The sequence below is a fragment of the Erithacus rubecula genome, assembly GCF_903797595.1.
Source record: "Erithacus rubecula genome assembly, chromosome: 26".
Taxonomy (NCBI): domain Eukaryota; kingdom Metazoa; phylum Chordata; class Aves; order Passeriformes; family Muscicapidae; genus Erithacus; species Erithacus rubecula.
Window position 1 is genome coordinate 3,768,069 of NC_136678.1, and position 140,155 is coordinate 3,908,223.

At 53.6% G+C, this 140,155-nt stretch overlaps 2 protein-coding genes across 7 annotated transcripts; both read left to right on the top strand.

Moving 5' to 3' along the window:
- The first annotated feature begins 43,901 nt into the window (after positions 1–43,901).
- FOXP4 (forkhead box P4) lies at positions 43,902–109,413 on the top strand. 6 transcript variants are annotated; one of them, XR_013776894.1, is made up of 18 exons: positions 43,904–44,098; positions 61,632–61,833; positions 70,007–70,096; positions 80,111–80,233; positions 81,734–81,820; positions 88,832–88,979; positions 89,784–89,988; positions 90,214–90,318; positions 92,333–92,420; positions 94,024–94,113; positions 94,898–95,099; positions 96,426–96,502; positions 96,628–96,729; positions 102,541–102,662; positions 102,760–102,826; positions 103,157–103,323; positions 104,412–104,867; positions 108,457–109,413. XR_013776894.1 is itself a non-coding variant. In XM_079327447.1 (17 exons), exons 2-17 carry the CDS (start codon positions 61,648–61,650, stop codon positions 104,554–104,556), a joined length of 2,004 nt encoding a protein of 667 aa, XP_079183573.1. In that variant the 5' UTR covers positions 43,904–44,098; positions 61,632–61,647; the 3' UTR covers positions 104,557–106,191. The 6 variants fall into 6 exon arrangements, 5 of the variants coding, with proteins under 5 accessions (XP_079183576.1, XP_079183573.1, XP_079183577.1 ...); XM_079327447.1 differs by lacking the exon at positions 108,457–109,413 and having other exon boundaries at positions 104,412–106,191; XM_079327449.1 differs by lacking the exon at positions 108,457–109,413 and having other exon boundaries at positions 43,907–44,098; positions 94,024–94,107; positions 104,412–106,189.
- Positions 109,414–118,297: 8,884 nt separating this feature from the next.
- Positions 118,298–137,777, top strand: MDFI (MyoD family inhibitor). The gene is made up of 4 exons (XM_079327461.1): positions 118,298–118,468; positions 131,833–131,997; positions 136,725–136,961; positions 137,467–137,777. Exons 1-4 carry the CDS (start codon positions 118,399–118,401, stop codon positions 137,721–137,723), a joined length of 729 nt encoding a protein of 242 aa, XP_079183587.1. The 5' UTR covers positions 118,298–118,398; the 3' UTR covers positions 137,724–137,777.
- The last annotated feature ends 2,378 nt before the right edge of the window (positions 137,778–140,155 follow it).

A 140,155-nucleotide genomic window follows, 5' to 3' on the forward strand; every position in this document is an offset into this window, starting at 1 on the left:
AGAACGCAGAGTATTAAAAGAAAAAGAAAAAAGGAGAGTAAAAAAAAAAAAAAAAAAAGGAGGGAGGGGGCGAAGAAGGAGTGTGCGGGGGGGCAGGGGAGCGGATTCCGCTTTCACTTAAAAAAAAAAGTCACTTTCTTCAAAGTCAAATCATTGTTTTCATTAAAGTGAGGGGGAGAAAAAAAAAAAGTGTCTCTTCTGCACAGTCAGTCCGGCCTGGCGCTGGTATTATCCTTATTGTTGCTAATGGTTATTAATTATTATTATCCTGCTACGCGGAGCACTGCGGACGTGATGTCCCCAATGTCCTTGGGACAAAGAGGAAAAAAAAAAGCGGCGGGTGTCCGAGCCGGGGCGGCTCCGGCGGCGGGGGGAGCCGGAGGGGTTTGCCATTGTCCGGGCTCTGCGGGGCTGGGGCAGCGGCCCTGGCAGGAGTCAGCTGCCAGCCGGGATCCACTGCCAGCCGGGATCCACTGCCCATCCACTGCCAGCCGGGATCCACTGCCCATCCAGTGCCAGCCGGGATCCACTGCCCATCCAGTGCCAGCCGGGATCAGCTGCCCATCCAGTGCCAGCCGGGATCCACTGCCAGCCGGGATCCACTGCCCATCCAGTGCCAGCCGGGATCCACTGCCCATCCAGTGCCAGCTGGGATCCACTGCCCATCCACTGCCAGCCGGGATCCACTGCCCATCCAGTGCCAGCTGGGATCCACTGCCCATCCAGTGCCAGCCGGATCCACTGCCCATCCAGTGCCAGCCGGGATCAGCTGCCAGCCGGGATCCACTGCCCATCCAGTGCCAGCCGGGATCCACTGCCCACCCAGTGCCAGCCGGGATCAGCTGCCAGCCGGGATCCACTGCCCATCCAGTGCCAGCTGGGATCAGCTGCCAGCCAGGATCCACTGCCCATCCAGTGCCAGCCGGGATCCACTGCCCATCCACTGCCAGCCGGGATCCACTGCCCATCCACTGCCAGCCAGGATCCACTGCCCATCCAGTGCCAGCTGGGATCAGCTGCCAGCCGGGATCCACTGCCCATCCAGTGCCAGCTGGGATCAGCTGCCAGCTGGGATCCACTGCCCATCCAGTGCCAGCTGGGATCCACTGCCATCCAGTGCCAGCTGGGATCAGCTGCCAGCCGGGATCCACTGCCCATCCAGTACCAGCCGGGATCCAGTGCCAGCCGGGATCCACTGCCCATCCAGTGCCAGCTGGGATCCTCTGCCCATCCAGTGCCAGCCAGGATCCACTGCCCATCCAGTGCCAGCCGGGATCCACTGCCCATCCACTGCCAGCCAGGATCCACTGCCCATCCAGTGCCAGCCAGGATCCACTGCCCATCCAGTGCCAGCCGGGATCCACTGCCCATCCAGTGCCAGCCGGGATCAGCTGCCAGCCGGGATCCACTGCCCATCCAGTGCCAGCTGGGATCAGCTGCCAGCCGGGATCCACTGCCCATCCAGTGCCAGCCGGGATCCACTGCCCATCCAGTGCCAGCTGGGATCAGCTGCCAGCCGGGATCCTCTGCCCATCCTCTGCCATCCAGGATCTGCTGCCAGTCAGGACCTGCTGCCATCCAGGACCCGCTGCCCATCCAGGATCTGCTCCCATCCAGGATCTGCTCCCATCCAGGACCCACTGCCCATCCAGGATCTGCTCCCATCCAGGACCCACTGCCCATCCAGGACCTGCTCCCATCCAGGACCTGCTGGCTTCCACCCCACGATGTCTCCGGGCACTGCCCAGCCTGGGGCACGGGGTTGTCTGGGGAGAAAACTCAGATTTAAACCGGGCCTGGGTTAAACTGACCCTGCTGCCTTTCTTCCCAAAGCTCGGCCGAGGTTTAGAGCCCAAACAGAGAATGGCAGGATGGTGGAATATCCCGAGGGGAGGAGAGCAAAAAGAGTCGTGGAGGGTGAAGCCAAATCACTGCTCCTGGGTGTTCAGAGGGAGCCAGAGCTGAGTACAGCTCCCAGTGTTCCCAGTGCTCCCAGTGCTCCCAGTGCTCCCAGTGCTCCCAGTTCTCCCAGTGTTCCCAGTGCTCCCAGTGCTCCCAGTTTTGCTAGTACTGCCAGTATTCCCAGTGTTCTCAGTACTCCCAATGCTCCTGGTGTTCCCAGTGCTCCAGTGTTCCCAGTGTTTCCAGTGTTCCCAGTATTCCCAGTACTCCCAGTGTTCTCAGTGTTCCAGTTCTCCCAGGGCTCCCAGTGTTCCAAATGCTCCCAGTGTTCCCAGTACTCCCAGTTATCCCGGGTCCTCACTGCTCCCCCTGAGGGGAGCAGACCCCGCTCCTGAGCTGGGTGTTCCCAATCGCTGCTTTCAGCGCTGTGAAAAGAACCATTAGGATCCATTAGGATCCATTAGGATCCATTAGGATCCATTAGGATCGTCTGAGCCGAGAGCACCCTGAGCACCTGGGGCCTCAGAAATCCTGATGTGGATTTTATCGTGGCAAACCTGTCTGTGCAGGAGGCCACGAGTCCCCAGGTTGTCGTTTTGGGGACATAAAACTCGTGGGGAGCACAAAAAATTAATCCATATCCCTTTTCCCCCTTCTTTATAGGATATCCCAGTTATATTCTGCAGTCACTCACTGCACTGCTCCCGTGCTCCAGGGCACAGGAGTCTCTCTGGGAAGGCTTTATCCATCAGCTGTTTATTTTCCAGCAATAAAGTGGCAGTCAGGGATGTATTAATTAGGGTTGTAGTGTCTGAAGCTTGTGCAAGATTCATATTTTGGCTGCTGCTCTCTTATCAGGTGATTTTAGCATCGTTCAAGGTGAGAAGAGCCCAGGGAGTGAAATCAGGCCAGGTCTGTTGATCTCAGCAGGTCTGGAGTCGTTTCTCCCAGCTCAGGACGCTGCTGTCACACTTTCCCATCCCTTTTTTTTCCCTTTAATTCCATCCCAGAGATACCAGCGAAACCCCATGCTGTGAATTCAGCTGCTTCTCTGATTTCTCTCCATTTGTATCATTTTGTTTGGGTGGGAAGGGTTCCCTGGAGCTGATTTTAGCCCCAGAATTCCCACCAGAAGGGAGACACCAAGCTCAGCTTGGTCCAACTCCCCCAGGGTTTGCATGGGACAGGGAATATTTCCATCCTGGGAAGGAATATTGCTGTGTGTGCCCATCCACCACCCATTCCTGGGAATTCCACCCTCCCTGATGCCCGTGGGGAGAGACCCAAAGAGCTCCTGAAGAGCAGAGAGGTTTTTGTGTGGCTGCCACCCCAGCCAGGCTCAGCCCCTGTTCAGTCCAATTCCCAAATTCAGACAGAATTCCAACCCCATCCCGAGCTCTTCACCCTGCCCTTGCAGCCAACAAATCCTCTGGCAAAAGCACAGCCAGGATTCCTCTCCTGGAGAAATCAGCCCAGGCCACAAGAGCACGGGAAGAGCCCAAATCCTCCCCGAGGGACCAGCAGGGAGAGGGATGGAGATCCACACCCTTGGATGCCTAAATCCAGAGAGATCCTTGAGGGTGTGGAGCAGCCACTTAGCCGTGCCTTGAGGGAAAGATCCCGGTCAAAACCGGCTGATCCCATCCCTGTCCTGCTCCCTTTCCCCGCTCCCCACCCCGCGTTTCTCCGGCGCGGAGGTGACTGCCATCTGTCTCCTCTTTATTAAAACACTCCAGGATTTTCCCCCATGAGCTGGTGCCCTTGGGAACGGCAAGAAAAGGATGTCAGCGAGCTGGAGGGAGGGCTGGAAGTGGGTCATACCCTTCAGGAGAGCTGCCAGCCCCTCAAAGTGGGGCACGCCGCCAGCCTGGGGACGCGGCACCGCCGGGCTGGGCTGAGCCCGCATCCCTGGATCCCGGCGTGATTCCTGCCTGGAGCTGCTGCTCCGAACGGTGCTGAGAGTTCTGCCAGCCCCCACCCAGCAGCAACTTGTTCCCTGATTACGTCACCCTGGATAAAAGGGAATTATTCAGGCCTTGGTTCCAGCTGAAACAATACAGCAAATTAACTGAATGTGTGTGTGTGTGCTCTGAGCCCCCTGCCCAAAAATTCCCAAATTGGGGCATGAGCCAGAGCTGCTCCACAGCTCAGGGGGTTAAGGTACTCAGGAAGGTTAGAAAATGCCCATTTCCTTTGGGAAAAAAAGGAGGAAAAACCCAAAAATGGGCTTTGAAACAGGTGCCCCAGGAGTGGTTCTGCAGCTGCCGCCAGGCACAGGGAGGGTCTGGGTTTGCTCCTGGAGCTGTGCCCACCCTGGCTGGGCATGGCCAGGCCCTTCGCCCCCCTCCTGCTGTCCCATGTCCCCATCTCCAGCCATCCCCACCAAAGTTATCCCCACCAAAGCCTCAGAAACCTCCACCACCAAGGAGGTGCCCTTGGGTCACCCTGTGCAGCTCTCAGGGGGTCCCACCACCCCAAAATCATCCCCATCGCCCCCAAATCACCCCCAGTGCAGCACAGCAGTGTCCCCACTGCTCTCAGGTGGACAGCAGGACACGGGACATGTCCCGAGCTCATCCCAAACCCCAAGAAAACACCAGAACCAAAGCGGAGCTTAAATATTTTTGTTCTCTCATTCACTTGGGGGTGGGGGGAGAAACGAAGGGGGGAGAAGGCAGAAGAAGGGGAGGGGGACAAAGGGGGTTTAATAGGCTCCAGTGACAGCACAATGTCCACATTGGGAAAAGATTAATGACGAAAATTAATCGCATGACCTTTCTTTCGAGGAGCTGGAGGTGAGGCGAGCCATTAAAGCCTCTTATGTTGTAATTAACGTTTGAGGGGAGAAAAGACCGGCTTTGGAATGGATGCGATCATTTAATTAGGGTTATGCGTCAGTGCCACAACAGGTTCAGAGAAGTCATAATTTAACTATAGCTTTAAATTACCCAGTCAGAGCGCGGCTGGCAGGGTTTAATGGCAGGGAAACGCCACCAGGAGCAGGGAAAACAATTCAATAAACACCTCGGCACGGCAGAGGGACAGGGGACACTGCCCCGGGGCCAGGAGGGGTCCTGGGCGGGGAACTCGGGGTTGTTGGGGTGGGATTGTTGTGAAATCAGAGAGGGACAGAGCCCTGAACAGATTTGCACCATCCTGGATCCTCCCTGAACACAATTCCCAGTCTGGAATTCACCCACCAGCTCTGGTTCTCCCTTTTTTCACTCTGCTGGACACAGGTTGGGGCTCAAATTGTGTCAGGCACGGTGACCCAGGGTGGTGGCTCAGCAGAAATTAATTTTTGGTGTTTCTGGGCAGGAAACTTGGCATGGTTTGAGGCAGAATCATGTGAAATCAGAGTGGGACAGAGCCCCTGAAGAGATTTGCACCATCCTGGATCCTCCTGAACACAATTCTCAGCTGGAATTCACCCACCAGCTCTGATTCCCCCTTTTTTCACTCTGCTGGACACAGGTTGTGACTCAGATCATGTCAGACACACAGACCCAAGGGGTTTCCTCAACAAAAACTCATTTTTGGTGCTTCTGAGCATCACCTGCAACCACACCAAGGAGCAAAACCAAAGTGTCTTTATACATAAGAGTTCAGAAAATAAGACAGGAATTCTTTTTCCCCTCCAGAGGAAGAATTCACACCCCCCCCCAAAAAAAAAAAAAAAAAAATCCAGTTAAACACCGGATTTTCCTTTCCTCTGAGTAGAAGAACCCCTTGGTGTGAGCAGGAAACTTTGTCCCTTTGGGTGGTGACAAGGGACCCACCCTGGGGGATTTTCTGAGGTTGATTCCAGAAGAAAAAGTTGGATTTGGCACAGAGAAGAGCTTTGGAAAGGAGGTGAAGGTGATTTTTGTGGAGCCAGGCAAAAAAGTGAGGAATGAGTGTCACCATCAAGTGCTGCACGTTGGATGGATTATTAAGGTTCAAAATTAAAACATATACAATATTGCCAATGCCAAGAGCTGTCTAATCATAAATCAGCTCCCCTGACCCCTTTATAATCATGAGATTGCCCTAAAGAGCAGGAGATTTTACATAATAATAAATGGGAAAGGGGTTTTGCTTTTTTAATTGGTTTTAACTGGTTTTCTGAGCCTGCAGTGGTTCCATTCCCAAAGTCATCTTGGTCAGTGAAAAGATTTTATTTAGTTTGGTTTTGCTTTGTGCTTTAGGAAAAAAAAATAGATTGGAATAAAAATATTGAAAAAAAAAAAAAAGAAATAGACACTTTTTTGGCAGCACAACACAGAGGTGAGGAGCTGGAACTCTCAGAGCTGATGTTGAGTTCTTGCATGAATTTGGATGGATTTAAATATGGGGAATCAGAGCTCTGAACTCAGGGTAAATCACAAACAACTCTGCTGCCTTCATCGAGGCAGAAATCTGTGAATCTGCCCAAAATCAGAGCAATATTCCTGATAAAGGTGAGCAGTGACCCCCAATCCTGGGACCCCAGTGACCCTAAATCCTGGGACCCCAGTGACCCCAAATCCTGGAACTCCAGTGACCCCCCAATCCTGGAACCCCGGTGACCCTAAATCCTGGGACCACAGTGACCCCAAATCCTGGGACCCCAGTGACCCCCAGCCTTGGGACCCCAGCGTCCCCCAATCCTGGTACCCCAGTGCCCCCAAATCCTGGAACCCCAGTGACCCTAAATTCTGGGACCCCAGTGACCCTAAATCCTGGAACCCCAGTGTCCCCCAATCCTGGTACCCCAGTGACCCCCAATCCTGGGTCCTGCCCTCCCAGTGGACGTGGTGGCCACTGGGCTCATCAATCCCAGTCCCCGACTGCCCCATAAACCCCAGTGCCCTCGGAAAAGAGGAAAAATGGAAATGACTCCTCTCCTTCACGGAGGTCTCGTGGCCTTAAAACTTAATAGTCTCTCAAACGCTGTAATGCAAGAGGGGACTTTTATGGACTCGACCAGGGATAATATTATTAAGGTGTGTTATGATATTAATTCCAATATTTCATGGCATGGGGTGGGGGGGAGAGGGGGGAAGGATAAAACCTTTCCCTGGGGGGCTCTGGGGTGGGTTATCCCTCCCCAGAGTGGTCACAGAGGCTGATGGGGCAGCACAGGCTTGGCCAACCCCGGTGCTTTTCCAGGGATTTCCCTGCCCAGTCCCACAGGCAATCCCAGAGATCTCCGTGCCCTCAACTCCTCCTTTCCCCACCATCATTCCCTACTTCCATTTCCCCTTCTTTTTCCCCTTTTTCTGCCTCTCTTCCCTGGCCAAGCCCAAGCTCCTGCTGGGATTTTGGAGCTCACTGTGTGTGGGCAACCCCAAACAAACAGCGAGTAAACAAAAAATAAACCCCCCCCAGTCTCACACACATTTTCCCCATTACCTCCCCTAATGTCTTTCTTCCCTCTGCGAGTTCAATGTTGGTTTTTGTCTCTCCCAAACCCCTCCTCCTCCTCCTCCTCCTCCTCCTCCCCCCTGCAATTCATCCCAGCTGTGCAAACCCCGTGCCCGCTGCCCCACGGGCGGGGTGGCACCGGGAGAAGCCCCTCTAAGCCCCTGTGGATAATCGATCCCACATGCAGCACTGGGCGGCTCCTTCCCGGGATCCAGCCCTGCCCGGGGCTCTTCTCACCTTCCTCTGCTCCATTTGGGGCTGAGAGGGTCAGGGGGAAGCTGTAAGGTCACGGGGTGTGAGCACATCCCAATATCCAGAGTGAGGATGTAGGGTCACCAGCACATCCCAATATCCAAACTGAGGATGCAGCAAACCCAACTTTGCTCGTGCCAACCCCTTCAGGCAGAACTTCCCACTCCAAAATCCACCTGGAATGTGCCAGACATGGGCTGATTGTCCCACATCCCACCTGAGCCATGCCCAGGGCTGAGGGAAGAGATTGGCTTTCACCTGTTTTGTGCAGGGATCCAACATCCCAGGAGGGTTTCAGCCCTGGAATGTCCCACATTCCCACATTCAAAGCCATCATCCCATTTTCCTCTGCATGAAAACCAGGGATTCATCTCCAGGAGTGTCTCAGCCCTATCACCTGTCCTGTCCCATATTCCCACATTCAAAGCCATGACCTCATTTTCCACAAAAGGAAAACCTGGGATTCATCTCCAGGAGTGTCTCAGCCCTATCACCTGTCCCATATTCCCACATTCAAAGCCACCACCTCATTTTCCTCTACAGGAAAACCTGGGATTCACCTGCCCAGGAGAGTTTCAGCCCCATCATCTTTCCCATCCCACATTCCCACACTCAAAGCCATCACCTCATTTTCCTCTGCAGGAAAACCTGGGATTCACCTCCAGGAGTGTCTCAGCTCCATCACCTCTCCTGTCCCACATCCCCTGTCCCATCACCCCATTTTCCTCTGCAGAAAAACCTGGGATTCACCTCCAGGAGCTGGGAAAGGCACCCAGGAGCTGTCACATCCCAGCTGGATGCTCAGATCCCACATTTTAGGATCCCTGGGCAGCTGCTGGAGACAAACCCAGAGTAAACCCCGTGCATTATTCCCATCCCACAGCTCTGCATTATCCATAACCCATCCTTGTGCTGAAGCATCAAGAGCTCAGAGCACCAAATTCTCCCATCTTGCTGTTGTCTTATTTCCTTATTTTTAATTATTTTATTTTAACAAATACACATCCAGCTTTCTGCCAAACTGAGCAGAGTTTGGGGCTGGGCAGGGCTGTGCTGCCAGCTCTGTGTCTGTCACCCAGAGTGGCACCCAGGGGACAGCAGAGCCCTGGGGACAGGGGGGAAAAGCTTCACTAAACCCTTAAAGACCCCTTGGTTTAGCAGGAGCTTTAGCTAAGCAGTGGCTCCTGCTGGGCTATTTTCCTGGTTTCCCTGTGGTCTCAGATAGAGGAATTCCCATCAGGAATTCCTGGGGAAGTGGAGAGGGAGGTGGGTTTGTGGCTTTCAGATGGGTTTGTGGGACATTCTCCCTGTCCCTTGTGCCCTTTGCCATCCTCAGCGTGGCCTCAGGGCTCCCTGGGGGTCACATCTGTCTGACATCTGTTCTGGTTTTAGGCTCAGGAGGGTTTCCACATCCCCTTCTTACCACTTTTCCCACTTCTTTTTCCTGATTTTCCCACCCCAGGCAGCTTCTCCTTGCCTGTGTCACCACCCACACCTGGGAGCAGCAAGGACCTGGAGGAGGCCACGTCCTCCTGGTGGATCTCAGCCCTGAGATCTGGAGAAATCAGCTCAGCTGATTTCCAAAATTGATGCCCACCTCCTGGAAAATCCAAATCCACCAAGAGCAGGCAGCATTCTGTGACATCCACACAGCTTTGGCACCCTCTGCCCAAAAAACAGATCTGGGGCATCAATCAGCCCAACCTTCTCCCATCTCTCACCTCTTATCAGGGCTGCAAATTAAAAAAAAAAAATAGAATTGGAGGAGCAGATTGTGGGTGAGCTCCATCCCACCATGAGATGATGAAGTTCTGCTCTTAAATACTGATTTTAGAAGGCAGGAGGTTGTAAAACTAAGTAAATGGGAGCTGCTCTCCCATTCCTGAGGCAGAGCAGGGGATTGGGGCTGTTGCATTCCCTAAATGCAGCATCCCAGGATCAGAGAGATCCTGCCTGCTCCAGAGGGAACATCTGCTCCATAAATGTTGTCTCCCACTTGATGGAATCTGCTGGGAAAGGTGTGGATTTGTTCCAGATGGGGAGCCCTGGTCTGAATTGAACCCAAAAATCCGAGCTCTGAGCCCTGCTGAGGGGTCATGCTGCTGCTGCTGGAGGCAATCCCAAAAATCAGAGTGACACGGGGAGGTGCAGGGGGGAAGTGGCAGCTCCTGCTCCCTCCCTGCTCTCCTCATCCTCATCCTCATCCTCATCCTCATCCTCATCCTCATCCTCATCCTCATCCTCATCCTCATCCTCATCCCTCTGCTGGTCCAACCAGGGTGGGGGTGCTGAGATCCCCTTGTGGGACATTCCTGTAAAACACTGGGCAGCAGGATGGAAATCCCAGAGCACAGCTCATGCTGAACCCCAAAATCTGGGAGATAGAGCACAAGGATTGGGACAGAACAGGGCAGGAATCCCAGGGTGGGAGCAGAGCTGTCTGGAAATTCCTGAGCTGTGTCCTTGTGGGACACAAAGTGGGGAGAAGGAAGGGGAGGACTGGCCTGGGTTTGCCCCAGATGTGCGGCGGGCCCGGGTGATTGATGGCATCTGTCTCTGCCTTTATTAAACCGGTGCAGCCCTGCTCAGCCAGGGATTTGCAAGCAGCTTAATGAGCATTAGGGAGGAATCTCCTGGCAGGACAGGCAGATTTCAGGGGTTTGCTGAGCCACTGGCAGGAAATGTCCTGCAGGACACGGGCAGGGGCAGCGGGGCTGGCGGTGTCACCTCCCCTGGCACAGGGGACACTGGTGACACAGCCTGGCTGGTGCTGGCTCTGTGCCAGCTCTGGCACACAGCTCTGTGCAGGATTTTGGCAGGAATGGGTGTCAGCAGGCTGGGTGTGCTGTCTGCAGCCTGTGCCAGTGACAGATCAGGGTGTGCTCGGGGACAAGTGTGACAATCCCTTTCTGGGGGACCAAAGGCTCTGGAGAGACAGCCCTGGGTCTGTCCTGCCCTCTCCTGTGCAGCATTTTCTTCCCATTTTCCTCTTGGACAAGGAATTTCAGGATGCCAAGACTCGTGTCAGACACTTGCTATTGTAACAAATCTAATCCTAAATACAATAACATAAATACTTACAATAATATAAAAACAATCATAAATATATCTGATATTTGTGCATGACTGGGACAGGCTGGCACACAACTTTTCACCAAATATTCTGATGAAACAGAAAACTTTCTTGCCTGCAGAAAAACACTGTGCCTTCCCTCCTTGTGATCACATCCCAGAAAAAAAACCAAGATATTCCCAAGTGGGATCTCCATCGTGGGAAGGTGAAGGTGAAGGGGAAGGTTCCCTTTCCTCAGCCCCAAGCACTGGGAACGGGCAGCACCTGGTTCCTCCCAGCCCTGCAGGTCCCAGAGCCTTCCCTGCCTCACATCAAAGCCTTTTTGTGATGGAAGACACCCCTGGATGAGGCAGAGGAAATAATTTGCCTTTCCCTCTGCCAATCTCTCCTCTAATCCCTCACCTACGTCACTGCAGCTCCATCCCCACCCTGGGCACGTCACCACAACTGCACCAACTCTGACGCACGGGCAGCACTTTGGGATGGGAGCATTTGGGTTTCTCCACCTTCAAATCCCCGTTTTGCACTCTGTGGGGTTTGGGGTTGTTGTTTTTTTAACCCCTCTGCCTCGGCCACGCCAGTTCGAGGATTTGGGTTTGCGTTTTTTCAAAGCAAGGCTGGGGTGTTGCTGCGACAGGGGTTGGGGTAAAGGGTTCCCTGGTGGCTTTGAGGTGAGGAAGAAAGGGGGGGTGGGGAGAAAAAAAGGGAATTTGGGGAGGAAAAAAAGGGGATTTGAGGAGATAGAAAGGGAATTTGGGGAGAAAGAAAGGGAATTTGGGAAGAAAGATAATTTGGGGGGAAAGAAAGGGAATTTGGGAAGAAATATAATTTGGGGGGAAAGAAAGGGAATTTGGGGAGAAAGAAAGGGAATTTGGGAAGAAATAAAGGGAATTTGGGGAGAAAGAAAGGGAAATTGGGGAGAAAGGGGATTTTGGGGAGATAGAAAGGGGTTTGGGGGAGATAAAAAGGGGTTTGGGGAATAAAAAAGGGAATTTGGGGAGAATGAGAATTTGGGGAGATAGAATGGGAGTTTGGGGAGAAATAAAGGGAATTTGGGGAGAAAGAAAGGGGATTTTGGGGAGGAATAAAGGGAATTTGGGGAGAAAGGGAATTTGAGGAGATAGAATGGGAATTTGGGGAGAAAGAAAGGGGATTTTGGGGAGAAATAAATGGAATTTGGGGAGAAATAAATGGAATTTGGGGAGAAAGAGAATTTGGGGAGAAAGAAAGGGGGGTTGGGGAGAAATAAAGGGAATTTGGGGAGAAAGAAAGGGGATTTTGTAAGAAATAAAGGGAATTTGGGGAGCAAGTGGACATGGAGCAGCAGGACCCCCGCGAATCCCGGCTGTGCTCGCCCCGGCGCTGCCCAGGGAGGCGATTCCCTCCACCGAGGGCAGCAAAGGCTGGAGCTGCAGCCCAGCCCCGCTCGGGAACGTGCCCTCTGCCCTCCCATCCCCAAACCTCCCCTCCTCTCCTGCCTCCTCTGCAGCTCTCCGCTTGTTTTTCTTATTTTAATTTTTTTTTTTTTTTTTTTTTTGGCAGGGATTTTTTTTTTTTTTTTTCGGTGCCTCTCTTTGTCAGAATTAGTCAGGGCTGAACTGCCCGCGCTCCCCAAGGAGACCCTATTTCACCCCGCCTAAAGTTCAGCGCCTTGTCAAACCGAGCTAATCTCCTGCCGGGGAAGGAAAAAGGCTCATTTCAAACTGCTGCACATTCGGGGAGCGGCTGGGGGAGGGAGGAGGTCTTCCTGGCTCCAGCCTGAAAAGACCCCGGACAATAATACCCCTTTTGTTCTAGGACAGTGGGAGGGGGCTCGGCGGTAGGAATGAAAGATGGGGGATATTAAAGGAGCAGGTGAAAGACATGAGTCTTCAACAGGCCCAGATAAGAGTCGACCCCCTTCTAATCTGGCTGGGAGCTTATTATCTCCCTGCCACAGTCATTACCATTAATATTAAATATGAAAAAAAAAAAAAGAAAACTGCACCAGACAACAACCCCAAAGAGGAGGTTTTGAGGCAGTGGCCAGAGCTGCAGGCAGGCTCGGGAGGTCTGGGATCCTCAGGGATGCTCCAGCCTGCTCTGCCTGAGTGTCCCTTTGGGCCACACTGCAAAAGTGGCTGAGCCAGAGCCTCTCCTGGCTGTGTTTGGAGCAGAAAGCAGCAAAACTGGGGGTTCTGGGCAAGGGCAGAGTGTGTGCAGCCCAGCCCAGTAGGGAAAGGGGGTCCAGGGAAAAGCTGGCACATGGAAACCTTCACTCCCTTCCCCTGCATCCCTCCAAGGGCTGCCCAGTCCCCACCGTGTCCACGGCAAGGTGACCCCGAGCCCCCCATGAACCACCTGGGCTCAGTCTCTGCGCGTCCCCCAGCTCTGTCCCTGCCACAGGTGGCCTTGGGGGAGGCTCTTGGGTGGCTCTTTGTGCGCTCTCCCTGTCTGTGAAGGTTTCCTTTGTTCCCGGAGCTCTCCGGGCGGGGATGCTCGGGGCTGTTTGCTCAGCGCTCGCCCCAGCAGCCCCTCGGCCTCGGTAAATACCAGCGAGCCCCGCTCCCCGCTCACTCCTGGGTGAGCAGCAGCACAAATTCCCTTCCCAGCTCCCAGACAGGAGCTTCCAGCTGAGCACAGACAGGGCTTGGCTCTGCTGCAGTGTCACAGATCCCGTTTCTGACGATTCTTGTCCGTGCAGGGAAAGGGCTGGGCTTGGGATTTGGGTTTCCTTGTGCCCCACGGAGTGATGCTCCCAAACTTCCTCAGGCACTGAGCTGCTCTCGGGCAGTGCCAAATTCCTTCCCCAAGGGCTCAGCCCCAGCTCCAGAAGGGGCTCTTTGTGCTGGGCTGGCAGGACTGGGATGTTTGCTCTCCCTCTGACCTCTCCGGCCACCTCCTGCCCTCCCCGGCTGCTCCTCCTCGGCCCCAGCCAGATGTGTGGGGGTTTCCCTGATGGGAAGATTCAGGGGGGCCCCCCGGGAAGGGAAGATGAGGTTGGGCAGCAGCTCTCGGCTCTTGGGGCTGGGTGGGGCTTTATAAACCATGATGGGGCAGGAGGGACTGAGGGGGAAAAGAGATTGAGGGGGAAAAGGGGATTGAGGGATTGAGAGGGGAAAGAGGGATTGAGGGGGAAAAGAGGATTGAGGGATTGAGGGATTGAGGCAGAAAAGGGAATTGAGGGATTGAGAGGGGAAAAGAGATTGAGGGGGAAAAGGGGATTGAGGAGGAAAGGGGGATTGAGGGATTGAGGGGGAAAAGGGGATTGAGGAGGAAAAGGGGATTGAGGGATTGAGGGGGAAAAGAGGGATTGGGGGGGAAAAGAGTTTGAGGGGGAAAAGGGATTGAGGGGGGAAAGGGGATTGAGGGATTGAGGCAGAAAAGGGAATTGAGGGATTGAGAGGGGAAAAGAGATTGAGGGGGAAAAGGGGATTGAGGAGGAAAAGGGGATTGAGAGGGGAAAGAGGGATTGAGGGGGAAAAGGGGATTGAAGGGGAAAAGGGGATTGAGGGATTGAGGGGGAAAAGGGGATTGAGGAGGAAAAGGGGACTGAGGAGGGAAAAGAGATTGAGGGATTGAGGGGGGAAGAGGGAATTGAGGGATTGAGAGGGGAAAGGAGATTGAGGGATTGAGAGGAAAAGAGAGATTGAGGGGGAAAAGGGGATTGAGGAGGAAAAGGGGATTGAGGGATTGAGAGAGGAAAGAGGGATTGAGGGGGAAAAGGGATTGAAGGGGAAACGGGTTGAAGGGAAAAGGGGATTGAAGAGGGAAAAGGGACTGAGGGATTGAGAGGGGAAGAGATTGAGGGGGAAAAGGGGATTGAGGGATTGAGGAGGAAAAGCCCCCAGAGAGGGATTGATTATCTGGGCAGGGAGTTGTGGGGTGCTGCCATGTGAGGCCATAAAAGGGTTGGGGTCAAGCTCCCCTCTGGAGAAACCCCAGAAGGGGCTGCAGTGGTCAGACTCCATCCAATGGGAACAGAATGGGAATGGGAATGGGAATAGGGATGGGAATGGGAATGGGAATGGGAATGGGAATAGGGATAGGAATGGGAATGGGAATGGGAATGGGAATGGGAATGGGAATGGGAATGGGAATGGGGATGGGGATGGGGATGGGAATGGGAATGGGAATGGGGATGGGAATGGGAATGGGAATGGGAATGGGAATGGGAATGGGAATGGGGATGGGAATGGGAATGGGAATGGGAATGGGAATGGGAATGGGAATGGGAATGGGGATGGGAATGGGAATGGGAATGGGAATGGGAATGGGAATGGGGATGGGAATGGGAATGGGGATGGCAAGGGCAATCCTAAATAGCTGCACACCTGACCCTGCATTCAGCCCTTCCACCCCAAAAAGGGTTTCAGGGATCCCATGGTCAGACAGGGAAGGGGGATTTGTTCCTTGGTGCCATTTTCACGGAATTCTCTTTGCAATGGAGCCATCACCCATCCTGGCAAATTCCCACTCCCGTTTGTCCAAACTCCATCCATTCTTTTCTCTGCTCAACCAGCCTGGATTAGATTAGATAAGATTAGATAAAATTAGATGAAATTAGATAAAATTAGATAAAATTAGATAAAATTAGATAAGCAGCTCCCTATCTAATCTGGGATCGTGGTCACTTGGAACATTGGCATTCCAGGAGAAACCAGGAATCCTCTGGACATTTCACACCCCCAAAGATTTTTTATTTTTTCTCTGCTGATCTCAAAGCTCTCAGCTCATTATTTAATTAATTCTGTTTTAAAAACCGGTTTTAAATCCTGAGATGAGCTTTGGACACACACACACACACAAACCACATCAAGTGCAGGGAACCAGACAACCCCAAAAATAACCCAAATTCCCAGGGCTGCCTCCATGTCCAGCAGTTCTGGAGATGTTGCTTATTCTGGTCTTAACAAATATTAATTAAACCTCCGAGGAGGGATGTTTATTGTCTCTTTTGCTCTTGACACAACAAAAATAAGCTGAAGAAACTCCAAGAGCAGCAGAGAATTGTGTTTGCTAAATATGGGCAAATTCCCTGCTCCAGCTGGATTTTCTGGGAAGTTTTTCCCCTCTTCTCCACAGCAGTGGAAATTTCAACCAAAAAAAAAAAAATGGGGTTTGCATCTCAATTTTAAATAAAATAAATGAAAAATAATTAAATAATAAAGAAATATTTCTAATAAATTTATTTATTATTTTATAACAAATTAAAAAATCAAATAAAATCAAGCTGGAACAGCCTTTTCATCGGAATCCTGGAGCTCCTGGGGGATGGGACGAGCTGTGGTTGGGGCTGTGGTTGGGATTTTATCATCACCAGCCCCCAAAACAAACCCGCGGGTGCTTCGGAGCTCGTCGGAAGGAAGAGCCTCGCCCCAGGACAGCGAAATCCGCCGCTGGAATTCGCGGTGGGAATTCACATTTGCACCGCAATAGGGCAGGAAATGGGGGGTTGCTGCTGGAAATGGGATTTTTTTCCTGCAGGGAAAATGAGGGATCGGCCCCAAAATGCGCAGAGTGTGGGTGGGTTTGGGATCATCCCCTGGATTTCCCTTTTTTTTTGGGAAGTGAGGAGTATCCCCAAGCCGAGTGTAGTTTGGTTTTCCATGAAAATTTGAGTTATTCCTGGAGAAAAAGTTATGGGAATGTGTGGGGAGAAAAGGAAGGGATGTAAATCCCACCAGCACTGGATCATTTCTGGGATTTGGGAAAGTTTGGGTGAAAATTTGGAAAGAATTCAGTGGGTTCCTCAGGTGGGCACTCAGGGGTGCTGGGCCATCAGATTTTCCAAAAGAGAAAAGAAATAAGAAACAAGAAATAAATAAGAAATAAGAAAGAAATAAGAAAGAGGGAAAAAGAAATAAATAAGATATAAGAAATAAGGAAAAAAAAGGGGGGAAATCAGAGGAGGAGGGGAAGTGAAATTAATAAAAGAACAGGATTAAAACAAACAAAAAAAAAATAGAGGAGAAGAAACTTTCCTGAAACAGAGCAAAAGGAGAAGGAGCTTCACAAAGTGACACTTAATTCCAACTTTTCCTTTGGCTTTTCCACCTCGGAAGCATGAAAGCAGCTAAATTAGCAAAACAGAAGTAAACTGTTGACTGCTCCATTGCAGGATTAAGTGTGATAAATGGAGGTTTTGTTCAGCCTCTGTCCAGATGTTGTGTCTACTCTGGGTGTTTTTTCTTCCTTTTTTTTTTTTCCTTCTTCTCCTTTTTTTTTTCCAGTTTTTTTTTTTCTACATTCTTGGCCCCAGTCCCATATATATTTTGGATACTGCAGGGAGTATATAATATCATTGGAAAATGATGTGGTCTGGTAACCTTTTAAATAACATTTCCTCCCTCCTCTCTTTTCTAATAGTTTGTTTTTCTTTCCATGTTTGCCTTTTATTGGGGGGAAATTTTGCTTGGAAATTAATGAGGCCAAGGTTTGAAAACAAACCAAACAAACAACACCCCCCAAAAATTAAAAAAAAACCCAAACCCCACTATTTCCCCTCTCCATTTAGGGAGGGGAAAAGAGTTAAGAGACTTGTAAGGGTGCAGGCCAAGGATGTGTTTGGGACTTTTTTTTTTTTCTCTGTCTAGAAAACTTTCCTGATTATTTTTTAGCATTCCCAGTGCACTCAGCCCAGGAGCTGGGCTGGGTTTGGGGCAGAATTTTCAGTTCCTTGCTCTGTTTGTGTTGTCAGAGCATAATTTTATTTTTTTTTTCTGTGTTTTTAATGGATTGGAAGTACCTGTCTCTCCTGGAAGTGCTGGACTGACCTTTCCTGGAAGGAAATTACTGGAATTTTTCCAGATCCCAATTTTGGGGACAGTGGTGAGGGCAGATCCCAGAGGAGGGGATGAGGTGCCCAACCCCTTCCCCACATCCAGGCAGCATTCCCTGGGATATTTTTAAAATTCCCTGGGATTTTATTACCCCTTCCAAAAATAGAAAAACTTTTTTTTTTTTTTCTTTTTTTCTTTTTTAACATCCCAAATGTTTTGGAAATGTCCAGGAGCTGCCAGGAGCAGGTTTGGTGCTCTGGCTCCCAGCTTCCCTCATCCCTCCCGTGCTCCCCCTGGGGCTCCTGAATTTTTTTAATTTTTATTTTATTTTTTCCAGAGTCCACCTTAAAATCCCATCCCAGCAGTGGCTGTGCCTCCCTTGGCTCGGGATCTTTTGGGAGAGGAGCCCAGCCCAGGCTAAAATTGTAAAATTGTGCTGTTGAGTCACTGATGCTGGCACAGCCAGGGCTGGCACCCCCAGCTGGGCTGGGCTGGGCTGGAGAATTTGGGGTCTCACTCCCCTGCAGGGTGGGGAGAGCAGAATTTGGGGTCTCACCCTATGGCAGAGTGAGGAAAGGAGAATTTGGGAGTGTGGGGAGAAGAGAATTTGGGGTCTCACCCTATAGCAGAGTGAGGAAAGAAGAATTTGGGGTATCAACCTCTGGAAGGGTGGGGAGAGCAGAATTTGGGGTCTCACCCTATGGCAGAGTGAGAAAAGCAGAATTTGGGGTCTCACCCTATGGCAGAGTGAGGAAAGGAACATTTGGGGTATCAATTTCTGGCAGAGTGAGGAAAGGAGAATTTGGGGTATCAATTTCTGGCAGAGTGAGGAAAGGAGAATTTGGGGTCTCACCCCACAGCTGGGTGAGAAAAAGAATATTTGGGGTATCAACTCTTGGCAGGGTGAGGAGAAGAGAATTTGGGGTCTCACCCTATGGTAGAGTGAGGAAAGAAGAATTTGGGGTATCAACCTCTGGAAGGGTGGGGAGAGCAGAATTTGGGGCCTCACCCTATGGCAGAGTGAGGAAAGGAACATTTGGGGTATCAATTTCTGGCAGAGTGAGAAAAGGAATATTTGGGGTCTCACCCCACAGCTGGGTGAGAAAAAGAATATTTGGGGTATCAACTCTTGGCAGGGTGGGGAGAAGAGAATTTGGGATCTCACACTATGGTAGAGAGAGGAAAGGAGAATTTAGGGTATCAACTTCTGGAAGGGTGGGGAGAGGAGAATTTGGGGTCCCACCCCGTGGCACTGAGACCCCCTGGGATAACCTGCAGGGGCACAGTTGGGGGGCTCTCCTCGTGTGCTGTGGGAGAAGGGGGAGAAGCAGCAGGGACGGTGATAAGGGATCCCAAAAAGGCCAATTTAACCCTTTTGGGGTGGGTTTGCTGCTGGGGGAGTGGGGCAGGACAAAACGAGGGGGTTCCAACCCAGATTTGGGGTTTTCCCTCAGCACAACATTCCTTAGGATGGGATTTGCAGGGATTTTAACTTTTGGGGTGAAGGTGAACCCCTGGATCCCTGATCAGTGTGAGTGTGGTGGCTGTGAACATCTGGGAAGGGATGGGGGAAAATTCCTGTGGGAATGGCATGGGAATGGCCAGAATGGATGGGGAACATCCCTGTGGGAATGGCCAGATGGATGGGGAATGTCCCTGTGGGAATGGCCAGAATGGATGGGGAATGTCCCTGTGGGAATGGCCACATGGATGGGGAATATCCCTGTGGGAATGGGCAGAATGGATGGGGAATATCCCTGTGGGAATGGCCACATGGATGGGGAATGTCCCTGTGGGAATGGCCAGAATGGATGGGGAACATCCCTGTGGGAATGGCTAGAATGGATGGGGAATGTCCCTGTGGGAATGGCCACATGGATGGGGAATGTCCCTGTGGGAATGGCCACATGGATGGGGAATGTCCATATGAGAATGGGCAGAATGGATGGGGAATGTCCATATGGGAATGGCCAGAATGGATGGGGAATGTCCATATGGGGAATGCCATGGAAATGGCCACATGGATGGGGAGTATCCTGTAGGGATGCCATGGGAATGGTGAGCATGGATAGAGAGTATCCCTATGGAAATGGCCAGCATGGATAGGGAATACCCCTATAGAAATGCCATGGAATGTCCAGCATGGGTGGGGAATATCCCTGTGGGAATGGCATGGAATGTCCAGCATGGGTGGGGAATATCCCTGTGGGAATGGCATGGAATGTCCATGGAAACCCTCCACGGACGCTGCCCCTGGCTGATCAGCAGAGCCTGGGTGCCCCACACCCACTGAGCTGCCCCAGCCTTCAAATCCCCACCCTGGCACACCCCCGCGTGCTGAGCGTTTGGTTTTCTCCACAGGGGACACAAAACAAACGGAACCCCGAAGGAATCCAGCAGAAAACCAGGTGAGAATTCCAGCAGATAAAGCCGCGGCCGCTCCCGGCCGTAAACACCTCGGAAAGCCGCTCGCAATTTTTCTCCCCACCATCCCCTCCCTGCCTCCCCTCCTCTCCCTCTCCTTCCCCCCTTCTCTCCCTCTCTCTCTTAAGGTAGCAGCGTGGGAGCTCTGCCAAAACGCTGCGGTCCCGTGGGGAAGCTTTGCTCTCACTGAAAGAACCCCTGCGCCTGCCAGCCCAATTAAAACAACGTGCGAGGAAAGCAGCATCTGGAATTGCGCTGCTCTCACAGCCAAGTCACAATTGTTTAGTCTGAAAGTCGGTTCAGGGAGAGCGGGGCTGGCGGGAGCGCAGTGGCCCCCACATCTGGATTTGCGGCTAGACAGCCTCTTTGGCTGCAAGCCTGTGTGCATGTGCATTTTTAACTTTAGGATATGCTGACAAGTTAAGAAGTCAGAAAGTCAGTCACAGTAACAGCCTCGGCGGCCCCTTCCTCCCTCCGCCCCTTTCTAACACACACACGCAGTTGACTAAATACAATTTTCTGACATCCTTTCATCTGGAGAGAGTTTCTTCCCGTTCCAGCCTGCAGCCCGGGTCCCCGATGAGTTATTTGAGCTGAGCCAACACATGTGAACAAAAAGGCTTCTCTTCGCTCCGCGCTCGGGGCCCCGGCGGCGCTGCCCCCGTTCCGCCGGCAGCGGGGCTGCCACCCCCCGTGGGGACAGGGGACAGGGGACAACCTGCCCCTCGTGGCAAGCCTGGGGCTGGGCTGAACCCCCACAGCCCGAAGGGGAGGGTGGGGGCATCCAAACAAAACGAACTGCTGAGCCCCCCCGGCGCTGCGGGAGCAGAGGAGGCTGCGAGCTGCTTGGGTCAAAGATTTTTGCCTGGGTTTCTTTTTTCCTCCCAAGGTGTTGAGGTGTTGGTCATTCATTCAAGGGGTTGGTCATTCATTTCTTAGGCAAGATCCACCCCCATCCCCAAAAATAACAGAGAAGGTTGAGCTGAGCTTTTATAGGTGCAGCTCAGACAGGGCCATTGGCCACGGTGCTGTGCCCAGCTTGAGTTGGTTCACTCAGCGCCCAAAAATCGCCCACTGTGGGCATTTTGCTGTCCCAGGAGCCAGGGGAAACAGCACCCAGGATGATGCCCACCTTGGCCAGGCACCACCAGGTGAGCCCTGCTCACCAAAGCATCGGGGTGGGCACAAATCCCATCCTCCTGTAGGACCAAGCCAGCAGAGAGAGCTTCAGAAAAACCCTTTAGTCACAAACAGCTTCCCTCCAGCTGCCAGAAACTTCTGGGAGCCTGAGGTGTGCCTGGCTCCTGCTTTGTGCCTCCTGCTGTGGTCATTGGCATTCTGGTCAAAGCACTAAAATATCAAATATAAAATAACATCAGGGATAGTTTCAGGCTGGTGCCACCCAGACCTGCTCTGGGCTCTGCTCTCAGACCCTCAGAGGCTGCTGCACATCATGGCCATGAGCTCTCAAAAGTGGCCACTGATTTGGGGCAAGGTTTGGCACAGAGATCCCAATGGGATCCCAATGGGGAAGCATCAAGCACCCCATGAAAGCAAACACCGTAAATCCAAGCTCTGAAAAGCCTGGGGGCAACACTCCAAGGTTTTTCCCTCTGGGAAAGCAACATTTTGCTTTTTTTCCCTTAGTTTACACCTGGAGCTGAGCTTATCCTGTTCCTCACCCCAGTGTCAGAGCTTTGCTCGGCCTGTGCTCAGCCCAGATCCTGGAATGGGACCCCTCCCTGTGCTGGGGGGGATTCCTGGGAATTTGGGAGCTGGGATGTTGTGCCCTGCTGGGATGTGCTGCTCTGCTTCCAGCTGCCTCTCCCGCTGTCCCTGCTCCTGCCCAGTGTGTGTGTGTGTGTGCAGGGGTGTCGCCACCAAACTGGTTTAGCAGCTCTGTGGGGCGAGTCCTGTCATTTCCAAAGGCTCCCAAATACGTGTTGTTCTTTGCAGAGTTCTCCTGGATAAATAAATACCGGCATTTCTGCCCCGACCTTTGCTCTCTGGCTGGCTTTCTCCTAAATGCAGAGCACACAAAAAAAAAAAAAAAAAAAAAAAAAAAAAAAAAAAAAAAAATCCAGAGAAGCCTGAACTGTTTCCACGTGCAGAGATAGCTGGGAACTCTCCTCCCCATCCTCCTCCTCCCCACAATCCAGACCTTGGGATCAGCAGAGACCCAGAATTTTCTGAGCTTGTCCTGCCCGGAGCGGAGGGGCCGGGGAGGGGATGGAAAAGCTGTGCCATCAATGCCAGCATTCACAAATCCCATGTGGGGCCTCCAGCTCCTTCCAAACCTCTGGAAAGCCAAGCCACGATGCTGCAGTGGCTCTCCAGGATAAACCTGTTGGGGTTTTCTTCACGGGGCAGCAAGGTCACATCTCTGAGTGTGGCAGGGTGGCTTTTGCAATGGTGTCACGAGGCTCGTGGTGGCTGCTGTTTACTCTGAAACCTGTCCCGTGGCTTTGTTCCTGCTAAAACCCTGGGATATCAGGGCAGCCAGGGAGCCCCAGAGGAGAAAAAATATTCACATGGCAGTAAAAGGAAACAAAACCTTCAGGAGGCTCGAACTTCTCCTGCAGAGGCTGAAGAGGAGCTTGCTGATTTTTTTGGTGATGGAAGGGCAGCTCCTCATCCTCTGGCTGAGTGAGGGGATTGGATTTGGGGGTCAGACCTTGGCATCCCCAGGCTGTGGCATCGACAGCTCGCTGATTGAGGGCTGGGTAAACTCGCCTTGTTTACCGACGTGGGTGTCACGGTGACAACAAACAGGTCCCTGCCTGAGTGTGTCATCAGCGAGGGAGGACAGTAAACAAGGAATGACACGTAATGCTGCAGCAGGGAGCACATTCCTGCTCTGCACGGCACAGGAGCACCTCAAGGTGCCTGGGAAAACACGGGGCAAGGGGGGGTAAACAGCCTGGGAAAAATAGGAAATATTTTATATTTTACTCTGTCTGTAGATTCAGGGTTTTGTGGTGGGGATTGCCTTTATTCCAAGTGTTCCTGGAATTTGTGGCAGCCAAGAGAGCTCTGTGTGGGCACAGCCTGAGCCTCAGGCAGCCCAGGGGTGATTTCCAAGCACTGAGGGCAAATGTTCTCCCCACTGCATGGCTCAGCTCCTCCACAAGCACTTCCAGTCTGTTGTCCCATTTCTGCAGCTGGTACTGGAGTCAGAAATTCGTCTAATTCGCCTCCCAAAACGTCTCTGAGCTCATAATTTCCTTTGCCTCAGGTTCCCAACCTGTGAAATGGGGCTGGAAATGCGCCGAGACGGAAAAGTTCCTGGGCTGTGTGTCCTCATCCTCATCCTCATCCTCATCCTCATCCCATCCTCATCCTCATCCCATCCTCATCCTCATCCTATCCTCATCCTCATCCTCATCCTCATCCTCATCCTCATCCTCATCCTCATCCTCATCCTCATCCTCATCCTCATCTCATCCTCATCCTCCTCACCTCCCCTTCCACTCTGCTCTGGCAGTAGCTCCAACGTCCCTCAGTTTTCCCAGTGTTTTGTGGCACCTGCTCTGTGACCCAGCTGAGTGACAATGGCACATCCATGGGCACTGACAATCCATGGACAATGACACGACAATGACACATCTATGGACAGTGAGATATCCATGGACAGTAACAATCCATGGACAATGACACAACAATGTCACTCCATGGACAGTGACACATCCATGAACAGTGACACTCCATGGTCAATGACACATCCATGGACAATGACACTCCATGGACAGTGACACATCCATGGAGAGTGACAATCCATGGTCAATGACACATCCATGGACAGTGACACTCCATGGACAGTGACACATCCATGGTCAATGACACTCCATGGTCAATGACACTCCATGGACGATGACACTCCACGGGCAGTGACACATCCATGGAGAGTGACAATCCATGGTCAATGACACATCCATGGACAGTGACACTCCATGGACAATGACACTCCATGGTCAATGCACATCCATGGACAGTGACACTCCATGGACAATGACACTCCATGGTCAATGACACTTCATGGTCAATGACACATCCATGGACAGTGACACATCCATGGACAATGACACTGCATGGACAATGACACTCCATGGACAGAGACACTCCATGGACAGTGACACATCCATGGACAATGACACTCCATGGTCAATGACACTTCATGGTCAATGACAAATCCATGCAATGCTGAGCTGGCTCTTAATCAGGGCTGAGAAAATCACAGAATTTCAGGTGGCCCCACACCGGACACTGGGATGAAGAAACCCGTGGGAATTGGGTATGTGGTGGGATAAGAACTGGGATTGCTGGAGCCACAGAGCTGATATGCTGAGCGTGGAGTTCCAGGAAGAATTCTCCATGGAAAGGGCAGTGAGACTTTGGAAGGGGCTGCCCAGGGAGTTTGGAGGTGTCCAAGGAATGACAGGACATGCTGTGGGGTGACAAGGTGAGGATTGAGACTCTGTGATCCTGGAGGATTTTCCAACCTCAGTGATTCCGGGATTCTGTGACCCTGCCAAGGACAAAACCCCTCCTTCCCCTCCTCCCTGCCTGCTCCCCTCCACCCGTGCCACACGCACACCCCGACTTTGCGAGTTTATTTTATATTTTCCCTCGTAAAGATTTGTGTCCGTGCTGCTCTCGTATCAAAGCCAGCAGTGGCCCCTCGGATAAACATGCGGTCAGAAGACAGAAAACTCCAGGCTCAAACACCGTTCGTTTCACCCAGAGCAGCATAAACTGAGAGGCTTTTAAGAAGGGCGAATGGTTTTCAGTAAATCTCTCATATCAGCAGAAACCTTTGAAAGAGTTTGTTTAAAGGCTGTGGAGATAAACAGCCCGGCCAAGTGTTTGTTTAAGATGTATGTACTCTGTGTCGACTGGTAGGCTGGTATTTATATCCAGGGGGGGAAAGGAGGGCTGGGAGCTTTTTGACCCTTTGCTGGCTCTGCCTGCGTGGGCTGGGGTGATTTTGGGGGGTTTGGGTGTCACAGGGTCCCTGGGGCACCGCTGGCTGGTTTGGGGGAGCAGCGCTGTTTCGCTGTAGGGGAGGGTGGGGAGGTGGGATGGCCGTGCCAGGCACTAAATGGGGGATGAATGGGAGATGAATGGGAGATGAATGGGAGATGAATGGGAGATAAATGGGAGATAAATGGCTCTGAGGGATCCCCGTCTCGGACAGGCTGCGGTGGGATGAAGGAGGGATGAACATCCCGGGAAAAGGCAGGAGAAACTCGGCTCAGAGCGCCCTTGGCCGTGCGGCAGCCGGGGGTTACCTGGGCAGCAAAGGCAACACCTGAGCCCCGAAATCCCGAGGCCCTGAGCCCCGAAATCCCCAGTCCCTGACCCCAGTGTCCCTGAGCCCCGAAATCCCGTGTCAGTGATCCCAATGTCCCTGATCCCCACATCCCTGAGCCCCAAAATCCTGTGTCACTGACCCCAGTGTCCCTGAGCCCCAAAATTCTGTGTTCCTGATCCTAGTGTCCCTCACCCGCAAAACCCTGTGCCCCTGAACCCCAAAACCCTGCGTCCCTGATCCCAATGTCCCCAATCCCAGTGTCACTGAGCCTCACACCCCTGAGCCCCAAAATCTTGTGTCACTGAACCCCAAAACCCTGCGTCCCTGATCCCAATGTCCCCAATCCCAGTGTCACTGAGCCTCACACCCCTGAGCCCCAAAATCTTGTGTCACTGATCCCACTGTTCATGAACCCTACTCTCCTGAGCCCCACATTCCCAAATCTCTGAGTCCCTGGGCCCCACATTCCCAAATCCCTGAGCCCCTGAGCCCCACAGCCCCGTGTTCTAAATGTTCCCCAAACAGACCCCTGGAGAGCTCCCCCATTTCTGAGCAGTGAGATGCTCCCAGCCTGCTCCTGTTCCCTCATTCCCACTGTAAATATTCCCAAGCTCATCTGCTTTAGGAATGGGTCACTTTGGCCAAACCCAGAGGTTTTTGTTGTATTTTCCCTCATGACTCCCTGAGCTGCCCCTTCAGCACCCTGAAATTATGGGAATTCCCATTTTAGCCCTGCCATGGGAATGTTCCCATTTCAGTTTGGGGATGATCAGGGGCTCGGGTGGCATTGACACCTCCCTCTAACACCTTGTGAAAGGCTGTGATCATTCTCAGCCTCTCCAAACCAAACTTTTCCCATCCCAAAATTGCAGGTGAAGCCCCTTCCTGCTCCTCCCAGGCTGGGAATGTGGGAGCAGCTGATCCCTGTGCTCACCTTTCATACAGCAGAGCTGTCGGGACAGACTGAGCACCCCCAGCTCCTCCAGCCCCTCCTGGGGGATCTCCAAACCTCCCATCCTTGATTTCCTGCTCAGCTTTGAACTCCCTGGTGTCCCTTGGACGGGTGACAGGTAGGGGCAGAGCTGTGCCACCACTGTCCCTGTGCCACCAGTGTCCCTGTGCCACCACTGTCCCTGTGCCAGCTGCTCCATGCAGGAGGGAATTCCTTGGATGCAGCAAACCCATCTCCTCACCATCATCAGTACAAACTGAATGTTTGATGATTTATTTTTTGTGTTTTTCTATCAATTTATCCTGACTGACCCTCCCTCCCCCTTTAATTGTGGATGTTGGGATTGGTTTTCCAATGGGAGGGAGGGAGGAAGGAAGGAAAAGGAAGGAAAGAGGGAAGGAGGGAAGGAGGGAAGGAGGGAAGGAGGGAAGGAGGGAAGGAGGGAAGGAGGGAAGGAGGGAAGGAGGGAAGGAGGGAAGGAGGGAAGGAGGGAAGGAGGGAAGGGGGAAGGAAGAAGGAAGGAAGGAAGGAAGGAAGGAAGGAAGGAGAAGGAGGGAAGGGGAGGAGGAAGGAAGGAAGGAAGGAGAGGACGGAAGGAAGGAAGGAAGGAAGGAAGAGGAAGGAAGGAAGGAAGGAATGAGAGGAAGGAAGTTCGAAGAAGGAAGGATGGAAGGAAGGAAGGAAGGAAGGGAAGGAAGGAAGGAACGGAAGGAAGGAAGGGAAGGAAGGAATAAGGAAGGAAGGAAGGAAGGAATAAGGAAGAAGACGGAAGGAAGGAAGGAAGGAAGGGAAGGACAGGAGGAAGGAAAGGAAGGTAAGGAAGGAAGGAACGGAAGGAAGGAAGGAAGTAAGGACGGTACGGAAGGCGAAGGAAGGACAGGAACGGAAGGAAGGAAGGACAGGAACGGAAGGAAGGAAGGAAGGAAGGCAGGAAGACGCGAAGGACGGGGAGAAGGACGGAAGGAAGGAAGAAGGAAAGGCAGGAAGGATAGGACAGGAATTAAGGCAAGGGAAGACAGACTAGGAAGGAAGGAAGGAAGGATAGGGGAAGAAGGAAGGAAAGGACAGGAAGCGAAGGAAAGGAAGGAAGGTAAGGAAGGTAAGGAAGGACAGGAAGGAAGGAAGGAAATGAAAGGAAGGAAGGAAGGAAGGAAGGAAGGAAGGAAGGAAGGAAGGAAGGAAGGAAGGAAGGAAGGAAGGAAGGAAGGAAGGAAGGAAGGAAGGAAGGAAGGAAGGAAGGAAGGAAGGAAGGAAGGAAGGAAGGAAGGAAGGAAGGACGGAAGGAAGGAAGGAAGGAAGGAAGGAAGGAAGGAAGGAAGGAAGGAAGGAAGGAAGGAAGGAAGGAAGGAAGGAAGGAAGGAAGGAAGGAAGGAAGGAAGGAAGGAAGGCCCTTTTCCTTCTGTTGGGCACACAGGCTGTAATTTCCCTGTCAGCTCCAGCAGCAGGTCACTGTTGTGACTGACTGCCTGAGGATCGCTCCCTCAAGGGTAATTACACTAAATTTTACACTAAATTCCCGTTTGAAGGACAGCTTTCCCTGGATATGATACAAGGAACCCACTTTCCTCCATTCACTCAAATTCATGAATTCAGCTGGGCTGTCAGCGAGCATGGGGACTCTCAGCACCTCCAGCTCTGTGGTGAAACCATGTGGGATGGAACAGAGCCCCCACCTTGGAGAAGTTGGGATCCACAGAGCTCCTGCTGGATGTGGACGATGCAAAAGTGCCTTACACAGAGCTGGGAATTCTGCCTTTTCTTTTCCCACCTGTGTGGCACCGCTAAATCTTCATCCCTTCCTTCCTGGCACCCTGGGTGCTCCCTTGGGCTCACCCACAGAGTGTCCCAGAGCCACCCATCAACAACAAACAGTTAAAAAGAAGAAAATAGGCTGGAAATATCAATGCACTTTGGTAACAATAAACCCTGCTTTTAATTTATGCTAATATGTAGGGTTGTGGTGACAGTAAGAACAAAATTACAGAGTGGCTTTCTAGCTGGTAATTATCCCTCCATTTTCGTTGCTCGGGAAGATGGACACACAATTATGCTCTCTTGCTGTATATTAATACGGATTCTTGACATCTTCAGCAGACCTGGAGCTGTCATCGGGCTTTTTGTCTACTTTAATTGAAAATTAATGGTTACTGTGTTACCACGGAAACCGTGGCAATGGACGCCAATAGCGCTCACATATCAAACAGGCACTGGTGGCATTGTCTGTCCGTGGTGACCTTGAAAGTTAAAAGAAAAACTTAAATAAAAAATAAAATAAATGGTGAGAGGGGTAGGAAGGAACGGAAAAAAAAAAAAAAACCCACATGGAAAAGAGAGGGTTGGATGAATTGAGGGGAGGGGAAAAGGGGGAAGAGGGATGGGGAGGAGAACTTGGTGCCTTTGTATCTCCAGCAGGAAAAAGAGGGAGCTTTGGAATGAGAGAAGTGGAGTGGTGGAGAGGAGAAGGAGGCTGGAGTGTGGAATCCATCAGGATGTCTCCAGCAGCTCCAGGGATTTTGGGGCTTTGCCTCCTCGAGAGGCCGAGGGAGGAAGGGAGGCTTGGGATGAAACCAGGGAACGAAGCGAGCAGAGAGCCCCGAGCAGGGTGGGCAGCACTGGGAGAAAGTTCATGGGCTGAGAGGAGATAAGAGAGGGAAAAAAGGCTGGGAAGGCAGAGAAATGGGCTGGAGGGAAGAGACAGCAGCTTTGCTTTGACTGGGAGTGTTGCCTGGGGATTGAAGCTGCCCCGCCGGGCTCTGCAGAGGGTTTGGGGCTGGGCTGCGCCTCTGCCCCACAGAGAGACCCCAAAAACCCCAGATCAGAGTGGGAGGAGGGGCTGGGGCACACAGGACCCCCAGCCCAGCCTGCTCTGAAGAGGGTGGGACTTTTTCTCCCTGGAAAAGCGATTTTAGGTAGGTTTGGCTGTCGCATCCCACTGGGGCTGGCTGGTGCTTCCCCAGGAGAAATGCAGGAGCACCGACCCTTTGGGGGCTGCAGCTGAGAGGGGAGGACACAGAGCAAGGTTTGGGATTGCTGGAGTGCAAATACAAAAATTTCTGGGGACAGGGGGAGCAGGGGAAGGTTGTGACAGGGTGACAAGTGGCCTTGGTGGCACGGTGGCAGCAGCCACGGGGGCTGAGGTGCTCCCTGCCTGCCACTGCTGCCAGTGTCCCGCTCTGAACTGGCTTTTCCTGCTCCTTTCTCACCCTCTTCGGGGCTCCCAGGATCCCGGTTTTCTGCAGTTCTGGAGCTCGGGGAGAGGCAGCTACTCTGCTTTTCCTCGGGCAATGAAACCACCCTGGAGCAAAGGGATTTGCAGCTGGAGTTTGCAGCCATCACTTGGGTGCCTCAGCCTGGAGGGAGGCAGAGATGCCCTGGGCCAAAAGTGGGAATAGTTTGGTGAGGGAGTGAAAAATCGACATTTTGGAAAGCCCTGGGAAAAGGAAGAGATGGTCAGGGAAGAGCCAGGGATGCTCCTCATCCTCCCACGGGGCAGGGCTGGGGCTGCCCCGGCTCTCCCTGTGCTTCACCTGCTCCAGGGACAGCAGAATGTCCCACTGCCTGCCCCCGAAAAAAGCAAATTTAAAAGGGGAAATGGAAAGGGAGAAGAGAGGAGAGAGAAGAGAGAAGGGAAAGGGGAAAAGGGAAAGGGAAATGGTGAAAGGGGAAAGGGGAATGAGAAAGGGAAAAGGGGGAGGGGGGAAGGGAAAGGTTAAGGGAAAGGAAAATGGGGAATGAGAAAGGGGGAAGTGGAAAGGGAAAAGGGGGAAGAGAAAAGGGGAAGTGGGAAACAGGGAATGGGAAAGGGGAAAGGGAGCCCCGAGGTGAACCTCAGCCCATTCAGGAGCCTTTGAAAGCCTGGAGCTCGTCCCTGCCCGGCAAACACGAGCACAAACACAGCGGAGCCACGGCTGAAAGGCAGAGCCTTTTTTCATTTCCCTGCATCCCTGATCCCAACCTTAATCCCCGCTCTGAATCCTGTCAGCCCGGCTGTTCTAGCGCTGACATTGCTGCAGGCATCTTCCGCGCTGCCTTCCCTCAGATCTGCCTCCTCCTGGGACAGCTAAAGAGGACTCGGAGATTTCTGCCGTGCTCGGTGATTCAGTCCGTGCCCTCCAGCAAAGCGAGGGGGTCCCGGGGGGGACGGGGCTGTGGGGCCGGGGATACTCTGGGATCGGGCATGGGAGGTGGGGGATGCGGGGTCCGGTTATCCCAGGGGGCAGGGAAAGCACGGGATGGGCTGGGAAATGGGAAAGAAAAGGGAAAAGGGAAAAGGGAAAAGGGAAAGGGATAAAGGAATGGGGAAAGGGAAAAAGGAAAAGGGAAAAGGGAAAAGGGAAAAGGGGAAAGAGAAAAGAGAAAAGGGAAAAGGGAAAAGGGAAAAATTATAAGGGATAAGGGAATGGGAAAAGGGGAAAGGAAAAGGGAAAAGGAAAAGAGGAAGGGAAAAAGGGAAAGGGAAAGGTGCAAAAGGAAGGGGAAAGGGAAGGGGATAAGAGAAAGGGGCAAGCGGAAAGCAGAAAGGGGAAAGAGAAAAGGGAAAGGGGAAGGGAAAAAGGGAAAGGTGCAAAAGGAAGGGGATAAGAGAAAGGGGAAAGCGGAAAGGGGAAAGAGAAAAGGAGAAAGAGGAAAGGTAAAAGGGAAAGGGGAAAAAGAAAAGGGATAATGGAAAGGGGAAAGCACAAAAGGGAAAGGGCGCTGCTGCTTGTGCTGGCACCGGTGCCCAGGGAGGTAAAACCGCCCCCCCAGGGCTCTGTGTTGCCAAATTCGCTGTCAGGTCCTTGTGATAATGAGGCACCGGAGCCTTTTCCCAACCCGGCATCGACGGCCCGAGGCTGGGAGCGCTCCGTGACACAGCCAGGGCAGCTCCTGGCCCCTGTCCCCTGTTTGTGTGACACCAGCAGACACCCCCGGGATGGAGCAGAGCTCCTGGCTGAGCTCACCCTGCTCTGCCTCCCTGAGATGGGGAAGGGAAAGGATCCAAAGGCTGAATTCTCCCCGCTCACATCCCGTCGCAGAGCCGGGAACGCTGCGGGGTTTCTGCACCTCCAGAGCCGGGTGGCCCCAAATCCCGGCTCCAAACACCTCCGCCCCCGGGCCCTGGAAAAGCCAGGCACGGGCTCCCTGTTCAGGCAGGTTTCCCCCATAAAACCCAGCCAAGCCGAACTTCAGCTCTCGGGCAGAGCTCCCTGGGAGGGACAAAGCTCCTTGCTCTGCCACCCCTGCCCCACTCTGCTGCTGGAAAACCAACAGTGAGATGGCAGCTGGCAGCTCCTGGTGTTGTACCCCTCCCCAAACACCCCAAATTCAACCCACAGAGAATCTTTGGGAGATTCAAGCTGGGGATAAAAGGTTGTGAGGTCCCAAGGAGGGGCTGTCCCCCCTCCTTCACCCACCCAGGACACCCCAGCAGTGCCACCCTCTCTCCTTGCTGCAGTCACAGGTGGGGCACAAACCTTGTCCCGTGGTTTATGTGGGCAGTGAGTGGGGTTTTATTCTCTTTACTGGCAGATATTTGGATTTTACGAGCCTGAGTCCGTGAGTTTATGGCAGGAAAGGTGGAGATGTTAATGAACTGCTCCAGAAACAGGAACAAGAGTGGAAAGACATTTTCAATGGGCCTTTAATAAATAACAAAGGACCCATCCATTAAAATGTTGTAAGCAATAAAAAAAAATCTCAGTGTATGTTGTTGAAAATACATAGTCCCTGGGAAGTTTAAAACCATTTATTACTTAAAAATCCAACTGTGCCCACTGCCCAGACAAGAATATCCTTGGGGATGCTCCTGAGCATCCCCAGCCAAATTCCAGCACCGTTTTTTGGGTAAACTTCTGCTTTTTGAACACCCACAGACAGAGGCAAAGTGGGCTCCAGATCCTGCAGTCCCCCAGCAGGAGGAGGGCTGGATTCCTGCGAGAGAGCCTGGAAATATCTTTCTTTTTTGAAATGTTTGTACAGCATGACTTGGCCGATTTACCTCCCAATCTCTCACGCTGGCCTCAAGCCGAGGGCATTAGCGACACTGTGAGCCAGATAAATGAGCCCAACGCTTTTTCTTCTCCCTATCTGCTGCTACAATAAAAAAAATAAAAAGGTTTTTTTCTATCCAAGTGCCTCCTGTTAACCCAGGCAATGCTGAGGGGGGAGTGGAGGGGCTGGAGAGCAGCAGGGCTGGGTGTTTGCACAGCCAGGAGTGGAAAAAAGCCATGGAAAACCTCGATGCTTCCTGGCTGGAGATGAGGGATCTGCAGGTAGGAGCACTGCCAGGATGGAGCTGGTTTGATGTTCCTTGCAGTTGTGTCAGATCCAGCTCCCAGCTGATCTGGGATCAGCTAAAATTTGGATTTTACGAGCTTGTGTCTGTGGGTTTATGGCAGGAAAGGTGGGCACGTTAATGAATTGCTGCAGACATGGGGGAGAGCTTGGAAAGGCATTTCCAAAGGGCTTTTCATCAAAACCAAAGGATCCATCCTCTCCAGAGGGTTTGGATTCCTCCAGTGCCACCAGCCTGATCTCCAGGCTGCCACCTGCACCAGGATTCACCCCATGGCAGGAGGGTTTGGGGTTTGTGACCCACATCAGGACAGTGACCTGGGGCATGGGGGGACATCCCCAGCTCCTTTCCAGGGCACAAACCCCCCAAGGCAGGGACAGGGGCAGGAAGGACACGTCAGAGCCAGAGGGTTCGAACCCAGAGGCAAAGGGGCTTTAATATGAAATAACCCCAATTAACCTGTGAGCAATTCCCAGCGCTCATTTGGTGATGAGGAGAGGAGAGGAGATTTGGAAGTGCTGGGCCAGGAATGGGGTCAGGGAACCAGCAGGGTCCATCTCCCCCCCAAATCTGCCTCTCAAGCCCTGCAGTGAGAGCTTGTTGTGACCTGAAGCAAGAAGATCCTGATTTCACTCAGTTAATTGCTTTTAAAAAGGACAAATCCATCAACACCAAAGTGTTCAACACCCAGCACACGGCTCACACTCCGAGCTGGGGTGGAGAAGAGCTGCATTTCCAGCATTTAGCTGAATTTGGGCACATTTTGGACAACAACCTCATTGGTGGGACCTCAGTGAGACCTGGAGGGTGCAGAAAAGCCATTCTGTCCCCAAAATTGTCACTACAGAGCATCACAGAGCAGCTGTGGGCACCAGAGCGGGGTGGGAACTGCTCTGTGTGTGCAGGCTGCGATTCCTGCACACAAAACCTCCCGAGAAATGGTTTCCCTACATTTGGAAAAGGGATCAGCCCCGGGAGGAGGTGTGTTTGCCGAGTTTAATTGAGGTAATTCACACACAGCCAAGGCTTTGGGATGCCGTAGGGAATCAGACATTGCTTCCACGCAGGATGACACGGCCTGGAGCCACCAAGGTTGGGTCCCTGCAGGAATTCTGTGTGAGGGAGACACTCGGACAGCACCCAGGGAAAGGCTGGAGCTGCGCCAGGAGAATTCAGGATGGAGATCAGGGAAAGTTTCTTCTCCCAGGGGACGGGCACAGCCCGAGGCTGCCAGGAGCGTTTGGAAAACGCTCTCAAGGACAGGGTGGGATCTTTGGGAGGTGATTTCCATGCCGGGGTGAATTCCACGCAGCAAACCCACAGCAGGGTGCGGATGTCGGGGCTCGGCGCCGCTCGGGCTCTTCTCTGCCGCATCCGCACCTGGTTTGGCCCCTGGGAGTTTTTGCCACGCTTAATTGCGAGTTTCCTCGGAGCTGCGAGCCAAGCGCCGGCTCGGGATGAGCCGAGCCCCGGGCACACCCGCTCGGACCGGGCTGGCGCAGCTCCCCGAACGTTGGTGACCTCATGCCGCAGACACGGATGAGGTCACTGCGATAATTGCCCTCCCAGAACGATGTGTCTTGCGGGAAGAGGATGTTGTGAACTTGCCGGGGCGAAGAAAAAAAAAAAAACAACACAAAAAAAGCACATCGCACGCCCCTGGCCGGGTGTGCTGCGAGGGGAAACTCATCCCTGGAGTGTGCCAGGAGCTCCCAGGAGCTGCGGGGGCATGGCAGGAGAAGAGACGGCGGCGGGCGGGATGCGGAGCCCGGTAATTGCTGCAGGAAGGTGTGCGGTACCTGGCGGGGAGGGAGGGGGGCCGTGCAGGGACCTGCCCTCCCCAGGGCACGGGCGGGATGCGCTCCCGGATTTCTCTCCATCCGGCGCACGGCGCTGCCAGGGCCTCTCCTCGCTCATCTCAGGCTGCCTCAGATCCTTCTCTCCCCAGTTCTGGGATGGATCACGGAGGTTCCTGGGGGCTGTGGGTGCCCTGGATGAGCTCCCTGGAGCACACAGTGCCTCAGTTTCCCCTCCTGCCAACCCCAGCAGCGATGCTCTATCACCCTCACCAAACACTCAGAGCCCTCATCCCACCCTCCCTTCCCGTGCCAGGGAGAGTTCCAGAGGGTTTTATCCTCCCGAAGGAATTGCTCCAGCTTGGCTCAGCCCTCCCCACGCTGCTCTCAGCTGGTTCTTCTCCCCGCAGCCCCGTGACAGGTATTTGAAAAGAAGCTGAGCACAATCCTATCAAACCTCCGCAGTTCCTGGGACAAGCCAGACTTTAAGGAGTCGGAGTCCGAGAGAGTTTCACAAGAAAACAAACAGAAATACTTCAGTCGCTGCAGAGGAAAAAAAAAAAAATAGAAAAAAAAAAAAGAGAAGTCGGGGGAAAAAATCGCAGCACTGTGGAAAAAAAATCAAATCTTTCCTGAATAAAGCAGAAAAAAAAAAAAAAATCCGCGGCCGTATTGAGCTGTGACATATGGTTACACAAATAGAAACCACAGAGGGGAAAATCATGTTTTCTCTTTCATTATTTATCACTCTCTAACTGTCTCCAGCTGGGTGAGTAAACAGCCTCATTGGGCTGTAATGAGAACAGCCTGCTGCCACTGTGCCGGGGCTGCTGGAGCGTGTGCGAGCCGGGCTGGGACCCGCCGAGCCCCCGAGGCAGCCCCTCTGCCCTCGGGCACGGCCGTGAGCCCCGGAGGGACCCAGGGATCTGGGGAAATGCGGGAAGATCCCGGGAAATGCGGGGGGATGCGCGCACGTGGCGCCGGCGCCCGCAGCATCCTCCCCTCGGCACTCGCTAACGAGGTCCAGGCGCGGAGTTAAATTAAGCGACCGCTCCGGTTATTGTTCAGGGGAATTATGTGCCCAATTTCCCCCCTGAGCCGCGTTGCAAATTGACTCCTAAGTGTCCCGTGAAATGGCTGCATAATTTGCACATTTGAGGAGCGGGAGCGGGTCCGAGCGCCGGTTCTTGGCTGCGCTTTGCTTCCCTCCCCGCCTCGCCCGGTTCCTGCCGGATTCCCCGCCGGTTTTCGCCCATCCCGCGGCTCTCAGGGGGTTCGTCTCGGAGTCCGTGGGCTCCGAGGGCACCCATCCTCCAAAAAGGGAATTTTGGCAGCTCCCGGCGCTGTGGGAGCAGAGCCGAGGCCACGATCCTTTCCCACTGCTGCTCCCGAATCCCAGCGCGTTTCCCATCGGCTTCCCTGGGTTTGGGGGGATCAGATTCGAGGGTTCAGATCCCCCCGATTAGGACAGGCTTTGTATTAGGCTCTGAATTAGGTCAGGCTCTGGCATCTTCCACCCTCCCTGTTGCTCCAGTCATTTCATCCCACATTTTTCACCTGGATGGAGTTGGATTCCCTGGTGTTGCACACCCAGGGCGGGTGACACGGGTGACACGGGCACAACCACCCCGGTCCAGCTTTAATCAGCCCCATCCCACCTGAATTCTCACACCCAACACCCTGCCGGGGACGGGGCACCACGGAAACACCGCGTTCATCCCGACTTTTGGGAGGAGAAAGGACTTCACCGAGATTCAGAAAGTCCTTGAGCAGTGATTTCCCAGGAAGATTAACCCATTTCTCCAGTGAAGAAGGGCAGCCGGCGTCTGGAGCCCATCCCAGTCCTTGTGACATGTGAAAAACTATTAGTAAACGGAAGCGTTTTTAATGAAAACTGACCCAATTTTGAATGCCACTTCTCCTCCTGCCTCAGGAATAGGCTGTGCCAGAGTTTGAGTGAAATTAGGTCATTGTTGAACAAAGGTCATGAAAGAACTTGAAAAGCTTATTGATGGGAAACCCCAGTTTTTATGGGGTTTTGTGGAAATCCCCTCCCAAATAAAGTTATAAATAGGGGGTGACAAAACAGCACAGGGAGCCAACCATCCCTGTGTAAAAAAAAAAAAAAAAAAAAAAAATCCACTGCAATTTCACCCTTCCTGAACTCAGGGGAAGAACCAGAAAACCTGATGAGAACCTGACCCTTTTATATTTTTATTTTTTTTTTTTTTCCCTACTAAATCCTTGCATCCTTCACGCCTGGCCATCCAGGATGGGGATTTGGGGAAATGTCCCATGAGTTTGGAGTGTGGGCAGGGAGGGCTGTGATTCAACACATTCCCCATCTCTTACAGGAAATGCTCCCTGAGCTTTCCCAATCCCCCTGGGGATGAGCTAATCCCTGCCCCACTCCACAGGCAGCTCCTTCCTGTGCCAGACTTGGAGCCACCGGGGACTTTGTGCAAATCGATCAGTAAAAGTGAAAGTTTTGGGGCTGGGAGAACCCCAGGAAGTTTTGTTTTTTATTTTTAACGGCAGAGGATTGTTGAGGTGGCTCCTGTGGGAAGGAGATTTTCAGTTTCTTCCCCCAAAACTGCTCAGGTGTGGATGGATCCAACTCCCAGGAGTGTGCAAAGGGAGCAGCAGCCTGGGAAACTTCTTTGCATTTGGGGATGAATTCTTGGATGAGGAGAGGCCTGATCCAGGGAATAACTTGATTTTTGAGCACACATGTCCACAAACCCACAAATATTCACACTCAGCACCAACTCCTCCTTCACTCTCTAAAAGAAATTTGGGCTGATTGTGCCTGGTTTGGGTGGTTTGAGGTGCTGGTGGTCACTTCCCTGGCTGTTCTGTCCCTGCCCACCCTTGTTCCTGCTCATGCCAAGTCCAGAGCTCTGCTGCCACCCTGTCCCCACCCGTGTCACCTCTGCAGGGCCAGGAGCCACCCCGAGGGCACAGCCAAGCTGTCCCCACGCTCCCAGGAGTGGCTCTGAGGGACCCTGAGCTGGTGCTGCCCCCAGGGATGCTGCAGCATCCTTAACCCCGGAGCCCCGGTGGGGGAAGCAGCACAAGGAGCAGAATTCCAGCCCCAAACAAAGCACTTTTGTGCACTGAGGGGCGGGAGGGCTTCCTGCTCCCCTCCTTCCCTTGACCTCCAGAGCTTCTCCAGAGCCACATTTCAGCTCCTTCAGCACCTTCCCTCTCCTCCTCCTCCTCGCCATTAGCATCCTCCCCGTGTAAATGTTAATGAATTGTCATCAGACCAAAGTAATCACCAGTCAGCAAAACTTAATTTTACTAAAAAGACAAAAAGAGGCTTCGCTCTAATTGATGGAAAATTGGTCGTTTCTTGTCAGGTTATTGTTCATTTCCCGCCTGTTAATGACCAGATCCCTCCAGCCATGCCCAGCCCGGAGCCTGGAGAGCAGCACAGAGGAAACCTGGGATGAGCAGGGACATTTTTATTAAACTTGCAGAGCAAAAGCAGCGGGAGCTTCCAAAAGGAGAGAGCAGGACGAGCCCCTGAGCTGCCTGGCAGGTCTGGGGAAGCAGCAGCAGCAGCAGTGATGGTTCCTCAGAGCTCACAAACAGCACCCAGGCTTGATAAGAGACAGCGATTACATTTTTGGATGCCTTTCTGTTTTAATCACCCGAGGGGTTTGGAACTGGAGGAACTTTGAGGTCCCGTCCAAGTCAAACCATTCCCTGGTTCTGTGATTCCAAGAGCCAGGCAAGAGGAGGTTGGAGCCCTGATGCAATTCGTGGCTTCAGATGTCACAAATGCCTTTGAATGTCCCTTTATCACAATGTTGGCTTGGGGGAAGAAAAGGATGGAGAATTGTCTTTCCCTTCAAATCCTGGCAGCCCAGAGGGAAGCAAACCTGCTTCCCACTATCCCAAACATTAATTTTAGGGACACAAGGACTTGTCCTGGTCTCACCTTGCTGGGTGACACCCCAGGGGGCTGTGGAGTCCCATTTGAGAGATTCAAATGCCCGCTGCCCAGGCTGGCTCTACTCAGGCTATTACGGTAATTTGATAAGGCACTTCTTCGTGATATGAATCTTTGCCTTCGTTAAAGGCAGGGAAAAAAAAAAAAAAAAAAAAAAAGAAGAAAAAACCCATTGCATTTTGATGGCTCACAGGGACAGTTCATTAAGCAATCAACTCTTTTAATGAAATATTTCTTTGTTAAAATATTCATTGATCTGCCGCGGGTGTGTGTGGAGCAGGGGAAGGACCGTGTGTCCCGAATGCTTTTCTGCTGAGTCCTCCCTGGGAGCAGTGGGATGTGCCCTGGCACTGCCAGGACAGCGATTCCCACAGCCACCCTTCCCTCTGCAGAGCCTGGAGCAAGAATTTGGGGTTTTCTGGGTGGTTTTTCCCCCTCCTCCAAGCCATCTGAGGTGTCACACTCCGGGTCTGAGGAGGGCTGTGGGTGGGTTTGCTTGGTGACATGTGGGGACATTTGCGACAGAGACGGGGGGAAAGTTGGGCTAAGAATGAGCCGAAATGGGCAAATGTGGAAGTAACAGAGTGGGAAAAGTGGGGGCTGGTTGTCCCAGCCAGGTGTGAGGGGACCCCTCTGTCACCACGGGACAGCAAAGAACATTTTACACCCCACAGGGATGAAGCCAGAATCTCCAACCCCAACGTAAGAGCGAGCAGGAGCCAGGACAGAGAACATTGGCAGGAGAAGAAAGAGGAGAGGGAGGAAAAAAAATATATCAAAGGGTGAGAAATGAACAACTGCAGACAAAGCAGCGAATGTGGCCTCCCCCCTCCTTCCTCCAACCTTACACCGTGAGTAATTCCCGGCCGGCACCGTGACGGCTCCGGCACAGGCACCACGTGCGGGTGAGCATCTCCTGAAGGAGCAGCAGGGAACAGGCACAAAACACGGCAGCAGCCAGGGCTGAGTGCTGCTCTGGATGAGAAAAGCTCCTGGAAAAGCAGGGAAGTGATTCAAAAAGAGGAGAGGGGGGAAATCCCGCCGGCAAAGTGCTGGTGGGGACAGGGGAGCCAGGTGTGCTCTGTGCCAGGTGCGGGTGGCACAGCTGGGCTTGGCAGAGCTCGGGGAATTCCATCCGGGCTGGGTGAGCGCCACTCGTGGCTCTGCAGGCACACAGGGACTTTGGGCACTGTCTGGGGACCCCCCAAACATCCCAAATATCCTCGTGTGTTCTGCTGGGAGCACTACCAAGCACTGTGGGTTTCCCTCCTTAATCCATCACCTGCAGCTCCCCAAAACCCGGTTGAGTCCAACCCAGTATGAAACGGGGGAAACTGAGGCACGGCACAGCCACCAGCCAGGGATCTGACGGGGTGAAAACCCCCTCAAAACCCCTCCTAAGCTCTGAGCTGAGCCCAAATTGCTGATTATTCCCTTGATACCCCCTCTCTGTGCAGCTCTGGGGATGTCGGGATCCCCCTGCCTGGGGAATCACGGGGAAAATCACTCGGACCCTCCTGTCCCAGAGCGCTGGGATCCTGCTGGAGCAGGGGAGCAGTGCCAGCCCCTGCACAGGCAGCAGCCTGCGGCTTTCCCGGGGAGCCAGGAGCTCTCATCACTTCCAGGAACTCGGCGCATCATCCTTACGCAAGAGGCGAGCGGGGTCCAAGAGCTGCAGCGGCCGCACGTCCGGGCAGAGCCGGATTGCTCCGTGTGCTCCCAGCCCGGGCTGGGATGGCAGCGCTGACCCTCGGGGGGCTCTGTGGCACCCCCAGACTCCCCAGCCCTCTGCTGGAGGAGGATGCAGCACCCAGAGCGCTGGGGTTGCCCCGGGAATGGTTTGTCCTGCTGGCTGCAGGGTGTTTGGGGATGGGATGAGCCCCAGGGTTCAGTCCTGGATGCTCTGGAAGGAGAGGGAGCACGCAGGGGGATGGGGTCTGGGCACTGCTGGGCATCACAGGGCGCTGGGGTGAAAGCTGATGGTGTGGTTTGGGTGGAAAAGGAGATTTGCTGCTCATCTGTTGAAATTTCCTCCTTGGAAGGGATGGGAGTTTGGAGTTCAGCTGTGTCAATGCACAACACCAACCCCAAACACTGCTCTGAACTTCCTTCCCTCATTCTCTCTGTTTCCCCATCCCCAATTCTCTTCTTCCTCATATTTCCATGTGCTTTTTCTTTCTTTCACCTTGGAAGCAGAAGGGAGAGAATCCAAGACCAGGCAGGAAGCAGAAGAGTTCAGGGGGATTTGCTCCCATCACCAAACATTGATTTTTCAAGTGAGCACATTCACAAAACTCAGATTTTGTTTCTGGAGTTGCTCTTCCCATAGAAGAAAAAAAGACAAACCAAAGGAGATGTTCTCCACCACTCATTTGCCAGAAATCCAGTACAGAACCTGTGGCAAACATTTGGATTCATCTTGGAGAGGACTTTCCTGGAAGGATGAGGATGTTTCAGATGAGGTGATTCAGAGCTGCTTTTCCTTGGGACAAACCCAAATTGACCTTTTCCATGGAAGATTTCAGCTTTTTGTCAACCCTACAACAAACTGGGATTGTTCCCATTCCAGTCAAATACAGGATCACTGTCCTTTGGCTGAAATGTTTTGTGTTTTTAAGGTTTTCAAAATCCTGGTTGCGAGATCAGACAGTCCCTGGAGATAATAAAAAAAAAACCCAATTTTGTTGGGAAAACCAAATTTGCACAGCTGGGAGTTTGGGAATGGAATGCAGATGCCGAGGGTGAGGATGAGCTGGGAAAAGGGGGAAGGTGGAGTTTTCCTGGAAGAGCTGAAGGACTCAGGGTTTGGGGCTGACCCCTCACCCCACTGTGACTCTGCCCACGTGGCTCAGAGCTTTATATCCACACCAAATATTTCATCCCAGAGCTCCAAATCCTCCTGTCTCTGCTGGATCCTTTGGAAGTGACCCACACCTGAGGTTTTACCTGGTGCCTTCTTCCCTGAGCCTCTTTGGAGAGCTCAGCACTGCTGAGCTGGGAATTTCCTCACCCCTGCAGCATCCCTGATGTCCCCATTGGTTTCCCAGATGGTTCCTCAGAGACCAAACCCCAGTTGTACCAGCTCTGTCTGACCCTGATCCATCAGATCCCTCCTCCCTGCCTCATTTCCAGGCTGAACAAAGAGGGATCCAGGCTGGATTCACACCCTCCCCTCAGTGAAGGCTGCCCATGGATTTTCCTGCAGCTCATTCCTGCTCTGATGGGATTTGGTGCCTTCAAAGGGGCTCCTCTGATGTAGGGAAAAGAGGGCAGGCACAGGTTGGATGAAACTCATCACTCAAAGCTGTTTTTTTGCTTAGGAAAGTGCCAGTTAGGGATGGAATAAAAGTGAGTGTTGTGTTTGTCATGGACTGGTGGGTGGGTGGGTAACTCACAAAGGTCTCAGAGCTTCCAGCACTTCCTGAGGTTTGGGATGTGTCAGGAGGGGTTAGGCTGAATTAGAGGAGTCAAAGCTGCTGCACTTCCCATGTGGAGACCCCCTAAAATGGGGTGGGGTGTCCCATAACTGAGTCCAGAGCACAAAATACATTTAATTAATTGACCCAAGGGCTGCATCTCCCCTGCCATGCTGGGAGAGCTGGGAATGTTCAGCCTGGAGATGTGAAGGCTCCAGGGAGACCTCAGAGCCCCTCACACCTAAAGGTGCTCCAGGATGGCTGGAAATGGATTTGGACAAGGGTCTGGAGAGAGAAGAAGTGGCTGCCCCATCCCTGGAAGTGCCCAAAGCCAGGCTGGATGCACTTGGAGCAGCCTGGGCTGGTGGAGGTGAGCTGTGGACAGCAGAGCCAGCCCTGCTGGGGATCTGAGGGGTCACCCCAAATTTTTGGGACTCTCCCTGGTGTTTCATGGCAGGGATTGCTCTCCTCCCATGAAAGGAGGAGCTGGCAGGAAGCACTTCCCAGAAACGGGGCCTGGGTGCCTCTTCCATGAATGTCAGGCTCCTTCCAGCAGCAGCAGCTTCTGCAGAAATGGGTGCAGCAGATGGGAGCTCCAGAGGGGGCTGAAACCAAGCCAATCCCTCTGGAAAATCCCAGGACTCCAACAAGGATGGGTTAAGACCTCAGTTCCAGGCTGGGCACAGCCCTCATCCTGTTTTGTCCCCTTGGAGGAAGATTTTTGGGGATAAAACCAATGGGATGTTTCCTAAGGTTATCAGAATGTAGTTGTAGAAAAGCAGCTTTCCCATCTCACAGAAATTCCCTGACTTTTCATTCAAGAACAGATTATTAAAAAACAACAAACCAACCATCAACAGTCCTCCTGTACATTACAGGAGGACATTACATTACAGTCCTCCTGTAAAAAATTAAATTATAGGGGGGAAAAAAATCCAGGTGGCTTGAAATACTTTTCATTCCAAATTCACTTCTTAAAGCTACTTTAGCTGTCTGTAAAATAGAAATTCAAAAGAGCTACTTTTGAATTTAAAAAGGCAGAGTGGCCATTCTCTGGTGCCATGAAGACATAACTGGCTTTGGGAAACTTCTCCATGTGGGAGTGGGATCATCCATTTGTGCAGGTGGGAATTCAAACCCCAAATCAGCACCCAGTGGCAAGGCTGGAATGCTGCTGGCCCCTCCTGTGCCACCCTGACTCGAGTCCCCAGCACTGGGTGAAGATTTGGGAGCAGCACCTGGGAGCAGGTTTGGCTCCAGCCTCCTCACAGGGTTTTGGGTTTTTTCTGAAAATGTTTGGGTGCAATATTTGGGTGCTGGATTGGATCCAGACTCTTCACAGGAGTTTTGGGGCCTCTCTGCAGATCTTTGGGTGCAATATTTGGGTGCTGGATTTGGATTCAGCCTCCTCACAGGGTTTTGGGGCCTCTCTGCAGATGTTTGGGTGCAATATTTGGGTGCTGGATTTGGGTTCAGCCTCCTCACAGGGTTTTGGGGTCTCTCTGCAGATGTTTGGGTGCTGGATTGGCTCCAGCCTCCTCACAGAGTTTTGGGGCCTCTCTGCAGATGTTTGGGTGCAATATTTGGGTGCTGGATTGGATACAGACTCTTCACAGGGTTTTGGGGCCTCTCTGCAGATGTTTGGGTGAAATATTTGGGTGGAAATTTGTGTCCAGCCTCCTCACAGGGTTTTGGGGTCTCTCTGCAGATGTTTGGGTGCAATATCTGGGTGCAGATTTGGGTCCAGCACCCTGACACGGCTCTGCTCCCCCAGGGGCTCTGGGGTGGGATGTTGGGGTGCCACAGGAGGGGTCACAGAGCACAGTTGGGGGTGTTGGGCTCACCAGCTCAGCTGTTCCCATCTGTAAATCTCCCTGTCCTGGCTCTGAACTCGATGTCCCGAGTGCTCTTTCCCCACCCACCCCATCCCCTGATCCCACCGAGCGCTTGGATCCGTGTCCCCAAAACCCCCCGTGTGCCTCAGTTTTCCCAAACCCACATCGCTGCGCGCTGGGGACCGAAGGAGGCAGAAACCAATTAGCGCGAGCACTAATGAGCAAAACGCAGGGAAAGGGGGGGGGAGAGAGAGCAAAGAACAGCGAGGTAAAGTGGGGGGAGGAGAGACTCCATCCAGCGCGGGAGGGGGGGGACGCCCAAAAAAAAAAAAAAAAAAAAAAAAAAGAAGAAAAAAGAAAAGAGAGAGAGAGAGGAAAAGGGGAGCGCGGGGGGGATGCTCGGGCGGGGAAAGCGGCTGCACCTGCTTTAGAGGAACTATGGTAGGGCGGCCGGCGCCCGCCCCGCGCCGCCGCGCCCGCGCCGCCGCCGCCGCCGCGCCGAGCCGGACCTGAGCGCGGCCACGGCCCGGCGGCCCCGGCTGCCCGCGCCCCCCGCGCCCCCCGCCCCGCTCCGCAGCGCGGAGCCCCCGCACCCCCCTGCCCGCAGCCATGCCGCGCCGCCCCTGAGCCCCGCGGCCCCGCCGCGCCCGCCCCGTCGAAGTTTGGGGAAGGTGCCGGTGCGGGGAGGGCTGTGCAGGGGTGCGGGGGGGGAAGGAGCGGCTCATGCCCGTCCCGGAGCGCGGCGCTCGGAGCGATCAGGTGGGTGAGAGCGGCGCGGGTGGGTTTGTGGGTGTCCCCGCCGTTCTAAGGGAGTGGGATCCCCCCCCGGCAGGTGCGGGGGGTTGGCGTTGTGTCCCCCCCGTGCTCTGTGTGTGTGTCCCCCGCTCGGTGCTGGCGGCCCGGCCGTGCCCCGCGCTCGGCCGCGCCGCGCCGCGCTCGGAAGTTTTGTTACGGCGCCCGGACAAAGGGAGCGGGGCCGGCGCTGGGGGAGCCGGGGGTGCGGGCGGGACAAGGGGGGCGCCGAGGGGTGCGGGGATCGGGGGGTTCCCCTGGGGGGTGCGGGGGGTCCCCGCTCTCTCTGCGCCCCGAGCAGCGCGGGGGTCCCGGTGCGTGCGGGGGTCCCGGTGCGTGCGGGGGTCGCCGCCGCTCCCGAGGCGTTTCAGAGCGGGGAGGGGGTCGCAGCCCCCTCGGTTAGGGGGGGGTTTCGAGCCCCGGGAAAGTTGCGCTGCCGGCGGCACAGCCGCGCTGCCGGTGCCGGATCCGGACCCGCCTCCGCTTCGGGGGTCCCGCACCCCCCGAGGGGGCAGCGCAGCGGGGCGGGGGGGGGCCCGGCCGCCCCTGCCCTGCAGCCGCCCCAGCGCTCCCTTTGTTGGTGCTTCCCATTTCCTCCCCATCTTTTCCTTTCTCTCTCCGGCAGTTTTGGTTTAATTCCGGCTGCTGGAGGGCTTGGGTGGGTTTCCCCCCCCCCCCCCCTTTTTTTTTTTTCCCTCCTTCATCACATTTTAACTCAGCCTCGACCCGCCGCTTCTTGGGCCCGGGGGTGTGATTCCCTCCTCGGAGAGAAATCCGTAAGTCTGCCCCAAGTTTTGCAATTCCTGCGAGAAGCAGCCGCCGCCGTCCCCGACAACCTGCAGCCAGCCCGGCCGTCGCTCCCGCAGCGCCCTGGGAAAATCCAAAACCCTAAACCCAGACTGCAAGGTGAGGGAGAGGAGGACGAGGCACGGCTTCGGATGGAGCTGGAGAATATTCCCGAGCAAGCCCCGCAGGTTTGGATTCCGGAGGGGCTGGCGGCAGCGGCTCGCCCGCTCCTGGGTTTTTTCACCCGCTTGTAAAGTTTGCGGGGGTTCCGTGCGCCTTTGTTTGGACGGGGAGAGAGGTTGGGGGGGGGGGGGCTTTTCCGAGGATTTTGGGGGGGTGTCTCTAACCCGGACACATTTCCCGGTGCTGCGGGAGCTCTCGGCGGGGCCGCTGATGGTACCGGCAGCGATAACGTGTTTGGGAAGAGTTTTTATTACGGAGCATCGTCTTCTGGGAGTTCCGAAATTGGCGGGCGGGCAGCGCGTGCTGCCTCACCCTGGATCAGCCTCCAGCACCATCCCCTTCCCACCCGGTGTCCGCCGTCCTTGCGATGCTCTCCCGGCGCTGCCAAAGTTCAGGGATTTCTATTCTTCCCTCTCCCCGCTCCGTGGGATAAACAAACGCGCCTCTGTCTGCTCTCCCCTCTCCCCCTCTCCGGGAGAAAAGTGCCGCGGATGGCTCTGGATATTTCTTTGGGTGTAGGAAATCTGGTTTGAGTTGGCAGGCGCGTTCGGAGGTGTGGATGGGAGAGAACAAGTGGAGCGTAATTGGGTTTTCTTTTTTTTTTTTTTTCTTCCATTTGGGAGCGATGCTGGTTTCTCTTTCCCCGTTTAAAACGCGAACAAGCCGAGGGCCGTGTGTCTCTCCCTCCTGTGCACTTTTTAATACAAATGAAAAATGTGTGGAGGAGAAAGCGGGAGTAATTCACAATCCCCACTTTCCCCGGAGTCGTGGTTGGGAAGTGCCCGCTCGGAAAACTTGTGCTGAGATTATTTTTTTTTTCCCCTGCTGCTCTTAATATAGTGCTGGAGGAATTTGTGTTCGAATTCCTGCCTGGGATCTCTCCTCAGCTTCAGGCAGCTCTTCCCTCCCCATCAGCTGATACCCCAAAATTTTCCTTTTCCCACCCTCCACCCCAACTTCCATCGGATTAAGACCTCACTTCTCCACCAGCGTCGTAAAGCTGTGGGGCAGACAATAAAATTGTTATTAGTTTCTGTATTAAAAGGTTGGGTTGTTTTTAACCCAAACCAGAAGGAGGATTTACTTTTACAAATTTCTGCTGGTGTGTTAAAAATTTACACGAGGAATACGTTCCGTGGAGAGCAGGGATTTGATGTTAAATCAACCCAACATGTGTCTGACCCGGTCCCGGGTGTCGGCAGGGATGTGTCCCCTTTCATACCTCCCCATATCTTTGATTAAAACACAGCAAAGTCTCAGGATTTTCCAAAATCTTAACTCTAAATTAAGGATTTTAAATTTTCTTTTAATTGCCACCTCACCTTAAAATCCAGAAAAATAAATGTACAAGCTCCACGAGAGAGTGAGTGGAGGAAATAATCAGGTTTGGGAAAATCACTCTGCTCTCACTATTTTTATTTAATTTTTTTCTCCTTCAGGTCGCTTAAATCGAGCTGGAAAAGGGGAAAATGTGGGGGAGAAGGGGCAGAATTGCCTGTGCCAAGCCAGGGAGCTTTGTCGGGGCTGTGAGCCCTGGGAGGCTCCGGCTTCTCCTGCCCTTTGTGGTGTGGGATCGGGGGCTCTGGGGAAGATCCCGGAGCCCTCTGCTCCCAAATAACGCTGGGAGCTGCTGCTCTGAGCTGCCCCTTGTTTATTTTGATGTGTAATTTTAATTTATTATTTGTTGGGGGTGTGTTTTTTGTGGGTCTCCCCCATCCCAAACCCCCTTTTTTAACGGGATTCGCAGGGTGGGGATGGGGGTGCGACAGTTCCCGCCCGGATGGAGCATCGCTCCGGAGGTAAAAAAAATATAAAAATACAAAGTGGCAGCGCCGAGCGGCACAAAGTTGGATTTGATTGAGGGGGGGAAAGGGCAGGAGAAGGGGATCAGAGTGGAAAATCCCCCCTCCCCAACCCCTGCACCCCGGGAAGCGTCGCCCGGCGGGGTCAGGGAAGGAGGAGGCGAGGGGGGAAAGGCTGAGCAAACGGAGCGAGGTGGAATAAAACGGATTAAAGTTGCTGCTGGGGGAGGTGGGGAAGAGGCTGGAGAACAGATAATATCCCAAATATCTGTAAAAAGCGTGTCCAGCCCCGCTGTCCTGCCTGGAAACCAGGCAGCCGTGGGTTTTACATCCCCTTCGGAAAGGGAAGAGCAGGGAGCATTGAGAAAACAACAGCAACAACCAAAAGAAAAAAATATATATAAAAAAAGAAAATCAGTGCAATGTCTAAAACCAAGTGACACTAAAATATCTGCTCGGGCCCTCGGCCTTTCTCTCCTAATAACCCGGCAGGAATGCGAGTGCACTCAGTTGTGAAGTTGCTGCCCGGAGAGCCCGGGAGCTTTTCTTTTCCGCCGCTGGCTCGGGGGATGCTTTGAGTCTGCTGATGTTTGTGTCTCGCTGTGGGGCTGGGGAGGGGCCGGGGGGCTTTGCCTTTCAGGGTTTTCTCTCTCTCCTTTGATTTTTATTTTTTTTTTTTTCCTCAACCCCCCCAACCTTTTTTTTTTTTTTTTTTTTTTTTTTTTTTTTTTTTTTTTTTTTTTTTTTTTTCTCTTTTTTTGTCGGTCCGGCGGGAGAGTTTGGGGCTGGGATTGCCTTTGTGGCAGCAAGGTGGGGGGCAAAGGGAACGGGCTCATTCTTCCCAGCAGGGAAAGGCGGGAGGAGAAGCCCGGAGGTCCCTGGGTTTATAACTCATGCACATTTATAGCTCTTTGCCTTTCCCCTCAGTTTGGGAGCATGAAGGGTTTGGGGAAATTCTCTTCTTTCGGGAAAGGTTTTTTTTTTTTTTTTCCCTTTCATCTCCACGGGTTTGAAGCCCAGCAGAGCGCTGGGGTGGGGCTGGCAGGTGGGTTTGGGGTGTCCAGGGGTTGTTCCCCTTTTCCCATCTCCTCCTCCAGGGTCACCCCGGGTTTTAACTCCGCTCCCAAAATGACCCTGCTGCTGCCTGGAGTGGGAACTTGAAAATTCCTGTCCTTTCCTCCTTGATTTGCAGCTCCTGCAGCACAGACAGGGGAATTCTGCAGGTCCTGCTCCGTGCCCATCTCCCCACAGAGGGATGAGCTCTGCTAGCAGCAGAGGGAAGGAAAAAGGGAGAAAATAAAACCACCCCGAGCCTGGAATTTCCATGAGTTTCCCTCAGAATGTGTAAAAATCCTCCTGGATGCACCTGATGGAAACTCAGGAGGAGCATCTGGCTCAGAAATAACCCCATGGGATGGGACATGGCCCTGCACTGGTGACCCTTGGGGTGGCCCCAGAGCCCCCTGAGTGGCCGTGGGGCCGTGACCAGCAGTTCTGGCTCCTGGGCCAGCTCAGGGCAAGGACTTGCACCCATTTTATCTCTTACAAAACCTCCTTGTGCTGCACCTTTTCAAGTCAAACAGAACTTGTAGATCAAGATGGGGCCGGGCACAGCTTGAAAAACTTCCTAATCTTTCTTTTCCTTTTTTTTTTTTTTTTCCTCCCCCCTCTCCAAGTGTTTTGGGAGATGAAATCCAAGCCAAGACGCTGCTCGAGGGTTTGTTTTTGTTTTTTACAAACTTTTCCTAATTTAAACGGCTCTTGGCACGGCTCAGGGGAGGCTCCAGCGTGGTGATCCTTTTGCCCGTGACAAAAACCTGTTTGGAAGCGGAATGGCATCAGAAAAAGACAGAAAAGAGAGGCAGGAGGAGACGAGGAAAGCTTAAAATCCACGATTTATTTCATAAGGATCCTGCTAGAGCAGGGATGAGCTGGAGGGAAATCATTAAGGGATTCCTGTGCCATGGGCACGGGGCTGGCAGAGGGAGCCTGGTGTGAGTCTGGAGCTTTTCTCCCGGGGTTTATTTGTTTTTTTAAGGCAAAGCCAGGCTGGGTTTGCAGCCTGTTGTGCTGGGTGGAGCAACCCAGTGCAAGTGCTCCAGCCCTGGGTGACACTTCCCAGTGGCTCCCGTGCCCTGGCAGGTTGGCAGCAGCCTCTGGCAGCGTGTTCTGGTGGAAGCTGTCCCTCCTCCTGGGTTGTAGAGCCAAGTTGGCAGCAAAAACAGGGATTTTTTTTTTTTTTTCCCTGGGAGAATAAGGAGCAGAAGGTGGATGTGGAGGAAATCTCACCTTGCTCCGCTCGGGGCTCTGGGTTTGTCAGAGGCAGAAATTGGGGTAATAAAATGGTTTGATGGAAGATTCCTTTCAAAACTGTGGCCAAGTGCACAAAAAAATTTAAGGTGATGGAGGGGGAAAAGAATCCCGTGGGGGGGATGATTTGGAGGTGATTTGGAAGTTGGTTTTTTTTTTTTTCTGACTCTTCTGGTGTTGCTGGGGCTGGAATGGGCAGATGGGGCTGGGCAGCACCGGGATGGCCCCAGGAGGAGGAGGAGGAGGAGGAAAGGGAAGAGGAGGAATGCCCAGTGGGACGGGTTTGTGCTCTGGGTGCTGGGCAGGCTGTGTCTGGCAGCTCTGGAGCTCGGGGAGATGCTGCTCCTGTTTTCCACGTGGATCCGTGGCTGGGATGAGGTGCAGGTGCTCACAGAGCGACTCCTTGCAGCAGCCTTGGCCAGAGCTGGGCTTACCCACAGGCATCTCACTGCTCCAGGGCTGGAAAAGGCACAGAAATTGTGCCATTCCAGGTTCCTGGCTGAGCATCCCACTGCCAGCTTCCCCTGGGGTGTGTCAGCTCTGATCCCAAACCCTCCAACCCTTCCCTTGCTTTATTCCACACCCTGTAGATTTTAGGTGAGTGATTTTTTTTTTTTGCTGCTTGTTGTGAGTCTGGGAGCCGTGGCCTGGCTGCAGCAGGATGTGGATGGGAGCTGGGAGAAGCTGTCATGGGCTGGGAAAGGATTCCTTGGGGAAGTGGAGCAGTGCAGGAGGGTGGAGCTCAGTGCAGAATGGGGCAGGGGATGAGGCAGGATCCCGAGTTCCAGCAGTTCCCTCTGTCTGGAGCCCCTTGGATTGAGATTCCTGCCGTGCCCAGGGGTGGGGATGTGTCCCCAGTGTCCTGCCAGTGTCCCATGGCCCAGGGACAGATCTGGAGCTGGCACCAGGCTCAGGGCTCCCATCCCAAACAGGCACATCCATTGGGATGGGGGATCCTGCTTTGTCACACAGTCCTGGAGCAGGAATGTCCCCACAGCCTGCAGGGACCTGGGGCTTCCTCAGCTCCTGGATTTCCACCTCCAGCTCCCAGGGAATACCTGGCAGGGAATGGCAGCTTTGGGAGAAGCTTTTGGGGCTCAGGGTGGTCACAGCAGGGTTGGAGGAGCCACCCAAGGTGAGGGCACAACTTGTGCCAGGAAATACCTGGCAGAGCTGAAGTTCCTTGTTGAGGATCCAGAGTTTTTTGGCTGAACTGGGGCAGGAATATTGGGCAGAGACCTCGTGCTGGAGAGGGAGGAGAGCTCTCCTGTGTCCCCTCTGGGTGCCACTTGCCAGGGAGGGAGGTGCTGAGCAGCTCTGTGCTCCCAGGAGGGTTTCTGGCACCCAGCAGGTCATTCCTTCCTCCAGGATGCTGCCAGACCTGGCAGGGGCAGGGAAATTCCCTGGAGCGTGGGGTGACTTGGATCAGGAGGAGAAACAGCATCACCAGCCCTGTTAAAAACAGGAGAAGAGCAAATAAAGGCATGGGGAGAAGTGCCCTGTGAGTTTTGAGGCAGAAAATGTTGATTTTGGAAATGTGCTGGGCCGGGCAGAGCTGCAAACCTCTGGATTTTTACCGAGCTGGATTCAGGTGGGATTATAAAGTCTCCAGCTCTGCTTTTCTCTGGGATTATTTCCTGAGAATTTACATTTCTCCTTTACACCCCAGCCTGCTTTCCCTGCAGCTTTCTGGATGGATTTTTATCCATGGTATTCATTTTTTATGGGTCTCCCCATCCCCTGCTGCTCTGCCCTGTTCTCAGCCTCAGCTCTGCCTGAGCAGGGTTTGGGGAGCCAGCCTGCCACAAATCTTCCCCATTAATAAATCCAACCCTCAAAATCGACAGGAACCCCTCATTTGGGAAATAAAAGGGGCCCTTGTCAGCTGCTGGGTGGGTAAACTGGGGCTGGGGGGTGGGGAGGAGGAGGAGGGGGATGCTCCTGCTCATCCCATTGCTCCCAGTTTGTCTCAGCCTGTTGGAACTCATGGTCTGGGGTTCTCATCCTCAATTCTGCCTCTCCAGCAGGACCCCAAAGCACTCAGATGTGCAGGGGGTCTGGGTTTGGCAGCAGAGCCCTTGTTCCCCCATGGAGGTGAAGGAGAGGAAGAATTGGGGCAGATCCCTGTAATTTTGGCTCTTTTTGTGCACATTGGGGAAGGAGATTCCTTCAATGTGCTCTTGAGAGAAGCAGGTGGAGGGAAATGTCCCAAAATCCATCCTGTGAGAGGTGAGAGTGCAAGAGTGGCAGAGAAACCCTGGGTAGGGATTTCTGGCTGAGCTCCTCTGCCGTGGCACAGCACAAGCTTCACTTCATCCCTTTTTCCAGAGTGACAGGAGTGAGACTCAGGCTGGGATCAGGATTTGAGTTTCCCAAAATCAAACCCAAAGGTGCTGGGGGCTGCAGGGCCCAGCTCAGCTCTCTCCCATGGGATGGATCTTGCTGGGCTCTGCATCCTCAGGGATGCTGGAGACCCTCTGGATGCAGCAGCACAGCCCTGCCTGGGTTATTCCCACTTCTTTTAACCCAGGATGCTGCTCTGTGGGGCTGGGGGGTTAAAATAAAAAGGATGGAGGGACAGACCCCTGTCCCCTCAGAGGGGACACACAGCTCCTGCCACTGCAGCTGGGTCCTTTCCAAGCTCTGTTACAGATACAAACACTCTGGGAATGAGCAGAAATTCTGGGTTTTTCTGGGGGTTTAGAATAATAACTGGGGGTTGGAAACTCCTGGCAGTGGGCAGGACAGTGCTGGGCTGGAGGGGACACAGGGCCAGGGGTGTGGCTCGTGTCCCTGAGGGATTTCGTGTCCCATCTTCACATCTGGTCTTATTCTGTGTCCTGGTGTTGCTGTCTTCCCTCAGGACAACGTGATGATTTTTGATCTGGGGATTTTTTGGGGATCTCCCCTAAAAAAGCATCTTCAGTGGTCTGAGTCCTGCTCAGGCAGGGGACACATTGGGAGCCAGGTGGGCACAGGGACCCCAGCAGGAGGGTGGCAGCAGTTGGTGAATCATTAATTAATATTTTTAAAAGATGAGGGTTATTTTTAGGAGGGGTGGAGGGAGCCCAATTCCTGGGAATAATCCCTGTGATTTGCACAGTGCTGTGTGTCCCACAGCAGTGAGAAGGTGCCCAGGGGTTCATTGAAGCAGCAGGAGCCACCTGGGGGCCAGGACACCCTGAAGTTGTGTTTTGGGATCTCAGCATTCCCAGGAGGAAGCTCTGCCTGGGATTCAGGATGTGGATTCCCCTTCCCCAGCTCTGTCCCAGCACCAAGCAGGGCTGTGCTGGCTTTGGGAAGATGCTGTGCCTGCTGTCACTGAGCTGTGGGGATGCTCCAGAGCCTGGATGGATCAGCACAGCCTGGGAATGCTCAGTGTGACCTGTGGGACCTTCCCTGTGTGCCAGGCTGGCATCCAGCTGAAATTCCTGCAGGATCCATCCACTGGGATTCATGGAAGAGCCACAGAGGGGACATTCTCTGCATGTGGTGACACCAACAAGGAGACCCTGGTGGGCAGCACTGCCAGCAGCTGAGGGATGCTCCTGCCTCTCCTGCTCTCTCTTTAATATCACTCAGATATTAAATGCAGGATCCCAGGGCAGGATCCCAGCACAGCCCTGCTGAACACGCTGCTTCCCGCATTTTAGTGGAGAAATCTCCAGAGTTATTCCCAGCTGAGCTGTCAGGTTTGCTCCTTGGGGGTGCCCAGAGAAGCCAGGAGATGCTGAGGGTGGCTGTGGAGAAGCCAAACTGCAGGAATGAAACCAGAGGAGCTGCTGCCTCCGAAGGAAAATGGACTGCAGACCTGGAGTTTGAAAATTCCCAAGGACAATTCTCCCCACCACTGCCTGTTTTTCTTCTCCATCCTCATGAGCAGCATCATTTCTGGATGGAAACCAGGCCTGTTCCTGCACAGAGATGGGATTTGCACCAGGGAGCCTTTTCTGGATCGATTTGTGCACAGACCTACGGAATTTGGGAAAACTTGTGGCATTCCTCCTGCTCCAGAGGTACCATGCCTGTTTTTAACTCCCCTCTGGATTATTTGAAGGCCAGAAGTGACTTTTAGCAACTTCCAGCCTGATTCTCATGAACTCAGCTGGAAAATTTTGCTCGGGGTGGGACAGGGGAGGGTGAGTCCCAGCCCTGGCATCACTCCTCATCCCATTCCAGAGCATCCCTCACCTGCTCCAGGGAATTTCTTCCTCCATCCTTGCCCTTTGCAGCCTCTCCTGAGGGGATGGGGCAGGGGAAACTCCTGGAGTTTGGGGTTAATTTTGATTTTGCTCCTCTTTTCTTGGAGTTTTTGCCCTTCCCAGGGATCAAATTTGGACATTTTCCTGTGTCCCTGCTCTTCCTCACTCCCCACTCGTGTCCTTCATGCCTCCATCCAAGAGGAAGATCCCTCCTATTCCTCAGCTGTCCCTGGAAAGTGGCACAGAGGAGATTTTGGCTGGAGAATTCCAGGTGGGATGAGAGCTCTGGATGCACAGAGGAGATTTTGGCTGGAGAATTCCAGGTGGGATGAGAGCTCTGGATGCACAGAGGAGATTTTGGCTGGAGAATTCCAGGTGGGATGAGAGCTCTGGATGCACAGAGGAGATTTTGGCTGGAGAATTCCAGGTGGGATGAAGGCTCTGGATGCACAGAGCAGATTTTGGCTGGAGAATTCCAGGTGGGATGAAGGCTCTGGATGCACAGAAGAGATTTTGGCTGGGGAATTCCAGATGGGATGAGAGCTCTGGATGCACAGGGGAGATTTTGGCTGGAGTTTTTTTGTACTGTTTGAGGGATCTGGGTTGCTGCAGCAGCAATTCCAGGTGGGATTTGTCCCCAATCCCTGAGTGTCAAACCAGCACTGGGAATGTGGGAGAGGCTCGAACCGAGCCGGGATTTTCAGAGAGATGCTGGAAAAACCTTTGGAAAACTGCAGTGGGTGATGCTGTGCTGGTTGTGCTCCATCCCACAGCAGTGATGAGAACTGCTGGTAATTATTTTAATGGGATTTTAGGGGGATTGTGCTGAAAACCTCATCCCAAATCCTAAAACCCTGATCCCATGTGGAAACTCCCGATGGACGGGAGTTGTGTGTGAATCTCACCTCATCCCCTGAGTTTGATTTTTTTTTTTTTTGTTACCAGGAGTTCTGAGGGTTGTTTTTTTTTCTTTTTTTTTTTAATTCCCCACCACCTTCATTATCATTTCTGTTAATTAGATTGTGCTGGGGAACTGTCTCTATTCAAAAGCAAAAAAAAAAAAAATCTTTTTTTCCAAGTGCGGCCGTGTTCCGGCGAAAGACGAGGAGGGCGAAAACGCTTGAAAGAAATACAATTTTTTTTTAAAAAAAAAAAATAATTTCTTCACAAACCTCTTTAAAAAGAAAAAAAACCCCACCACAACCCCCTCCCCTTTTTCCCCCCCTCCCCAATTAAACGATTTGAATTTCCACGTTAACCGCTCGGCGCCTCAGATGATTAGAAAGGGATATTCATTTATGCCTTTTAAACGCCGCCCCGATTAAAATCACAGAGATTTTTTTTTTCTCTCTCTCTCTCTCTCTCTTTTTCCCCCTTCATCAAAATCTAACATCCTTGAAAAATTAATTTGATGCCTCTTGTTATCAATTAATTGAATCTCGTTGGGAGAGAGGCTGGTGCAGCGGGTGGTTGGAGCCAACCCTTCTGTTCTTAGTTGCTTTCCCTTCCCAAACACTGGGACATTATAAAACTCGGCCTTTTCTCTCTTTTTTATTTTATTTTATTTTAAATATATTATTTTTACTCATCTCATAAAATAAATGAATAAAACTTGCTCTCTCTGTCTCTCTCTCCCCGCCCTCCTCCTCCATTCCCCTTGAGTTCCTCTCGGATAAAAGATCTTTTTTTTTTTTTTCCCTCCTTTTTTTCTCATCCCTCTTTCCTATAACTTCCCAGACAGAAAACTTGGGGCTTTTAGCAATTTCTCAGCAGCCAAGGTCCGTCTTTCTTCTTTTCTTTAACAGGGGATATTGGATATTTCATTTGAATCTCCTTTTTTTCAATTAAAAGTTCCCCATTCCTTCTCTTCCAGCCTCTCCATTCTCCTGCTCTGGCTCGGCAGCAGGAGAAGTGATTTTCCTTTCTTTAATATTTCAGCTCTTCCCCTGAGACAGGCTGCCTGCCTTATTTTTTTTTTTTTAATAGACTTTTTCTCCCTCTATTAAACTTTTCCAATCTTTGTCCCTTTATTTTTTTTTCCTTCCCACCTCTTTAAACAAAATAAAAAAAAAAAAAAAAGGAAAAAAAAGAGAGGAAAAGTTATAAAATGGGAAGAACTGGGTCATTCAGGAAGTTATTGGAATAACTTCAAAATGAGGCTTCACTTTCACTCTCCTTGGAGTGGTTGTGCCTTTGGATCCAGACTCTTCCCTGGTGGGAATTTGGGGGAATTTGGGGTGGGGGGAGCAGAGTTTTGGTTTTCTTAGAGGGGAGGAGCTGGGGTGGGGGTTTGGTGGGGATCAAGGACTCCTCAGGGATGATCAGGGGATGTGTCCCCCCAGTCTGGTGCCCTGAGGGGGGATGTGGTGTCAGCACCCCGGTGTCACATCCCCCTGTCCCCTCATTTGTGGGGTCTGACAGGTGAGAGGCTCTCCCAGCCCCACCTGTCCTCACTGAGGGGCCTCTCCTGCTCCTCCCTGGGGGCACCAAGGATTTTGGGGGCTGGGGAGAGGGTGACCCTGCTCCATGTGCACAGAGGGGATGTTTAAACTCCCATTTGGAGCAAGATTTTAGGAGTATGAGAAATTAGGAGGTGCAGGGCTGGACCTGGCACTGTGGGGCTCCATGGGGGCTGCCTGGATTTTGGGGTGTGCCCAGTGGGCATCCAGCAGGATTTGGGTACTGGGCCTGCATCCCAAACTGGTGGGACAGAGGTGCCAGACCTGCATCCTGACCTGATGGGACAGCAGATACTGGCCTTACATCCCAACCTCATGGGATGTGGGTACCAGATCTGCATCCCAAACTGATGGGACTTGGGTACCAAACCTGCATCCTGGGCCAGTGGCACACAGGAACTGGTCCTGCATCCCAAACTGATGTGGCACTGGTACCAAAGCTTCATCCTGACCCCCTGGGATGTGGGTACCAGATCTGCATCCCAAACTGATGGGATACCAGGTACTACTCCTGCATCCCAACCTCGTGGGACACAGTATTGGACCTTCAACCCCACCAAATGGGACACAGGTACCAAACCTGCATCCCAACCCACCAGGACATGGATACCTGATCTGCATATCTCATGGTGCCCTAGTGGGACACCAGGTACTACTCCTGCATCCCACCTGATGGGATGCAGGTGCTGGATCTCCATCCCAGCTGGTGGACACAGGTGCTGGATCTCCATCCCACCTGGTGGCACAGTTGCTGATCTCCATCCCAATCTCATGGCACACAGGTGCTGATCTGCATCCCACCTGATGGGACACAGGTGCTGGATCTCCATCCCAGTCTCATGGCACACAGGTGCTGATCTCCATCCCACCTGGCACACAGGTGCTGATCCCCATCCCAATCTCATGGCACACAGGTGCTGGATTTCCATCCCACCTGGCACACAGGTGCTGATCTCCATCCCACCTGGTGGCACAGGTGATGGATCTCCATCCCACCTGGCACACAGGTACTGATCTCCATCCCACCTGGCACACAGGTGCTGATCTCCATCCCAGCCGTGCTCCATCACCCCAGCAGGGACCCGCGGAGGGTCGGACACCAGCAGCACCCCCAGCTCGGGGTCCCCACGTGTGGTGGCTCCGGAGCAGCGAGGTGGGAGCCCCGTGCTCCACGTCACTATTTAATTAGACGCCCCTGATTAACAAAACTTGGCGTTCGGCTTCCTCCTGCCCTCATCTTTCCTGGCTCCGAATCAATGGCTTTGATATGCTAATTAGGGAGTAATTTAATTTCAAAAGGCCGCAATTAACAAGGGTGTTGTGGACATGCTGTAGTTAAGCGGCGTAATCTAATTTGCATTAGTAACAAGCAGGGACTAATTAGAAGCTTAATTAGACACTTAGACGGCTCTTGTGTTTACTTTCTTAATGAGATGGAGTGGGGTTCCTGTTTTTTTTTTTTTTTTTTAATCTTTTCAAGAGCACAGCGAGGGAAGGCGGGATGGGCAGGATGGAGCAGCAGCCCCGGTGCCCGGCACGTGCTCTGCTGTCCCAAAATCAGCCTGGCCCGCTCTGGGATGGGTTTTGTGTTCCTGGAAGCTTGGCAGGGATTGGGACAGGTGCCAGGTGGGCATTGGTGCCTCTGGGAATGGCTTGTGTGGGGTTGGCAGCATTGGGGCAGCTCTGGAGAGCACAGGATGCTCTGAGGGTGACAGGTTTTGGAAAGGCAGGTGCACAAGAATAATCCCAATTTCCATGTTGGAGTCCTCACACTCCCAGGTGCTCTCCAGCTCTCTGAGCCAGCTGATCCAAGGATCCCAAATTTTTTTGGGATCTGGGGGAAACCCTGCCTGGTTTCCATGGAGCAGCAAATGCTCCTGCCTGCCTGCCAGTGCCCACGAGCGTGGCTGAGCTGGGCTGGCACCAGGCAGGTGAGCAGAGCCAGGGGGTGAAGGTGAAGAGCTGGAGGTTGGCTCTTCCCAAAGAAGTTGCTGGGAGCGAGATGAAAGTGGGAGATGAAAGTGCCCAGAGGTGAGATCCCATTAAAGCAGTGCCTGGGCTTAGCCGGTCCCTGGTTCCTTAAATATCTTCTAATTTACAGTAATGCTCCGGATCCCTCTCAGCTCCCCCAGACTTTTATTTTAATCCCCTTTCCACATTTCCATGTGTTTATGTGTTAATTAAAGGGTAAAAAGCCACTCTCGGAGCAATCCCGTGCTGCTGCTGCTTTTCCAGCTGAATCCTTTTAGGATTAGCAGCCACTTCCCAAAGCCTGGAGCAGGACAGGCAGGTTGCTCAGCTTTCCATAGCTGGGAGCAGACCCAGTGCCTGGGATCCAACTTTTCCAAATCTTCTTCTCCTCCCAGCTGTGCAGAGGAGCATCCTGCAGGTTTCTGAGGGATTTGGGGGATTTGCTGGGTCCGTGCTCCTTCAGGATCCGCCTGCTCCCTCTGCATCCTGGCGAGGCTGGAGCTGGGAGGAAGGCTCTGGAATTCTGCTTTGGGATTGGGATGTGCTGGGAAAGGGGGGAAACAGCCTCTGGAATGTCACAGTGTCGGTTTTTGTGTCACCTGTGCTGTCCCAGCTCGTGGAGATGTGACGGGAGAGTTTTCCCAGTTGTGTTTCCCGCTGTTTTTCCCCATCCCTCCCTCCTGGGTGATGGCTTTTTTTTGGAGTTTGTGGCTGGGGAAACCCGCAGTGGTCAGGGATGGGGAATCGAGGACAGGGACAGCAGAGGGGAGGTGACACTGGGTCTGGCCCATGAAGGGCAGCCCAAAATTACAGAGCTGCCAAGGGCTGAGGATAATGAAAAATAAGGAAAGCTGCTGAAATCGGTGTTGGGACAGAGGTTTCTGAGGAGCTCCTGGTGTGGCTGCGGCTGTTCCAGCAGCTCCTGGAGGCTGGAAAATGCTGAATTTCTGTGTCCGTGGAATGTGGTGGAGCAGTGGCATCGCTTTGGATCCTTCTGCCTGGCCCAAAATTCCTTGGGGGCTTTTTGTGGGGGGAAATCACCGCCTGATCTGCTCTTGCTGCTGCTAAAACCCCACACCCATTGCTCTGAGTGCCTGATTTTGGTCACCTCCACCTTCTGGAAAGCTCCTGGCAGTGCCAGGCACACTCGTGGTGTTCCCACGGGAATCGTGGCACACGCGGTGGGACCCCAACCCCTGCTCCGGGCATCCATCACACTGTTAATTGCGCTAATTAGAGAGTGCGGAGGTGTTAATTGGAAAACCCCGGGATCGTGCCTGTTTGCGGGAGGGATGGATGTCAATAAACCGGGATGGATGGCGCAGGTTGGCGGCGAGTCGGGGGATGTCGAGGAGATGTTGCTGCTCAGATGAGGCAATTGTTAATTAAAAGCCGCGGTAATTAATACACCCTCGTTGCCATATGGTCCTGCCCAAGGCAGGGGGATTCGTTGCTCCGTTTGTGATTCTCCCTTCCCTTTGTCCTGCGGAAGGTGCGCGGTTGGATAAAAGGGGGGGAATAAAAAAGGCAGAGCGGTGCTTCAGAGCTCAGAGCCTGAAATGGTAATTAACGGTAATTAACCATCCATTTGCGCCGCTCCTGTTGGAGGGGGCTCCTGGTTCCCCTTTTAACCCAGCCCACCCTTGCTGGGTCCCTGCCCGGGGGAAGGTTTTGGTTCTCCCTCTGCGGAGAATCGCGGGGATATCGGCGCTGTTCGAGCTGGGATGCTGCGGATCCCTCCCAGCCTCGTTCAGCCCAGCTCTGCTCTTCCCAGTCCTCCCTGGCTGGAAAAATGCTTATTCCTAATTTAAATCCACTTTGTAACCTCGCAGACACCGGCTTCGTTTTTATTCCCCCCCCCTCCTCTTTTTTTTTTTTTATTTAAGGTTTTGTAAAACTTTTTATAGGGATGGAAATATTTCCATTATTACGATGATGACTTTCTTTTATGACTTCCCTCGCAGCGTTGTCGGGATCCCAGACACTCCAGCATCCCAGAGGGGTTTGGGAAGGGGAAGTGGAGTTTTTACAGGACTTGGAGAGGGAACTCGGCTGGCCCGGTGTCCCCAGCTCCGGGAATCTCCCTGGCTGCAGGAATCTGCTCCAGCATCCCGCCTCTGGCAGGGCTGGAACCACCAGAGCGAGCCCAGGGCTCCTCCACCAGCAGAGATTTCCTCCCAATTCCCAACAGTTAAACTCCAGTTTGTGCCCCAAGCCAGGAAAGTTTTATATCCTTTCCAACCCCCTCTTTTCTTTTTTTTTTTTTTTTTTTTTTTTTTTGGGTCTTTTTTAATACTTCCTGTTGTAACTCTGGATATTCCTGTTCTCCGTGTAAAAGTCAAATCCCTGCTGGAATCCTGATGAGTTTCTAGCCCTGGTGATGCTGTTTGAGTGTTGGACACGGAGCGTTCTCGTAGGTTTCAGAGGGAAAACGGGAATAGGAGCAGCAATAATTTCATATCCCCGAACTTGAAATCATGGGAATGCAAAGTGAGGAAGGAAAAAAATGTAGTTTTAAGGCGAAAGGTGAGGTGTTTATTCCAGATTTTTGCATCCATTCCTTGGGAAGCTGCTCCAACCAAACCCAAATCCCAATAATCCCCTTCACCTTGAGCTGTCCCACAGCCACCAGTGTCACCCCCAGAGCCCTGGGACAGTGGCAGGGAGCCAGGAGCTCCCCTTGGGAATGGATGTCACTCATATCCCCTGCGGAAATGACTTTTGAAATGCAGATAATCTCCAACATGCAAATGAGCAGCTCGCTGCTCCCTGTTTAATATGAATGATCAGCCCCTGAATAGCGATTATTACACGCCACATTTCAGCAATTATGTTGTTCCTGGTTTGTCTCGTTGCCTTTTGGGGTGTGGAGGGGGAAAAAAAGGGAAGGAGAAAGGGGGGTGGTGTTTTTTCATCCCATCCCACTGGTTTTGTTCCCATCTTGTTACAAACTCGGTGAGCGCTGGTGGGATGGAGGGTGTGGAAATAAAGCTGCTTTTCCATGGAGGGAAACGTGTGCTGGGAAGGAGGGAGAGGCCTGGGTGGATTCCCTGCTGCCCCTTCTCTGCAAGAGGCACAGCCCAGGATGTGCTGCTCCTGTTTCCTCCAGTGCCAGCCCAAATCCAGGAGTTTCTTCCAGAAAAACCCTCAGGTTCACCAACCTGCTGCTCATCCGAGCCCATTGAGCAAAAACTGGGAGAAAGGAAGGATTTCCCAACCCATGAACCCTCATTTCCACATCCCAGCTCTGCTCTTCCTTTGGCTTTCCTCAGCCTGCCACCATCTTTCAGGTGTATTTTTTTTTTTTTTTACCTGCCAGGTGTTTTTGGTTTTTTACCTGCCAGGTGTTTTTATTTTTTTACCTGACAGGTGTTATTTTTTTTTCCTGCTGGGAAGTGGTGGTTTGCTGGGAGATGAAGCCAATGGAGGGAATGTTTTGACTTTGTCCAGGGTGGAATCCGAGGTGCAGGTTCCCTGTGCTTGGTGGGGGTTTGGTTGTGAAATACTTTGGGATTTGGGGAAAAAAAAACCCCAAATTCCTGGAGCTCTGTGCCTTTCACAGACTCAGGCAAAGCTGGAATTGTGGGTCCTCCTAAGGACTGAGTTTCACTTTCTTTACCTAGGGATGTGCAGCGTGCTAACAACTTCTCATTCATTTTTTTTTTTTTTTTTGGGGTGCGATTAACCACAACTAAAACCCAAACAAGCTTTAACCTCCCATCCCACCGGTGCACGGCACAACCAGATCACCTCCCACTTTTCCAAGCTCTCCCCCCTCTCTCTGCAGGTCCTGCTAGCGAGTCATGATGGTTGAATCCGCCTCGGAGACCATCCGCTCCACGCCCTCGGCGCAGAACGGGGTCAGCAGCCTGAGCAATCAGCCCGATGGCCCCGGGCCCGGCCCCGGGGGCGGCCGAGACGGAGCTGCCGCCGCCGATTCCAACGGGGAGATGAGCCCGGTGGAGCTCCTGCACTTCCAGCAGCAGCAGGTAGGACGGGCAGTGCCTCCGCACCTGCCCTGGGTTTTGGGGATGGCAAAAGGTTTTGCCCCGTTTTGTCTTGTAGGGGTGGTTATTCTGGGTGAGGTGCTGCTATAAAAATCAGGGGGTTTTTTGCCCGTGGGAAGCAGAGACTGTCCATCCCTGCGGGTTTGGGCTGGATGGAATTTACTGGTTTTGGGGCGATGTCCTGCCTGCTCTGCCCCACATTGATCTCGCCTGTAACACCTGCAGCAGCTCCCTGAGAGGGTTTGATTGTCCAGGAGCTGCTTTCCCATTCCCTGGGGCTGCCGGAGGCTGAGCCTCACCCACATGTGACATCAGCATATGTGTGACACTCAGGTGTCCCCTGGGGCCATGCCTGCAGTTACCTTTCCAAACAAACTTTGGCAGAAAAAAAAAAAAAAAAACCCAAAAAATCATCAATTTCCCTGCTCGGCTACTAAATAAGGCAATGATCCCTCTCCTCGTGGGGAGATCGCCTCTCTGAGCCATAAATTCCAGCGTGAAAGCTGTAAAAAATTGCTGTGTCTGATACTTTAGTAGGGAGTGCTGTAAATCCATTACCTGGATAACAGGCGTTCTGCGCGCTGCTAAGCCCCTGTTCCCCGCATCCAGAGGCTAATCAGGCGTGAAATGCTGCTGCCTGCTCTCCCTCCTGGAATTCCACCGGATAACAGGAGATCCCTGTGTCCCCCACCCTGCCAAAAAGATGCAAATCGTGGCTGTGAAACGGGGGATCTCCTGGGGAAAATAGGGTTTTTCATCCTCCTGGGTGCTGATGTTTCCTGGTGGGATTATGAAAGCGGAGGGTTTGGTGAACTTCCAAAAAAACCTGGGGAGGGGGGAGGACTCATCCTGAGGATTATCCATCTTCCTGCTTCAGGGAGCAGGCTGAGCAGCAGCTGGGGTCAGGAATAAATGTGCCCACAGCAGGAGTTTTGGACAATTAGGTGCCTGATGGAGGCTTTGCTCCATCCCCGGGAGCATCCAGCCTTTTCCCAGGTTTTCATCCCCTTATCCTGGAATGTCACCACTCCATCCTGATGCTCGTTGAACTTTAGGAAATTCTCCCAAGAATCCTTGGGGATCCTGCAGGGGTGGGAGCCCATCCTGGTGGGGTTAAAGCTCCGTGTCAGTGGGGATTTCTGAGCTCATGATCCCATTTTTGGGGCTGGATTGGACTTTTTCCAGTGCCTGTGACCTCACTGTGGAGCCAAACGGGTCTTTGCAGGGAATTTTTGGGTTCATCTCCTCGCCAGGGGTGCTGGCTCGAGCTGGGTGGGGTATTGAGGGGATGGGGGTGTTGTGGGGTGCTCAGGGGTTTTGTTTTGGGGTGTCCCCAGAGCAAGGGGATGTGGGTGAGTGGCAGCTCCTGGATTGCTGAGACAGGGTCACCCAGCTCTGCTGCACTCTGGAGCACATCCCATCCCCTTCCTTCCCCCCTTCCTTCCCCCCTTCCTTCCCCCCTTCCTTCCCCCCTTCCTTCCCCCCTTCCTTCCCCCCTTCCTTCCCCCCTTCCTTCCCCCCTTCCTTCCCCCCTTCCTTCCCCCCTTCCTTCCTCCCTCCCTCCCCCCCTCCCTTCCCCCCTTCCTTCCCCCCTTCCTTCCCCCCTCCCTTCCCCCCTTCCTTCCCCCCTTCCTTCCCCCCTTCCTTCCCCCCTTCCTTCTCCCCTTCCTTCCCAACCCACACCATCCCTCCATCCAGGTCCTGGCAGGGGAGATCAGGCTGGGCTGACCAAAGGACATCCCCCTGCCCTTCCTCCCTCCCTCCCTCCTCCTCCTCTCCCGGGTTAAATCCCTGGATTTCAATGCTCGGCGATGCTTTAAAAGCCTCAATAGCTCCCGCCCGCTTTGTGCGGGGCTGGCAGAGGGGAGAGGTCACCGGGGGGCACTGGGGGCAGCCCCCAGCCCCAAACCCCTCCCAGCGTTGCTGTGGGAACGTGGAGGGACCTCCAGAGGGACCCGGCAGCCCCGATCCCCCCGGAATTCCCGCGGGATGAAGGAAATAGGGGCAGGGAGGTGATGCTGCCACATCCCTGTGCTGGGGGATGCTCGGGATTTGCAGGGGAGTGGGAATTGCAAGATGCTCAGCCAAAATTTGGGGTTTTCCATGTTGGTTTTTGTATCTGAATTCCAGTGAAAATTTCCAATTTTGGTGTTTAAGACCATGGGGTATTGAGGGATGGGGTCACTGAAGATTTAGGGTTTTCAATTTGGGGTTTTCCATTTTTTTAATGAAATTCCATTAAAAAATTCCAATTTTAGTGTTGGAACACCATGGAGTGTTGAGGGATGGGGTCACTGCAGCTTTGGGGTTTTCAATTTGGGTTTTCCATGGGTTTTTTTTATGAATTCCAGTAAAAAATTATAATTTTGGTGCTTAAGCCCATGGGGTCACTGCAGCTTTAGGGTTTTCAATTTTGGGGTTTCTATGGGGTTTTTTTATCTGAATTGCTGCAAAAAAAAATCCGATTTTGGTGTTTAAGCCCATGGGGTGTTGAGGGATGGGGTTCACTGCAGCTTTGGGGTGCAGGGAATGAAAAAAAAAAATAAAATTGGGAAAAGTCTTTGCAGATACAGTTGGGAGAACCCAAATGTGAAACTAAAGGAACAGGGATGTCCTGAGAGAACCAAGGGGACAAAAATCCCCAAATCTGACACCCCCACTGAGCTGCTCCCAGCTGAAAATCCACAGGAAAAAGAACCATCCAGAAAATCCAGCTACTCTGGGATTGTTTTATGATGCCAAAAAAACACCTAAATAAAAAAAAAAAATCCCACTGCTCTACAGACAGACGTCAAAGGGGGAGGAATAAACAAAAATAAGGGAGAAGGAGTGAACAGTGACTTTTTTGGGAGTTGGGGAAGGGTGTGGAGGGGGAGGAGAGATCCCATTCCATAAAACATGTGATCACATCTCAGATCTGTGGTGTAATCCTCTATTATTAGGCTATTGGAGATAAAAAACGAGGCCAGAGCACTTCAGTGAAACTCGCCTCTCTCTTCCCTCCCCTGATTCATATTTAATATTTCGCTGAGGACAAATGCAGGAGCAGCTTTTGCTTTTTTTTCCCCCCACTTTTTCTCCTTTTCTGCCCCCTTTTTTTTTCTCCCCCCTTTTTTTTCTCCCCCCACCTTTTTCTCCCCTCTTTTTCCTGCTTTTCCCTCCCCTCTTTTCTCCCTTTTTCCCTTCTTTTTCTCTCCTTTTTCCCCTATTTTCCCCCCTTTCCCCCCTTTTCCCCATTTTCCTTCTTTTCCCTCCCCTCTTTTCCCTCTTTTTTCCTTTTTTTCCTCCTTTTTTCCCCCCCTTTTTCCCCCCCCTTTTTCCCCCCCTTCTTTTCCCCCCCCTTTTTTTCCCCCCCTTTTTTCCCCCCCTTTTTTCCCCCCCCTTTTTTCCCCCCCTTTTTTCCCCCCCTTTTTTCCCCCCCCTTTTTTCCCCCCCCTTTTTTCCCCCCCTTTTTTCCCCCCCCCCTTTTTTCCTCCCCCACTTTTTTTCCCTTTTCCCCTTTTTTTTTCCATGGGATGGGATTATCAGGATCACATTCCCTGTCCCCTCCATCACTGGGGTTGAGTTTAACCCCTCTCCTGTAAAAACTGAGGAATAAAATCCATGAGCACTGGAGCAGGGCAGCACAGACACAGAGCCTGGGTGTAAAAATGAATTTTTTACAATTTTCCTGTGAGGAATTGTGTCATTTTTGTGTTCATTTGGATCTTTTGGAGCCATTTGGGCAGGGCTGGTGGAAGTGCTCCTCGATATGGCATCATTTACTGTTAATATCCAGCTAAAAATATCCCTCTGTGTTGTTTTAATGGCTCTAATTCTGGAATGTGACTCTGTCATTTTTATGAGGTTAGTGTAAAAAATCTTCTTTTTTTTTTTTTTTCCATTTTTTTTTTTAAACCCTTCCCAAACCTCTTTCCACCCTCCAAAAAGATCAGAGGGAAAATAAGAAAATAAAAATTCCCTTCCTCCCTCTTATCATGTAAAGTTCTTCCTTTAATCGATTTTTTTTCCCAGGTGTTTTTTCCTCTTTTTGGGAAGTAAAAATCCATATAAAGTTCTGATCCAGGTGGAAAATCCCTCAGCTGATTTTGGGCAGCTTCTTCCCAGCTGAAAATTAAAAATTAAAAATTCCATCCCCATAAAGTGAAATATCTGATAAATGAGCAGCACTTTCAATTATCCCAGGCAAGATTTTTCTTGGGATTATTTTGATTTTTTGGGGGGGAACCTGTGGTTCCTCCTTTTTGATGTCCCATAGATGTTTTCATGCTCTCCAAACTTTTTGTTTTTTTTGGAGTTCTTGACCTTTTTTGTCCCCATCAGGAGGGATCAGAGAGGCTCTGCTGGGGCAGATTTTAAGGAGGAAAAAGGAGAATTGAGAATTAATCCACATTAATTCAAGGTGTGGTGTGAGGCAGTTGTTTCCCCATGGAAGAAATGGGAATTTGTGGAAAAAACAACCAAAATCTTCCTTTTCTGGGGTCTGGAGAAGTGTCCAGCACATCCATGTGTGCAGCCCCACTGGAGGGGGGGAAAAATCAGGATAATTTTTATAATTACAGAAAAAAATAATTGTAAATAATATATTGCAAATAAATATATTGAAAAAAATTGTAAATATATATATATTCAGAATATATAATCAGTTCTGGGTGATGTGCTGATGACTCTTGTGTCACAAGCAGTGGGATTATTTCTAAGTAATTTTTATTTCTAAACAATAATTATATTAAAATTATTATAGGAAGAAGAATTAGTTTTATTTCTAAATAATAATGGGTTTTATTTCTCAATAATACTGGGGTTTATTTCTAAATAATAGTTATAATTATAATAAGATTTATTTTTATTTCTAAAAAATAATGGGGTTTATTTCTAAATAATAATGGTTTTATTTCTAAATAATAATTATATTAGAATTATTATAAGAAGAATTATTTTTATTTTTAAATAAAAATTTGAAAGCATTCCCCCTTGTCCTGTTACTATCTGCTCATGCAAAAAATCACTTCTCATTTTTTATAAGCTCTGGAAATATTGTTTCTAAAAGACTTTGAAGATGTTGGTGCTTCAGTTCTTTTTTAGAACTTCCTAAAATTTAATCAGAAAATTTCCAGAGGCCTCTTTGCAAATTCTCCATGTCCAGGTTTCCATCCCTGGCTGAGCCAGGGAGGGAAGGGGCAGCTCAGTGTGTGATTGTGAGGCCATGTAGGGTTGTTTTTTTTGGTTTTTTGTTGGTTTTTTTTCCTGGAAATCTTTGTAATTTCGTGCTTCAGAGCACACCAAAGTGAGGGAGCCAGCAGGGAGTGAATGAAATTCCCCCCTGAGAGGCCGAGCCGGGTGGGCACCTTGGGCCAGTCAAGCTTTGAGGTTTGGGGAGAGAAATTCTGGGAAAAGTTCTGTGCAGCAGTTTTTGTGTGCTGGAATTCTGTTCCTGAGTGTCCTGGTGTGAGGGACAGGTGTCTGCCAATAAAGGCAAAAGTCTCCAAATGGAGAATGTAAACCCCCTCCCTCCAAATAATAATTATAATTTTGAAATTAAGGAGCTCTCAGGCAAAGAGATGGGAATTAGGAATAACAGTTCTTTACTAGGAAAATTAAAATAGAAATACAGTATTACAAAGAACAATCCCAAACACTGCCAGAGTCAGAATCCAAGCTGACACCCGTCAGTCAGTCAGGGTGGTGGCACAGTCCCATTCAATGGTGGCTGCATCCTCCTGCAGGGGCAGATGTGGTTCAGCTGGAGCAGTGCTCCTGGAGAAGGTGCAGTTTCCTCTGCAGGTCCAGGGATGATGTGGGAAGGTCTGGCTTTCCTCTGGAATCCAGTGGGAAAGGTGCTCTGGTGTTCCAAATGTCAGTTTTTATCTGGGTAGGAAAGGCTTGGCTCCTCCCCTGGCTGGAGCATCTCCCAGTGGGATGATGGAATTTTATCAGTCATGCACTGGGACTCACTGGCCATGAACAGGAGATATCTCCTGGAGGGAGGGTGGGCTGTGGAAAGATAAAGATGATTGCCCCAGCTGGTTTAAAGATGGCCCATTAGCAGATAATGTGTGCCAGGAGATAAAGATCACTGCCACACCCAGTTTGTAACAATGGCCCATTAACAGGAGATATCTCCCACAGAGATAAGAATCGCTGCCACACCCAGTTTGTAACAATGGCCCATTAACAGGTGATACCTCCTGGATGAAGGGTGGGTCATGGGAAAGGTAAAGATGATTGCCCAGCTGGTTTAAAGATGGCCCATTAGCAGAGAATATGTGCCAGGAGATCAGGGTCACTGCCCCACCCGACTGCAGCAGATGGGGACAGAATCCACATTTCTGGCCACATCCTGTATTGCAACCCAGCACACTGAGGTTTTCCCCCCTGTTTTTTCCATTCTTGCTGTGCAGATTTTTGCCAGGTTGGCAGGGTCTGCCCTGGCTGGGTCTGCTCTGTGAAATGATGTTTGTAAATACAGCAGGGATTGCACGTGGAGAAGCCAAATCCGTGCAAAACTCTGCTAAAAAAACACTTGGAAAAGCAGCTAAAACTCAAGGATTTGCTGTGGGGATTTGAGATGCAGCCCAGAGCTCCATCACCCATCCTGGTGCTGCCACTGAGTGGATTCCTCCACCTTGGCTTTTAACTGGAATTACTGTTTTCATCCCCAAAAGTAATTAAAATATCAGACTTCGAGCTGTCATAACTGTCACAGGGTTTTTGTGCTCACATTACCGATGCACATCTATCCCTGGTAATAACAGGGAAAATAAAAATGCCCCTGGAGAAACATCAGGGCTGAGGCAGCTCCAGGATCTGGACCAGGGGATTTTTTTTCCATCAGTGAATTGCTGTGTTTGTCCTCAAGGATGTGAGTTTTTAATTGTTTGGATAAAGGAAATTTGGGAGTTATTGGTTGGGTCAGCTCTGGGTGCACAATCCTGGGTAATTCACTGCAAGAATAGGAAATTAGGAACTATTCACTTATAAAATTCCTCAGGTTTTGATTTTCTTGGGGCTGTTTGATTTATGTGATGGTGACAAAGCCAAGGATGCTCAGTGCTGTCTGGGGTGTTTGATTCAGGCCTCCTGCTATAAAATTATAATTTTTTTTTTATAAAGTGAGGCTGGGTCTGTTAAACCTTTTACTCTCAGCCTCCAACTGCAAATTCCCTCTCATTTTCCACCAAAGATGTGGCAGAGCTGGGGCATCCTTTGCTCTCCATGTGCTCTTCCCAAGAGTTCAGAGGAACACAGGGAGGGCCTGAAATGGGATCTGAAATTCAGGGAATGGCTTTTCATGGATGTTCCATTTGAGGAGGGGCTCTGGGTCAGGGTTTTGTGGGTGCCCCTTGGTTTGGATTCAGGCTGTGAGTGGATTTGGGAAGGAGGGTGGAGATTTTTTAGAAAAAATAACCCTTGTAAAGCAGAAATTAGGATGGAGCAGGTCTGGGAGCACTGGGCAGTTTTTCTCAGAGCTTTTCTCTTTTTCTGACTCTTTTTCTCAGCTCACACTCACTCCTCTCTCCTCCTCATCTCTTCACAGGATTTTCCTTAATTTCCCATTTTCTCTAGCTTCCCACAGTGCTGGGCATGGCTCTCTTGTACCTGGTGTTTTCACAAGTGCATTTTATTCACTTCTATATTTTTTTCCTTATTTTTGTGGGATTCCCAGTGAAACACCTCCATCCCTGTAAAAAACTTGAAAAAACTCATTAACTTTTCTAGGCAAACCTATTAAAAACAATCAGATTTCATGGTGGCCACTTGTGTGGGTTGCTGAGCATCTGAATCACCATCAGATCCACTCCTGGATTGATCCAGGCTGGGATTCTCCACTTGGCTTCACCCAAACCTGACTGGGGACTGGAATTTTCAGTGCCACCATCCAGTTAATAAAATTAAATACCCAGAGCAGCAGGAAGGTAGTGGTGGCTCTGGAATAACCCATCTCCAGGTGATTGTGATTTTGGGAATGATGTGGGAATGCTGGAGCTGGTGTGGATTTTTGGAAAGGGACAGGATGTTCCCCATGGTGGGGCTGGGTGAGCGGTGGGACACACTGGTCAAACTGGTGTGGCAGGAGGGGAGCACAGCCCTTGTTGGGCATGGAGGAGGAGGATGAGGAGCCTTCCTCCTGGCCAGCCCTGTGTCTCTCTTGCAGGCTCTGCAGGTGGCTCGGCAGTTCCTGCTGCAGCAGGCCACGGGGCTCAGCTCCCCCAGCAGCAACGAGGGCAAGCAGCCAGCAGTGCAGGTGAGCCACCAGTGTCCCCCTGCCACCCCTCCCTGGGCAGCCAGACCCGGCACCTCCGACTGTCAAATCCTCTGCAAAGCTCCACGGGTTTATTGGGAGGGGGTTTTTCTCATGGATGGGGAGGGAAGGTCACTGTGTCGTCACTTTTTGGGACAAAATTTTGTATACAGGGTTTCCCAAAGTTTTCTCTTTTTTTGGTGGTTGGGGAGGGGAGGTCACTGTGTGTCACTTTTTGGGACAGGGTATTGGATACAGGGTTTCCCAAAGTTATTTTTTTTGTGGTTGGGGAGGGAAAGTTGCTGTGTGTCACTTTTTGGGACAAGGTTTTGCACACAGGGTTTCCCAAAGTTTTTTTTCTCATGATTGGGGAGGGGAGATCACTGTGTGTCACTTTTTGGGACAGAATTTTGTATACAGGGTTTCCCAAAGTTTGGGGGTTTTTTTGGTTTGTTTTTTTTTTGTTTTTTTTTGTGGTTGGGGAGGGGAGGTCACTTTTTGGGACAAGGTTTTGCATACAGGGTTTCCCAAAGTTTTTTTCGTGATTGGGGAGGGAAAGTTTCTGTGTGTCACTTTTTGGGACAGAATTTTGTATACAGGGTTTCCCAAAGTTTTCTCTTTTTTTGGTGGTTGGGGAGGGGAGGTCACTGTGTGTCACTTTTTGGGACAGAATTTTGTATACAGGGTTTCCCAAAGTTTTCTCTTTTTTTGGTGGTTGGGGAGGGGAGGTCACTGTGTGTCACTTTTTGGGACAAGGTTTTGCACACAGGGTTTCCCAAAGTTTTTTTTTTTTTTCATGGTTGGGGAGGGGAGGTCACTGTGTGTCACTTTTTGGGACAAGGTTTTGGACAAAGGGTTTCCAATAGTTTTTTTTCTCATGATTGGGGAGATCATTGTATGTCACTTTTTGGGACAGGGTTTTGTATAAAGGATTTCCCAAGGTTGGTTTTGGTTTTTTTTTTTCATGGTTGGAGAGGGGAGGTCACTGTGTGTCACTTTTTGGGACAAGGTTTTGGACAAAGGGTTTCCCAAAGTTTTTTTTCTCATGATTGGGGAGATCATTGTATGTCACTTTTTGGGACAGGGTTTTGTATACAGGATTTCCCAAGGTTTTTTTTTTTTTTTCGTGGTTGGAGAGGGGAGATCATTGTGTGTCACTTTTTGGGACAAGGTTTTGCATACAGGGTTTCCCAAAGTTTTTTTTTCCTCATGACTGGGGAGGGGAGGTCACTTTTTGGGACAAGGTTTGGGACACAGGGTTTCCCAAAGTTTTTTTTCCTCATGACTGGGGAGGGAAGGTCACTGTGTTGTCACTTTTTGGGACAGGGTTTTATACACAAGGTTTCCCAAAGTTTTTTTTATTTGTGGTTGGGGAGGGGAGATCATTGTGTGTCACTTTTTGGGACAGAATTTTGTATACAGGGTTTCCCAAAGGTTTTTTTTCATGGTTGGGGAGGGGAGATCATTGTGTGTCACTTTTTGGGACAGGGTTTTATATACAAGGTTTCCCAAAGTTTTTTTATTTGTGGTTGGGGAGGGGAGATCATTGTGTGTCACTTTTTGGGACAGAGTTTTGTATACAGGGTTTCCCAAATTTTGGAGTTTTTTTGTGGTTGAGGAGGGGAGGTCACTTTTTGGGACAAGGTTTTGCATACAGGGTTTCCCAAAGTTTTTTTTCCTCATGGTTGGGGAGAGGAGATCACTGTGTGTCACTTTTTGGGACAGAATTTTGTATACAGGGTTTCCCAAAGGTTTTTTTTCATGGTTGGGGAGGGGAGATCATTGTGTGTCACTTTTTTGGACAGTGTGTTGGACCCAGGGTTTCCCGAGTTTGGAGCATCTCAGGATCGATGTGAGGGTGGCACAGGGCTGGAAAAGGGAACAATCCTTTGTGCTGGAGCCAGGATGGGACAGAGGCCCAGCTGGGATGGGGGTTTGTGGCACTGGCAGGAAAATGGGCTTTGGGTGGGCACATCCTGCTGCTGCAGGGATGGGGAACCTCCCTTTGCTCCCCTTCTCTGCCAAAAGAACAGGGCAGAAAAGGAGCAGGAGAGGGGTGGAATCTGCAGAGAGGGAGAGGCAGAGCCCAGGCAATGGGAAGTGACAATTTAAATAGCTGTGTGGAGGGGCTCTCCCTTCAGGCTAATTAAATTTATCGGAGAACAGCAGGTTACCTTATTAGAGCCACGTGGGTTTAATTAACAAAGGAAAGTAATTAGCACAAGCTCTCTCGGAGCTGGAGGTCCTGCCTGTGCCAGGCTGAGCTGGGTTGGCAGCAGGAGCCAGGATGGGATGGGCAATCCTGGGATTGGGGTGCCAGGGCATGGTGGCACAAATCCCAAAGGTGCCAGGGGGTCAGGAGAGCCCTGGACCTGCTGCATCCACCCCACTGGGGCTGTTTGGATTGTTCCTAAATTTTTTTTTCCTGAAAGCCTCAAAAAACCCAACCTGGCACTTCTCCTCTGAGCCTGGGTGGATTTTAGTGCAGCGTCTCATCCCAGCCTGGTCCAGGGGTGGCACAGCAGCTTTTGGGAAACCCCTCAGGGTTTCTGAGCCGTGGCTGGGAGCAGTGGGGATTAGTCAGGGCTCCTTGCAGCACAAACAGGCTTTTTCCAGCGGCAGGAAGGAAATGCAGTCACTGCATGGAAAATGTCTGCAGAGGACAAAGGGGTGAAGTCAGATTCCGGTAACCGGCGCCTTGCTCCCCTCCGTGGGTGTGTGTCCCTGCACTCCTCCTCCTCCTCCTCCTCATCCCTTTTTCCCCTCCCTGCTATTCCCAGCTGGATGCAGCCAAACATCCCATCCCATCCCATCCTTCCCTGCCTGCCCATCTGGCTGGAGACAGAACTGGATCTCCTTCCTTTCTCTCTCTCTCTCCCTCCCTCCTCCCTTTTTTTCTCTCCCTCCCTGTTGCAAAAAGGGACTTGTGAAAGTTGTAGACGTGAGTCAGAAATAGCTCATAACTCAGGGGCACGCCTCCCCCCGCGGCAGCTGCAGCGGGATCTGGCCGAGGGGAGATAGGGGATTAAGCAGACTGCTTTGAAAGGAAGTTTATCTAAGGCACCGTGGTGTGGATGAGACTGGCCAGGACGGCTCTGAGAGGAGGAGGAGGAGGAGGAAGGATGGGACGCAGCACAGCCCTGCTCAGCTTGGAGGCAGCAGGGTGGGAATGTTTGGGATTTGGGGTCTCCAGCCTGGATTGTAGCCCTTACAAGTTTGAGGATGAATTTCCACATCCATAGGGAATTTTGTGTCCTCTGAGCCCCTGGGGGAATGAGAGGGAGAGCAGGAGATTCCCCCGTGCTTGCTCAGACCCTGCACTCTCCTTGTCACCCCAATGATGGGGATGGGACGTTTTGGGGGCACTGAGCCAGCAGGAATATTAATGGTATTCCTGATTAATGACATTCCTGATTAATGACATTCCTGATTAATGGCATTCCTGACAGACCAGTGCTTAAAAAACAACCACGGAGCTGCTGGGCTCAGCAGCATCTTGGATTTGGTTTATTTTTGGTTTTTTATGGAGTAGGGACCCTCTTCCCACAGATGCCTGGAGGTGTGTGTGGAGAGTCTCACGTTGTCACTCCACTTACAGCTGCAGGAAAAGGAAAAAAAAACCAACCCAAACCCCATTTCTGGGTGTTGTAAAGCATTTAAAAATAGGTTTATTTCTTTACAACTTTAAAACTCTTGGAAACTTGGTGAGCACTGACAAAACGTTAATTTTGGGGGGCTTTTTGGTGTTGTCATGCAGGGATCCAGCAAAACCCAGGGAAGTGGAAAAGCAGCATCCCAAATTGTCAGTGCTGGGTTGGAGGTGCCTGGGAATGATGGGGTGCCCTTTTCTGGGGTGCCCATTTTTTGGGTGCCCCTTTTTTGGGGTACCATTTTTTTGGGTGCCCTTTTTGGGGTCTCCCAGCCTCTGTGGGATTGAGTGGCTGGAAGGGGAGAGGGGCTGGAGGGCACCCAGGGAAGGGAGGAAAGGAGTTTGGAGCAAAGTGAGGGAAATTGCTTTTCTTTTGTCTGCTGCAGCAGGGAGGGCAGCAGAGCGGAAAAGTGTATTTTGTTGATTTGAAACTTGAGTGAAATGGGTAATGAAGACAGATCAATACCAGCCCTTATGTGTTCCCTCTCTGGGAAAAAAATAAAAATATCCAGCTAGCCCATCCATCTGGGCTCACACTGAGGTTTTTCTGGTTGAACTTGGAGGGTCCCTGCTCCATCCCCAAGCCCCCAGCTGGGTGTCACTGCCACCATCCCACTCTGGGATTGGCATTTTGGGTTCACACAGGAGCAAAGTTGCTTTAATCCCTGTAGAATCATGGGTGTGAGAGCCCCCTGTGCCCATGGAGGGGATGTGGGGACCCTGCCCTGCTGAGGAGGGGGCTCAGTGCTGTCACCTGTGCTGCCACTGGTGTGACTGGGGCCTCCCCAGCAGGAAGGCTGTGCTAATGAGGATGCACTAATGAGGGTGCTCTAATGAGGATACACTTGGGCTGATCATGCTGGGGATTGATTCCTCCTTTCCTTTCATCAGGCCTGGTGTCCCCCAGGCTGGTGTCCCCTCACCTGCTCACCCTGCTGCCACCCCACCCCATCCCAGTCGAGCCTTTGGTGCTGGGGCTGCTCAGAGTGTTCCTAAAATTGTTCCTAAAACCACCCACAGCCTCCAAACCCAGCCTGGCACGTGGAGCTTCATTTCTCCTCTGAGCCTGGGCAGATTTTAGTGCCGTGTCTCATCCCAGCCTGGCGAGGTCCAGGGGGGGCACAGCAGCTTTTGGGTGGCTCCTTGCCACCCCTCAGGGTTTTTGGGGTCACGTCAGTGTCAGTGGCATCACTGCCTGGCCCCAGGCACTGGGAGCACTCCCAGGCTGTCTGAGCCAACTGGATCCTGGAGCTCACCCAGGGATGCTGAGTGCAGGGAGGGAGCCTGGGCTGTGCCAGCAGGGTTGGGGTTGTTCTTCTCCTGGGAAAATTGGATGCTCTGGGGTGGGATTTGCCCCTGAAACAGCACAAATCAAATCTGCTCTCTGTGGTTGTTTCCCCTCTTCTGTTCCCAACTTCTTCAGTTTGTATTTGGTTTGGGTTTGAAAAGAGTGGTTACAATTAGGAAAAACAGCACAAACGTGTTTTCTAAGTTAAACCCCAAGATTTGGTCAGAGCAGGGGTGTGCAGCCCTGAGCTGTGCAGGAATCCAGGAGCAGAGAGAGAGAGGAGAGGATGCTCCTCCCAGTGATCCCAGAGCCAGCAGGGATGGGGGAAAAGGGGTCTGGGATGGGGGACACGGGGTCTGAGGTGGGGGACACAGAGTCTGGGGTGTGTGACACAGGGTCTGGGGTGGAGGACACGGGGTCTGAGGTGGGGGACACGGAGTCTGGGGTGTGTGACATGGGGTCTGGGGTGGGGGACACGGGGTCTGGGGCGAGGGACACGGGGTCTGGGGTGTGGGACACGGGGTCTGGGGTGAGGGACACGGGGTCTGAGGTGGGGGACACGGGGTCTGGGGTGGGGGACACGGGGTCTGGGGTGTGTGACATGGGGTCTGGGGTGTGTGACATGGGGTCTGGGGTGGGGGACACGGGGTCTGAGGTGGGGGACACAGGGTCTGGGGTGGTTGAGGTGTGGAGCAGGAGCTGCCCCTTCCCGTAGTGGTGGTGACATGTGGCCCCTGGGGATGTGGTGGCTCCTGTGGTGACCTTGGTGGCTGCTGCAGTGACCTGGTGGCCGGGTGACAGCCAGAGCAGAGATGTTTGGAGGCTGACAGAGGATGTCCCCAGGCTGTGCCAAGCCAGCTGTCCCCAGGGTCAGGAGGGCACCGTCCCTCTGATGACAGCAGCCCCGTGGTGCTGCAAGCCAAGGCCGGGGAGTTCAATCCATTCCCGTAAAAACAACAAAAAAAAAAAAAAAAAATCCAGGAAAAATTTCTCAAGAGCCTCACTCCCTATCCTGCCTTCATTCCACACAAGTCCTGCTTCCCTCAGCTGTCTTTGGCTCGGGGAGGGAATATTCCCTGGAATACCTGCCTGCTTTTCCACCCACTGGCTGCTGCTCCTGCCCATGCTCTGCACGGGGGCTGCAGCCTGCAGCAGCCCCTGGAGACGCTGCTGGCCAGCAGCAGCAGCAGCAGCAGGGCTGTTCTGGGAGCAGCCAGGGCTGTTTCTGGGAGCAGCCAGAGCTGTTAGTAAGCAGTTTCTGCGGGGTGGCAGCCGGCCAAGGCATGAGTCAAACCCTTCCTGCCTTGGTGTCTGGCAGATGCCAGCGAGTGACGCGCCGGGCTGGTCCCCAGCCACTGCTGGGACCTGCTCCCGAGGGGGTGCTGGCTGCAGGGACATCCCAGCTGCTGCGGGGCCTGGGGTGCTGGCAGCTGGTGGCACTTAGCCCTCTGCTAGGTGACACTCAGCCCTTACAGCCCCTGTGTTGTTCTGGTGCCCAGGATGGTGACCCCTGGGTGACACTCAGCCCTTACAGCCCCTGTGTTGTTCTGGTGCCCAGGATGGTGACCCCTGGGTGACACTCAGCCCTTACAGCCCCTCTGCTGCTCTGGTGCCCAGGATGGTGACCCCTGGGTGACACTCAGCCCTTACAGCCCCTGTGCTGCTCTGGTGCCTGGGGGTGGTGGCAGCTGGTGACACTCAACCCTCTGCTAGGTGACACTCACCCCTTATAGTGCCTGTGCTGTTCTGGTGTCCAGGATGGTGACACCTGGGTGGCACTCACCCCTCACCTGGGTTACACTCACCTCTTTCAGCTCCTGTGCTGTTCTGGTGTCCAGGGATAGTGGCAGCTGGGTGACATTCAACCCTCACAGCTGGCACCCTCCAGCTCTCAGCTGCATCCCAGATTTTGAGGCAGTTCCTGCCCAGGTCCCGCTGTTATCCAGGATGTCAGGCTGGCCTCATTCCCTGCCACGGGGAATCTTTGTCCCTGAGGGCTGTGGCTGCAGGTGAAGTGTCCCAGGGCCACCCTGGGGTGTGTCCCTGTGGTGCTTTTGGCCAGGTTGGGATGGACATTTCCAATCCCATTCCCATCCCTGTCTCATTTTGCTGGAGCAGCAGCTCTCCCTGTCCCCAAGAGCTGGCACTATCACCAGGGTTTGGGACAGAGAGCCCCCAGCCCTGGGATTTGCTGGCCCACATTGGGGTCAAGGCTGAGCTGTAACATTCCCAGCACTGGGAATGGGATGAATGGGAGCAAAACCACGTGGAAATGGGAATTTCCTCTTTCACCAAAAGTCTCTGCTTTCCCTGGAACCCTTAACTGGGAGAGGAGCATTTTCCAGGCTGTAGGGGGAATTCTTCCCAGGATCCAAGGAAGCAGCAGAGCCAGGCTGCCCCTCTCAAGTTCACCCCATTCTCACCTCACCCCCACACGGATCCGCCACCATTTCCCCGTGTCAGCTCCTCATCAGAGCGGAGGGGGGGAGGAAAAAAAAGAAGAAAAAACCCATTTAATGCAGACAAAGGTTGTATGAAAATATAATTCTGCTTTTGTTAGCAGCCATCAAACTCTAAAAAGCGTCACTTTTGTTTTCTTGTAACATTGTGAAAACCTCGTGTCGGATCGAGAGCTGGGGCCCTCTCGACTAATCGCCTCTCCTTTGTGTTTTTAGATTATAGGGGCAATTAGTGTTGTCAAAACCTCTGGCAATTCTCTTTGCTCTTGACAGGGTGTCAGTCCGCTGGGCGAGAAATGGAAGGTGTTATAACTCTCCGGTAATTAGGATGCCTCCGATTTGAAAATGCCAGCAAACGTGTTGGAGGGGGCAGGGAGCCCGCCCGGGCTGGGGAGGGGGATGTGGAGCAGCAATTAATTAGGGGCTCTCATTCCCTGCACGTTTGCTGGCTGATGAATTGGCAGAGGGAAATTAGCAGCGCACCTCGTTCTCCTCGCCAGCTTCACTCCTTGGCCAGATGTTGGCACAGCTGGCTGGGAGCACCTGTGTGCCCAAACAGCAGCTTCTCCATGGGGCTCAGAGCCTTGCAGGGTGCTGGGGCTCCTCACTGAGCTCCAGCCCTTGTCCTGGTTTGGAGGACAGGTGTTTGCCAATAAAGGCAGGAGCTTCTATTTGAAATGGAGAATGTAAACCCCCTCCTTCCAAATTATTATAATTTGGAAATGAAGGGGCTCTCAGGCAAAGATATGGGAATTAAAAACAACAGTTCTTTACTAGGATAATTAAAATAGAAATACAGTATTACAAAGAACAATCCCAAAACCCTGCCAGAGTCAGAATCCAAGCTGACACCCGTCAGTCAGTCAGGGTGGTGGCAGCAGTCCCATTCAATGGTGGCTGCATCCTCCTGCAGGGGCAGATGTGGTTCAGCTGGAGCAGTGCTCCTGGAGAAGGTGCAGTTTCCTCTGAAGCTCCAGGGATGATGTAGAAAGGTCTGGCTTTCCTCTGGAATCCAGTGGAAAGAAAGTACCTTGCTGTCCAAAATCTCAGTTTTTATCTGGGTAGGAAAGGCTTGGCTCCTGCCCTGGCTGGAGCATCTCCCAGTGGGATGATGGAATTTTATCAGTCATGCACTGGGACTCAGTGGCCATGAACAGGAGATATCTCCTGGAGGGAGGATGGGCTGTGGGAAGATAAAGATGATTGCCCCAGCTGGTTTAAAGATGGTCCATTAGCAGATAATGTGTGCCAGGAGATAAAGATCACTGCCACACCCAGTTTGTAACAATGGCCCATTAACAGGAGATACCTCCTGGATGAAGGGTGGGTCATGGGAAAGGTAAAGATGATTGCCCAGCTGGTTTAAAGATGGCCCATTAGCAGAGAATATGTGCCAGGAGATCAGGGGCACTGCCACACCCGGCTGCAACAGATGGGAACAGAATTCTCATTTCTGGTCACATCAACCCAACACACCTTGGGTGGGAAGTCAGAGGAATTAATCAACAGCTCCACTGGGGAGGTGACTGGAGGGGGAAGCACTGGTGACAAACAGAGCTGGCCCCGTGTCCTCCCTGCAGCAGAATGTCTGAGTAAATAGATAAGGGTTTGCAATCTCCCTTGAAGGTCAGCTGGACACCCATCCCAGGTGGGGACTGCACCCTGTGCTCACATCCCTGCTGGTGTGGCTGGGAGGGGTCCAGACTAGGCAGCACTGGGGGTACTGGCAGGAACCAGGCTCTCAGTGGGATTCTGCTGGGTTTCTCTGCTCTTTGAGGTCCTGAGATCCTGTGCTGAGGGGCTGAGGAGTTGTTTGGTTTGGATCAGAACCGGGTCCTTGGCGTGCAGCTGGATTCTGGCTGGTGCTCTGCTCCCTCCCTCGTGCCAAGGAGCTGCTGCCTCTTCCTGGGATCCCCTGCAAGAGCCTGTGGCTGCTGGTGGCTCCTGCCAAGCAATTCTTGATTGCTTTCCCAGCAACATGAGGCATCCAGGAGGGTCATTAAATTACAGCAAAGCCCTGACCCTGCCCAGAGCCTCTGGAAGGGCGTTGGGCTGGTGGGAATCAGGGAAAGTTGGGACAAAGCAGCTCCTGATGGCTCCACCTGGCAGGACCCAGCAGGGCTGGGATCCATCACCAACACCTTCCCAGGAGCTTTGCCTCACTCACAGGGGTGTGGGCCCGTGTTTTGATAACCAAAGGCAGGGGCTGGCAGGTTCCCTGCTCTTGGCACAGCAATTACAAGAGTTACTGGTGTCAGCTGGAGGTAAAGCTTTGATGTGCCTGGAGAACCCCGTAACCTCTTCCTCAGTGCTCTGCTGAGTTATTTGGGTGATCTGTATCTTCCCACTTCCCTGGCATTTCCCTCCACCCTTCCCATGCTCCCAGCAGGAGAGGGAGCTGTGGTTTGATGCCCAGTTCCCCCCAGTTAAATTGATTTAAAAAGAGCCTGTGGGGGGAGCGAATGGTTCAGGAATTTTCACCCTGCTGCCAGCAGCACCATGGCACATCTCCCTGCATGGGGACAAGGGACAGACCAGTGTCCAGGGATGGAGAGGATGCTCTGGAGAGGCTCTGTTGGCCTTTGGGGGGAGTGTCACCGTTTTTGTCCTTGCTGCTGCAGGTCCCCGTGTCCGTGGCTATGATGTCCCCGCAGATGATCACCCCGCAGCAGATGCAGCAGATCCTGTCCCCACCCCAGCTCCAGGCCCTGCTGCAGCAGCAGCAGGCAATAATGCTGCAACAGGTAATGCTGCAGGGGGGCTGAATCCAGCCAGGAAATTCCCACTGGGATTTGGCAATGCTGGGGTTTGTTGGAGGCAGGAAAATGGGTTCCTTCCTCCCTCTGCTTTCCTTTGGGATTCCCAGCACGTTCAGGGATGAAAAAAGGGTCTCAAAACCTACAAAATTCATGTTCTGGGGCTGCCCAGCTCCTGGGAAAAGGCAGGGTCGGGGTGGATGCTCTGGGTTTGATGTGCCCCAAGCTGGGCCCCCGTGGCCACTGCTGAGCTTTGGGCAGGTGTCTGTGTCCAGCTCCAGAGCTTTATTTCTCATGACCCTGCTCAGCTTTTCCAGAGATTTTAGTTGGATGGGGAGGGAAGAAAAAGGAGAAGAGGAAAAAAAAAAGGAGATTTCCAGTCTGAAACAGAATAGATCTGCTTGGGTAAACAGCGGGAAGGAGGGAGAGAGGGAGAAACCCCACAAGCATCCTCCACACCCTTCCTCCTGCCTCCAGTACCTGTTTACTCCAAACAGGCTGATAAGGATTCAAGGTTGGCCCCAGGGAAAGAACAAAGGGTAAACACTACCCTGGGTGGGTCCTTCCACAAGCCTCTTTGGAGCCGGATAAAGAAACACGTTTGACTGCAAATTAAACAACCCAGGCCGGAATAGCTGACATTCTCCACCGGCAGCAAACCAAACATCACACCTCTCACCCCTGACCCAATGTTCCTGCTCCCAGCCCTGGCTGGGGCTGGCTCGGGGGTAAACACCCAGCCCCTCCAAACCTGTTCTCCGACACAAACAGCCGCTGCCTGCCGCCAGCCCCGAGCTGATAAAGGCATCTCGACATCCCCGGGGACATTCCTGAGCCCCTGCGAGGGGGCTGGGGGGGTCTCACTGACCTCCCCGTGCCTTTCTCCCCCCTCCCTGCACGCAGCAAATCCATCACCCGCGGTTTATTTAGGGGCCAGGGTGGGAGCTGGGGGCGATGCCAGCAGGCTGGGACCCACTCTGGTGGCTCCCTGTGGATCCAGGGGGTTTTTCCCTGGTTTAGTGGCCACTGATTAAATTTAAGCTGACCCCCCAGCTCTCACAGACCAGGGGTTGTGGCTGCTCCTGGTCCTCTCCAGCTGGGACCCCACTGGCTCTCACAGCACTTTGTCAGGGTTGTTTTGGGGTCCCACCATGCCAAAACTGGGGTTTCCCCACCCTGAAATGCTCTGTGATGTGCCAGAGCACCCCAGCCTGCCTGCAGTGGGTTGGCATTAAAATAAACAGCAGCCATCAGTGGGGTTTGGGGGGTTCATGGGGATCCAGAGCCCCTGGGAATGTGTGCCCAGGGTTCCTCTGCTGCCCTGAGTGCCCTGGTGGGTCCTTTCCCCCCACCCTGCAGCAGGGGACACGGGGAGCTGCCCTGGGGACAGTGCCAGGAGTGGCTGTGGCAAAGCCTGGGGGTGAGGTGGGCACAGGGTGGTTCCCTGCTCATCCCTTTGCTGATCCCATTTCTCTCTCCCTTTCCCAGCTGCAGGAATACTACAAGAAGCAGCAGGAGCAGCTTCACCTGCAGCTGTTGACCCAGCAGCAAGCAGGAAAGCAGCAACCCAAAGAGGTGAGCTCACCTGGGGGGTACCAGGTAGTAAATTAAAGGGGGGCCAGCACAAAATAGTGTGGGACAACCCCCAGGGAGCCCCTGGGAATGGGGAATCCTGCTCTGGGGGTGTCAGTCCATCACTGGGAATTGTTCTTCCTCCTCTTTTTCCTCCTCCTCCCTCTCTGGGATCTGCTGCATCCATGGGATGTGGGGTGTGGGGCACCAGCACTGGTGACAGGGGCAGGTCCCAGCCCCCAGCACAGAGTGAGGGCTCCCCAAATCCCCCCGTGGTGGGATCAGAGAAGGCTCAGCCCAGCTCTGCCCTGCCAGGCTCAGCCTGGGCAGCCAGGGCTGGCTGAGCTGGCACAGCAGTGCCCTGAGGAGTGGCCAGGGCTGGCCAGGTGGCAACCAAAGCAGGGCTCTCCAAAGCCCAGGAATGTGGGAAACAGCAGTGGGGCTTTTCCAGGGGGAGAAGTGAGCTGGGCAGGGCTCTCAGCCCCCAGCATCACACTGGCAGTGCTGGTGGAGACTCTTTATTCCCCTGTGATTGCACCAGTCCTGTGTAACCCCCTGCACCCAGCAGGTTTTGCCCTTGAGGGCACAGTGATGTCCCCAAGGGTTGCGGCTGTGTTTTGGGGACATCCCACAGAGCCTGGGGACAGAGCCCAGCCAGCACCACTCCCTTCCTTTTCCTCGGGTAGTTTTGCCCTTCTCTCTTCCCAAAATGTTTCACAGGGGTTTTTTTGCAGTGCATTTTTGCAGAATTCATCACTGCCCCTCCCCTGAGTGTCCTTCCACAGGCTCCCAGTGACAAGGGACACTGAGCCACTCCCTCCCCATCCCTGGTGCAAGCAGGGGCTGTTCATGGCCATCACTCCTCCCAAAATCCAGCACCCTGATGGACACCCAGCGCTTGAAACTCACTTTTGTTAGGAAGAGAGGATTTTAAGCTCAGACTGTGGCACAGGAGGGACTCATTGGCAAACCCACACTGGCATCAGGGGACCAGGGTGGCTGCAGTGGCCCAGGGTCACCTGCTGCAGCCTCTCCCTGTGGGATGTGGGTGCATTTCCAGGCTCAGGGATATCAGAGCCATCTCCAGGAGCTGCTGCTGCTCTGGGAAATGGGGGAGGTGTAAATGTGAAGCTTCCTCAAGGACTTTGCTGCTGGCCCTGGTGATGTTCTCCTGCAGCACTGAGCAGGGATATAATTAAGCTCTAACAAAGCGCTTGCTCTGCTTTAAAAAGCCCCTGTTAACTTTTAATTAAATGGTACAGAGGAGACAGGAAATTTATCCAACAAGAGAAGGGTGCAGCAGGGGGGGAAGGGGTGTTGGATGCTGCTGGAGGGGTGAGTGTCCAGTTTTCCAGCTGGGAGAAGCACTGAGGGGGACCCAGCAAGGGGATGTCAGTGTTTCCCTTCCTCCAAATCCTTGGATAAGCTTTAGTTTTACCCCAGAAATTTGGGGAGCTGGTGTTGCTGAAGTCTGTGTTGATGTTTGCCTGCTGGGAATGGTGATGCTGTGGCTTCCATGAAACTCAGGGAAGAGCTGGAGTGTCTGGGATGGCTCCACAGAGCCACCCTTGGATCTTTCATGGAAACCCATGGCCAGATTTAATTCTGGCTCTGCTGCAGGATTTGTAAACCCAGCACCTTCTGCTTCCCCTCTGCCTGATTCCAAGGGCTCCTCTCAGCACTGCTGTGAGTCAGCAGCTCAGAGCAGGATCCCCAGGTGGGAATGGGGCCAGGAAGGAGCTGGGATCAAGGGCAGCATCTCTGGAAGGAGCAGCTCTGATCTCCCTGGGAGCAGGGGCAGAATTTTTGGGATGATTTGCTCTGATATCTCCTGGATCAGGGGCAGCATCTCTGGGAGGAGCAGCTCTGTTCTCCCTGGATCAGGGGCAGAATTTCCAGGGGGAGAAGCTCTGATCTCTCTGGGATCAGGGGCAGAATTTTTGGGATGATTTGCTCTGATATCCCCAGGAGCAGGGGCAGAATTTTTGGGAGGAGCAGCTCTGATCTCCCTGGATCAGGGGCAGCATCTCTGGGAGGAGCAGCTCTGATATCCCCAGGAGCAGGGGCAGAATTTTTGGGAGGAGCAGCTCTGATCTCCCTGGATCAGAATTTTTGGGAGGATTGGCTCTGTTCTCCCTGGGATCAGCCCAGCTGGGGGTGCCCCAGAGAAGGGAAGCACAGACAAGAGGATGGAGATGTGTGGGAAGAGCTGTCAGCAGCATCCTGCCCCTGAGGATGGGGGGATGCTTCTGTCCATGGGTGCTGCACCACACTGGGGCAGGAGCAGGGGGCAGCTGATCCATGAATCCATGCATTCCAACAGGACAGGCACATCCCAGCCCATCCTGGGCTGGGCTGTGAGAGCCACCCCAACATCTCCAGCAGCATCCTGGCTGTGGGGGGAACAACCAGCTTCCCCTCACCCTCCCATCCTGTTCTTCCTAGGACAACAACGGGGTGCAGAGACCCCAAACCCCCCCGGGGGGGTGTCTGTGTGTCCCCAGAGCTGCAGAGGGCAGGGCTGTCCCTCTCCTGAGGCAGGGAGGGGGTGCCTGACCCGGTGTCAGGTTAATGAAGTGCTGCTGTCAGTCCGTGTGTCACAGTGCCAGCTCCCCTGACGTGCTCATAAATCACAGCGGCGGCGCCTCCTGCCCCGCTGGCTGCACCCACTCGGCTGCATCTGATGCAGGGGATGCTGCAGAGCCCGGGCCCCCTGGGAATGGCTGGGAATGACTGGGAATGACTGGGAATGGGCTGGGAATGGCTGGAAATGACTGGGAATGGGCTGGGAATGGGCTGGGAATGGCTGGGAATGGGCTGGGAATGGCTGGGAATGGGCTGGGAATGGCTGGGAATGGGCTGGGAATGAGTCAGAAATGGGCTGGGAATGGCTGGGAATGGCTGGGAATGGACTGGGAATGGGTTAGAAATGGGCTGGGAATGGCTGGGAATGACTGGGAATGGGCTGGGAATGAGTTAGAAATGGGCTGGGAATGACTGGGAATGGGCTGGGAATGGGTTAGAAATGGGCTGGAAATGGCTGGGAATAGAATGGGAATGGACTGGGAATGGGTTAGAAATGGGCTGGGAATGGCTGGGAATAGAATGGGCTGGGAATGAGCTGGGAATGGAACGGAATTGGCTGGGAATGGACTGGGAATGGGTTGGGAATGGACTGGGAATGGGTTGGGAGTGTGTTGGGAATGGAATGGGCTTGGAATGGCTGGGAATGGACTGGGAATGGCTGGGAATAGAATGGGCTGGGAATGAGCTGGGAATGGAACGGAATGGGCTGGGAATGGACTGGGAATGGGTTGGGAATGGTCTGGCAATGGAACGGAATGGGCTGGGAATGAGTTGGGAATGGCTGGGAATGGGTTAGAACTGGGCTGTGAATGAGTTGGGGATGGAATGGGCTGGGAATGTGTTTGGAATGAGCTGGGAATGGCTGGGAATGGGTTAGTAGTGGGCTGGGAATGGGCTACGAATGGTTTGGGAATGTGTTGGGAGTGTGCTGGGAATGGGCTCAGAATGGCTGGGAATGGAACGGGAAAGAACTGGGAATGGGCTGGGAATGAGCTGGGAATGGGCTAGGAATGGGTTGGAAGTGTGTTGGGAATGGGCTGGGAATGAGTTAGAAATGGGCTGGGAATGGGCTGGGAATGAGCTGGGAATGGAATGGGCTGGGAATGGGTTGGAAGTGTGCTGGGAAAGGACTGGGAATGGGCTGGGAATATGTTGGGAATGACTGGGAATGTCTGGCAATGGGTTGGGAATTAGTTGGAGTGGAATGGTCTGGGAATGGGTTGGGAGTGTGTTGGGAATGGGCTGGGAATGAGTTGGGAATGAGCTGGGAATGGGTTAGAAATGGGCTGGGAATGGGTGGGAATGGGTTGGGAGTGTGGTGGGAATGGGCTCAGAATGGCTGGGAATGGATTTGGAGTGGGCTGGGAATGGCTTGGGAACGGGTTGGGAATTGAATGGGAATGGGCTGGGAATGAATTAGAAATAGGCTGGGAATGAGCTGGGAATGGGTTGGGACTGTACTGGGAATGAGCTGGGAGTGTGCTGGGAATGGGCTCAGAATGTCTGGGAATGGAATGGAAAAGGACTGGGAATGTGCTGGGAATGGGTTGGGAGTGAGCTGGGAATGTCTGCGAATGGGTTGGGAAATGGGCATGGAATGGACTGGGAATGAGTTGGGAGTGAATTGGGAATGAGCTGGGAATCCCATCCCATCCCATTATCCCATTGTCCCATTATCCCATTGTCCCATTATCCCAGCTGCTGTTCCTAACCCAGCCCAGCACTGTGTCCATCCCACACGGTGCCAGAGCTCCGAGGGGACACCCAGGGGGACAGAGCTGGATCCCTCAGGCACAGGCTGCTGCTGCCCTTTCCCTCCACCCTGCTGATCCCACTGCAGCCTCCTGGCCCAGCAGCCAGGGATTTCTCTTCACTGAGCAGGAATTGCTTGGATTTGTGCTTGATCTTGAAGCTCAGAGCACAGGGCTGGGGCAGAGGCAGGCAGGATGCAGGTGTGACTCTGGGAGGTGATTCTGCTGTGGCAAGAGGTGGAGAGCACAGGGAAGTGCACACAGCTCCCTGAGGATGAGAAACTGGAATCCAGCTCTGGCTGTGCCCTAGACAGGGCTCTCATGTCCAGGGAGGGGTTTGGAGCCCATCCCCTCCCTCTGATGGACAGAGCCAAGGATGAGCATCCACAGGGATCCACCTGCATCCAGTGACACCCTGGTGCTGATCCTGATCTTAGTCCTGGACTGGGATTGTCCTAAACTCAGTCCTGGATTGGGATTGTACCAAACTCAGTCATGGATTGGGATTGTACCAAACTCAGTCCTGGATTGGGATGATCCTAAACTCTGTCATGGACTGGGATTGTACCAAACTCAGTCCTGGATTGGGATTGTATCAAACTCAGTCCTGGATTGGGATTGTACCAAACTCAGTCCTGGATTGGGATTGTACCAAACTCAGTCCTGGATTGGGATGATCCTAAACTCTGTCATGGACTGGGATTGTACCAAACTCACTCATGGGCTGGGAGGATCCTAAACTCAGTCATGGATTGGGATTGTACCAAATTCAGTCATGGGCTGGGATGGTCCTAAACTCAGTCCTAGATTGATATTGTTCCAGGCTCAGTCCTGGACTGGGGATGATCCTAAACTCAGTCATGGACTGAGATGGCCCCAGACTCAGTCCTGGACTGGGATAGTTCCAGACTCAGTCCTGGGCTGGGATTGTTCCAGGCTCAGTCCTGGGCTGGGATGGCCCTAAACTCAGTCATGGACTGGGATGATCCTAAACTCAGTCCTGGGCTGGGATTGTTCCAGACTCAGTCCTGGATTGGGATGATCCTAAACTCAGTCATGGACTGAGATGGCCCCAGACTCAGTCCTGGACTGAGTTAGTTCCAAACTCAGTCCTGGGCTGGGATTGTTCCAGACTCAGTCCTGGGCTGGGGTTGTTCCCAACTCAATCCTGGGGTGGGATTGTTCCAGATTCAGTCCTGGGGTGGGATTATTCCAGACTCAGTCCTGGACTGGGATTGCCCCAGACTCAGTCCTGGGCTGGGATTGCCACTGAGTCTCTGCCATTCCCTGTTGCTGCAGCCTCAGGGATCCCCTGGAACTCCCCTTGCTGGTGAGCCCTGAATCCCCACAGTGCTCACAAAACAAGAACATCCTGACTGCAGAGCTCTCAATGCAAACAGAAACATGGAAATTCTCCTCTGGGGGGGCTGCAGAGTGCAGCGAGGGGGGGGGGGCCATGCCCACCCGGGGGGGTTTGGGGGGTTCATGGGGTCAGGGAGCCGCCTGCCCCACTAATGAGGCCGGGGCAGCTCCAGGGCAGCTCCCCTCTCCCAGCCAGATTAGCAGCTGCCTGTCCCCAGCTCTAATTGAATTCTCTCCCCTTCACTTAATTCTCATGGATTTCTCAGAGCCTCCCCGGGGACCTGTCCTGCCTAACTAGTTTAGGGCCAGAGATGCTGCTCAGAGCCTGGCCAGCTCTGGGGGGTGGGGGGAGTCACCCACTCGTGGGGTGGCTGTCACCAGGGTGGGAACACTGGTACTGGCACTGGGCACCCCCTGCCCTGCACCAGTTACAGCCCCTCACCACGCCTGGGCTGATAATGATGATTCTTGACAAATTTCTGCCTTATAAGAGGGTTCTGTGCCTGATATTTGATAAATTCCTGCCCTACAAGAGAGTTCTGTGCCTGATTTTTGGCAAATTCTTGCTTTACAAGAGGGTTCTGTGCCTGGTTTTTGGCAAATTCCTGCCCTACAAGAGGGTTCTGCCTGTTAGGACCCCCCTGCCCTGCACCAGTTACAGCCCCTCACCACGGCTGGGCTGATAATGATGATTTTTGACAAATTTCTGCCTTATAAGAGGGTTCTGTGCCTGATATTTGACATATTCCTGCCCTACAAGAGGGTTCTGTGCCTGATTTTTGACATATTCCTGCCCTACAAGAGGGTTCTGTGCCTGATTTTTGGCAAATTCCTGCCTTATAAGAGGGTTCTGTGCCTGATTTTTGACCAATTCCTGCCTTATAAGAAGGTTCTGTGCCTGATTTTTGACAAATTCCTGCCCTACAACAGGGTTCTGTGCCTGATTTTGACAAATCCCTGCCTTATAAGAAGGTTCTGTGCCTGATTTTTGACAAATTCCTGCCCTACAACAGGGTTCTGTCCCTGCTGTCTGCTGTGACCCCCCATTTTTTACACCCCCAGCCGTGCCTCACGGGTTCCTCCCAGCACAGCTCCTCTCCCTGCCTCCCTTCCCAGCTCTTCATTTCTCCCTTCCCCTCTTCCCTTTCCTTCCCCTCCTCTTCCGATCGATCAAAGGCTGAGCCGGGAGCCGAGCTGGCCCTGCAGCAGGATGTCCCCAACGCTGTCACCCCTGGCTGCCAGCACCTCTCACCACCCCCCTCCTGCCGGGGAATAAAGCTCAGATTTGGGATTTGTCTTCCTTTTGTCTCGGCAGCCGTTGGGGAGCAAGCAGCTGGCCTTCCAGCAGCAGCTCCTGCAGATGCAGCAGCTGCAGCAGCAGCACCTGTTAAACCTGCAGCGCCAGGGGCTGGTCAGCCTGCCCCCAGGACAGGGCACAGTGCCCCTGCAGAGCCTGCCACAAGGTAAGGACGCAGCCTGAGGGGTGCCCCGGGTGCTGCTGGGGACAGTTTGGGGTCAGGGGGGTTGGGGAAGGGCTGGGGGGTTTGGGGTGAATGTGAAGGTTGGGGTGGGTGGGGTTGGGGTTGCTGTGTAGAGGGTGCAGGGTTGGGGCAGCTCATCCTCTGGAAGGGATTTACAGGGTTTGGGGCACATCTTCCTCTGGCAAGGGGTGTCAGGATTTGGGGCACATCTTCCTCTGGAAGAAGGGTGCAGGGTTGGGGCAGCTCTTCCTCTGGAAAGGATTTAAAGGGCTTGGGGCAGCTCTTCCTCTGGCAAGGGCTGCCATGATTTGGGGCAGCTCTTCTTATGGAAGGGATTTCCAGGATTTGGGGCACATCTTCCTTTGGCAAGGGCTGCCAGGATTTGGGGCAATTCTTCCTCTGGAAGAATGGTGCAGAGTTGGGGCAGCTCATCCTCTGGCAGTGGATTTCCAGGGTTTGGTGCACCTTTCCTCTGGCAGAGGGGTACCAGGGTTTGGGACACCTCTTACTCTGACAGAGAACTGTCAGGATTTGGGGCACCTCTTCCTCTGCCAGTGGGTGCCAGGATTTGGGAATCCAGGCTTTCCCCTTTGGGCACAGCTCTGTGGGTGCTGCAGGTACCTTAGTTTGGGTTTCCCAGTGGGGCTGTTCATCCTCCCCTTGCTGTGCCCAGCTCAGGTGATCTCTCCCAGTGCTGGGTGAGATTTGGGGCATCAGGGAGCAGGGAGGAAGCCCAGGCTGCTCCCTGGTGTCCCTGCTGATATTGGCCACTCTCCTGTGCCCCAGCTGTGTGTCCCTCAGACCTGCAGCAGCTCTGGAAGGAGGTCACAGCTGCCCAGCCCGTGGAGGACAGCATTAAGCAGGAAGGTCTTGACCTCACCACCAACACCTCCAACTCTACCTCGTTTTCGGCCGCCAAGGTCTCGCCTCCCATTTCCCACCACCCTCTGCCCAATGGACAGAGCACCATGCACACGCCCAGAAGGGACAGGTAGAGCTGGGTTGGGCCTTGGAACTTGGTGGTTTTATCCCTGGAGAGGTGGAAGGGGCTGGGGTCAATCACTGGGAGGGCTGGGGGGGTTGATGCCCACCCCATAGGAGAGGCCTGGTGCTGTTTGGCTGCACCCACAGAGGACAGGGAGCTGTCACTGGGGGGGTCTCCCAGCCTGGGAATGCTGGAGCATCCCCATCTGAAGGTTCCTTTCTCTCTTTTCAGCTCTTCCCATGAAGAGACCCCCGGCTCCCACCCTCTCTACGGCCACGGCGAGTGCAAGTGGCCTGGCTGCGAAACCCTCTGCGAGGACCTGGGGCAGTTTGTCAAGTGAGTGCCACCTCTTTGGGGGAGGTTTTTTGGGACAGAACAGAGCTGATGGAAGGGGGGACATGCTGCCAGTCGGTTCAGACATCCCAAAACGTGCTGGGTGAGGAGAAAACCCAGCAGGGCTCGCTGCTGGTGTTGTCCCATCCTTGGATTGCCCAAGCCCCAAAGGTGACCCTGCCCCGTGGCACAGCGGGATGGGACGAGCTCAGCGAGCACTTCCAAGGCAAACCATTGGCTGAGTGAGGGATGTGGAGGAGCAGCAGGGCCAGGGGGGCTGGGGGCGCGGGGGGAGGCGGCAGATGGCAGATGGCACCGCTGACACCGCTGTGGGCTCCGGCGCTGACTGATTAACTCTGCTGTCGAGAGCCCTCTGCTAGCGTCAGGGTCAAACAAATTGTTTTCACGCTTCGTCAGAGGTTTACTTAATTAGTTCATTTGCAATTAGATCTCTTTGTAGCCGGGGTTTTTAGCAAAGACATCAGAAGGAGCTGACGGGGCTGGCGGGCTCCTTCCCCCGCCTCCCCGGCTGTCTGCTCGCCCAGCGCCGCCGCGGCTTTTGGGGTTTTCCAAACTCGTCCTCTGGCCTCTGCCACGCTCCCAGGGCTGGCCCTGATGGTGGGAACATCCCTTGGACTGTGCCAAGCTCCCAGGCATGGAGCTGAGAGCTGAGCAGAAGCCTTGCCCGGGAGGATGAGGAGGTGCGAAGGCAGCCCGGGGATGAGTGAGAGGATGATTCAGCCTCCTGTGTCCTCCTTCCTCTGAGTCATGGGGTGAAGGCAGATAAGGCATCTCCTGTGCCTGGCAGGGCATGTTCCAGTGGCACAGGGTGGATGAGCAAGCTCAGGTTGGGAGCTGGAGCTGGCAGGGAATGCCCAGGGCTGTGTCACAGGGTCCCTGTGTCCTTCCTGCCCCCCTGGGCACCAGGACAGCTCCAGCAGCACTGGGCAAGGCTTTCTGCCCCCTCCCTGCTGATGTTGGGGTGTGGGACAGACAGACAGAAAAGCTGCAGCTCCCAAAGGCCAAGCCTTGAGTCTGGGCACAGCTTGGAGCCTGGTGTGAGCCCCCTCCATGGGGCAGCTGGGCTGGGAGGGGAGGGGGCAGCGTGGCCCTGGAGCTGTGGCTGGTGAGGGTGAGGGTCAGAGGGAAATGGCTCTGATGGTTTTTGCCCCTGGCTGTGCTGTGCAGGGCAGGAGGAGCAGGGCTGGGGCTCTGGGGGCTTTGCTCAGAGATGGGTTTGGCAGCAGGGCTGGGTTCCCTGGCTTGTCTGAGCAGGCTGGGGCTGGAATAGGCTCTGCCACCCTCCACATCTCCTGAGGCACCTTCTCCTGGGATGCCTCAGCCTTGCTCCTGGGGAATATCTGGCACACGGCCCCTGGCACCCCCCAGCATCACCTTTTGGGGTGTTCCCAGGGTGATGCCTGCCCACAATCCCCCTCCCAACCATCCTGCTCCTCCAGTGAGGTCCCCCTGGCTTTGTGCCCACCCCAGCCTGGCTTTGTGCCATCCTGGGGCTGGCTGTGTCCCCAGGCTTTGGGGTGAGGTGATGCCAGGATGTCCCTGGCTCTGCAGCAAGTGGCAGCCCTGTCACCACCTCCCTGAGGAGGACCTGGTGCTTCCTAAACAAAGAGGCAGCAAAGTGTCAGGGTGAGGAACAGCCTGGCAGTGCCACCTTCTGTCCCCAGGGCTTTCCTCAACACGTGTGAGGCAACCTCCAAATGCTGCCTGTGTCCTGGAACCTGCTCCTCAGGTCCTCCAGGAAAATCCAGGGCTTTCCCTCCTGAACACCCTGGGGCTGCCTGAGTGTCCTCCAGCCTGGATTTGGGGTGATAGCACAGCCTGGTTTGCTCTGTCACCTCCGTGCCTCAGTTTCCCTCGTGCTCACCCCGCTTTGTTAGTGGTCCCAGAACATCCCTGAGCAATTTGCAGGTCAGGGCTGATCCCAGGTGTGGCCCCAGCAGAGGGGCTGAGTTTTGGGCATGCCCAGGCCTAACCAAGCCTCTGTTCTCCTCCCCAGACACCTCAACACAGAACATGCACTTGATGACCGGAGCACGGCCCAGTGCCGAGTGCAGATGCAGGTGGTACAGCAGCTGGAGATACAGGTGGGTGTTTCACCCCAGCCCCCATGGACTAGGGACAAAAATCCACTTCTTTGTCACCCTGTGCTCAGGAGAGGGTGACAGGGTTGGGGACAGTAAGCACCCACCTGTGGGACTTGTTTTAAATGGAATTTAAATGCAGGAATGCTGCATCCAAGTGGAAGGTAATCCCCCAAAGTTCCCCTCTCACCCCAAAGTGTCCCTGTGGGTGAAAGGAGATGCCAAAGGTGTGGAAGGTGCTGCCAGGAGGGTTTGTCCACCCCTGGGAGCCATGGGGCTGCTTGGAAACCAGGCCACTTATTTTGGGTTCTGGGAGCCCAACTTTGGGGTGCTATTTTTGGCAAGGCAGTTCTTGAAATAGTGCTTTTCCCAGCCCCTCTGAGCCCCCAGCGTGCTCTGCACAGCTCAGTTAATGGAGAAGGGAGGGGGAAAAAGAGGGGAGGAAATGGGGGGGCTGGAAAATGGGGCAGGGGGTCACCCCCGTGGTGTGACAGCTGGCAGGAGCTCAGGGTGCTGTGTGACAGCACAGGGGACAGCAGGATGATGTGCAGCACCCTTAGGACCCCCACCCACCCAGATTTAGGGCTGTGGGAAGGGGGGACACAGCCAAACCTTGGGCTGGGTGTGGAGCCGCATCCACCCCTCTGGTGAGCCAGGGGTTGAAAGCAATTACTGAGGCTTAACGAGGGGAGGGAAAGGAAAAGGGGAGGAGGGAAAAAATATAATAAAATAATTAAAAATAAAAAAAAAAAAAGCTGAAGGGTGAGAGCAGAGCTGTGTGTGCAGAGAGGAACCTGCCACGGAGGCACCAATTAGAAAGTTTGGAGCGCGGGGCTCCCGCTGTGCCGTCTGCATCACGAGGGGAGAGCTGTCAGCTCTAATGAGCCCCGGGCTGCAGGAACTCCAGAGCTGCTCCAAACTTGCTGCAAACTCCCGTTTTAACCCCTTCCTCGCCGTGCTCTGCCAGGGGGCTCGGCTGGAGCACAGGGACCTCCCGAGCTGGGGGTGCTGGTGGGAGGGAAGGTGATGGTGAGGGAGTGTGGTGTCTGATCCCTTGTGGGGCTCAAATCCTCTGCTGGTGCCACAGAGGATATTTCACTCATACGGGGATCAGATCCTCCCCTGGTGCTACAGAGAATATTTCACCCTCGTGGGGCTCAAATTCTCTCCTGGTGCCATAGAGGATATTTCACTCTTATGGGGCTCAAATCCTCTGCTGGTGCCACAGAGGATGTCAGCCTTGTGGGGCTCAAATCCCCCCCAGGTGCCACAGAGAATATTTCACCCTCGTGGGGCTCAGATCCTCTCCTGGTGCCACAGAGAATATTTCACTCTTGTGGGGCTCAGATCCTCTGCTGGTGCCACAGAGGATATTTCACCCTCGTGGGGCTCAGATCCTCTCCTGGTGCCACAGAGGATATTTCACTCTTGTGGGGCTCAGATCCTCTCCTGGTGCCACAGAGGATATTTCACTCTTGTGGGACTCAAATACTCTGCTGGTGCCAGAGAATATTTCACTCTCATGGGGCTCAGATCCTCTGCTGGTGCCACAGAGGATTTGTCACCCTTGTGGTGAATTTTCCACCCTGCTTCCTGCCTCCCCCAGCTGGCCAAGGAGAGCGAGCGTCTCCAGGCAATGATGGCCCATCTCCACATGAGACCTTCAGAGCCAAAGCCTTTCAGCCAGCCTGTAAGCGTGAGTCCCTTCCTGCCCTCTATGTCCCCACCCCACAGCTGCTGTCCCCTCCCTGCCCTGGGTGGGCTCTGGGGGATGGATGTGCCCTGGCCACCCTCTGGCACAGCCTGGTGCCCTGTGCCACGAGCAGCAGGGAAATGCTCCACCAGCTCTGACATGGTCTGGGTGCATCCCCATCCCATGGGTGCATCCCCATCCCATGGGTTCATTCCCATCCCATGGGTTCATCCCCATCCCATGGGTGCATCCCCATCCCATGGATTCATTCCCATCTGACAGGTTCATTCCCATCCCATGGGTTCATTCCCATCTGACAGGTTCATTCCCTTCCCATGGGTTCATTCCCATCCCATGGATTAATTCCTGTCCTATGGGTCCATCCCCATCCCATCCGTTCATCCCCATCCCATCAGTTCATCCCCATCCCATCAGTTCATTCCCATCTGACAGGTTCATTCCCATCTGACAGGTTCATTCCCATCCCATGGGTTCATCCCCATCCTATGGGTTCATCTCGATCCCATGGGTTCATTCCCATCTTATATGTTCACCCCCATCCCCATCCCATGGCTTAATTCCCACCTTCTGGGTTCACCCCCATCCCACAGTCCCATCCCCATCCCATGATCTCATCCCATGGGCCCACCCCCTGGCTTCATCCCACCCTTTCCAAACCCCCCAGTTCCCCCCTGCCAACCCCTCCCCACCTCCTTTGGACCCTCCAGGTCTCTCCCAACCCCAACCCCACTCTTCACCGCCCATCCCTCCCTTCCTGTCCGTGCAGCTGAACCTGGTCTCCAGTGCCACCCTGTCCAAGAGCACTTCTGACACGTTTCCTGACGGTTTACCTCATCCCCCCACCTCGGCCACGGCGCCCATCACCCCCCTGCGGCAGGGCCCCTCTGTCATCAGCTCCTCCACCCTGCACAGCGTGGGGCCCATCCGCAGGAGGAACTCGGACAAGTTCTGCACCCCCATCTCTTCAGGTGAGCTCCTGCCACCACCCCCCAGCCCCACGGGAGTCAGGGTGGCTCGTTGGACCCCGGGGTGCGAAGGGCAAAAGAGAGAGACTCGGGTTTTGTTCAGCAGAAAGCAGCAGTGCTGTTAATTGTGTGGAAACAATTCAGTTTGGAGAGAGAGAGATAAAGGAAACAAAGTAAAAGGAGAGTGAGAGAGAGAGAAAGAGAGAAAGGTAACAAAAGGAGAGAGAGAGAAAGAGAGAGAAAGAGAGAGAAAGAGAGAGAGAGAAAGGAAACAAAGTAAAAGGAGAGTGAGAGAAAGAGATAAAGGAAACAAAAGGAGAGAGAGAGAGAGAGAGAAACAAAGTAAAAGGAGAGAGAGAGAGGAAGGATGGGATGTAGCTACCAACAGGAGAGATGCATCCTCGTGGGTGTCCCCACATCTCTTCAATCCATTGGGGAGAAAGAGATCTCAGAGTCTCTTTAGGAAAGTCACTTTTATAGTCCTTTTCCAAAGTGAGTGGCCTCTGGCCAAGAGGTGGGAGATTTCTGGGCTGTTGTGTGTGGAGATCATTGCTGCAGGTAACAGGTGCAGGAACAGGGAGCTGCAACCAGCACCTGCTGAGAGCAGCACCATGGCAGCACCAGCACAGCTAAAACAGCCCTGGGGCAGCACCAGCACAGCTAAAACAGCCCTGGGCAGCACCAGGTACAGCTAAAACAGCCCTGGGCAGCACCAGCACAGCTAAAACAGCCCTGGGGCAGCACCAGGTACAGCTAAAACAGCCCTGGGGCAGCACCAGGTACAGCTAAAACAGCCCTGGGCAGCACCAGGTACAGCTAAAACAGCCCTGGGGCAGCACCAGCACAGCTAAAACAGCCCTGGGCAGCACCAGGTACAGCTAAAACAGCCCTGGGCAGCACCAGGTACAGCTAAAACAGCCCTGGGCAGCACCAGGTACAGCTAAAACAGCCCTGGGCAGCACCAGCACAGCTAAAACAGCCCTGGGATAGCACCAGGTACAGCTAAAACAGCCCTGGGCAGCACCAGCACAGCTAAAACAGCCCTGGGCAGCACCAGGTACAGCTAAAACAGCCCTGGGCAGCACCAGCACAGCTAAAACAGCCCTGGGCAGCACCAGGTACAGCTAAAACAGCCCTGGGTCAGCATCCACCCGGGCCAGGCCAGATCTCAGGTCAGAGTGAGGGTGGGCTCAGGGTCAGTCTCTGGGGATGGTCGTGAGGCAGGTCAGACTCTTCAGACTCTTGCAGCCCTGGGCTGGGGCTCAGCTCCCTGTGAGGAGCACGGTGGGTCCCTTCACTCCAGCCCCATTCCCTTTGTTGTCCCTTCAGAGCTTGCACAGAATCACGAGTTTTACAAAAACGCCGACGTCCGGCCGCCCTTCACGTACGCCTCGCTCATCCGCCAGGTGAGAGAGATCCCTGCACCCCAAATCCCTCCCTGAGCCCCCTCCACCTGCTGAGCCCCATCTCTGCCCCTCGGGATGGGTGTGACCCCTCGAGTGACAGCCGTGTCCTCTGTCTGGCTGCCCAGGCCATCCTGGAGACCCCCGACAGGCAGCTAACGTTGAATGAAATCTATAACTGGTTCACGCGGATGTTCGCCTACTTCCGGAGGAACACGGCCACCTGGAAGGTGAGAGCAGCCCTGCCTGCGCCCTGGGCTCAGCCTAACCCACCCTGGGCTCAGCCTAATACACCTGAGCTCTATCCAACCCACCCTGGGCTCAGCCTAACCCACCTGGGCTCAGCCCAACCCACCTGAGCTCTATCCAACCCACCCTGGGCTCAGCCTAACCCACCCTGGGCTCAGCCTAACCCACCTGGGCTCAGCCCAACCCACCTGAGCTCTATTCAACCCACCCTGGGCTCAGCCGAATACACCCTGGGCTCAGCCCAATCCACCTGGGCTCAGCCCAATCCGTCCTGGGCTCAGCCCAATCCGTCCTGGGCTCAGCCCAATCCACCTGGGCTCAACCCAATCCATCCTGAGCTCTATCCAACCCACCCTGGGCTCAGCCCAATCCTTCCTGGGCTCAGCCCAATCCTTCCTGGGCTCAGCCCAATCCACCTGGGCTCAGCCCAATCCATCCTGAGCTCTATCCAACCCACCCTGGGCTCAGCCCAATCCACCCTGGGCTCAGCCCAACCCACCCTGGGCTCAGCCCAATCCGTCCTGGGCTCAGCCCAATCCACCCTGGGCTCAGCCCAACCCACCCTGGGCTCAGCCCAACCCACCCTGGGCTCAGCCCAATCCATCCTGGGCTCAGCCCAATCCATCCTGAGCTCTATCCAACCCACCCTGGGCTCAGCCCAACCCACCCTGGGCTCAGCCCAATCCGTCCTGGGCTCAGCCCAATCCACCCTGGGCTCAGCCCAACCCACCCTGGGCTCAGCCCAACCCACCCTGGGCTCAGCCCAACCCACCCTGGGCTCAGCCCAATCCATCCTGAGCTCTATCCAACCCACCCTGGGCTCAGCCTGTCTCACCCTGGGCTCAGCCCAACCCACCCTGGGCTCAGTCCAACCCACCTGGGCTCTGCCCAACCCACCCCAGGTTCATCCCAACACATTTTGGGCTCACCCAAATCCACTCCAGGCTCACCCCAGCCCACCCCAGACTCACCCCAACCCACTCCAGACTCATCCTATCCTATCCTGGCTTACTCCATCCCACCCTGGGCTCACCCCATCCCACCCAGGCCTGGCTGTTGCAGGAGATTTTCCTGTGCTAAAGAACCAGTTCATTGCCCAGCTCTAAAATGGTGCAGGAAATGATTCTAGGACCAAATCCCATTTTTTTGCTCCCCCAAAAACACTTCTCTGGGCTGCAGGGATGCATCATAAAGCAAAGGGCTGTGTGGTAAAATCCAGGGATTTTCTGTGGAGAAGAAGGGCAGAGGCAGGAGTGAGAGACTGGAAATAGCAAATAAGGTTAATGATAACCTGGGGGCAGGTGACACTGCTGGTGGCAGGGAATGCAGGTCCTGATCCACATGGGGGGGTGGCAGGGGGACCATCAGCTGGGGGTGGTCCCCATCAGGTCCCCCCCACCCCTCTCACAGGCAAATTTTTTGTCACTGAGGAGGTTTTGTCACCAGCCTGGGCTGGTGGAGTGAATTTTGGGGCAGCACATGAGTGCTGGGGCTGCTCCCTCTTTGTTTTTTTCAGAAATCAGAGCTGGGAAAAGCCATCTCAGAGGAGCAGGGGGATGTGGAGGGAGCAATTCTGTCATTCTGTGATTCACTTCTTGCCTCAACCAGGGAAGATTTATTTATTTATTGTTTCCTGCTGCACTATTTACCAAGAGGCAGCTCAGCTCCCTCCTGCTCAGGGCAGCAGTGAAGTGGCAGAGGGAAACCTGCTAGCTGAAATAAAAATAATTAAAATCAGCAAGGTGCAGCTGGGATGGAGCTGTTGGAGAGGCTGGAGGAGCAGGAATCCATCCCATGTGTCACTGCTGCAGACCCAGGCTGTGCTTCCATGGGAGACTTTTGGGTGGATATCAGGGATTTTGGCAAAACTCTGGGATGGGGACAGGGTGGCAGCAATGGGGCAGAGCCCTCTGTGGCTCCCAGGGCCTCATTTCCCCCTCTGCAGTGAGATAATGGCAGGTGAAAATGCCTTTTTGTTGCTGAAAGAAATAAATATTTTGGGGTTTTTTTACAGTTTCCACACGCTTTGTGTTAGCATGGGCAGAGTTGGGGAAGGGCATCCCTCTGTTTTCTGCTTCCCTTTTTTATTCTTTATTTTTTTCCTGTTTTACCATCAAAAAGGGATGACGGGATTAAAAAGAGTTGGGGAGGGGGGAGATAATTCCCTTCATAACTTGCAGTGTCCAGGGCCAGGCTTCTTCAGAAGGAGGGGGATACACAGGAAAAAATAATGTATTTCCTCTCCCTGAAAACCACTTTTCTGGGTTTTTTCCCTCATTTCCTGCAGCTTTCCCCCAGGATGGCACAGGAAAGGTGGGGAAACCACGGGGAGACCCCAGCAGGGTGCAGGGAGTGGGTGGAGGGTGCAGAGCAAACATCATTAGAGGAGAGAGATGAGAAGCAAACAGAGCAGCTGGGCCTGGCTCTGAACAAACACTGGAAACACAAAAGCCACCTCAGGCTGAGGCAGGGGACACGTCCCCTCTGCCATGGGGGGGTCCCAAACTGGGGGAGCTCCTCTGTGACCTGGGGACAGCACAGGCATGGGGTGCAGGATCACATCTGGATTGATTTTATCCCCACCTCAGCCTCCCCTGAGCCTCCCCAGGCCTGTCCCCTCCAGTGACACAGGGCAGGGGATGTCACCAGGGCAGGGAGTGCCACCAGGGCAGGGGGGTGCCACCAGGGCAGGGGGATGTCACCAGGGCAGGGGGGTGTCACAGGGCAGGGGGATGTCACCAGGGCAGGGGGATGTCACAGGGCAGAGGGTGTCACCAGGGCAGGGGGGTGTCACCAGGGCAGGGGGTGTCACCAGGGCAGGGGGGGTGTCATCACGGCAGGGGGGATGTCACCAGGGCAGGGGGGTGTCACCAGGGCAGGGAGTGCCACCAGGGCAGGGGGGTGCCACCAGGGCAGGGGGGATGTCACCAGGGCAGGGGGTGCCACCAGGGCAGGGGGTGACACAGGGCAGGGGAGGTGTCACCAGGGCAGGGGGATGTCACCAGGGCAGGGAGGGGACACAGACACTGTGGGGTTCTGGCTTTGTCACTGTTCTGGCTGCAGCCAGAGCTTTGTTTGGACAAAAGGAAGGAGGGAGTGTGGGCAGGGAGGGACATCCTGTGTGTGCTCACAGGGGACAGGGACAGGACAGGACCTGGGGTGAGGACAGTGGGGGACAAGGGCTTGTCCTGCTCCTGTGGAATTCCAGCTCCCTGGGGTGTCTCTGTGCATCCCAAACCCCTGTTTGGGTGATGCCAGTGCAGAGTTGGGGCCAGGACCCTGTGCCAGGGCATGGCCCAAATGGGACGTGTCCCTTTGGGTGACAGTGACAGTGGCACCAGGCTGGGACCCAGGGCCTGGCTTCAGCCACACCAAGTGTCCCCCAAGGAGCTGAACCAGCTGTGACCCAGGATCCCCCCAAAATCTCATCGAGCAGCAATGATTGGGCTGGATCTCCCTCCCCAGGGACACTGGGAGCTGCTGACAAAGTGTCCCCAGGGCTGAGAGGAGCCTGTCCTGGTGCGTGTCACCATGTCACCATGGGGTGGAGGGATGGATGGATGGATGGATGGATGGATGGATGGATGGTGGATGGATGGATGGAGGGATGGATGGATGGATGGATGGATGGATGGATGGATGGATGGATGGATGGATGGATGGATGGATGGATGGATGGATGGATGGATGGATGGATGATGAAGGAAAAGATGGAGGAGGGATGGAGAGATGGATGGATGGAGGGATGAATCCATGGATCCATGTATGGATGGAGGGATGATGGAGAGATGAATGGAGGATGAAGGAAAGGATGGAGGAGGGATGAAAGGATCGATGGATGGATGGATGGATGGATGGATCCATGGTGGGATGGATGGATGATGGAGAGATGGATGGATGGATGGATGATGGATGGATGGGATGGATGGATGGATCCATGGTGGGATGGATCCATGGTGGGATGGATGGATGATGGATGGATGGATGGATGGATGGATGGATGGATGGATGGATGGATGCATGGATGCATGGATGGATGGATGGGCAACTAAAGAAGAGCCCAGCTTTGTTTTTCTCCTCAAATTCCCACCAGAGGGGCGGTGCTGGTGCCATTTTTGAGTTTCTGGGCACTCTGGCACTTGGTGGCAGGGAGGGGGGCTCAGTCCTTGTGTCTCCTTTGCCTTGTTGTGCTGGCCAGGCTCCTTTGTTTATACAGCCCCCGTTCGACCTTTTAAATTGCTGTTAATGTTTTAGCGTAACGAATTAGTCTCTCATCACGAATCAGGACTCGAAATAAAAAAAAAAAGGCGAGGGAAAAAAAAACCCTCCGAGGCCAACTTCCTGAAATTGGGGTCATTCTCATTTGCAAGGCAGAGAATCTGAGAACCTTAATGCAAGGAAATTTATTCAAAGGCAGAGCCCCGGCGTGATTAGGCCCTTTGTAATTATAGCTCGGAGAGATTCCACTCCAGCCTCCTGCCTCCCTCATGGATTAGCAAGTGAGTCGGAAAAATACACAGGATTTAATTAGAGGCAAATTAAAATTGGTAATGAAATAGGGGCAGTAGCAAATGGCAGGGAGTTGGAAGGGGAAAAGGGAGCTGGTATCTCTCGGGGCTGCGCTGTCTGCCTACGTGTGTGTCTCTTTATTTTACATTTAGAAATGTAAAGATGGTCGATGTAAAGAAGAAAGGGAGGGAAGGGACCAAAACGGGAGGGGAGGGATGGGGGGAAGAAAAAGAAAGGGGAAGAGGAGCTGGCTGTGCTGAGCATCCCCAGAGCTGCAGGGGAGCTGCTGTCCCTTGTCCCACCCACCCTGTCCCACCTTCCTCAGCATCAGGCCAGGCTCCTCCCAGAGGGGTCCTGGCCCAGTGAATTTTGGGGTCATGGTCCACGTGCAGTTTGGGTTGGTGCCCCATGTGCAATTTGGGGTCATGGCCCATGTGCAGTTTGGGATCATGGCCCACGTGAATTTTGGGGTCATGGCCCATGTGCAATTTGGGGTCATACCCCATGTTCAGTTTGGGATCATGCTCCATGTGCAATTTGGGGTCATACCCCATGTTCAGTTTGGGATCATGCTCCATGTGCAATTTGGGGTCATAGCCCACATTCATTTTGGGGTCATGGTCCACGTGCAGTTTAGGTTGGTGCCCCATGTGCAGTTTAGGGTCATGGCCCCATGAAAGTTTGGGGTGGTGCCCCATGTGCAATCTAGGGTCGTGGCCCGTGTGTAGTTTGGGATCATGGCCCACATTCCATTTGGGGTCATGCTCCATGTGCAGTTTGGGGTCATACCCCTTGTGCAGTTTGGGGTTGTGCCCACATTCAGTTTGGGGTCACAGCCCACGTGCAGTTTGGGGTCGTTCCCCATGAGCAGTTTGGGGTCGTGCCCCATGTGCAGTTTGGGTTGGTGCCCCACATTCATTTTGGGGTTATGCCCCACGTGCAGTTTGGGATGGTGCCCCATGAGCAGTTTGGGGTGGTGCCCAACATTCAGTTTGGGGTCATGGCTCACATTCAGTTCAGGGTGGTGCCCCATGAGCAGTTTGGGGTCATGGCCCACATTCATTTTGGGGTTGTGTCCCATGTGCAGTTTGGGGTGGTGCCCACCCAGCGCCCTCAGTGCCCGCGGGGTGCGGGATCTCTGGGCAGCATTGGGGTGGCAGGACACGCATGGGGGCTGTGGGGCTGAGCAGGGAGGGGGCTGCTGCTGCTGCTGAGGATGCTGAGGATGCTGAGGATGCTGAGGAAGGATGCTGAGTGCTCACCCCACACCCCTGAACCCGCAGAACGCCGTGCGCCACAACCTGAGCCTGCACAAATGCTTCGTGCGCGTGGAGAACGTCAAGGGCGCCGTGTGGACCGTGGACGAGCACGAGTACCAAAAGAGAAGACCACCAAAGATGACAGGGTGGGTGCTCCCCCCCAGGGACACGGCCCCAGAGCTGCCCCCGGGCACCTGGCCCTGCTCAGCCCTGCATCCCTCTGCTCTCTCTCTCTTCCTGCAGGAGTCCCACCTTAGTCAAAAATATGATTTCAGGACTCGGTTATGGAGCACTTAATGCAAGTTACCAGGTAAGGGAGGAGCCAGCCCTGGCTCTGGTGGGGACATGGGGACAGCAAATCCTCCACAGGTCTGTTCTCCATTGGGGTCTTGCATCTCATCAGGAAATGAGTGACAGGGAGGAGGATTCAAGCTGGAAGAGGGAAAATTTCAGTTTGATAAATGGCTAATTCCATGTGAGGGTGGCACAGACTCCCAGAAAACCTCTGGCTGCTCCATCCCTTCAAGTGTCCAAACCCAGGCTGGACAGGGATAGTGAAAGGTGCCTCAGGGGTGAGCTGAGATGGGATTTCAGAACATTCCAACCCCAGCCCCATGTCCCTGTGTGCTCCCTGCGACAGGCTGCGCTGGCAGAGAGCAGCTTCCCCCTGCTCAACAGCCCCACCATGATCAACACCAGCTCAGCCAGTGCCATGCTGCACGTGGGCCACGACGACGTCAGCAGCACCGTGGAGCAGGTCAACAGCAATGGCAGCAGCAGCCCCCGCCTGTCCCCACAGCAGTACAGGTCAGACAGCTGGGGACAGCTGGGGACAGCTGCACGGGCATGGGGGTGGGCAGGGAGGGGGGCACAGCATGCACCAGGAGATGGGTGGGCTCCTGTCACAGGGTGAGGGGTTTGGGGTGTGTCACAGGGTGAGGGGGTTTCTGTGACAGGGTGAGAGGGTTTCTGTGACAGGGTGAGGGGTTTGGGGTCTGTGACAGGGTGAGGGGGGGTTTGGGGTCTGTGACAGGGTGAGGGGTTTGGGGTCTGTGACAGGGTGAGGGGGGGTTTGGGGTCTGTGACAGGGTGAGGGGTTTGGGGTCTGTGACAGGGTGAGGGGGGGTTTGGGGTCTGTGACAGGGTGAGGGGTTTGGGGTCTGTCAGAGGGGGAGGAGGGTTTGGGGTCTGTGACAGGGTGAGGGGTTTGGGGTCTGTCACAGGATGAAGGGGGTTTGGGGTCTGTGACAGGGTGAGAGGGGATTGGGGTCCTGTCACAGGATGAGGGGTGATTGGGGTCTGTGACAGGGTGAGAGGGGATTGGGGTCCTGTCACAGGATGAGGGATGTTCTTGACTAAATAAATAGGAGTTTTGGGTGGTGGAACCCACTCTCTGAAGCTGAAGGCTCCCCTTGCCCACAGCCACAGCTGCTTGTGGGCAGCTCTCATAGCAGGGGGGGTTTTGTTCCTGTTCCCAAGATGAGGGATGCTCTGGACCAAAAAATACAAGGAGTTTTGGGTGGTGGGACCTGGTCTCTGAAGCTGAAGTCTCCCCCTCCCCACATCCACCCAGAGCTGCTTGTTGGCTCTCATTCTCAGCATGACAGGGAGTTTTAGCTCCTGTCCTCAGAGCTAGCAGGGGTTTTACTTCCCATCCCCAGGGTGAGGGATGTTCTAGAACAAGAATTTCAGGGAGTTTTGGGTGGTGGGACCCACTCCCCAAAGCTGAAATCTCCCCCTCCCCACAGCCACCAGGAGCTCCTTGTGGGAAGCTCTCGTAGCAAGGGGAGATTTAGTTCCTGTTCCCAAGATGAGGGATGCTCTGGACCAAAAAAATCAGAGTTTTGGGTGGTGGGAGCCAAGTCCCCGGGGCTGAAGGTTCCCCTTGCCCACAGCCACCCCGTGCACGTGAAGGAGGAGCCAGCTGAGGCAGAGGATGACAGCAGGCCCGTGTCACTGATGGCCACCACCAACCAGAATGTGACGATCCCCGACGACAGGGACCTGGAGGAGGAGCTGCCGGTGGAAGACTTGTCCTAAGGACTCCTTCCTCCTCCCCCACCGAGGGGCAAACCCTTCCCACCCTCCTGGACGGAGACCCAGCGACGCTCCCACCTCCCCAAGGTGATCTGGGCGTTATCCTGGTTCTTTCAAGGCACTTCCACAAAGCAAAAGGTTTTTTTTTCCTTGGGACAATGACAATGACAACGACCTGTTGCTGCTGGCGTGTCCCTCACGCTGCCACTGCCCGGGGACGGACTGGCCCCGCCACACACGAGGAGCAAAACCCCAAGAGCTGGACTTTCCCTGCCCTCCTCCCTCGGTTAGTGACTGGTGGACGAGGATGGCAGGTTGGTTGTTGCTGTCCGAAATGTTCCCTCCCGCAGGGAGCCCCGGGGAGCGATGGCAGGAGCCTGTGTCACCTCTGTGTCACCCCTGCTGTCACCTCTGGCTCTTGGAGCGTGCAGCTTTAGAGGGAAGGAGCAGCAGGAGCGGGGCTGAGCGCTCTGCAGGATGGGGGGGTTGTCACGGAGCTGGGATGGACACGGAGCAGCACGGAGGGGACACGGTGTCCCCTTGTCACCTCTGCCTGGCGGGCGGAGCAGCCTCGCGGCTGGCACACCCTCCCTGAGCCCCAGCTGGTGGGGACTGCTGGTCCCAGTAGTGCTGACCATCAGTTCTGACCACCCCCAGGAGTGCTGACCATCCCCAGCAGTGCTGACCACCCCCAGCAGTGCTGACCATCAGTGCTGACCACCCCCAGCAGTGCTGACCATCAGTTCTGACCACCCCCAGGAGTGCTGACCATCCCCAGCAGTGCTGACCACCCCCAGCAGTGCTGACCATCAGTGCTGACCATCAGTGCTGACCACCCCAAGCAGTGCTGACCATCAGTGCTGCTCATCCCCAGCAGTTCTGACCACTCCCAGCAGTGCTGACCATCAGTGCTGACCACCCCCAGCAGTTCTGCCCACCCCAGCAGTGCTGGCAGTGAGGACACAGCTCCCTCCCTCCTGCTGGTCATCAGTGTCACCTCCCAGCCAGCAGGGATGGTCACTGCTCCCATTTCCCTCCAGGGAAAAGCTCCCTGTGCCTCCCATTGCACCCCCAGAGCTGGGGCAGGGCTGTGCTGGAGCAAAGGGGTCCATCCCCACCTGCAGGGGACCTGGGGGTCATCAGAGCTGGCCCTGGAGGATCCCTGTGGTGGCCAAATCTGGCTGTGGCCCCCAAGCTGATCCTGCTGCTGATGGGGGTGGGGGGGGGTGGAAATTCTGCTTTTCATCTTTTCTTTTCCTCATCCTTTTGTTTGCGTCCAGATGGGAAGATACCAAAAGATTTCTAGAGACAGAAGGTCCGTAGTTCAGGTGAACAGATGGTATTCATGCCAAAAAAAAAAAAAAAAAAAAATATCACACACACACACACACAAAAAAAAAATAATAATAACGAGAACAACACAACCAAACACCCCTCTTCTCCCTGCTCTTTCTTTCTGGGGTGGTGCTGTGGGTACCCTGTGCCAGGCTCCTCCTGGGAGGCAGCGTGGCATTGCCAGTGTCCTGTGTGGTTTGGGGGAGCATCACCTTCCTTCAGGAGCATCCCCTTCCCTGGGAATCATCCCCTTCCATGAGAATCATCCCTTTCCTTGGGATTCATCTTCTTCCCTGGGAATCATCTTCTTCCATGAGAATCATCCCTTTCCTTGGGATTCATCTTCTTCCATGGGAATCATCCCCTTCCTTGGGATTTATCCCCTTCCCTGGGATTTATCCCTTTCCCTGGGATTTATCCCCTCCCCTGGCACAGCCAGGCTGGCTCTGGCTGTCCTGGCACCCAGCAGGTTCTGGGGGACTTTGGTGAACCTGGAGCTGCTCCAGGTTTGGTTTTTAATGCCACAAGTGACCCCGAGGTCCCCTCCATCCCTCTCCATCCCCGTTACCCTGGCATGAGGCATTCCCGGGGGGGCTGTCACTGTTGGCATCCCAGGAGCCACTTTCTGGGCTGGAAATGCCACACACGGATTTTTGGGTGGGGTAAGGGTGTCACCTGTCCTCGTCTGTCACCCGAGGGGCTCCTGGCGCTGTGGGGTGTCCCCGGGGTGAGCCTGGACTCCCCTCACCCATTTCCTTGCTCAGTTCATCCTCAATGTGGCTGCGGGGACTGGGGGGTCCCTGTGTCCCCCCCGTGTCCCCCCCGTGTCCCGGGGTTGCAGCGGGGTCTCTCCCGTGCCCGAATCCCGGGATTTCCCGGGATTTCCCCGCTCCCCCCGTCCCCCCTCTAGGTGTCACCCGTGCCCGCGGCTCGCGGTGCCGAGCGCCGGGACAGCGCCGCGCCTTCATTCCGCATTCCCGGATCGTTCCCGGATCATTCCCGGATCATTCTCGGTTCATTCCTCATTCCCAGTTCATTCCCGGATCATTCCCAACTCATTCCCGGTTATTCCCGGCTCATTCCCGGTTATTCCCGGCTCATTCCCGGCTCATTTCCGGATCATTCCCTGTACATTCCCGGTTATTCCCGGCTCATTCCCGGTTCATTGGCAGCTCATTCCCGGTTATTCCCGGCTCATTCCCAGTTTATTCCCGGCTCACTCCCGGTTTATTCCCGGCTCATTCCCGGTTCATTCCTCATTCCCGGTTCATTCCCGGTTTATTCCCTAATCCCAGTTATTCCCGGCTCATTCCCGGTTCATTCCGGGTTATTCCCGGTTTATTCCCCATTCCCGGTACATTCCCGGTTCGTTCCCGGCCCCTTCCCGAGCCCCCGGGCTGGGGGGCACCAACCGAGCCCCCCCCCGTGCTGCCCAAGGAGCTGCGAGGCACCGTGGGGGCTTTTTCCCATCTGATTCCTTTTTTTCCTCTTTTACCCTTTTTTTCCCTGCCTTTTTCCTTTTTTCTCTCTCTTTTTTCCTTTCCCCCCTCTTTTCTCTATTTTCTCTTTTTTTCCTTTTTTCTTTTTTCTCTTTTTTTTCCCTCTTTTATTTCTCTCCCTTTTCCCCATTTTGCTCCCTTTCCCTCTTCTTTTTTCTTTTATTTTTTTTTCTTCCTTTTCCTTTACTCCTATTATTCCCCCTTTTTCCTCTCTTCCTTTTTTATTTTTGCTTTATTCCCCTAATTTTCCTTTTTTTCTTTTTGCCTTCATTTTTCTTTATTCCACTTTCCCCCTCTTTCCTTTTTCTTTTTTCCTTTTCCTCTTAGCCTTTTTTCTTTTCCCCCATTTTTTTCCTTTTTATGTTTTGTTTGTTTGTTTGTTTTTTCCCTTTTCCCTCACTCTTTAATTTAACTCATTTTTGGAACAAGTTTACAGCTGCCATGGGGCTTTTATCACCTATTGCTGCTTTATTCCCAGCTGGAATTTGGGATGCTCATCCACCCCTCACCCTCCACAGGGAATCTCTGCCTCCATCCAGGCTCTTGGGATTTTGGGGAATTATTCTCCCTCTTTGCCAACCCCTCACTCTTTATCCCCCTCACTAATTTTTTGGGGGGGTTCAGTGGCTGCTCCCCTTTTTCTCCTATTCCTGCCCTTTTTCCTTCAACTTCCTCCTCTTTTTTTTCTTTCCCCACATCCTCGGGATGTGAAATTTTTTTTTAAGATTTTCCAGAGGTACAAACACCCCCAAAATGCATCCCCATGGATTCAGCCAAAATACTCATCATCACCCTGAGCATCACCCACTTCTGAAAATTCCCAATTCCTTGGCCCCATCCCAACTCCCAAGAGCACTCCCTATATATTATATATATAAAAATAAATCTATAAATATAAAGGAGGAGTTGATTTTTTTCCCTTAAAACACAATGCACGGGTTTGGAAAATCCCAGTGACTCCAGGTGATGCCTCCCCCCCCTCCCCCCCCCCGGGAATTCCAAAAAGGGAAACGTGCCCAGTTTGATACTCAGGGGTAAATTTAAATTTAATTCCTTCTCTTACCCCCAGGTACTGCCTGTCCCCTCCTGCCTCGCTGCCTCCTCCCTCCCCATCCCTCTGGTTCATTTTTGGTTGGAATTTTCCGGAATTCTGCGAGTTTTACCTCAAATGCTGCGGGAGGGAGGATCAAGGACCAAACACGTGGCAGAATTGTGTGTCTGTATATATTGAGATAGAGATGTTCTGGCTTTCAACCTACCAACACAAATTGTTCTTTTTTGGGGGGGAGGGTTATTCTGTATTTTTGTGGTTTATTTCTTATTTCTCTCCACCCTTGGGGCATTTCTGTGAGGGGGGAGCTGTGAGGACCTAAAGGCATTTTTCTGGTATCTCCCACTGAAGGAATTACTCACTTTTCCTCTGTTTGTTTTGTTATTTTAATTCCTCAATGATTTCTTTTCCCCAAACTTGGGGAAAGGGGGTCAGAACCCAATGCTGGGAGGGAGGAGCTGCTGGACAGAGGGGATGGCAGAGCAGCAGCTGAACCTGCATCAAACCAAAGGGTTTTTTTGTTTTGTTTACACCCCTGGCCAACCTCACACCCCGCAGCATCTCCCTGGATCTAGGTTTTTGTCCTGGAAATCCAGAGCCAGGGGATGGAGCCACGACAGATTGGGGGCATCCCCAGCGCTGCCACGACCTTTTCTTGGTTTTTTGGGGTTTTTTGGGGGGATTTTTTTCCCGTTTATCCCCATCCCCAGCGGCGCTGGGTGGGAGGGTGATGCTGGCGAGGTGGGGTGAGGTCCGAGGGGGTGGAGGGGAGGGTGGGTGTGTAAAAAGTGACCCCTTCCCTCCCTCCCTGCCTCCCTCCTCGTGCTGTATAAAGGAAATCGCCTGGCTGTGTATTTGTACTCCGAGCTCCGTGTGTCTGCGTGGGCAGACGGTAAACCCTTGTACAGTAGGTCTAGCTGCATGTAATCTGTATGGACAATGGCATTATAAAATGCAATAAATGAAATTACCTATCGTGCTGCTGGTCTGGTTTGCTTAAGGTTATTGGGGGAAAAAAAAAAACAAAACAACCCAACCAAAACTCAAAAGAGTTTTTATAGAATTCACGGAATTATTGAGCTCTGAGATCTGTTTGTCCTGGTTTGAAGGACAGGTGTCTGCCAAGAAAGACAAAACCTTCTCTTTGAAATGGAGAATTTGGAAATGAAGGGGCTCTCAGGCAAAGATATGGGGATTAGGAATAACAGTTCTTTACTAGGAAAATTAAAATAGAAATACAGGATTACAAAGAACAATCCCAAACCCTGCCAGAGTCAGAATCCAAGCTGACACCCGTCAGTCAGTCAGGGTGGTGGCAGCAGTCCCATTCAATGGTGGCTGCATCCTCCTGCAGGGGCAGATGTGGTTCAGCTGGAGCAGAGCTCCTGGAGAAGGTGCAGTTTCCTCTGAAGGTGCAGGGATGATGTGGAAAGGTCTGGCTTTCCTCTGGAATCCAGTGGGAAAGGTGCTCTGGTGTTCCAAATCTCAGTTTTTATCTGGGTAGGAAAGGCTTGGCTCCTGCCCTGGCTGGAGCATCTCCCAGTGGGATGATGGAATTTTATCAGTCATGCTCTGGGACTCACTGGCCATGAACAGGAGATATCTCCTGGACGGAGGATGGGCTGTGGGAAAGATAAAGATGATTGTCCCAGCTGGTTTAAAGATGGCCCATTAGCAGATAATGTGTGCCAGGAGATAAAGATCACTGCCACACCCAGTTTGTAACAATGGCCCATTAACAGGTGATATCTCTCACAGAGATAAGAATCTCTGCCATGCCCAGTTTGTAACAATGGCTCCTGGATGAAGGGTGGGTCATGGGAAAGGTAAAGATGATTGCCCAGCTGGTTTAAAGATGGCCCATTAGCAGAGAATATGTGCCAGGAGATCAGGGTCACTGCCCCACCCGGCTGCAGCAGATGGGGACAGAATCCACATTGCTGGGCACACCAACCCAACACATCTGTCTGTGATCCCCAGCTTGAAAATCTCCAGGGTTGGACACTCCATCACCTCTCTAAGCAGCTCCTTCCCAATTCCCGACCCTTTTTCAGCGAGGAAATTCTTCCAGAAAATCCATCCTGGAGCAGTGACCAGCCTGGGAAGGAGAAGGGGGGGAAAAGTGATTCCATCAGTGTTGGGGTGAGTTTGGGGCTGCAGCAGCTCTGGGGTTTGGGGGTTCCCAGTTCCCCCTCTCCAGCTCCTAAATGTTTATTGGGAGGATGGGATGGGATGGGATGGGATGGGATGGGATGGGATGGGATGGGATGGGATGGGATGGGATGGGATGGGATAGGATGGGATGGGATGGGATGGGATGGGATGGGATGGGATGGGATGGGATGGGATGGGATGGGATGGGATGGGATGGGATGGGATGGGATGGGATGGGATGGGATGGGATGGGATGGGATGGGATGGGATGGGATGGGATGGGATGGGATGGGATGGGATGGGATGGGATGGGGCAACATCAGCCCCTGCAGGAGGGGAGCAGGATCTCCCATTCTCCTCCCTGTGTCCTCATTCTCCCCCAGCGTCCCTGTCCCCTCCCAGTGTCCCCTGTCTGTCCCCTCCCCCAGTCCCACAGCTCCCTGAGGTCATGCCTGGGGCCATCCCTGCCTCTGATGGATTTAACACTTGGAGATTTTAACTTTTCAACTCAAAACTTTTTTTTTTAATCCCTTTTTTGTTGTTGTTGTTGTTATTATTTTTCTTGGCACAGATGTGAAATCTCTCCCAGTTTGATTGCAAAACCAGTCTGTGGATCAGAGGGGACACTGGGAACGCTCACCCCAGCCTGGTGCACAACTTCCTGCACCCCAAAAAACTGCTCTTCCCTCAGGGTGCTCCAGAGCTGCATCCACAGGGATCCCTCCCTTCTCTCCAGCTGAGCCGATGCTTTGTCCCAAATCCATGGGAATTTTGCTCACCCTGATGTTTTGCCCTAAACCCATGGAATTTTTGCACATCCCAAAGCTTCGCCCCAAATCCACAGAATTTTTCCACACCCAAATCCATGGAATTTTTTCACACCCAAATCCATGGGTTTTTTCACAACCCAAAACTTTGCCCCAAAAATACAGAATTTTTGTTCATCCCTGAAGCACAACTGTGGGAAGCCACTGCCTTGGATAACCCAGAGCAAGCACAGCATCCAAATAAATCCAAAGAACCAAAAAAAAAAAAAAAACCAATATGAAAAGCTGTTTTCCTCTGATTTTTCTGTGTTTTGTTTTTTCTTAAATGAGCCCTAAGAAATTATAATACTGACCCCCCCTGATGTGGTCACCAGCTGTCACCAGGGTGGGTGGCAGTGCCACAATGTCCCTGTGCCTCTGTCCCCAAACCAACCCACAGCCCCCCAGGACAAAGCACAGAGTGGAGGGAACGCAGGAAATTTTGGGGAAGTCTAATTTTCCCATCTTCCAAAGAAGAATGTTCACAGGTCCCCCATTTTTTAAAAAAATATATATTAAATGTCCATTTCCTTCTTTTTCTTTTGCCTTTTTTTTAATATTAAACGTCCATTTCCTACTTTTTCTTTTGCCTTTTTTTTTAATATTAAATGTCCATTTCCTACTTTTTCTTTTACCTTTTTTTTTTTTTATATTAAATGTCCATTTCCTTTTTTTTTTTCTTTTTTTTTTTTTTTTTTTAATTATTTACAGAAATAGCTCGTGACTCATCACAATCTTTCAGCAGCACATGTAGAACAGTGGGGTCATTCACTGCAGACCCAGCCAGGCAGAACCTCCTCCCCCCCAACCAGAGGAGCTTATTTTGTTTAGAAACTTTGTGTGTGAGCAGGGACAGGGGAATTCTGCTCCCAAAAATCGGGGGGGTGATGGCTCAGACCCCAAAAAAACACGGCACAGCCCCATCCCACCTCACCCTGCGGCTCCAGGGCTGTTTCATTCCTTGTTTTTCAGGATCACACGAGTTTTTCTCTTATTTATTTATTTTCTTTTCAAAGCCTCTGCCGAGGGATGGATGCCGGGAATGTTGCAAAACCCTCTTTGAACTGAAAAGTCGAGGCTTTAGTGCTAAATCCTCGCCGGAGACGGGAAGGTCAAAGAGGTTTCAATTTCCAGCAGCTCCAGTCGGGGGGGATGTGGGGGACCCGCGGGTTTTGGGGTGTGGATCTGTGGGGTTTGGGGTGGAAATGAGGGGGGATTTGGAGTGTAGACACTGAGGGGTTTGGAGCACAGATCTGGGTGGTTTTGGGGTACAGAGCTGGGGGTTATGGGGTTCAGATGGGGGAGTTTTGGGGTGCAGATCAGTGAGTGTTTGGGGTGCAGACCGGGGATATTTGGAGCACAGATCTGGGTGTTTTTGGGGTACAGAGCTGGGGGTTATGGGGCTCAGATGGGGGAGTTTTGGGGTGCAGACCCGGGGATATTTGGAGCACAGATCTGGGTGTTTTGGGGTACAGAGCTGGGGGTTATGGGGTTCAGATGGGGGAGTTTTGGGGTGCAGTCCCGGGGATATTTGGAGCACAGATCTGGGTGTTTTTGGGGTACAGAGCTGGGGGTTATGGGGCTCAGATGGGGGGAGTTTTGGGGTGCAGACCCGGGGATATTTGGAGCACAGATCTGGGTGTTTTGGGGTACAGAGCTGGGGGTTATGGGGTTCAGATGGGGGAGTTTTGGGGTGCAGTCCCGGGGATATTTGGAGCACAGATCTGGGTGTTTTGGGGTACAGAGCTGGGGGTTATGGGGTTCAGATGGGGGAGTTTTGGGGTGCAGACCCGGGGATATTTGGAGCACAGATCTGGGTGTTTTGGGGTACAGAGCTGGGGGTTATGGGGTTCAGATGGGGGAGTTTTGGGGTGCTGATCCGAGAGTATTTGGGGTGCAGACCCAGGGATATTTGGGGCACAGATCTGGGTGGTTTGAGGTGCAGATCTGGGGGTTATGGGGTGCAGATTTTTTGGGGCGCAGATGCAGGGATTATGGAGTGCAGATCTGGGTGTTTTGGGGTGCAGATCTGGGGCTTTTGGGGTGCAGATTTTTGGGGCGCAGATCCAGGGATTATGGAGTGCAGATCTGGGGCTTTTGGGATGCAGATCTGGGAATATTTGGGGCACAGATCTGGGTGTTTTGGGGTGCAGATCTGGGGGCTATGGGGTTCAGATGAGGGAGTTTTGGGGTGCAGATCTGGGAATATTTGGGGCTCAGATCTGGAAGGTTTGGGGTATAGATCTGGGGGTTATGGGGTGCAGATCTGGGAATATTTGGGGCTCAAATCTGGGAAGTTTGGGATGCAGATCTGGGGGTTATGAAGTGCAGATTTTTGGGGTGCAGATCTGGGACTTTTGAGGTGTAGATCCAGAAGTTATGGGGTGTAGATCTGGGAATATTTGGGGCACAGATCTGGGAGTTTTGAGGTGTAGATCTGAGGAATATGGAGTGTAAATCTGGGAGTATTTGGGGTGCAGATCTGGGAGTATTTGGGGTGCAGAGCTGGAGGTTTTGGGGTGCAGATCCGGTAGTTTTAGGGTGCAAATCTGGGAGTTTTGGGGTGTAGATACGGGAGGGTTTGGGGTGCAGATCCAGGGGATTTTGGGATGCAGATCCGGAGAGATTTGGGGTACAAATCTGGGAGGGTTTGGGATGCAGATCCAGGGGTTATGGCATGCAGATCCGGGAGTTTTGGGGTGCAGATCTGGGAGTTTTGGGGTGCAAATCTGTGAGTTTTGGAGTACAGATCTGAGGGTTATTGAGTGCAGATCCGGGAGTTTTGGGGTGCAGATCCGGGAGTTTTGGGGTGCAGATCCGGGAGTTTTGGGGTGTAGATCCAGGGGTTATGGTGTACAGATCTGGGAGTTTTGAGGTACAAATCTGGGAGGGTTTGGGGTGCAGATCTGGGAGTTTTGGGGTGCAGATGTGGGAGGGTTTGAGATGCAGATCCAGGGATTATGGTGCACAGATCTGGGAATTTTGGGGTGCAAATCCGGGAGTTTTGGGGTGCAGATCCAGGGGATTTTGGGATGCAGACCCGGGGGATTTTGGGGTGAAGATCTGGGAGTTTTGGGGTGTAGATCCATAGGTTATTGAGTGCAGATCTGGGAGTTTTGGGGTGCAGATTCAGGGGTTATAGTGTACAGATCTGGGAGTTTTAGGGTGCAGATCCGAGGGTTATTGAGTGCAGATCTGGGAGTTTTGGGGTGCAGATTCAGGGGTTATAGTGTACAGATCTGGGAGTTTTAGGGTGCAGATCCGAGGGTTATTGAGTGCAGATCTGGGAGTTTTGGGGTGCAGATCCAGAGGTGATTGAGTGCAGATCTAGGAGTTTTGGGGTGCAACTCTGGGAGGGTTTGGGGTGCAGATCCGGGAGTTTTGGGGTGCAAATCCGGGATTTTTGGGGTGCAGATCCGAGGGTTTTGTGTGCCGATCCAGGGGAGCTGGCGCCCAGCCCCTGCTCCCCCCGAGCAGCAGCGGGAGCTGCGAGCGCCGGGCCGGGTTTATTTTGGCGGCGGCGGCGCCGGGAGCGGAGCCGGGTGCCAGAGTTTGTGAATGTGGGTCAGAGCAGTCCCACACCTACAGGAACGGCCTTGTTTTCCCAAATCCGGCCAGATCCCGCTGCCTTCCCCGGAGCAGCGCAGGCTGAGGCTGGGTGGGATCGCTGCGGTGTTCACTCGGACACTGCGGGTTCCCACCCACCCCAGCCCCTGCTCCTTTCTATCGCCTTTTCTTCACATTTACATTTTCGAGAGGAAAAAAAAAAATCCTGATTTTCAGCACACTTCTTTCGGTGTGCTGAGCAAACCGTGACCCCCTGGACACAGCGAGGGTTTTCCTGCTCATCTCCATCCCTGGAGTTTTCCAGCGCCAGGATGGGGCCGGATTTCCACCGAGCCCACCCAGCCCAGAGCCCAGCAGCCCCCGGCGAGGGCGGGCAGTGATTGCTGCTCCATCACTGCTGACGCCGAGCAGCAGCACGGATTTTTTTTTAGTTTTATTTTTTTTTCCAGGCTGTCCCAATGCACAGGTGGCACCACGGCCCCTGAGCTGCTGTGGGTAAAGCTCTGCTGCTCTCCAGCCCCAAAATCCCTGTAAAACACATCCCTGCATGGCACAGCTCCCTCCTTGCTGGGGGCTGCCAGCCTGGGGAGCCCCTAACCCAGGGCTGCACAGATCCTGCACCCCCAAAACTGTGATTCAGCTTCCCCATTAGTCTTTGAGTTTTATTGTAATTTTTTTTTAGGTTTTTAGGCCGAACTGCCGGTTCAGGGGTAGAGAGATGCTCATCCCCACCCATCCCTGAGCTGAGCACCAGCACCCAAACTCCTGGCTCTGTTCTCCCCTGGCAGAGACAGATCTGCACCCCAAAACTCCCAGATCTGCTCCCCAAATACGCCCAGATTTACTGTCCATAGTCCCCCGATGGCTCTTGCCAGCTCCAGGCAATCCCAGCGCTCCTGGGCTCCCTTTTCCCATCCATTCATCCATCCATCCATCCATCCATCCATCCATCCATCCATCCATCCATCCATCCATCCATCCATCCGCACAGCTGTCCCTGCATTAAAAACCCCACTGAGAACCCAAAAACCCTGAGGCTGGAGGGACACAAAAGGGGCCAAATAGTAATAAGTGATAAAAACCCCATGGCAGCTGTAAACTTGTTCCAAAAATGAGTTAAGTTAAAGAGTGAGGGGAAAGGGGGAAAGGAAAGGAAAAATAAAAGGCGGGCGGGGAAGAAAAAAAAGATAAAAGGAAAGAGGGGAAAAGTGGAATAAAGGAAAATGGGGGGAAAGAGAAAGAAGGAGAAAAAGGAAAAATAGAGGGGAAGGGAAAAAAGGAAAACGAACAGTGCTGACACAAAAGGGGCCAAATCCAGGCCGGGTTCAGCTCCCAAAATCTCCAAAACTCGGCGGTCGGGCTGAGCAGGAGCTGCCGGTGGGGCGGATTTCCCGAGGAAGGGACATCGCGGAGCCGCTGCTTCACCCCCAGTGACAAATCTGCCTCGGGGATGGAGCTGCCGGGGAAATCCCGAGCGCTCAGACGGCCCCGGGACGCCTCATTCCCACTTCCCGAGGCGCTTCCTTCCCCTGCGACCTCAGCTCCTGCCCCTTGTCCCTGCTGGGCTGCGCTGGGGACAGCGGAGCGCTGGGGACAGAGGTGGCAGCAGGGTTGTGGCATCCCCTGGTTCCAGCCCCGCTCACGGAGCCGAAATTCCAAAATCCAGTGCAATTCTAAAATTGCAAAATCCAGCGGGGGAAAGTGACCCCCCGGCCCCGCTCAGAGGGGAGGACACGGCGACAATGGGACAGTGGGACAGGGTGACAGTGGGACAGAGGGACAGAGGGACAGAGGGACAATGGGACAGGGTGACAGTGCCACAGTGGGACAGAGTGGCAGTGGGAGAGTGGGACAGAGGGAAAATGGGACAGGGTGACAGTGCCACAATGTGACAGTGAGACAGTGGAACAGTGCCACAGTGGGACAGGGTGACATAGGGACAGTGGGACAGGATGACAGTGCCACAGTGGGACAAATTGACAGTGCCACTGTTCCCTCTGCTGCCGCTGGCCGGCTCCAGCCTCTCCCAGTGGTGCTTTGCACGCTGGGCTCTTAAACACAGGAAAACGCCGCAGTGGGATTGAAAACAACCTCGCAAACATCCCACCGGCTCCTCGTGACGCTCGGCACGGTGACAAATCCTCGTGGGGCCCTGCGGGGACACGGCAAAGCCGGAACTCCGGGCTGGATGTGCTGCTGCTGCTTTCCAGTGGGGGAAACTGAGGCAGGGAGGGTGGGGGTGGCACAGGCCACGACAGGGAGGACTTTATAAAGTTGTCTCGTGGCTTTTCTGCCTGGGAGAAAGTGGAAAAGCTGGAGCAGCCACCGGAGGGCTCAAACACCCACTCAGGGAGTTCCAAACACCCACCCAAGGGACTCAAACATCAACTTGAGGGGTCCAACACCCACCCGAGGGGCTCAAACACCCACCCAGGGGGCTCAAACACCCACTAAGGGGCCCAACACCCACCCGAGGGACCCAACACCCACCCAAGGGACTCGAACACCCACTTGAGGGGTCCAACACCCACCCGGGGGACCCAAACACCCACTCAGGGGGCTCAAACACCCACCAAGGGTTCTGAAACCCACCCGAGGGGTTCCAAACACCATCCCAAAGGCTCAAACACCCACCCAGGGGGGTTCCAAACACCCACTTGAGGAGTCCAACACCCACCCGAGGGCTCCAACACCCACCTGGAGGGTCCAACACCCACCCAAGGGGTCCCTCACACCATCCCAAAGGGCTCAAACATCCCCGGGGGGTTCCAAACACCCACCCGAGGGGCGCAAACACCCCCAGGGGGTTCCAAACACCCACCCGAGGGGCTCAAACACCCCCCCGGGGGGTTCCAAACACCCACCCGAGGGGCTCAAACACCCCCCCGGGGGGTTCCAAACACCCACCCAGGCCTCCAACACCCACCGGGGGTCCCGAGCCCAGCTCAGCCCCGCTGCTCCCCCCGCAGTTTTCCTTAGGGGGACCCAGCCCGGCGCCGGGGGCGCAGCACCAGCTGTAAAATCCCAAATGCGAGGCCGGCCCGGGAGCCACCTCCGCCTGCCCCGCGCCTCTCCCCTCTCCCGGCGCCGCTCCAGCTTCCAGCAGAAGCTCCCGGAGCGCTGCGGGCGCGGGTTTGGCCGCGTGTTTGCGCTCCCAACCTCCGGCTTTTTTTTTGTTTCGTTTTGTTTTGTTTAGCTTAATTTGATTTTTTTTTCTCTCTCTCTCTTTTCTTTTATTTTTGGAAGGAATTGAGGGAGAAAAAAAAATTTAAAAAGCCCCGAAGCCCAACCCCATCGCCGGGGCCGGGGGATGCGGGGCGGGCGCGGGGGCGGGCGCGGAGCCCGGCGGGGCCCCAGGTGAGCGGGACGGGACGGGTCCCGCAGCGAGCCCGGAGCTCCCGCACCCTCCGAGCCCCCCGAGCCCCCCGCACCCATGTCCAGGCCCGGTAGCCCCCGGCCGAGCCGCCCGGAGCAGCCCCGAGCGGAGCCGGTGCCGCCGCCAGGTACGGGGGGACACGGAGGGGACAAAGGGGAGCGGGGTGGGGACACGGTGGGAAACGTGGGGGACACGGGGGGGACACGGCTGGAGGGGGTGAGTGTGTGTGTGCACGAGTAGGGGCTGCTGTGTGCTCACGGGGAAGGTTTTGGGATCGCGGAGAAGATTTTAGGATCATGGAGAAAGTTTTGGGATCTTGGGGAAAGTTTTGGGATCCCGGGGAAAGTTTTAGGATCCTGGAGAAATCTGCGGGATCCCGGGGAAGGTTTTGGGATTCCGAGGAAAGTTTTGGGATCATGGGGAAGGCTGCAGGATCATGGGGAAGGTTTTGGGATCGTGGAGAAGGTTTTGGGAATCCAGGGAAGGCTTTGGGATCCCGGAGAAGGTTTGGGGATCCTGGGGAAAGTTTTGGAATCCCGGGGAAAGTTTTAGGATCATGGAGAAATCTGCGGGATCCCGGGGAAGGTTTTGGGATCCCGAGGAAGGTTTTGGGATCATGGGGACGGTTTTAGGATTCCGGGGAAGGTTTTAGGATCATGGGAAAGGTTTTATGATCCCAAGGAAGGTTTTGGGATCCCGGGGAAGGGTTTGGGATCCCGTGGAAGGTTTTAGGATCTCGGGGAAGGGTTTATGATCCGGGAAAAGTTTTAGGATCCCGGTAGGGTGTGTGCACGAGCGGGGGGTGTGTGCCGAGCTGCCGGGCACCGATTCCGGGATGAATAAATCGATGGATTCAGTGTGCAGGGCTGGGGGCGCACGGCCGGGGGATCCGCTCGAACTTTGGGGGGTCGGGGATGCACTGGTGGGGTCGGAACGGGGGAGGGGGAGATGAGAACACGGCTGGGGGTGGGGAGGGGGTGTGAGCAGGGATCGGGGGGAGAAAATGTATGGCTGAGTGTTTGTGCAGGGCTGTGAACATCTGGGGGTGTGACTGAACATCTGGGTGTGTGTTTGGGTGTGATTGTGAATATCTGAGTGTGTTTGTGTGTGATTGTGAATATCTGAGTGTGTGTTTGTGCAGATTTGTGAGCTCTGAGTGTGTGTGTGTGAACATCTGGGTGGGTGTGTGTGTGTGACTGTGAATATCTGAGTGTGTGTTTGTGCAGAGTTGTGAGCTCTGAGTGTGTGTTGGTGTCCCTGGCAGTATTTGGGGGTGTGTTTGGGTGTGTTTGTGCAGGATTTTGAGGATCTCAGTGTGTGTTTGTGCAGAGTTGTGAACATCTGGGTGCTTGTGCAGGGCTGTGAACATCTGGGCCTGTGTTTGGGTGTGATTGTGAACTCTGAGTGTGAACATCTGGGTGTGTGATTGGGAATATCTGAGTGTGTGTTTGTGCTCCTGGCAGTATTTGTGTGTGTGTTTGGGTATGTTTGTGCAGAACTGTGAATATCTGAGTGTGTGTTGGTGCCCCTGTCAGTGTTTGGGTGTGATTGTGAATATCTGAGTGTGTGTTTGTACATGATTTTGAACATCTGAGTGTGTGTTGGTGCCCCAGCAGTGTTTGGGTGTGTTTTTGAACTTCTGTGTGTGTGTGTGTGACTGTGAATGTCTGAGTGTGTGTTTGTACTCCTGGCAGTGTTTGAGTGAATGTTTGTGCAGGATTTTGAATATCTGAGTGTGTATTTGTGCCCCTGGCAGTGCCTGTGTGTGACTGTGAATATCTGAGTGTGTGTTTGTGAAGGATTTTGAACATCTGAGAGTGTGTTGGTGCCCCAGCAGTGTTTGGTTGTGTGTTCAGGTGTGTGTTTGTGAAGGATTTTGAATACCTGAGCGTGTGTTGGTGCCCCAGCAGTGTTTTTGTGTGACTGTGAATATCTGAGTGTGTGTTTGTGAAGGATTTTGAATACCTGAGCGTGTGTTGGTGCCCCAGCAGTGTTTTCCTGTGCCTGTGTTTGTGTGTGAGCTCAGCAGCTGCCGCCAGCCCGCCGGGATTTCTCATCCCCAACTCTCCAGCAGTTTCTGTCCCGGGGCCAAGCGCAGGGAGCAGTCGGGGGGTGCGAGTTCAACCCCCCGGGAATGGGGTGAGGGGCTGGGGGCTGCTCGGCAGCTCTGGGTGGGTTACAGGGATGGAAAAGTTTGGGGAATCCTCACTTTTTCCACCGAGCCCCCCGGGAGCCCCTCGGGGTCGGTGGCCCCAGAGCTATCCCCGCCAAACTGAAATAAAAAAATTGAATTAACTGCATAAATGAAATTGAATATAAACCCCACAATCCATCAGAGCAGGAGGCTGGGGGCACACACCGTGCTGACACAAAAGGGGCCAAATTCACGGCGGGATCAGCTCCCAAAATCTCCCAAAAATCGCCGGCGGGCACGGCGGCGCTCGGACCCGGCGTGTTGCCTTTGGCCGGGCTCGGGGCTTTGCAGAATAAATCCTCTTGTTCTCTCCCTCCTGCTCTTCCAGCTGGATGCTGCGGGCTGCGCTTCCCTCTGCTCCAGAGCCAGCCCCAAACAGCCCCGGGGCCCAGGCAGCTGCAGGGGGCTGCTTTCCCTGCATTTCCTTCCTTTTCCAGGTGGGAAATGCTGAGCTGGGAATGCAAAGAGCTTTTTGTGAGGGGTTTGTCCCCAGCCCCTTGTTTGCTCCTGTGCCAACAGCTGGAGGGGGAATTTAAAAAGCAGCTTTGAAATTATTTGGGGGAAATGGTTCTGGAGCTTTTGCACCTTCCGTGGTTCAGCTCCCAGGGGTGCTGGTGGCCTGAGAGGGAGCACTGGGACCTGGCTGAGGTGCTTGGGGACATCTGGGAGTGCCCAGTTCAGTGTTCCCAAGTTTAAGGGACGTCCATCAGTGCCCAGTTCAGTGTTCCCAAGTTTAAGGGACGTCCATCAGTGCCCAATTCAGTTTTCCCACCTTGGAGGGGCATCTGTGAGTGCTCAGTTTGATGTGTCCCTATTTGGGGACCCGTTGTTCCTATTCCCTGTTGGAGGGACACCCATGAGTTTCCAGTTTGGTATTCCCATCTTGAAGCAGCTTCCAGCAGTGCCCAGTTTGGTGTTTCCATCTTAGAGGGCATTGATCAGTGCCCAATTCAGTGTTTTCATGTTTGAGGGACATCCATGTGTGCCAATTCAGTTTTCTCATCTTGAGGGGTATCTCTGAGTGCCCAGTTTGGTGTGTCCCTGCTGTCCCTGCTGTCCCTGCTCCCATCTTGGAGGGACACCCCTGAGTGTCCAGTTCCATGTTCCCATGTTTGAGGGATATCCAGCAGTGCCCAGTTTGGTGTTCCCATCTTAGAGGGCATTGATCAGTGCCCAATTCAGTGTTTTCATGTTTAAGGGACATCCATGTGTGCCCAGTTCAGTTTTCCCATCTTGAGGAGCATCTCTGAGTGCCCAGTTTGGTGTGTCCCTGCTGTCCCTGCTGTCCCTGTTCCCTGTTGGAGGGACACCCCTGAGTGCCCAGTTCTGTGTTCTCAAGTTTAAGGGGCATCTCTGAGTGCCCAGTTTGGTATTTCCACCCTGGAGGGGCATCCACTGGTGCCCCAGTTTGGTGTTCCCATGTTTGAGGGACATTGATCAATGCCCAGTTTGGTGTTCCCAAGTTAAGGGACATCCCAAGTTTAAGGTTTTTGGGCACCCCCTGTTGTCCCTGTTCCCATGTTTCAAGGACATCCCTGAGTGTGTTCCCATGTTTGAGGGGTGTTGATCAGTGCCCAGTTTATGTCCCTGCTGTCCCTGTTCCCTGTTGGAGGGACATCCATGAGTTCCAGTTTGCTGTTCCCACCTTGCAGGGACATCCAGTCCTATTTTCCCACACTGAAGGGTCTCCCTTCCATCCCAAACCATCCCAAACCATCCCAAACCATCCCAAACTCATCCCAAACCATCCCCAACCATCCCAAACTCATCCCAAACCATCCCCAAACCATCCCAAACCATCCCCAACCATCCCAAACTCATCCCCAACCATCCTAAACTCATCCCAAACTATCCCAAACCATCCCCAAACCATCCCAAACCATCCCAAACCATCCCAAACCATCCCCAACCATCCCAAACTCATCCCAAACCATTCCCAACCGTTCCCAACTATCCCCAACCATCCCCAACCATCCCAAACCATCCCAAACCATCCCAAACCATCCCAAACTCATCCCAAACCATCCCAAACCATCCCAACCATCCTCAACCATCCCAAACTCATCCCCAACCATCCCCAAACCATCCCAAACCATCCCAAACCATCCCCAACCATCCCAAACCATCCCAAACCATCCCAAACCATCCCAAACCATCCCCAACCATCCCAAACTCATCCCAACCATCCCAAACCATCCCAAACTCATCCCAAACCATCCCCAAACCATCCCAAACCATCCCAAACCATCCCAAACCATCCCAAACCATCCCAAACTCATCCCAAACCATCCCCAAACCATCCCAAACCATCCCAAACCATCCCAAACCATCCCAAACCATCCCAAACCATCCCAAACCATCCTCAACCATCCCAAACTCATCCCCAACCATCCCAAACTCATCCCAAACCATCCCAAACCATCCCAAACTCATCCCAAACCACCCCAAACCATCCCAAACCATCCCAAACTCATCCCAAACCATCCCAAACCATCCCAAACCATCCAAAACCATCCCAAACTCATCCCCAACCATCCCAAACTCATCCCAAACCATCCCCAACCATCCCAAACCATCCCAAACCATCCCAAACTAATCCCAAACCATCCCAAACTCATCCCAAACCATCCCCAAACCATCCCAAACCATCCCAAACCATCCCAAACTAATCCCAAACCATCCCAAACTCGTCCCAAACCATCCCAAATCATCCCCAACCATCCCAAACTCATCTCCAACCATCCCAAACTCATCCCAAACCAGCCCAAACTCATCCCAAACCATCCCAAATCATCCCCAACCATCCCAAATCATCCCCAACCATCCCAAACTCATCCCAAACCATCCCAAACTCATCCCAAACTCATCCCAAACTCATCCCAAACTCATCCCAAACTCATCCCAAACCATCCCAAACCATCCCAAACTCATCCCAAACCATCCCCAACCATCCCAAACCATCCCCAAACCATCCCAAACCATCCCAAACTCATCCCCAACCATCCCAAACCATCCCCAAACCATCCCAAACCATCCCCAAACCATCCCCAAACCATCCCAAACTAATCCCAAACCATCCCAAACTCATCCCAAACTCATCCCAAACCATCCCCAAACCATCCCAAACCATCCCAAACCATCCCAAACTAATCCCAAACCATCCCAAACTCATCCCAAACCATCCCAAATCATCCCCAACCATCCCAAACTCATCTCCAACCATCCCAAACTCATCCCAAACCAGCCCAAACTCATCCCAAACCATCCCAAATCATCCCCAACCATCCCAAACTCATCTCCAACCATCCCAAACTCATCCCAAACCAGCCCAAACTCATCCCAAACCATCCCAAACTCATCCCAAACTCATCCCAAACTCATCCCAAACTCATCCCAAACTCATCCCAAACTCATCCCAAACCATCCCAAACCATCCCAAACCATCCCAAACTCATCCCCAACCATCCCAAACCATCCCCAAACCATCCCAAACCATCCTCAACCATCCCAAACTCATCCCAAACTCATCCCCAACCATCCCAAACTCATCCCAAACTCATCCCAAACCACCCCAAACCAAATTTTTTGTTTCCACTTCAATGTTTATTAATTTTTATTTACGTTACAGCATTTTAGTTAGTAAGTTAAAAAATGGAGTCGTGTTTTTATATTATTTTTTTAAGGCTAAATGGTTCAAAATTGAGAAATGTGACTTCAATTCTTTTTTGCTTTTAATTTAATAACTGATTACTTGTGACTCACAATGCATTTTTTTTTTTATTTAATCATATAAAATTACTTTGGCTCATGAAGAAGAAGGTGAAAAAGGCAAAACTTTTGCCTTAAAACTTTCATTTTTCTTTACATCTATTTCTATATTTTAAAACCTTTGATTCTAAATTCGGACACACAGCACAGAAAGTTCAAAATTCCCAATTTCCAAGGTTCTAACACCCCTCAAACCTTGCCTGTGTCCCGATTTGGCAGCTCAGAGTTTGGGACACACATTTTTCTTTAATTCTTTCTGCCTGTTCTCAAAGATTTTGCCTCGAGGTGTAAGAGGAGGAGGAGGAGAACACACACAAAAAAAAAATCTGTTTTGTGCTCAGCTCCAAACACGAAACATTCAGACCCAAAATATCCCCTGGGGGTTGGGAATTCTTTACTGGGACTGCTCTGGGTTGGGGTAAAAACAAAGAAAAACCCCATCCAAAAATCAAAATAAACCGATTTTTTTCTTGTCTCAGCACAGATTGAAATGCAGAATTGCAGAGTTGCACGCAGCCATCCTCAAAGTGCAAAAACCCCTCCCAGAAAAAAACAAAAAAAAGACCCTGAAAGAAACAAAACTGTATTTTTTTTACCCCACAGCGAGATTTTTCTGCAGCATTTCTGTTTTTCTTTCCAAGTTTTTTCTTGTCAGCTCCTGAAAACGCTTGGCTTGTGAAGGGAAAGAAAAAAAAAGCCCCAAGCACAAAAAATAAATTTAAAAAATAATAAAAAAAAAAAAAAGGAGAATTCTGGCTTTTTTCAAAGTTCCTGGATTTGAACAAAACAAATTCGCCCCTGATTGAATTTCCTTGGAAATTCTGGGGCTGCAGAAACCCAAACCCTCCTCGGGGGATTTCTGGAATTTTCTATGCCTGGAGTTCCCTCTCCTATGGGATGGGCACCCCAAAAATCCCTTCCCACCTGCCAAATTTTGGGATTTGTGCTTGAGAGAGGAGTCCCAACCTACAGAGAGTGTGAGCAGCAGCAATGAGAATTTTGTTTCCACAGGGGATTTTTTTTGGGAAAATCTCATTTTTTCTGCCTCAGTTTCCCCCTGAATTGAGGCAAATTTATTTTACTTTTTTTAGGAAAATCCCTGGAGCTCAGGGAAGGTGATTTCAATCTGTGCTGGGATGAAAGGGGCTAGAGAAATTCAAATTATTCTCCTGGTTGATAACAGTGCCCAGTGATCTGCTCCTCAATTAACTTTTTTTTTTTAATTTTTTTTTTTAAGGATTTAGGTGGGGAAGACACAAATTTTCCCTGGCAGGACCTGTGCTGGTTTAACCCCCAAGGTTACCCAATTACCAGCCTGGCTTGGGTTTTAATTACTCCCTCCATAATTTCTCCCAGCTCTGTAATTCCCAAAATCTCCTTGGATCTGATATCCCAACCTCCAGGGATAATTGCTTTTCCTTAAGGATTTCCCCCTGTGTCCTTCCTCTCCTGATTTCACAGATTTTCCATTTTTTGGGGAGTTTTTTTTTGCCCCAGCTTGGGTTTTTTTCCTGTTGTCCCATTTTTTTCCCCCATTCCCCACCCCCCACAGCGTTTTTGGGATTTTTTTAGGTTGGTTTTGGGGTAAGACCTGGTGCTGGGAGATGAGGAAAGGAACCAGTTTTGTGTCCTGAGAATTTTTGTCCAGATTTTAAAAATCCCTTCTTCCCACACTGAAATGATGCCTCAATACCCACAAAATACAAATATATTTACATTAAACCCATTTTTGCTGCTTAAGGAATAATTCTTCCCAAACTGCTGCAATGCCAGAGGTGCTTCTTGCAGGGAATTTATATTTTCTCTTCCCTGAAACTCCTTGTAGGAAAAATTCCTGCATGAATTGGGGTTGGGATTTGTAGGGACACCGACCTGGGGTTGGGGTTTTGTCACCAAGGTCAAACTCCCAGCAGGGATGGAATGGATGGATGCTGCTCCTGACCTGTCTGGCCCCAAAATTCCTCCCTCCCTTCCCACCCAAATCCTATAAATAACAAATAACAACAACTCCCAGCCTGCTGAGCTATTTGGGGTTTTTGTGGGTTTATATTTTTTTGCTTTGTTTTGCTTTTTGTGCATTTAGGAAGTCACTTCTCATAGAAACCACATTTTTTTTTTTTTTTTTTTTTTTTTTTTTAAACTGGATTCCTCACTGTCCCAGAATTGTTTATCCAAAGCTTTGCCCAGGTGAGCAGAGAACCCAAAAGTTTTCCAGGTGGGAAGCAAAGCTGTGCTGGATGTGTCCTGGCCACATTTTGGGCATCTCTCCTTCCCACTTTTCCTTTCCCTGCCTGTCCCAGAATCCAAGGGAGCCTTGGTGTTTTCATTTCAGACTGACTGGAAATAAAACTTTGGGATTTTTCGAACTTTCAAACCAGGATTTTGCTTCCCTCTGCTCCCACCTGGCTCAGAGGATGGGAGGGATTTGCTCCAGTGCTGTCTCTTCTGCACTGGAAACCTGGAATAGCCCTGGAATATTTCTGGAATATCTCTGAAATATCCCTGGAATATTTCTGGAGTATCTGTAGAATATCCTTGGAATAGCCCTGGAACATTCCTGGAATATCAATGGAATATTCCTGGAATATTTCTGGAATATCTCTGGAGTATCTCTGGAATATCCTTGGAATATCCCTGGAAGATCTCTGGAATTATCCCTAGAATATCTCCAGAATATCTCTGGAATCTCCCTGGAATATTTCTGGAATATCTCTGGAATATTTCTGGCATATCCCTGGAATATTTTGGAATATTTCTGGAATATCTCTGGAATATTTCTGGAATATCCCTGGAATATCTCAGGAATATCTCTGGAATATCCCTGGAATATCTTTGGAATATCCCTGGAATATCTCTGGAATATCTTTGGAATATCTTTGGAATATCTCTGGAATATCTTTGGAATATCCCTGGAATATCCCTGGAATATCTCTGGAATATCTCAGGAATATTTCTGGAATATTTCTGGAGTATTTCTGGAATATCCCTGGAATATCAATGGAATATTGCTAGAATATCCCTGCAATAGCCCAGGCAGGCACTTGGTTGGGCCAGGAAAACCAGGAGAGATCTCAGGCTCGTTTTATCTGCATGAAAAAAGGATTTTTATCCGTATGAAAAAAGGATTCGAGAGCTGCCAGCCCGAGGAGCTGGGCTGCTAATGGAATTCCCATCCCTCTCCTGCCACCAGATTCCTTCCCCCAGACCCAGAGGAGCTCGGGAGGGACAGGGAGATGAGAGCCCAGGATCTGTGGGGATCATCAGCCCCAGCCCAGGAATGCTGAGCAGGAGCCATGGGATGCCCTGGCTGGGTCTGACCCCACCCCACACCCTCCGCGGGTCTGGGACCACACCCAGCTGGGGCTAAGGAACCCTAAAAGATTTTTGGGAGCTGTGGCTGTGCTGTGGCTCGTGGCTGTGCTCCCTCCAGGGTGATGCTCCTGCCTTTTGTTTGTCCAGCTCTTTGGGAATGCTGAGCTCAGCTCATCAGCAATTCCCACCCGAAGCACAAAATAATTCCCCTGATCAGAGCCAGGGGGTGGCCCCGAAGCTCCTGCATTCCCAGAGGGATGTTGGTACTTTTTGCAGGAATTTTTTGGGATCTATAAAACCTTCCAGCTTCTTTGCATCTTTCCTCTCTCCTATTTTCCCACCCCTGATGGACTTTGGAGCTCCCTGATCCATCCATGACGGATGGATTTGGACTTTGGGAATGGGGAGAATAATCAGAAAACCTGCTCCATGTCCATGTCCTGGGCTTGGCAGAAGAAAGTAACTCCACATCTATCACTTTCCTGATCTCTGGTTCCTCAGGGCACTGCTGTGCTTTATTGAAGCAGAAATTATTATTTTTGAATGCCTTGTTACCTCTGTTCCCAAAAAACCAGATCTGAGCTGCTCTCTGGCACCTCCACATCTCCCATGTGCTGCTCCTTGGGGAGCCTTGGACTCACCCCAGGCTCTGAGGAGGATTTGCCCTGGCCAGGAAGGGTCTGGGGGTGCAGGAGTTTGGGGAAAAAGTGAGAAATGTCCCATCCCAAGAGCTGGCTCAGCTCTGGGTTTTGCCCAGGCTCGTGGTTGGTTTTAAACCTGGTGGATTCAGGGCAGGTCTGGTTCTGTTCTGGGCAGCAGGAGAAGGGATCCAGGGGGGCTCAGCTTGGCAGGGCACCCCTGGAGCAGGACTGGGGGGATTTAAAGGAGCTGGGGGCTGTGGGATGAGCCTGTGGCAGTGATGGGAGGGTCTGCTCACCCTGTCCTGTGCCAGCACAGCTGCTGCCTCTTCTTGGGGGCATTTGGGAGCTGCTGCTCCAGCGTTTCCTGGGGCATTCCCTCTGCACTTCCCTGAATATTGCCTCTGCATTTCCCAAAACATTCCCTCTGCATTTCCCAAAACATTCCCTCTGCATTTCCCTGAATATTGCCTCTGCATTTCCCTGGATGTTCCCTCTGCATTTCCCTGGACATTTCTTCTGTATTTCCCAGAATATTCCCTCTGCATTTTCTTGGATATTCCCTGTGCTCTTCCCTGTGCATTCACTCTGCATTTCCCTGAGCATTCCCTTGACATTTCCTTGGACATTCCCTGGACATTTCCTTGGACATTCCCTCTGCACTTCCCTGGATATTCTCTCTGCATTTCCTGGGACATTCCCTCTGCATTTCCCTGGAAATTCCCTGATTATTCCCTTTGCCTTTCCCTGAGCATTTCCTCTGCATTTCCCTGGACATTTTCTCTGCATTTCACTGAACATTCCCTCTGCACTTCCCTGATCATTCCCTCTTCATTTCCCTGGACATTCCCTGATTATTCCCTTTGCCTTTCCCTGAGCATTTCCTCTGCATTTCCCTGGACATTTCCTCTGCATTTCCCTGGACATTCCCTGGACATTTCCGTGAGCATTCCCTCTGCATTTCCTTCTCCCAGCCCCTCCCTGGGGTCGAGCTGTGACCCCAAGGGCACCCAGAGCCTTTCCCACCCCATTCCAGGGGGATCTGGGGGTCAGCACCCTCCCCACATTCCCCACGAGGCAGGGAAGGATCAGCTCCCCCCAAACTTCATTCCTCTCTATTTTTGTCCCTCTCCTGGCCAGCTTGTTCCCGGGGGAGTTAATTTAATTGCCACCTTCCTCTCTGTGGCTGTGGTTGTGTGTGAGCCCCTGTGCAGGGTAATTACAGGTGTGAAGTGGACACGGCAGGGACGGGCTGGGCTCCATCCCAGTCAGAGCTGGATGTCCCAGCCAGGTCCCACAGCCCCTCCTTGTCCTCAGGAATGGGCACAGAGTGATGAGGGATGCTCTGGAGGCAGCACAGAGGGACAGGGATCTGCTGTGCCAGCCCTTCTCCTGCTGCTGCACCTGATTTTCCAGCTTTTTCCCAAGCACTGACCTGCAGGGAAGGGGATTTGGGAGTGATGTGGTTGTTCTGGTGGGTTTGAAGCCCTGAACACACTCTGGGATTTCACAGCAGAAACCAGAGCTCTGATTCCTTCCCAGGGACTCTGATTCCTTCCCAGGGACTCTGATTCCTTCCCAGGGACTCTGATTCCTTCCCAGGGACTCTGATTCCTTCCCAGGGACTCTGATTCCTTCCCAGGGACTCTGATTCCTTCCCAGGGGTTCTGATTCCTTCTCAGGGGTTCTGATTCCTTCCCAGGGACTCTGATTCCTTCCCAGGGGTTCTGATTCCTTTTCAGGGGTTCTGATTCCTTTTCAGGGGTTCTGATTCCTTCCCAGGGGCTCTGATTCCTTCCCAGGGACACTGATTCCTTCCCAGGGGCTCTGATTCCTTCCCAGGGGTTCTGATTCCTTTTCAGGGGTTCTGATTCCTTCCCAGGGGTTCTGATTCCTTCTCAGGGGTTCTGATTCCTTCCCAGAGACACTGATTCCTTCCCAGGGACAGCTCTGGCTCCACTCAGAGCTCCTCATCCCCCAGCATTTCATGTCTGGCTCTGCATCAGGGCTGACTTGGGCCAGTCCAGGCCATGACAGAGGCTGTGGATTCAGCGATGTGTGGATTGTTATTCACCCCCACACCTCTACACCCATGAGGAGATGACAGCCTGCTCTCCTCACCTCTCTGTTTTGCCCCGGGCTTTCCGTGGGAATGGCTTTTCTCTGTCTGGGGCTCACGGGATTTGGGATTTGGAGCCAATGCTCTGGTGCAAAATGCAGCTGGAGCTGCTGGATTTCCCTTGGTTGAGCCCCAAAATCGCCTCACTGCGAGCAGGGGTCTGTGCTGGGATGAGTTTCCCCCCCTGTCTCAGGAGCTGCAGCACCCTGGGGAGGGCCCAGAGGGGAAACTGAGGCACGTTGAGACTTTGGGGGGTGTTGTGGAGCTGCATAACTCCAGACCAGCTGCAGCCCCTCTGCAGCATTTCCAGGCTTTTGCTGATCCCAGGGTGTGCTGGAACCCCCCAGCTCCCTTTATTATTCTCATTTTAATTATCCCTAATTGCCCTCCTTGCTCCTCAGCTCTGGTGTGTGGGAGCCTGGTTTTATCGAGGATAATGAAGTGTCCCAGGTCCCTTTCCCAATTCCCCTCCCCTCCCTGGCAGGACTCCTGTTGCAGCCAGGCCAATTATGGCTCTGCTCTCCCTCCCTCTGCCCAGCCTATAATTTAGTTTTATATAAAGTGCTCTCCAGCCCCTGTTGTGCAAGACATTGCTATTCCAGGGGATGGGCAGAGGGAGGGGCTGGGGGAGTGTGGGACCACACTGAGCCCCCCTGGGCACCCCACATTCCCATGGGATGGAGCAGGCACCCCACATTCCCTATGGGATGGATCAGACACCCCACATTCCCTGTGGGATGGATCAGACACCCCACATTCCCATGGGATGGAGCAAGCACCCCACATTCCCTGTGGGATGGAGCAGGAACCCCACATTCCCTGTGGGATGGATCAGACACCCCACATTCCCATGGGATGGATCAGACACCCCACATTCCCTGTGGGATGGATCAGACACCCCACATTCCCATGGGATGGAGCAAGCACCCCACATTCCCTGTGGGATGGAGCAGGGACCCCACATTCCCTGTGGGATGGAGCAGGGACCCCAAATTCCCATGGGATGGAGCAGACACCCCACATTCCCATGGGATGGAGCAGGCACCCCAAATTCCCATGGGATGGATCAGACACCCCACATTCCCTGTGGGATGGATCAGACACCCCACATTCCCATGGGATGGAGAGGGAAGGTGGCAGCCAGCTCCCGCTGGGAAGACAGTGGCCCTTTCATGGGAAGAGGGATGAAAAATCCAGTTTGAGCTGCTGAGTGTAACCAGATCCCTTGCCTTTTTGGAGAAGGAATGTGAGAGCTCGGGAGGGTTTTTGGGATGGAGCTGCAGCGGGGTGAGCAATGCGGAGAGATGCAGCCCAAATCCCCCGCGGTGCCCGGTGTGCCCCAGGGATGAGCTCGGCAATCAGAGCTCGGGAATCAATCAGAGCGCTGGCCGCAGCCCGGGGCGGTGTCTGGGGGTCTGGGTGAGTCGGGGGGCTCGGCTCTAACCCCATTTCTCTTGCAGAGGTGGCTGAGCCCTCGCTGCCTCCCCCGAGGCAAATCCCAGCGCTGCCGCTCGCCCGCCCCGCGGTGCCCAAGAAGGAGAAACCCCTGGAAGATGAGAAATCCGCAGCGGCGCTGACCAAAGCCCCCCGGGCCGAGCTCTGCGGCGCTCCCGAAGCTGTGACATGTGAGTGTTCCCTCGGTGGCACCGCCGGGACCCGAGCCCTGGGCTGCTGCCACCTCAGCAAAAAGCCGGGCAGAGGTGGGAACCCGGCTCCTCGCTTTGTTCCTTCCCACATCAAAGCTCCAAGCGAGCCTGAGTCACCTGGAGAGGCGAAAGTGAAGGGTGGTGGCATCCAGGGCGGCTCCCGGAGCTGCTTTGGGAAGGGTTGGGGTCCTGTGGGGTGAGGGATGAGTCTGCCCGGGATAGGAGCTCCCCCCAAAATCCCAGGGCGCGACTGGAGACTCACAAAGAACGTTTTTGTAGGCACAGTTTGGAGATGGCCCAGTGGGCACAGCAGTGGGATATTTCAGTGGCACAGCCCCGGGATGTCCCCATGTCACAGTCCCTGGATGTCCCCATGGCACAGCCCCAGGATGTTCCCATGGCACAGCTCTGGGGTATTTCCGTGACACAGCTCTGGGGTATTTATTTCCATGGGCACAGCTCTGGGATGTCCCTGTGGCACAGCTCTGGGGTATTTCTGTGCCACAGTCCTGGGGCATTTCCATGGGCACAGCTCTGGAGTATTTCTACAGGCACAGCCCCAGGATGTCTCTGTAGCACAGCTCTGGGATATTTCAGTGCCACAGCCCCGGGATGTCCCTGTGGCACAGCCCCGGGGTATTTCAGTGGCACAGCCCCGGGATGTCCCCATGTCACAGTCCCTGGATGTCCCCGTGGCACAGCTCTGGGATATTTCAGTGACACAGCCCCAGGATATCCCTGTGGCACAGCGCCGGGGTATTTCAGTGCTACAGTCCCGGGATATCCCTATGCCACAGTCCCAGGATGTCCCCATGCCACAGCCCCAGGATGTCCCCGTGGCACAGCTCCGGGGTATTTTTGTGGGCACAGCCCCGGGGTATTTCAGTGCCACAGCCCCAGGATGTCCCCGTGGCACAGCCCCGGGGTATTTCAGTGCCACAGCCCCAGGATGTCCCCGTGGCACAGCCCCGGGGTATTTTTGTGGGCACAGCCCCGGGGTATTTCAGTGCCACAGCCCCAGGATGTCCCCGTGGCACAGCCCCGGGGTATTTTTGTGGGCACAGCCCCGCGTCAGGAGCTCGGCAGCCGCTTGCAGGAGCGAAAGGAGACTCGCCCCATCCTGCCGGGCCAGCTCTTGCCTTGGCGAGTGCGGGACAAGGGTGAGGCTGGTGCCGAGCCTGGCTGAGCCGGGCTGTCCGCACAGAGCTGCTTTTGCTGCAGGCGGTGGCGGGGCCGGGCAGCGCCTCCCCAAACGCAATCCGTGAGAAAAGCCGGGCTGGGCCGGGCTGGGCTGGCACAGGGGTGCCCCAGCTCCGTTCCCCGGTGCAGGGCTGCGAGAGCAGAGCCGGCAGATGTGGGAGGCTCTCCTGGAGCCGTCCCATCCATCCTCCCCTGGCCGCCAGCCCGCATCCCAGCGTTTCTCTCCCAGGCTGCCGTTCCCTTTTTGCTGGATGCAGCTTCCCCTTCCCAGCATGGATGGAAGCTTCCCAGCGGGATGAGGAGCGGGGCTGTCCCTCCGGAGGGCGGCCGGGGGAGGGGAAAGGATGGAGAAATACGGGAGTGCAGCGGGGAGAGCGCACGTTTCCTGCGGCGGAGCCCGAGCGCAGCATCTGGGAGCTGGGCCGGCTGCCCACAGACATTCTGCACGCCTGAGTCACACCGCAGCCTCGGCACGGCCCCCCTCCCCTGCCCAGCCCAGCCCCCCGGCCGCCCCCCACGGGCCCCGGGGCTGGGGGGGACTTGGGCACCCTCCTCCTCCTCCTGTTGGGTGGAGGGACCTTCCTTTCTCCTCGCTGGGAAATGAGCAGCGTCACCTCTGGTGTCCCCCACTCCTCACTGCGCTGCTCTTGGGGAGGTCACCTTTGATTTTGGGGGGTTATTCCCCCTTTGACAGGACCTGGGAACCACATTTAGGCTCTCCCATGGGATTCCCGTGCCCGTGCAAGCTCAGGAGGGACCTGGCACAAGGAGCTGTGGGATGCAGGTGCCAGGACTGGCCCCTCGAGGATCAGCACTGCTGCTCCAGTCCAGTTTTCCATTATTTTGGAACACTGGGATTGTGGATTTGGGGCTCTGGGTGCTGAGTTTCAGGTGACCACAATATTCCAAGCCCTGGCTGGGGGAGGGTCCCAGCAGGGTGACCTGGTGATGCTGCCTGAGGGAATCCAGGAGCATCACCTCGTTGGGAAACCCAGACTGACCATCCAGGAGGTTTTTGGTTCTTGAAGAGCTGTACACAAGCAGTTTTCCCCAAAATCCTGTTTTTCCAGGCCCCACTCCTGCCCAGACTCCCACATACTGGGGAGCTGGAGGTGCCTCTTTAGAAGAGCTTTGGCCTCATGTCTTAAAGTCTGTCCTAAAAAAATGGAAGCTATTTTCCCTGACTTTGAGGTGGGGGGGGGGGGGATTCCTGGCTGCCCTTGGCTGCCCCTCGCCGGAGCCAGAGCGTGATTTTGATTTACAAACAATTTAATCTGAGGAATGCAGCGAAATGGGAAGTGCCAAGTGCATCCTGCTGCAATCCCAGAGAATCCAGCTGCTGTCTGGGGCTGCTGAGCTGCTGCTGGGTCACTCTGGACTTGGCTCCCTGTGGGCTCAGCCCCTTCCTGCCACAGCCCTGTGGTCACCTCAGTGCCATCCCAGTGCACACACAAGGGTACACAGGGGTGAACCTCGCACCAGGAGGTTTTTAGGGAGGGGAGACAATTCCTGTTTTGTCCAAGACCTGTTTTCTGTCTCCCCAGCCTTCCATCTCTCCTGCTTTCAGCCCACTCTTCCCGCTCAGCTCTGCTTATTTTAAGTTCCCTTCCCAGCGGGTGTCAACGACCAAGCTCCCAGTTTAACCCAGCCCAGCCTGGTAAAACCAAGCACTGGGACCATCCACTTGTGTCTTTCACCTTCCACCTATTTTATTTTCACCTTCCACCCACTTTATTTTCACCTTCCATCTGTTTTGTTTTTGTGGATGCAGGACAGGGGCCGCCTGTGCCCACCCCACCCTGTGTCCCCCCGTGCCCTGCACAGAAAGCAGCTCCTGTTCCCTGGTGCCAAGAGGTGCCTTTGCCCTCGAGCCTCTCCCCTGAATCATCCCTTGTTTACAGCCCTGGGAGAGGAAAAACAAAGTTTGGCCAAAGCACCACCAGACACCACCAGACCAGAGATTTGATTTGATTTAATTTGTGGCATTGCTGAGGAGGATGATGGGGGCTGGTTCCCCATTCCCTGTGCTGGTTCCCAGCTCTGTCCCAGAGCACTGGGATGAGGAGGCAGGGTGGGGACAGGGCAGGAGCAAGGGGCTGAGCCACCCCTGTGGCTCTGGCAGGACACGAGAGGCTGGAGGGAGGCACAGACACAGCTCACAGTTATTTTCCTCCTCCTGCAGAGAAGTTCAGCCAGAGGTTGGGGAGACCTTAAGGAAGTGGCTGCAAGGCTGGGGAGAGGAGCAGGCTGGCTCTGCAGTGCTGCTCTGCCTTTCAGAGGGCACTGGGGACATCCAGGAGCTCTGTCCTGCAGCCTCGGTGGCTTCATCTCCTCCTTCATGATGAGCTTCAGCACATCCTTCATGACAAATCTTCATTTCTTGGGGTTTTCTCATCCCTTCTTTCCTGGTTTGTAGGACAGGTGTCTGCCAATAAAGGCAGGAGCTTCTCTTTGAAATGGAGAATGTAAACCCCCTCCTTCCAAATTATTATAATTTGGAAATTAAGGGATGCTCAGGCAAAGAGATGGGAATTAGGAATAACAGTTCTTTACTAGGACGATTAAAATAGAAATACAGTATTACAAAGAACAATCCCAAAACACTGCCAGAGTCAGAATCCAAGCTGACACCCGTCAGTCAGTCAGGGTGGTGGCAGCAGTCCCATTCAATGGTGGCTGCATCCTCCTGCAGTGGCAGATGTGGTTCAGCTGGAGCAGTGCTCCTGGAGAAGGTGCAGTTTCCTCTGCAGGTCCAGGGATGATGTGGAAAGGTCTGGCTTTCCTCTGGAATCCAGTGGGAAAGGTGCTCTGGTGTTCCAAATCTCAGTTTTTATCTGGGTAGGAAAGGCTTGGCTCCTCCCCTAGCTGGAGCATCTCCCAGTGGGATGATGGAATTTTATCAGTCATGCACTGGGACTCAATGGCCATGAACAGGAGATATCTCCTGGAGGGAGGATGGGCTGTGGAAAGATAAAGATGATTGTCCCAGCTGGTTTAAAGATGGCCCATTAGCAGATAATGTGTGCCAGGAGATAAAGATCACTGCCACACCCAGTTTGTAACAATGGTCCATTAACAGGAGATATCTCCCACAGAGATAAGAATCGCTGCCACACCCAGTTTGTAACAATGGCCCATTAACAGGTGATACCTCCTGGATGAAGGGTGGGTCATGGGAAAGATAAAGATGATTGTCCCAGCTGGTTTAAAGATGGCCCATTAGCAGAGAATATGTGCCAGGAGATCAGGGTCACTGCCACACCTGGCTGCAACAGATGGGGACAGAATCCACATTGCTGGGCACATCAACCCAACACACCTTCCTCTCTCTGGAACCTTCTCCTTCTTCCCTCCAGCCACTTTCCTATTCCATTTCCATCCTCTTGGACCATCACCATCACCCCACACCCAGCTGGGGACCAGATTCTGTTTCTCTCCTGGATCTGGGCACCCATTTCTCCCAGCAGAGAGGGTAGGGGAGTTTAACACTCTGCTCTCCCCCCCAGGCCAGCCCCAGGAGCAGCCACCCCCGCAGCCCCCCTGCACCCTGCTGCTGCCCAACGGCGCCGGGCGGGGCCCGGGGGTGGGCGTGGCCCGGGGGGAGGCGGGGAACGGGAGCTGCCGCGCCCAGAAACCCCCGCGGAAGCTGCAGCCCCACCACCCTGTCCACAGCCAGGGCAGCAAGAAGAGCAAGGGCAGCTCCAAGTCTCCCTCTTCACACATCCCCATTGAGGCGCAGGAAGGTACTGGCTGTTTACAGCCCTTCTCCTCGGGGTCCTCATCCCTTGGGATCTCTTGGGTGGCATCCTCAAATCCTTCATCCCTGGGATCTCTTGGGTGGAATCCTCAGGGTCTTCATCCCTGGGATCTCTTGGGTGGAATCCTCTGAACCCTGGGGCCCTTCATCCCTGAGATCTCTTGGGTTGAATCCTCAGGCCCCTCATCCCTTGGGATCTCTTGGGTGGCATCCTCAGGCCCCTCATCCCTTGGGATCTCTTCGGGCATCCTTTGATCCCTCAGGCCCCTCATCCCCTGGGATCTCTCTGGGCATTCTCTGAGCCTGGACCCTCCTGGCAGCCTCTGCGGGGCGGGTGCTGAGTGGGGCCGTCTCCTCTCCTCCAAAATTGGTCTCTCCTGAGGGCTGTGTGTTGACCCCTTTTCCCCTCCCTTCCCTGAATTCCCGAGGGAGGATTCCCACCCTTGTGGTGCTCCCCCCATCCCGTGTCTCACCCGCGCGTTCCTCCCCAGACTGCTGCGTCCACTGCATCCTCTCCTGCCTCTTCTGCGAGTTCCTGACCCTCTGCAACATCGTGCTGGACTGTGCCACCTGCGGCTCCTGCACCTCCGAGGACTCCTGCATCTGTTGCTGCTGCTGCAACTCGGGCGAGTGCGCGGACTGCGACCTGCCCTGCGACATGGACTGCGGCATCATCGACGCCTGCTGCGAGTCCGCCGACTGCCTGGAGATCTGCATGGAGTGCTGCGGGCTCTGCTTCTCCTCCTGAGGGGTCCCTCTGGGCGGGGGAGCCGCGCCGGGAGCCCCCAGGCTGCGGCCGGTGCCTTGGAGCTGGCGGAGGAGGAGAATCCCCCGCTGGAATTGTCATGAGCGAATCCCCCGCTGGAATTGTCGTGAGCGAATCCCCGGCTGGAATTGTCATCCTCGGAGAGGAGCCTGCCCGGGGAGTGAACCCAGAGGGGGCTCTGGCTCTGGCAGTGTCCTGTCCTGCTCCATCTCTGCCAGCACAGGGGGACAGAGCCGCCTGCCACCTGAGCCGAGAGCAGGAGTGTCCTGCAGAGCCACACCAGAGCCTGGCGTTGGGGACATTGGGGACAGTCCGTCCTGGAGAGCCACCCCTGAGTCTGGCGTTGGGGACATTGGGGACAGCCCGTCCTGCAGAGCCACCTCTGAGTCTGGCGTTGGGGACATTGGGGACGGTCCGTCCTGGAGAGCCACCCCTGAGTCTGGCGTTGGGGACATTGGGGACAGCCCGTCCTGCAGAGCCACCCTAGATCCTGGCACTGGGGACAGCCCGTCCTGAAGAGCCACCCCTGAGTCTGGCGTTGGGGACATTGGGGACAGCCCGTCCTGCAGAGCCACCCTGGATCCTGGCACTGGGGACATTGGGGACAGCACTCCGAGGGGGTTACAGGGGGTGGCCCAGAGCATATTTTACCCTCCGGGGACATCACCAAGGACACCTCCAAGGCTGAGTGACCCCCCGGGCCATGCTGGAGCCTCCCCCCGCCCTGGGGGTCGTGTCCTGCCAGCCCTTGTGCCCTCGGTGCTCAGCCAAGTGCAATAAATCCCCGGGAGAAACCTTTCCTACAGCCGGAGCTGTGTCCCCTGGCTGTCCCAGTGTGTCCCCCGTGTGTCCCCCGTGTGTCCCCTGGCTGTCCCAGAGTGTCCCCTGGCTATCCCAGAGTGTCCCCCGGGTGTCCCAGTGTGTCCCCCGGCTGTCCCAGCGTGGGGGGGCTCGGTGGCTCGGTCGGTGCCAAATGACCCCCAGCAATTGTTGTCCCCGTGCCACCATCCCGGGACAGGTGTGGTGGCTGGGTGGGGGTGGCAGACACCCCGCTGAGGAGCTGGGGAGACGGGAAGGGAAGTGTCACGGTATTTTATATATTTTTTGTTGTTGTTGTTCCTTTTTACTGTAAATAAAGGTCTCTCTTCGTTTCTGGCTGGCGGCTGGCCCAGCACGTGCTCTGCAGGGCACTCCCTGGGGACACAGCTCCCTGTCCCCTGTCCCTGCAGCCTGTCCTGCTCCCAGCTGGCTTTGGGGACATGGGACAGGTCAGTGAAAGCCCCAGGGTGCTCCTGTTGGCTCCTTGTGCTGGGAAGGAACACGCAGGAGGACTCTGTGTCCTCGGCTGAGGGAACAGGTTGAGGCTCTGGAGTGTCCCCTCGCTGTCCCTGCCATGTCACCAACCCCAGGACACAAATCCCCCACAGGAGAAAATAAAAAATGTGAATTTAGGGTGGTGAGGTCGAAGCCCTTGGAATTGGGGTGGCTTTGGCCACTCTGCTGCCACCCCCAGCCCTGGGTGGGACCCCCAGCCCTGGGTGGGACTCCCAGCCGTGTCACCAGCTCAGGGACCACCACCCACCCCGGGGTCCCGCTGGAAAAGCCGGGCTGGCCCTGCTCTGCTGCTGCCTGGGCTGAAGCTGAACCAGGAGGGAAAACCACTGCAAACCCGAGGCCAAATGGGTCAGTTGGTCACGGCGACAAGGGCGGCTGTGGGATCTGGGCTCGCTGCCCTCCCGCTCAGCACAGGATCCTATTTTTAGTGGCGAGCAAGAGCCCGGCACGGTGCAAGCGCACAGAGGATGGTGTGGGCAGCCTTCCTCCACCCCACACACCGCAGGGAGGGCGGGCGGGGGGTGGATTTGGGGTTTGATGCACATCCCTGCCCTCCCCAGCACCAGCGGGCTCGGGGCCCCACCCGGCGCCCGCGGGGTCGCTCGGAGCTTTTCCACAGGCTCTGCTCCAAACCCTTCGCATCCTTGGCACGGAGGCTGAGCCTCCCCCTGCCTGGCCTCGCTTCTGCTGCTAATTAGGGAGGCTGGAGCTGCCAGGGCTGTCACTTAATGGGGAACAGATTCCCCTGCGTGGCTGAGTCTGGGGTGGGGTGGGGGGGTCACACACACACCCCAAGCCCCCCCTCCTGCTCCTGCTCATTCCTCCAGCCCTTTTAATGCAGCTCCATCCAGAGCAGGATGGGATCCTCACGTGTTTTCCTCCGTGGATGTGATGTTCACGCTTGTGAATGGACTTTAGTGACAGCTGCCTTGGAGAAAATGCAAATAAAAGAGTGCAGGGCTACCCAGATCTCGACCCTCTGCAAACCCTCTCTCAGAGAGTCGTTCCCACCTTCACCAGTGGCTCCTCAGGGCTCGATGTTGGAAGGAGAAAAGAGATTTACTTCAGCCCCAGCCTCA

Bases quoted from the DNA above. Each gene is read 5' to 3' on its own strand.
- FOXP4 (XM_079327447.1), top strand. From the start codon at position 61,648: ATGATGGTTGAATCCGCCTCGGAGACCATCCGCTCCACGCCCTCGGCG. The intron at 102,663-102,759 runs GTGGGTGCTCCC...CTCTTCCTGCAG, and splicing joins AGACCACCAAAGATGACAGG to GAGTCCCACCTTAGTCAAAA. The intron at 103,324-104,411 runs GTCAGACAGCTG...CCTTGCCCACAG, and splicing joins CTGTCCCCACAGCAGTACAG to CCACCCCGTGCACGTGAAGG.
- MDFI (XM_079327461.1), top strand. From the start codon at position 118,399: ATGTCCAGGCCCGGTAGCCCCCGGCCGAGCCGCCCGGAGCAGCCCCGA. The intron at 118,469-131,832 runs GTACGGGGGGAC...TTTCTCTTGCAG, and splicing joins GGAGCCGGTGCCGCCGCCAG to AGGTGGCTGAGCCCTCGCTG. The intron at 136,962-137,466 runs GTACTGGCTGTT...GTTCCTCCCCAG, and splicing joins CCCCATTGAGGCGCAGGAAG to ACTGCTGCGTCCACTGCATC.